Here is a 142,660-nt window from a genome sequence, read left to right on the forward strand (position 1 = left end):
TAATTGTGCATCAATGGCCGTATAAAATCTCGTGACGTATCCTTCTGCTCTGCCTCGGAGTTCATAAACTGGTACATAAAAACAGTCAAGGCTTCTTTGCATACCTCTTGTATTTGCCCAACTTTCGGGAAGGGAAGAACGCTCCTCCAAACTTCCGAAACATTTCTTGCATCTCTTGGAGTGGTTTCAAAGGCTTCTTTTCGTTTTCCCGGACCCTCCCCATGAGTTATATTATAGATCCATTGACTAAGATGATCAGTCAATTTTAAATTTGCAAATTTGTACATCTCCTCCACTTTTCCTAATGGATTTTTCACCAGATCTTCATATCTGACCAGCATGTATTTCCCTTTCAGGAACGGAGGAGGTTTGTAGTTGGCCGTCTTGTACATATTAACATGACTCTCACAGATTTTATGTAAGACCTCATCATTTGTGTCATTTATCTTCATGCCGTTTGTGTCGAGGACGATGCCGTTATCTCCCGCAAGAGCTCTCGGAGCCTGTCCCCGAGACTTCCCGACGGCTCGAGGGTCTCGTACCAAATGGAGAATTTTCAGATTTAAGGAAGGGTCTGTGAGAAGAGGATAGAGCACTGTGATGTCAAAGAGTCGGACCTCTTTCACGACAATGTGGGTATATTTGTGACATGCCGCTTCCATTTTACTAAATGATTAGTTTCCGCAAAGTTTCCTACAATCCGATCCATTTGTGATGTTGAAACGAGAAAAGGATTCGCACACGGGAGGAGAACAGAGAGCCTTACTGGAATACCACTGGAACAAGTGTGAAACGTTCTTATTATTGTCTATATATGTGTCAAACACCGACATGTCACATTTGAAGACCGATCGGACCATGTCCCTTACCGCCATGTGAAGAACGTGGGCACTGTAGCGTGGAAAAGACTTCCATACGTGCCAAGCTGGATCCATCAAGTAGAAGACATCCGGGTGCTGGCTAAAAAACTGACCCAAGAGAGAAGATCCAGACCTCCAGGTGGAAAGAATGAGAAGATGAACCTTCCTTGGTTGTCCTTCTGTCGTTGGTGAATGAACATATAACTTTTGGTGTAAATTAACCAGGAAAATGATTTGTAGGAATATTACTACTGCAAAGAAAGAGCCCATCGCTCTTATCCTTTCCATGGTTTGCTCCAAATTTCCTCTTACTGTAAAAAGCACATAAAAGGCAAAAACATCAATTAAAGGCACTAACCTAAAGCCACTGCTATACTGGCACTATCATGCTGATTCTATACATACCTTAGTTGTCAGCTCGGATGTATAGGTTTTGAAACACAAGCAAGTAAAGTTTGTAAAATGAGCAGTTTTTTGAGTGGCAGCAGCTGCCGATCAGCTGATAGCTGGCGTGGGTATTCATAGTGATTCCCCCCCCTCCCCCCCGCCTATCCATCCTCTCCCTGTTATTTAAGCTAATTCTATTATAAAATCGTTTTACTAAGTGACTAGAAGGAACTGTGCTGATGTCATACCCTTGTGACCAGAAGGGGCAGGGCCTGAGTCAACATAGCTGATACCAGGAAGCAACTTTTTATTTTTTTTTGTTGGCCTAGGCCCTACCCCTTCTGGTCACATGGCTATGACATCAGCACAAAAGAAACACACCCCTGTCTCATGGCGAATCGCAAAGGATCCAGACTGAGAGGAAGTCCCCCTAACTGCATGGGTTCATCAAAGCTTACGGAAATAAATTTAGCCTTACAGTGATTGTAGTCCTCACTGATCTATCTCTGAGGCATCTATCGATGCATGTGGCCAGAGCCATGGCAGCCTCTAATGTCTCAGGAGTATCATATAACATCAATGCATCCTTGAGAGTTTCTGACAGACCTTAGCAAAGATAACTTCTAAGGGCCGGGTCATTCCACCTGGTGTCAGTGGTTGATCTCCGCAATTCAGAACAAAATTCCTCCACGAGCCAGTTTCCCTACAGGAGCTTTCATTGCTGAGAATCAGCAAGAGAGATATGGTGAGAGTAGTCAAAGATGAGGCCTATGGTTGCAAAAAAAACTCATCAGGGGTGTGAGACAGTGCATGGTGAGGAGACAGCACATAGAGTGGCAGACAGCGCACAGGGGGGAGACGGCGCATGGGAGTGGCAGCACAGGGGGGAGACAGCGAACGTAGAGGAGACGGCGCATGGGGGCAAGACCACACATGAGGGGGAGACCGTTCACAGAGGAAAGACAGCGCAAGGGGGAGCGGCGCATGGGGGTGGCAGTACAATGGGAAGACAGCGCACGGGGGGAGACCGCACATGAGGGGGAGACCATGCACAGAGGGGAGATAGCGCACGTGAAGGAAAATGCACATGGAGGAGACAGCGCAGGGGGGGTAGATAGAGCATGGGGGGGAGACAGTGTACAGGTGGAGGAGACAGTCCATAGGGGTAGGAGACAGCCCACAGGGGGAGGAGACAGAGCAACAAAGCATGGGGGGGAGACATGGCATTGGGGGGACAGCACATGGGGGAGACAGCGCACAGGTAGAGGAAACAGTCCACAGGGGGAGGAGACAGCACACGGTGGGGAGACAGCGCTCAAGTAGAGGAGACAGTCCACAGGGGGAGGAGACAGTGCATGGGGGGAACAGCACATTGGGGAGACAGCATTGGAATAGAGAAGATTGGTGATTAAAGATGACCGTGCAGAAGATGAGAGGTTCCACACTTCAAGGCTGATTCAAGTCGTTTTATTACACGTTTGACCCCTTTTTAAAAGAACCAAATATCTGTACTTTGTGTTTAAAAAAGGACTCGGTTCCAACCAAAAATGAGAGATAAGGCTACTTGCATCAGCCTTGAAGTGTGGAACCATCTGCAGCAGCGTGATATTGACTATTAAGATTTCTAATAGGTGGCAATGACACTAGAATTTAAGTCCTCTTCATCTGTTAAGTGGACGTAACACTCCACTTACACTGTGCGTGAGAAATGTCACATAATAGAATATAGCAGATATGGGTAGGAATCCATCTAGGGACACTTAACGTCTTCTCCAGGCAACAAGAATGCAAATAGAAACTGGCCATATGGGATCGATCACTTACGAAGAAGAATACAGTCAAAACAGAGAACATTGAATTAGGATCTTGAGTAGATCTACCTGGAAAATGCGCTAAAGTAAAACAAGGACGTGTACAGGAATAACTGCAGTAAGTCTTAGGAAATCTAAGAAATCTCATGAATGGTCAGTCTTAGGCGGGCTTTGCACACTACGACATCGCAGGTGCGATGTCGGTGGGGTCAAATTAAAAATTACGTACTTCCGGCATCGCATGCGACATCGTAGTGTGTAAAGGTTCGATGATACGATTAACGAGCGCAAAAGCGTCGTAATCGTATCATCGGTGCAGCATCGGCGTAATCCATAATGACCCTGACGCAACGGTCCGATGTTGTTCCTCGCTCCTGTGGCAGCACACATCGCTGTGTGTGAAGTCGCAGGAGCGAGGAACATCTCCTACCGGCGTCACCGCGGGTTCCGTAGGATATGCGGAAGTAAGGAGGTGGGCGGAATGTTTACATCCCGCTCATCTCTGCCCCTCCGCTCCTATTGGCCGCCTGCCGTGTGACGTTGCTGTGACGCCGCACGACCCACCCCCTTAATAAGGAGGCGGGTCGCCGGCCAGAGCGATGGTCGCAGTACAGGTGAGTCCATGTGAAGCTGCCGTAGCGATAATGTTCGCTACGGCAGCTATCACAAGGATATCGCAGCTGCGACGGGAGCGGGGACTATCGCGCTCGGCATCGCAGCATTGGCTTGCGATGTCGCAGCATGCAAAGTACCCCTTCGAGGCATTGTCCCGTTTCGATGATCTCATATTGCACGTTCCATCCAGTTATGTTTTTTTTTGTTGCACGTTCCATCCAGATATGGGTTTTTTTTGGTGGAAGGTCCTTGTTGTCCATTGTAATTAATGAGCCTTTCTAGTATTGACCTTGGAATCATGACCTTAAAGGGAATGTCTAAAAACAGACCAGACACCAAATTCTGTGCCCAATGACCCATCACCATAAGTCCACTATATTTTTCATGTTCCTCAATTTTCCATGGAGAGGGATAGCAGCTAAAAAGTCAAGATCTATTAAATATAAATTAAACGAAGGGCACTAAATAGGGACGATACATTAAATATCTTACCTTGTATGCATGGAATAATCTGCTCCGGGTGTGATGTTATTGATCAGGCTGGTGATAAGGAGGCATCTCTCTACCTCCGGACAGCTCTGTATATAGTGCATGGGCAGGCACGGTATACAGCAGGAGACGGCGGTGCCGATACTGTGGGTGCGACCAGCTCACCTGTGTGATTATGGATGAATACACAGCAGCACGCGAAAGACGCGGTAATAGAATATATGAGAGTGTAAGGGACAGATGTCATTGTTTCCCTATGGGCACAGATTTATGTAACGGATAGGAGTTAACACATTCAGGCACATTGGGTGGAAATTTTTTTTAATTTAGAAAGGATTCTACATGAATTGGTGTCAAGAGCTGTAATTACTCTCATTTTAACTTTTATTAAATCTATAGTAAATATGAAAATAAGCAGTTTTGTAAAATATATCAGAGAATTATGCATCGTTCACTTTCAATTCATGGTTATGTGCCGCCCCAATGCCAGCAGCCGCCGCTGCTCGGATCCGGGCCTGCTGGGGTAGTGGCTCGAGGGTCTCCGGACCCGGGGGTCTCGCGGACACGCCGAATAAATGGGGGGGACGTAGATGTACGGGCTAGGCTGTATTAAGTTTGTGACGCCACCCACGGTGTGTGGTGAGCTGGGACACCACCGCTGCTGTTATGGGGCACCCGGGGGAGATGTAGTGGCAGCTGGATGTTAACGCCTCCATGGGTAGGGATGGTTGCCCCGGGACCCAGTGTCTGGTGCAGGGTGTAGCGACGGCAAGGGGATGCTTGAGTACTCACAGTCAATAAATCACACGAGTCTCTAGTAAACCAAGGTGCTGGTGGCCGGCGCCGCAGCCGGTTGCATTCAGATCCTCCACCCAGGCTGGAGGTCTCTATCCTTTTCCTCTGCACTGACTTTGTGTAAGGGGGACTTCCTAGTCTGGAACTCAGGAGTCCGCTCCCGACTGGATGTGGCCTAAGGAGCCGTGCCCGCAGATGCTGGCCTGTGGGATCTATGGGCCCTGGTGGTGACCTCTTATCCCTATCGGTGGGCTGTTGTCTTCTGTGAGGGACTTTGGGTGGGACAAGACCTTTAATCCTGGCCTCAATCGGTTAATTAACCAGGCCGCTGGTTTACGGTCCTGGCTTCAGGGTCCGAGTACCACCCTTTGTGCTCCGGTTTCCGGGTCGGTTCCCCGTGTTGGCACCGGCGGGCTACAACCCTGTCCCGGTCCACTTCGGTTCTGCCAAGCCATCTTCCTGTCTGCTGATGACGGAGACCACCGTCTGCCTCCTAGCCAAAGGCACCAGGGCTCCTACCCTGGTACCGTTCAACTTGAACTTTCTCTGCTGAAGCTACACCTAGCTCCAGGTCATACTCCTCTCAACTTTAACTACAGATTAGACTAGCTACTATTTTCACGCCCCGGGCTGTCTAAACCCCTGGGTGGGCGTGTCCAACCGCCTGGTTGTGTGTCTGTCTTTCCCTAAGTGGGGGTGACTAGGGTTTCAGGTTGGCTGTGTGTTTCCTTAGTGGGGGATGGTGTTGTGTAGGGGCCTATCTGTGACTACCTGGTTTTGCCAGGGCATCACAGTTAAAGCTATATTTATTGAGATATTACATTACTGCAGGGTTGCAGTATAATCGCAGCATAGTAAAGGATTAAATTAATACATAACTTTTATTCTAGTAATTAAAAGGAAATACGTGCAAAAATTGGTGCAAATAACACAAAAAGAAAGGAAAAAAAAGAACCTTATTGTCCAAAGGGACTATTTCAATATCTGTATATCAAGCACCGGTTTTATCAAAATATGTGTGCCACTAGATATCAGAATTTATCTTAACCGGAACATCAACATTAAAGGGAACCTGTCACCACTTTTTTGGCGTATAAGCTGCGGCCACCACCACCGGGCTCTTATATACAGCATTCTAACATGCTGTATATAAGAGCCCAGGCAGCTGTGACAACATAAAAAACACTTTATAATATTTACCTAACGGTCGCTCGGTTGGCCAGATGGGCGTCTCCGTTTGTCCAGTGCCGGCGCTGCCTCTATTGGCCATCTTCGTCCTCCTTCTGACTCCTGTGTGCATGATGCATCTACGTAAAACACACTCGCCGATCCTGCGCAGACGCACTACAATACTTTGATCTGCCCTGCCCAGGACCTGAATGCCGGCGAGTGTGGATGACGTTGGACGCATCATGCACCGCGGCTAGAGAAGAAGGAGGACGAAGATGGCCGAAAGAGGCGGCGCCGGCACTGAAGAACGGAGACACCCATCTGGCCAACCGAGCGACCGTTAGGGAAGTATTATAAGTGTTTTTTATGTTCTCACAGCGGCCTGGGCTCTTATATACAGCATGTTAGAATGCTGTATATAACAGCCCGGTGGTGGTGGCCGCAGCCTATACGCCAAAAAAGTGGTGACAGGTTCCCTTTAATCAACCAATCAGGTTGTAATGATTGCAGAGAGACCAGGATCTAAATATTAAATATAATTACAATTTTCACCAAACCGCTGATCTACTGAGGGCTCAAGCAGCGCCTACAGATTACACATATTGATATAATATAGCACAACAAACTGATGGTTCATGTAGAATCTCAAAAAAGCTGGTTAGAAACATCAAATTCAGTCACATTCAATGCTATTCATATGCTTAAATAATACCAAGGTATTTAATAATGGTTGCCACAGCCCAACAAAAGTGTATTTTATCACATAGAGCTATCATATCTTAACTAACCCTGGAGAAATATTATTGTACAGTCACAATGGTGACTTACTAATCAATAGTTAGGCTGGGTTCACACATAGCGACAGCGATAACAACGTCGCTGTTACATCACCATTGTCTGTGACGTAACAGTGACCTTGTAAGTCGCTGTTATGATCGCTGCTTAGCTGTCAAACACAGCGACGCAGCAGCGATCATAACGTCGCTACATGTGCAGAGAGCAGGGAGCCGCGCACACTGCTTAGCGCTGGCTCCCTGCTCTCCTACCTACAGTACACATCGGGTTAATTAACCCGATGTGTACTGCAGCTACATGTGCAGAGAGCAGGAGCCGGCACTGGCAGCAAGAGCGGCGGAGGCTGGTAACGAAGGTAAATATCGGGTAACCACCTTGGTTACCCGATGTTTACCCTGGTTACAGCTTACTGCAGCTGCCAGATGCCGGCTCCTGCTCCCTGCTCGCTTCATTTCGTCGCTCTCTCGCTGTCACACACAGCGATGTGTGCTTATCAGCGGGAGAGCGACAATAAAAAAACGAACCAGGGCTGTGTGTAACGAGCAGCGATCTCACAGCAGGGGCCAGATCGCTGCTCAGTGTCACACACAGCAAGATCGCTAATGAGGTCACTGTTGCGTCACCAAAACCGTGACGTAGCAGCGATTTCGGTAGCGATCTCGCTATGTGTGAAGCACCCCTTAGTGTTAGCCATAAATAAAGATCTCACAGCAATCATGCGGTAAAATAATCACAGTGGTGATATACAAGAGAAAAGGATTGATCTCACCCAAAAATCCAGGTCTCATGTTGAAAGGGTCATGAATGTGGAGGAATCAGGTGTCCGTCCATAACCAAGCGTAGAGCTCTTACCCTGTAGTGGACTAAACTGGACCCTAATTCCCATTACAATCATTACAGCCTGATTAGTTGATTAATGTTGATGTTGCAGTTAAGATAAATTCTGATATCTAGTGGCACACATAGTTTGATAAAACCGGTGCTTGATATACAGATATTGAAATAGTCCCTTTGGACAATAAGGTTCTTTTTTTTTTCTTTCACTTTGTGTTAATTGCACCGATTTTTTACACGGATTTCCTTTTAATTACTAGAATAAAAGTTATGTATTAATTTAATCCTCTACTATGCTGCGACTATATTCCAATTTGGAGGAGGAATTGTAACACTATTTTCATTATTGTTATTCCAATTGCAGGTATTTTTTACTGCAAGGTTGCACAACATTTTTTGGTCCAAGGGCCAGCTTCATGCCTCAGATTTGATCCGTCAGCCTCCTGTGCTGTGGTCTGTTTCCCTCTACACTGAGCCACAGTCAAGTTCGGTTGCTGTCCCGGTTCTGAACACTTTGTTTGTGCGTGCATTGCCTTTCTGCCAACAAGTGTTTCCAATGCTGTAATTTAGTCTGCCCTATTACTCGGTAGGTGTAACAATGTAAAGCTTCCCCAGACTTCCATTTCCCGCTGGTGATATTTCTGAAGTTGACCCTGCTTAGAACTACAGCCTGTGTGCCTAGTGTTTCTCCTGGCAGATTATTACTTTTGGCTTACCTTCTTTTACTCTGCACTAGAGTTGAGCGCGGTTCGTGGTTCGTGGTTCTCCAGTTCGCAGCTCGCGTGATTTTGGGGGATGTTCTAGATAGAACTAGAACTCGAGCTTTTTGCAAAAGCTCGATAGTTCTAGATACGTTCGAGAACGGTTCTAGCAGCAAAAAAAACCAGCTAATTCCTAGCTGGCTTTCCGCTGTAATAGTGTAATTTTTTTTTTTCCTTGTCTTCCTTCCCTAAGCGCGCGCGTGTAGTGGGGCGGGCCAGCATGTCAGCCAATCCCAGACACACACACAGCTAAGTGGACTTTTAGCCAGAGAAGCAACGGCATGTGTGATAGGATGTCCATGTCACATGTCCCTGCATTATAAAACCGGACATTTTCCTCCAGCACGCCATTATCTCTTCTGCGTCCTTGGTGTCAGACATCACTGGCGCAGCTCCTATCGCCGATACTGCTGTGTACACTCCATACACAGCGCTGGACAGCATAGGGATAGCACTTTCTATCAGTCCTTTTAAGGGCTCATACCGGCAGGGTCAGAGCCATAGGTGACAGGTCCTGAAAACAGAGACAGCGTCTGTGTAGCTAAGGTCAGGGATTTCGTCGCTGCATTTCCCCATTAGGAGGGAATAGAAAGGCAGGCTTCCTTTCCTCTACCCAGACCCACAACCCTGCCACTGTACCCTCCTGCCCTTTGCACACTCCAACTCATTGTTACTAAGCCATTATACTAGCAAACACTGAGGAAACTTAGTGGCATCCTAAACGTGGCTGTTGGACTTCTGTATTGTCCCACTAGTGCAAAGACATTTGCAGCACGTCTGCCTGCATTGCACACTCAAACTCATTGTTACTAAGCCATTATACTAGCAAACACTGAGTGAACTTAGTGGCATCCTAAACGTGGCTATTGGACTTCTGTATAGTCCCACTAGTGCAAAGATATTTGCAGCACTTCTGCCTGCATTGCACACTCAAACTCATTGTTACTAAGCCATTATACTAGCAAACACTGAGTGAACTTAGTGGCATCCTAAACGTGGCTATTGGACTTCTGTATAGTCCCACTAGTGCAAAGATATTTGCAGCACGTCTGCCTGCACTGCACACTCAAACTTATTGTTACTAAGCCATTATACTAGCAAACACTGAGTGAACTTAGTGGCATCCTAAACGTGGCTATTGGACTTCTGTATAGTCCCACTAGTGCAAAGATATTTGCAGCACGTCTGCCTGCATTGCACACTCAAACTCATTGTTACTAAGCCATTATACTAGCAAACACTGAGTGAACTTAGTGGCATCCTAAACGTGGCTGTTGGACTTCTGTATAGTCCCACTAGTGCAAAGATATTTGCAGCACGTCTGCCTGCATTGCACACTCCAACTCATTGTTACTAAGCCATTATACTAGCAATTTATGCTGCCAGTTTAAGGGCCGTAGTTGCACTGTCAGGGATAATTATTCTTTATTATTCTGCTGTTAATAAAGCTAGACCACCGCTGCAATCTACACCACCTCTCAATTTTTACTACCACATTTTAAGTGCACAATCTTGTCGCAATCAACATGAGTGGCAAAATGACAGATGCTGGTGGAAAGGGTAAGAGCCGTGTTGGAAAAGGAAAAAAAGGGTTTGTCCGTGGGGAAGGTGGCAAAGCTCCATTAACATCTGCTGAAGATAGACCATCTACCAGCAAAAGTAAGATGTCTACTACTTACCGTGGACAATCCGATGTGCTCCCTTTTTTACGGGCACGAACAACAGGAACAAAGGTAGATGATGGCCAAAAAAGGAAAATGCTTGAATGGATCTCAAGTGGTCCAACAAGTGCCCTCTCAGCCACCTCAACTACCGCATCCAAAAAACACCAGTCCTCTGAGTTGTCATCCCAATCACACTTGCTTTCTCCCAGCTCTGAAGTCTCCATCAGCCCTGCACAGTATGGGGGAACTGAGATGGCGGAGTCTGCAGAGCTGTTCAGTCACACTATAGCCTGGGAATCAGAGGTCTGCTCCCAAGCTACAGTGAGTACAGAACAGGAAATGGTCTGCAGTGATGCCCAGAACCTTTGTGACTCTGATTCAGGCCGTGAGGACCAAGTTTCTGAGCATAATGTTGACCCTTTGTCACAAACTGTAACACCTATGGTTATAGACAATGAGGAACATACTGATGACGATGAGACGCAGATACCAGATTGGGATGACAACTTAAATATTCGGTCAGGGCAAGAAGAGGCTCGGTCTGAGGGTGAGGGGAGTGCAAACACAACAATTGATGAGGAAGTTCTAGATCCCACCTACTGTCAACCCACAGTCAGGCACTCGAGGAGGTCAACAGAGGCGGTGGAGGAGGATGCAACCGATGACGAAGTTACCTTGCGACTTCCTGGACAGAGTCGGAGTACTGGTAGCACGTCTACAACTGCATCATCAGCCACCACTCTGCCTCTGAGCACTAGTCGGGGGGGCTCAGCAGGTCGCATGCCCTCTAAGCCTTGCCTAGCCTGGTCCTTTTTTGACATAGAAAAAAGATCGCCCAAATTATGTGATGTGTAAAATTTGTCGTGATTCTGTTAGTAGAGGTCAAAACCTCAGCAGTTTGACAACTTCTTCCATGAATCGTCACATGAATAAATATCATAGGTCCCAGTGGGAAGCTCACCGTGCTGCAATGCGGCCTAGCGGAGCGAACCATGCACGGCCTGCCCCTTCCAGTGCATCCACGCGCTCTTCATCTTCTAGTACTGTGGGGACAGCTGTCACACCTGGTTTTCCACGCACAACTTCCACCATTGTAACCGCAACAGGCAGTTTGCTTGGTAGGTCGTCAGTTGGTTTGGAAGGGGAAACAAGTGCGTGTGTACAGCTCTCTCAGACATCGATAGCACCAACGTTGGATGAAGGCAACATCTTGTCTCAGACTGCACTTTCCTCACAAACCTGCATTTTTCCAGGGACACTCTACTCAACACCGTCTACACACAGCAGCCAGATCTCTGTCCCTCAGATGTGGACAAATAAAAGGCCATTTCCTGTGACCCATGACAAAGCTAAGAGGTTGACTTTATCCCTCTGTAAGCTCTTGGCTACCGAAATGCTGCCCTTCTGCCTGGTGGACACACAGGATTTTAGAGACCTTATGTCTGTCGCTGTGCCCCAGTACCAGATGCCCAGTCGCCACTACTAATCTAAGAAAGGTGTGCCTGCTCTACACCAGCATGTCGCACACAACATCACCGCTTCCTTGAGAAACTCTGTGTGTGAACGGGTGCATTTTACCACCGATACTTGGACCAGTAAGCATGGACAGGGACGTTACATGTCGCTGACTGGGCACTGGGTAACTATGGTGATAGATGGTGAAGGGTCTGCTGCACAAGTCTTGCCGTCCCCACGACTTGTGTGTCAATCCTCTGTCTGTCCAAGTTCCGCCACTGCTTCTGCCTCCTCCACCTCATCTGTGTCCTCCACCTCCGCCCCAAGCCTGCCTGGTCAGGCCACCAGCGTTCTCACTGCGCAGAAGGAATCACGCACCCCTCATTACTATGCTGGCAGCAGAGCGCAACGTCATCAGGCGGTCTTTAGCTTGACATGTCTTGGGAATAAGAGTCACACAGCTGAGGAGTTGTGGTCAGCTCTGCGGTCCGAGTTTAATAAATGGTTGTCTCCACTCAACCTGCAGCCTGGTAAGGCCGTGTGCGACAATGCTGCAAACCTTGGTGCGGCCCTTCGCCTGGGCAAGGTGACACACATACCTTGTATGGCTCACGTGTTGAACCTTGTTGTCCAGCAATTTTTAACACACTATCCCGGCCTAGATGGCCTTCTGACCAGGGCACGAAAACTGTCTGCTCACTTCCGCCGTTCAAGCGCCGCAGCTGAGCGACTTGCATCGCTCCAGAAGTCTTTCGGCCTGCCGGTTCATTGCCTGAAATGCGATGTGACGACACGCTGGAATTCGACTCTCCACATGTTACAGCGACTGTGGCAGCACCGCCGAGCCCTGGTGCAATACGTCATGACGTATAGCCTGGGCCAACGAGATACAGAGGTGGGGCAGATCACCCTGATGGAGTGGTCTCAGATCAAGGACCTATGCACCCTTCTGCACAGTTTCGACATGGCGACGAATATGTTTAGCGCTGACAATGCCATTATCAGCATGACAATTCCAGTCATTTACATGCTGGAGCACACGCTAAACACTATTCGGAGTCAGGGGGTGGGACAACAGGAAGGGGAGGAACTACAGGAGGATTAATATGCGCAAGACATAACAACATCTCCAAGGTCCAGACGTTCATCATCACCAACGCGGCAGGCATGGGACCATGGGGGACAGGGATCAACAAGGGCGCATGGTAGCAGGCGAAATGTTGAGGAAGGTGCAGGAGAACATGAAGAAATGGAGGACGAACTGTCCATGGACATGGAAGACTCAGCGGATGAGGGAGACCTTGGTCAAATTTCAGTTGAAAGAGGTTGGGGGGAGATGTCAGAGGAAGAAAGAACGGGTAGCACCTCTATGCCACAAACACAGCGTGGACTTGGTCCGCATGGCTGCGCAAGACACATGAGTGCTTTCTTGCTGCACTACCTCCAACATGACCCTCGTATTGTCAAAATTAGAAGTGATGATGACTACTGGCTTGCCACACTATTAGATCCCCGGTACAAGTCCAAATTTTGTGACATAATTCCAGCCATAGAAAGGGACGCACGTATGCAGGAGTATCAGCAGAAGCTGTTACTCGATCTTAGCTCGGCTTTTCCACCAAACAACCGTGCAGGTGCAGGGAGTGATTCTCCCAGTTGTAACTTGACAAACATGGGACGGTCTCGTCATCTTCAACAGTCTACCCGTACCAGTAGGACTGTAACTGGTGCTGGTAACAGCAATTTTATGGAATCTTTTCATAATTTTTTTAGACCCTCCTTTGCAAGGCCACCAGAGACAACAAGTCTGACACATAGTCAACGGCTGGAGAGGATGATACAGGAGTATCTGCAAATGAACATCGATGCCATGACTTTGCAAATGGAGCCTTGCTCCTTTTGGGCTTCAAATCTAGAAAAATGGCCAGAGCTCTCCAGTTACGCCTTGGAGATTTTGTCGTGTCCAGCTGCCAGCGTTGTCTCTGAACGTGTCTTCAGTGCTGCTGGGTGTGTGCTGACAGATAAGCGCACGCGTCTGTCCAGTGACAATGTGGACAGACTGACGTTCATCAAAATGAACAAGTCATGGATCCAGAAGGAATTTACTACCCCTGTGTCATTCTGGGGAGAGTAAATGCTTGTGGATTTGAAATGTGCTTGATGCAAATCAAAACATCCTGTTTGCAACTAGGGCACAAGTGCTGCCACTGATGGGGTGTCTGTGTGGCCCAATTTTTTGAAAAAAGGGAGACTCCGCTTGGAGTAACCCTTGCTTGCTGTGTTTTTTAAAAGGAGCCAAGATGAACAAGTCATGGTTCAGCAAAGACTTTGCTACCTACCCCGGTGTCATCCTGGGGACAGTTAAGAATGGCGTATTTTTGAATGTGCTTGATGCAAATCTAGCTGTGAAGTGTACAACTAGGGCACAAGTGCTGCCACTGAAGGGGTGGGTGTGTGTGGGGCCCAATTTTTTGAAAAAAGGGAGACTCCGCTTGGAGTCACCTTGCGGTGTTTTACATGATTTTAGAAGGGCGTGCCATGCCTATATCTGTGTCTCGTCCTCTTTTTCCTCGTTACGCTCTTTTGTTTTCGCATGAGAATTTGTTCTTGTCACTTTCCCATGTGTTTGTGTTGTGTTGTGAGTTGTTTGTCACCTTTTGGACACCTTTGAGGGTGTTTTCTAGGTGTTTTTATGTGTTTGTGAATGCCTGCCATTGTTTCCTATGCGGTTCGAGTTCGGTTCGTCGAACGTTCGACGAACCGAACTCGAACGGGACGTTTGTTCGGCGAACCGAACTCGAGCCGAACCACGACCGGTTCGTTCATCTCTACTCTGCACCTTTCTCTGGATTCTTACGGATGTACGTGGAACCCTAGATGGCCACTTAGGAAGCAAAAGTCCTAGTAGTCTGTACAAGAACCATGTGGGTCAGGTGTAGTAGTTTTATGTTAGACCTTATTTTACATCATTTTCCATGTGTGCACGTCACTGCGCATACCAGTCACCTTGTCATACTGAATCAATCCAAAGAGCCGCAATGTTAAGAGATGTTAAGAATTGTTCTCATCTCTTTTATCTCCAGATAGTACAAAAGCCTTGATGAGATGTCACGTTCAGAGCTCGTCTTTTCAGACTTCCCTCTTTTACAACTTCAGCAACACATCCTGATACGTTGCCCTTATACTGCACATAAATAACAATATCTGACATGCTGAACCCCTGAAAAATTGCCTCTCACTGTGCTTCTCGAACAAAATATCCCCCCAACCCTGCCCTTCTCCATATTATTCCCCAAACACTGCCCCTTTCCATTATTGCCCCCACTCACACTGCCCCTTTCCATTATTGCCCCCAGTCACACTGTCCTTCTCTATAATATCCCCCCAAACTGCCATTCTCCAAAATATCCCCCACACTGCCACTTTCCATAATATTCACCCACACTACCTTTCTACATATAGGTTCCGTATCCTACAGGCGCTCACTTTACTGTACACCCTTTCATAATTTCCCCCTCATTACCCCATAATGTGCCCTCCCACTGACATCAACCATTCTCCACCATCTTCGCTGCCTCTGTGGAACTATACAGACAGCAGCAGTATGATGAAGTCAGCTGTGTGATGACCTCATCATGCTGCTGCACGCCAGTGCTGGGTCTGATGAGCACTCCTCTGCCCTAGTCCCAATGCTCTAAAGACATGAAATCACTTGATTACAGGAAGAAGAAGACATCATGTTCCGATTCTCTGCAGGCTATAACAAACCCTTTAGCGAGCCGTATGTCCTGCAGGCCTGTGAAAGACGAATGGAATGCTGAGGTCAGTAAAACTTTGCCCACACCACTGACTAGAAGCTTTCTGTGTACACTGTGCATAGGCAGAAACTGCTAATGAGCGGTGGGGTGTGGTTGGACTAGGAGGCACAAGACACCTAGTCCACCAGAGATAATCTCCTGCTGCCAAAAACACTGATTTTATTGAAACAGCAAAACACAGCCCAGTAAATGACACATCACCGGAATCAGGGTCTCTGCCCCTACATTAAGCTCCTCTCGGATTCGTGGGTGGACATATTGGTGAATCTTGGGTAGCTGCACAGGGGCGCTACAGGTAAGGAGGCCCATTTATGCCTCCAAAGAAGTAGAATTGTGCACTATGATGAGCTATTGGACTGGAAAGGGACCAATTACACTTCTTACATGGGGCTCGATTCTTCTGGGGGAGAAAGAGTCTGAAATACTTTTCCTCTGAGCTGTGTCTTCAGGTCCATGCAGAAATAAAAGAGCTATAAAACAAGCAAAATAGTTTTTTTATGTTACTATTTTTTATTCATGCTTTTATATTTTCTAGCACTGAACAAACATGGCTCAAACATTGTAACATTGGAGTATAATTGGTTTTAGGTTCATCTTCTACAGGGTCCTTTTCAGGAAATCCACCAGTAAATGATGAGGAAATCCAAAATCCAGCTGGACTATTAAATAACCCTTAAAAAGAGGAAATAAAAGTTTACTTGAGACACATTCATGGCATATGATGTACTGACCTCTACAGTGTGTCCACCCATATCCTGTCCACCACCATTAACTTGAGAACGGCGGCAGCTATAGGCATAGAAGTGGTGTCTAGGTATAGTAAAGTAGCCATGCGCTACGTAATGAAACCACCTATAGCGCCACCTGGTGGAAAACAACGGAGTTAGCATTTTTATCTCTAAAACGGAACAAGATAGAAAAAAAAGTGAACTACAAAGTTGTAGGGCATCATCAATTCAATACAAATCGACACCTTGCATACAGAAATGCTATAATATGAAACCCATCACCCGCCCCAAAACATTGAATGCTGGTCACGCATATGGCGCTCATTTAACTTTGATGCTCACAGTGGCCCCCGTCAGCTGCAATGCACATCTGGACTCTGCACAGCATACTGTATCTTGCTGCACGTTGGGCAATATGGTAGGCGACACGTTTGCCCAAGCATCTGTGATACGTCGTCGTAGGTCCTGCAATGTTGGTGGAGCAGGTACACCTGCTGTTTGATGTGACCTCACAGAAAGAAGTCCAATGGGGTCTGGTCAGGTGAGCGGAGGCCACTCCACACAGCCACCATACCCAATGACTTGTAGGAAGGTCTCCATGAGGTATCACAGATGCTTGTGCAAACGTGTCCCCTACCATATTGCACAACGTGCAGCAAGATACAGTATGCTGTGTAGAGTCCAGATGTGCATTGCAGCTGACGGGGGCCACTGTGAGCATCAAAGTTAAATGAGCGCCATATGCGTGACCAGCATTCAATGTTTTGGGGCGGGTGATGGGTTTCATATTATAGCATTTCTGTATGCAAGGTGTCGATTTGTATTGAATTGATAATGCCTGCTGTTGTAGGAAGGTCTCCATGAGGTATCGCTTCACATCCGCAGCCTTGTGAGTTTTACACATTCTAATCATAGCATTACTGTATGCAAGGTGTCGATTCGTATTGAATTGATGATGCCCTACAACTTTGTAGTTCACTTTTTTTCTCTATCTTGTTCCGTTTTAGAGATAAAAATGCTAAATTCGTTGTTTTCCACCAGGTGGCGCTATAGGTGGTTTCACTGTGTAGTGCATGGCTACTTTACTATACCTAGACACCACTTCTATGCCTATAGCTGCCGTCATTCTCAAGTTAATGGCAGTGGACAGGATATGGGTGGACACTGTATAATGCATTTACAGCAGTATTTAGGACCTTTCACCAAATGTTTTATGTTGACCTAGACATATAATGTAATAGAAGCTGCAGAGTAAAATTTTTTATTTTTATTTTTTATTACGGAGACATTAGCAATGAAAGTATTTGTCACTTAATGAGTTAATTGTTGAGTCAAGGTGAGCATTATCAAAGAGTTTTCACTGGGGGCGTGTTCTTCTTCTCCCTGTATGATGTTGCCCAATCACAAGCAGGCAGTAACACACAGGAGAAAAAGAACATGCCCCCATCGGAGCTTAGAAAGGTTTCTCAGTGTGTGAGCTGTGATATACAGCTCTGATCAAACTGCAGACACTATTACATGGTGTGCCCAGTTCAACATGAAAGATTTGGGGAAAAGTTCTCTTTATAGAGGCACTCTGGGTTTTTTCCTTGCACACGTAATACCTATATGAGATGCTGCATCACACAAGATACGCAGAACAAACCCATACACTGTGTGCCTGCTCAGGAAAGAGTTACACTCCTGAGCGGTGGGGGTCTCAGCACCTGGACCTGGATCCCACCATTTCATAGCACCTTTCAGTCTGCAGAAAAAGCACCACTCTTGTCCAATGGGTGTCTGGTATTGCAGTTTCAGTTAAAGGGTGCCTATCACTTTAAGTATTTATATATATATATATATATATATATATATATATATTTATACAGTACAGACCAAAAGTTTGGACACACCTCCACACCTCATCTCTAGAACAAGTATTAACAGGAGACTTTGTGCAGCAGGCCTTCATGGTAAAATAGCTGCTAGGAAACCACTGCTAAGGACAGGCAACAAGCAGAAGAGACTTGTTTGGGCTAAAGAACACAAGGAATGGACATTAGACCAGTGGAAATCTGTGCTTTGGTCTGATGAGTCCAAATTTGAGATCTTTGGATCCAACCACCGTGTCTTTGCAGAAAAGGTGAACGGATGGACTCTACATGGCTGGTTCCCACCGTGAAGCATGGAGGAGGAGATGTGATGGTGTGGGGGTGCTTTGCTGGTGACACTGTTGGGGACTTATTCAAAATTGAAGGCATACAGAACCAGCATGGCTACCACAGTATCTTGCAGCGGCGTGCTATTCCATCCGGTTTGCGTTTAGTTGTACCATCATTTATTTTTCAACAGGACAATGACCCCAAACACACCTCCAGGCTGTGTAAGGGCTATTTGACTAAGAAGGAGAGTGATGGGGTGCTACCCCAGATGACCTGGTCTCCACAGTCACCAGACCTGAACCCAATCGAGATGGTTTGGGGTGAGCTGGACCGCAGAACGAAGGCAAAAGGGCCAACAAGTGCTAATCATCTCTGGGAACTCCTTCAAGACTGTTGGAAGACTATTTCCAGTGACTACCTCTTGAAGCTCATCAAGAGAATGCCAAGAGTGTACAAAGCAGTAATCAAAGCAAAAGGTGGCTACTCTGAAGAACCTAGAATATAAGACATATTTTCAGTTGTTTCACACTTTTTTAAGTATTTCATTCCACATGTGGTAATTCATAGTTTTGATGCCTTCAATGTGAATCTACAATTTTTAGAGTCATGAAAATAAAGAAAACTCTCAGAATGAGGAGGTATGACCAAACGTTTGGTCTGTACTGTGTATATATATATATATATATATATATATACATATATATATATATATACTTAAAGCGACAGGTACCCTTTAGCTGAAACTGCAATACCAGACACCCATTGGACAAGAGTGGGGCTGTTTATAGGCAGAAAAAAAGATGCAGAGCCTTTCTTTTCCAATCATGGACAATTCCTTTAATACATTGTGTATTATTTTGCACTTACCTCATGAGGGATTATTTCAGGATTTATGATTTCAAATAAATTTAGGCTTTTACTGTTCATCAGGGAGGTCAAAGCCGTCTCCAAACCTGTGAAAATACTCAATAGAGTTACAAAATCCACACAACCCAACCTACGGTAACATAGTGACAACAACCACCATCTTTTTTATAGAATCACGAAATAGTCCTATTAATTTTATTGAGTAAATGAACATTATTTGTAATAAATATATTGAATATTAATTTATTAGGGCACCCAACATATTTCTCTGACTGCCTTATAGTCATCTAACATTAGGGCCACTTTTACATGGTTGTAAGTTACTTGTTATTAAAATTGTTCTCCATTCTCAAGAACAGAGAGGTTTCTAATTCCTTTTGGGTACTGCTTGTTGCGACCCCTGCAATCTATTAGCAGGGACTGGTCTTTTAAGCAAGGAGTGCAGTACTACAGATCTTGAAAGCGTTGGATCCACTCAGTTTCAGTGACCCTATTCTCCTCCGTTGCTGCAGAGGAAAAGCTACTTCTTGCAGAATTGGAAGGGCACAGTTCGGGACATGACCCTGGTCCGAACTGTCAATCTTCAGAAATACGCCACTCCTGGCTAGGAGAAAGCTTGGGTGTCCCAGTTGACACAGCCCTGTGGTGTCCGGCTTTAGAAGGTCACAGTCTTTGGCTACACAAACTGTTCCCTGACATTCTATTCTTCTTGCTCCGGTGTAAATGGTATCCTATGTATCTACTCTGCTTAGAATTAATCCCTTTCCTTTTAGGACCATGCTGATATTCTCACCTTTCAGCTGCTAATCATCATCACTACCCCATGTGTCATTAAATACCCACATTTCCCCTTGGTGCTTGCTGGTGATAGAGTTAAAGTGCTATATAGTTTGAGTGCAAGCAGTCGGCTTGTATTCATCTGGAGAAACATTGTTGTATGTTTCTGTCCCTATCCCTGAGTCTTCTTGGAGATAAGTTGTTTGTTCACTTCTCCATATTTGAGCTCCCTGTGCCTTCTTTAGAGCTTAGTGTGGTTAACTAAGCGCTCATCCCATCCCTTCCCTACCTCGGGCCCAGATCAGGGTCAGCCAGGGCCAGGTATCCTGCTTGGCGCATAGGAGCGGAATCTATCTAGGGTGGTCAGAGGAGCCAGGGGTCAGCAGAAGGTTGGATCTTCCCCTTCTCTTCCCTCCCTTTTCACGGTTCGCTTGGTATTTCCCTGTACTTAGCGTGACAACAGAGGAGCAGTGGGCTCCTGAAGACTGAACCTGAGGCAACCCCTTTAATGGCGCGTCTATAGGTGGGACACAGCTATTGGACACATATCCTGTGCCATTAATGTTTCGATCTGCATATGATATCCAATAATATCCAATACAGACTTACGTTTCACTATAGCGGGAATCCCAAATTCAGATACCACAGTTTGGAGAAATTGTTCTATCTGTTCTTCATTCTGTAGGAGAAATATTCATTACCAAGTGACCATGTTATATGTTGATCCATATAGTACTAGATATAACCCTATTAAATACATGAAAACCTTGCGTATTACGAGGGTGCTGCTTGCCCCTGTATAGACTGCGAACCGGTATATGGAGACTTATGGAGTGATCCTTCCAGAGGAAAATCGTATGCACATTAACTAGCCTCCAAAATTTAGGAATCTGGCTCTCCAGTGCCACCCGATAAATCCATTATGAAGCCATTAATAAACGCTGTCAATTGACTTGGGATATTTAGCGCACATTTTTCATATTATTTTTCCATCCGATTTTTTTCAGGAAGAAAAACACAAGGTGTTTCACATCTGAGGGAGACGTGGGGAATCACTTTGAAATGCGTAAATAAACAAACGGAGCTTTACTCACTCTCCCCTGGTCCAGTGCAGAGTCTCCCAGTGTCTGTAGTGCTGAAGTCACAAAGGCAGCACTGCAGCCAATCAGTGAGCCAGCAGCTTTGCCGAGTTGATGCCATAAGTCACCCATAAGCGTTGAGGTCACTGATTGGCTGAGTGCTGTCAACATGACAGTAGCACTGCAGCTAATAACAGACACTGGAAATGGCAGCAGAGCTCAATGCTGGACCTGGGGAGGGTGTTTAAAGCTGTAGCTTAGTTTGTTTTGTTTTGGGGTTTTTTTTAGCCAAAAAGCAGCTGGGGTCAGGGTTTTCCTGAAATAGGAAACTCCCTTTAATTTAGCAATTCTATATTATGCCGTGGTTTGCAATGTACTCACCATGGAAACTTTTAGGGAACTCCTGACATTTCTAATAGAAATTCTGATATCGAGAAGAAAAAAAAAGAGAATAAGTGATTTTAAAGTTTGCATTAACCCTTAAAAAAAAAATATTAATAAAATTAATACATTTCTTGATGCCAATACTCAGAGAAAGTTAGTGCTAACCAGGAACGGCCTCATCATTCAGCATGAAACATTTGCAATTAATTAAATTGTTTAAAGTCATTAAATAAGACGGTAAGGAGCAGTCCATATAGCAGCTTTATGCCCCAACATCCAGATTAGATACATCTTTGTATGACAATATCATGGTTATTTTGTGGTTGTAGACTTTGACATTCAACTCACATAGGATCAGACGGGTGCAATTTCAGTTTTTTGTCTGCATAGGAGGCCTGGACAGCAGTAACCGTTTCCTGCAGAAAGAAGAAACATTGGTCCATTGATATCATTGCTTTGTAACAAGTTTTATTTTCTTCCAGAGCAGTAATAATCCTTGGTAACATCACAATATTTTTCAATTTAATTGAAGAGGGAATTTATATTTTTATTTCCTTGGATCGGTTACTGACTTTACCCGGTTACATCAGTGAAGATACCAATACACATTAGATAAGGTATCAGCAGGCTTGGACTGGCCCACTGGAGGACCGGAGAATCCTCTGGTGGGCCCCTTTGCAGTAATATGTCATTTACCGCCCAGCATAATCAGTAGTTTTACACAATACACTTGTATCACTATGTAGTGATAAGGAAGCATCTCATCATTCATTTTACAAACTATCCAGTATACAGTGGAACCTTGGTTTAAGAGTAACTTGGTTTGAGAGCGTTTTGCAAGACAAGCAAAGCTTTTTACAAATTTGTAATTTGGTTTAAGAGCAATGATTTGCAAGAAGAGCAAATACTCACCATGCACACATCCGGTTCTGTCCTTTCACCACACCACACTCCACGCTCTGGAGGTAACTTTCTGTACATATGTACGGTATACTGTATATTGTATACCATTGTACAGTATATACTACTGTATATAGCATGTCCATCAATTTGCATTTGTGGATACTGTATTGTACTTTCTTTCTGCTAACCAGTGCAGCACATTGCTTATACTGTACCTCCCGCACAAAAACAATTCTATTGTAAGCTAATGTGCAGTTTAATTTGTTTTATATGCTTTTACTGTACAGTATTTTGTGTCAGTGTACTGTAATAATTTTATATGAATACAGTACATTAGTTTGTATTACTGTAATAACTTTGTATAAATACAGCAAATATTTTGGGTTGTGGAACAAATTGTCTGTGTTTCAATTATTTTCTAAGGGAAAATTTCCTTTGATATAAGAGTAACTTGGTTTAAGAGCGCACTCCCGGAACCAATTATGTTCGTAATCCAAGCTTCCACTGTATTATTATCCAGAAGCATAGTTAAATTTGTGAATGTAATATTTGTATCAGTGGGAACCCACGGTCAATGTTACTGGGGGGCCCTTGCTGCCCCAGTCTGACACTGGCAGTCAGTGAAGTGATCAATTGGACAACACCTATCTCCTACGAGTCCACCATGGACAGAAGCGCTCAGCCGAACACCAGTGTGTTTCTGGAGAGAGACGCTACCTGACGGCTGTCAGAGTGTAGGGCACAGCCATGACGGTACCATACAGTTTATGATGCTCAGCATTCCCGCCGCAATTAGTAGATTTGGCTGACTTTAGGCTGAGTACGGGGTCTGTAGATATTTTTATGCTATTAGTTCACTGTTTACTATTCTGGTGACTGTAAACCTAAAGAGGTTGTCGACTACTTGTACATTGATGGCTTATACTGTACTTAGGACAGGTCATCAATGTCTGATCAGCCAGGATCCAACACCTGTCACCCCCGTCGATCAGCTTCTCCCGGTGCTGGCGGTGGCAGCTGGAAATGCTCAGTTCCAGAGCTGACCCATGTTCTGTTAGTGGCCGCGTACTGCCCATCCTTCTATTGATCAGAATTGGAGGCGGGTATGCAGTATCTAGCCGCGTTTGCTATCAGTTGACTGAGAAGCTCTGGAACTGGGCATTTCAGGCCTCCTGCTACTGCCACCGGCACCGAGAACATGTGTGATCAGCCTGGGTGGTGCTGGGTGTCGGATCCCAATCGATCAGACATTGATGACCTATCCTAAAAGCTAGGCCATCAATGTAAAAGTAGTGGACAACCCCTTTAAAATCTGATCTTTAAAAAGTCAACACTAAAGAGAAAGGATATTCCTAAGAATCTGCACTCAAATTGTGACTTAGAAGAGTCCACATTGTAGCAAAAAAGTTACACAATCTATCAAATGTACGTGATGAGAAACATTTGATTGTAGGGTAGGATATATACATATTTGGAGCCGTTTTTTGTATTTTGGGTTGAAAAGCATTTTTGCAATTTGGTTTCTTTAAATAAGAATAATCAGCATTTCCCTTCTATAGTCCCTGTGTTCCACTAATGACATAAAATCTGCCTTAGATGAAATATTTGATCTTGCCATGTTACATTCTCTGCAACTAGAGAAAGGACTTGATTTTTATCCATTAGTTGAGTGTCATCTGATGTGGTTCCCGCCTCCCTGTACTTACCGTCTCAAAATATACATCTGATGAAGACGTGGTGCTTATCTGGACAGCGACAGAAGAGGTGACTATAGTGCCCTTTGGTGTAATTTTGATTCTCGGGGCCGTGAGACTCCAGACTTTTGCAGTGATGTCGTTGGCTGGATGTCTTTGGAGGATCTAAGAGATAATAATAGGCACGTTTACCTAGCTAGATTTCTGTTTATTTAAAAAGAAAGTTGTAAAAAAATTAGCCTTTTCTTGTCAGTTTTTTCCAGTAAAAATTGTCAGGCTAGTTTCCACGTCATTCATGGTCCAAGTAGGAGCCACAGTATCTAGAACCGGCCTTGAGTCTCCCTGAACTCTACATCCTCATAGGCATATATAAGACGGTTGTATTTGGGTCAAGAGACCCTCAAATATGTCAGGAGACCCGCACCTGGTTCCAGAAATGTCAGATGTGTGAAAATGACCTTACCGTGAATCTACAATATGACATTTGTAAGCCTGTACACAAAAGACATCTACTTCTTTACGTGGTCGTACACATTGGAGAGCTCATAATGTAGCGCCCCTGCTACAATATCCCTTTGTCCCGGCTCTGTCTGAGTAGCATGGCTATGGCCCCCTCCGTGCACTTCTCTTGCACAGCTCTGTCAGAGTCCCCTGCAGACCTCGTAACCAGCTTCCTCGCCCCTGGGCATCGTGAGATGATCCTCAGGCCTCACACCTAGACCTGACCCCCAGCCAGGCGTCCTCCTCCTTCCTTCCCCTATCTCTGTCTCTGTCTGGATTTGTCTGATTTTCTCCTCCACTTCACTCACCGACCCCTCCCCTTCCGTCAAGGGACCTAGCTACAGGAGGGTTGTATTTACACCTCCTAGGCAACCTCCACTTGCTGGATAGGCTTTACACCATAGGACGGCCAACCCTCTTGTGGCTCAGGGTTGTGTGAGTGTTTTAGGTGTGTGCGGGTTTAGCCAGAGCTAAGACTCCAGGAACCAGGTTACAGATCTTAGTAGCATGATCGCAGGGGCGCTACAATACGGTGGCTTTCCCTACCACCATTTCTTTATTTAGGTTTATGTAAATATTTTCATGCCCCCCCAACAAACAAAAGTGGCTAACCATAAAAATATTTGCAGTGTTTCAGAACATGGAGGCTCCTTAATCAGTAAAGTTTACAATTAATGACAGAGACATTAATTTTTGTTAACCCTTTTAGACTTATGACGTATATTTACATCATACGGTATGTTATGTTCCCTGCCTTTGATGCAGGCTCACACGATGAGCCCGCATCTTTCCCTGCCCATGATGGATGAGCTGATCAGCCATCATCTGCCTCTACCAGGTGTGGGTGAATGGAAGATCTGCCTGTAGCTGTTAACCAGTTAAATCCCACTGTCAGCGGGATTCAACACGCGCTGACGGGGAATGCATCATTCTCTGTTCCATCGGCTGCCCCGTGACGTGATCGTGGGGCGCCGATAGGATATCATGGCAGCCAGGGTCAACTGATGACCACTGTGTCTGCCATGACAAACCTCCTGTGAACACCAGCTGTGAGCGACATTCATAGGAGATCATGATTTCTGCTGTACAGAGCAGGTATGATGCTGATTCTGATACCCTGCTCTGTACAACAGAAACAATCAGATGATCGCATGATTCTGGGGTTTTTTTTTTTTTACAAACTTCTTAATTTTTTTTCATCACCTAAATTAAAAAACTATACATGTTTGGTATCTATGTACTCATACTGATCTGGAGAATCATATTGCCTGGTCAGTCTTACCATATAAAATCCTAAAAAAACAACTGTGAGAGTCCACTTTTTTTTTTGCAATTTCACCGCACTTGGAATTTTTTCCCGTTTTCCAGTGCACAAGATGGTAAAATGAATGGTGTCATTCAAAAGTACAACTCGTCCAGCAAAAAAAAAAAAAGTCCTCATATGGTTACATTGGAGGAAAAATAAAAAAAATATGGTTCTAGGATGAAAGGACGAAGAAGGGGGGAGGACAAAAGCGTAAAAATGCAAAATGCCCATGGCGTGAAGGGGTTAAATGCTAAGGTCACATCCAATTTAATGCTCATGTTGGAACATGTGATATAAAGCTCTGTTAAATATGACATATACTTGTACAATTGCATATTGTCATTATTGTGCATACTTCTAGTTACCTCTCGTAGGATTTCCTGATGGGATGCATCATTATCATTCTGAAGGATATCCTGAATAGAAAAAAAAGTGACACGTTTCTGCTTAATCTAATATATAAAGCTCACTGTATGTGTGTATGTGTGTGTGTGTATGTCCGCTAAAGGAATCTGCACCGTCGCATTTACAATCACAAAATTTTGCACAGACACCCCATGTGACTCAGGGAACGTCATAGACTATGTTTGGGTGGGAAAATTTAACCCCGCGCTTTACAGTTAATCTACAAAAATCCTGCATCCATTAAACTGAATGGAGCTGGGAGCTGCAGGCTATAAATAGCAACTGTCAGTGGTTGTTATAGGAACAAAATAAACTGTTAGTATAAGAAACCGATGTGTGAGGTAATAAGATGTCGGTGGTGAGACAGAGAGAGACAGATAGACCTGAAAGAGACAGACCTGGAAAGAGACAGCCGGGCAAAGAGACAGACCTGGAAAGAGACAGACCTGGAAAGAGACAGTTGGGCAAAGAGACAGACCTGGAAAGAGACAGCCGGGCAAAGAGACAGCCGGGCAAAGAGACAGCCGGGCAAAGAGACAGCCGGGCAAAGAGACAGACTTGGAAAGAGACAGACCTGGAAAGAGACAGACCTGGAAAGAGACAGACCTGGAAAGAGACAGCCGGGCAAAGAGACAGCCGGGCAAAGAGACAGCTGGGCAAAGAGACAGACCTGGAAAGAGACAGACCTGGAAAGAGACAGACCTGGAAAGAGACAGACCTGGAAAGAGACAGCCGAGCAAAGAGACAGACCTGGAAAGAGACAGACCTGGAAAGAGACAGACCTGGAAAGAGACAGACCTGGAAAGAGACAGCCGGGCAAAGAGACAGCCGAGGAAAGAGACATCAGAGGAAAGAGACAGACCTGGAAAGAGACAGACCTGGAAAGAGACAGACGGGCAAAGCGACAGACAGAAAGACACACACATAGAGACAGACACAGAGATAAAGAGAGACAGACAGATACAGAGATTGAGACAGATAGACCGATGCAAATACAGCCAGAGAGATAGAAACAGACAGACAAGGAAAGAGACAGACAGACAGCGACACACACAGACTGGGAGAGAGACAGAGAGACAGTTACTATCCCGGGCAACGCCCGGGTACTACAGCTAGTAAGCCATAAAACTGAATATTGTTATTCATTTTGATGGTAATTTTATTTCAGTGGCGTCTTCCACTTTTCCACTTTCTGAAAATTGTGCTAAATTGTTCCTGCAACCACCATAGACAGTAAAGCAGGCTTTACACGCTACGATATTGCTAGCAATTGCTAGCGATATCGTACACTAAAGCACCCGCCCCCGTCGTGCATGCGATTTCGTGTGATCGCTGCCGCAGCGAACATTATCACTACGGCAGCATCACACGCACTTACCTGGTTGGCGGCGTCGCTGTGACTGGTGAACAATCCCTCCCTCAAGGGGGAGGGACGTTCGGCATCACAGCGACGTTACCACGACGTCACTAAGCGGCCGGCCAATCAAAGCGGAGGGGTGGAGATGAGCGGGACGTAACATCCCGCCCACCTCCTTCCTTCCACATTGCGGCCGGCGGCAGGTAAGGAGACGTTCCTCGCTCCTGCGGTGTCACACACAGCGATGTGTGCTGCCGCAGGAGCGACGAACAACATCGATAATCAACCATTACCGATTTTTGGTTTTGGGACGACCTCTCCAAGGTGAACGATTTTCACCATTTTTGAGGTCGCTTAAGGTCGCTGGTAAGTGTCAAACGCTGCGATATCGTTAATGACGCCGAATGTGCGTCACTAACAACGTGACCCCGACGATAAAACATTAATGATATCGTAGCGTGTAAAGCCCCCTTAAGCGTACAGATTCAGATTCGCACTACGTTCACCAAGATCGTTCACTGCACATAGGCTGCCGAAAACGACGATCTTTTAGGTAAAACAAAGGCTCATTTCACCTGACGAACAAGCATTTTGCTCATTCATCAGGTGATCAGCAGCCTGTGTAGACTGCATGATTATACTTAGTGAGCGATAAGCAAAACATAAGCAAACATTGAATATATGAAATTTAAATTGCACTACTGTTATGTAGAATATACTTGAAAAATTAAGGTACCTAAAGTACAAATTGGCCAATTCATGAGAGCCCATCAGCCATGACAAGGCATACCTTTCTTTGATGGAACTCTAGCCTAATATGCCTCTCATGTAGTTATAACCTGTCATAACCTCCCATGGTATACGGAGAAATCACAAAACTGACCAGCACCTCCAAACTGAATAAAGCAAATGTGAACAGGTGCAAAGCTGTCATGACTATATAATATACAAATGTATAATGTATAGTCATGACACCTTGCACCTGTTTACACTTGATTTCATGACAATTTGCACTTGTTTACACTTGGGTCCATGATATCTTGCACCTGTTCACACTTGCTTTCCTGATAACTTGCACCTGTTTACACTTGCTTTCCTGATAACTTGCACCTGTTTACACTTGCTTTCATGACAACTTGCCCCTGTTTACACTTGCTTTCATGACAACGCTCACTTGTTCACATTTGCTTTTATGACAACTTGCACCTGTTTACACTTGCTTTCATGACAACTTGCACCTGTTTACACATGCTTTCATGACAACTTGCACCAGCTTACACTTGCTTTCATGACAACTTGCACCTGTTCACACTTGCTTTCATGACAACTCTCACTTGTTCACATTTGCTTTTATGACAACTTGCACCTGTTTACAACTTGCACCTGTTTACACTTGCTTTCATGACAACTTTCACCTGTTCACATTGCTTTCAAGACAACTTGCACCTGTTCACACTTGCTTTCTTCAGTTTGGATGTGCTGCATGCTAAACAGATGACTATTGTTGGAGTAATTGCTCTTTAAACTTACCTTTAGCTCATCTCCGGTGAGATTCAGTGCCAAATGCTGATCAAGGAAATATCCCAGGACTAGAGAATCCAGAACTTGCTCTGAAAACCAGAAGTAGAGCATCCTGTTGTGTGTTAAAAGTGAAGGGGAGAATACAGAGTCGTTGTAGGGAATAGTGAGGTTGTTATAGGCCAGAAAACCCTGCAAAAGAGAAGGAAGACAAGATACTCGTGAAATGTCAGGATCCTCAAAGATTGTTAAAAACTATCTATTCCTTGACCAATAGTGGTGAAGTCATTTTCTAAAATCTAATTACTGCCAAATAAAGTTGTGAACATTTTAGAAATATTCCTTGCAAATAAATTTCCTATGTCATTGAATTGTGAAGCTGGTAAAGAGGACCTTTAACTGGATTCCTTATTGAAGCTGAATACCTCGCCCAATTGGCCCCACTCCTGTCACGCTAGGTACGGAGACGTATCCAGCAAATCGCAAAAGGTAAGGAAAGGGAGACCCTGTGTCTAGGGAAGGGAGACATGTTGACCCCTGACCAAGCCTACCACTAGGCCCTGGTTTCCCTCACTAGATAGGTTCCACACCTATGCACCTAGCAGGATACCTGGCCCTAGGCTGACCTCAATCTGGGCCTTAGGTAGAGAATGGATGGGATGAGATCTTCATCTACCCTACTTGGAGCTAAAAGGACACACAGGGATAACAAACAAGGGGAAATAACAAACAACTTATTTCCAAGAAGATTCAGGGAGAGGGACTACAAAATGCTATGAAGTTACTCCAGATGACTGCAAGCTGACTGCTTGCACTCAGGATCTGTAGGTAGTTAGAGCTGTCACCAGCACAGGCCAGAAAGGAATGAGGAAATTTAAGGACACAAACAGAAGTGCTGATGGAAACAGATGAAAGGGTGAGGAACTCCGCCGGGTCCTAAAGGGAAAGGGATGAACCCCATGCAGAGGACATATATCAAATACCATATACACCAAGCAGGAATAGTAGAAAGTCAGGGAGCGGTTTGCGCAGCTAAATACTGTGACCTTCTATACTCGGACACCACAGGACTGTCTGTCACCTGTGACACTCCTCTATTTCTGGAACACTTTTTCTTTTCCTTCAATGCACCTCCATTCTAAAGTTATGACCCCCTCCGGTAATAAAGGTGCTAAATTTCCCTCAATCCAACTGGGCATATGACACAAAATTTCTTTGTGGGTGAAGAAGTGTTCTGATTGGCCAGAGAGTAAGAGGAGAAAAAAAAACGCCCACACAAACGTTCTGCGGTACACGACTAATTGGTTAAAGGAAACATTTGCATCCTTATTTTCAGGGGTCATAACCTTGGAACAGAGGGGCACAGAAGAAAAATAAAAACTGTTCCAGATTCAGTGGAACGTTTGTAATTGGGGGAGGTATTTAGTGTAAATTTTAAAAAAAATCCTCTTTAAAAGTCTGTTCAGGTTTTTCAGATATCACAGCTTCACATGGGGCGTCCTCTAGCTTTTCAAGGCTCTTGTAACATAAATCTACACAGTAATGTATTGATTCCTTCCTTCTTGACTTTGACTAACAAGGCAGATTAACCTTACAGAAGTTTCGCAAAGCTAAAAGAAAACCCAGTGGGAGTTTTAATTACTGCTTGAACCAGCACAGGGAAAAAAAACCACATCTAATGAACGGGGAATTCCAGGATTACATTTTCCATTGACAAATTAAGATAAATATTCTAAGCAAAAAATGTGATTTATAATATAGTAAACAAAGGGGTAGGAAGTTAATAACCACAAAAAGAAAGATCGATATATCATAAAAATATCTAATTTTATTGGAACATGAAGATAAAGAGAATTTTGTTTACTTACCGTAAATTATTTTTCTTATAGTTCCGACATGGGAGACCCAGACCATGGGTGTATAGCTTCTGCCTCCGGAGGACACACAAAGTACTACACTAAAAAGTGTAGCTCCTCCCTCCGAGCATATACACCCCCTGGATGACCAAATCTAGCCAGTTTAGTGCAAAAGCTGAAGGAGGACATCCACCCACAAGTAGAGACAGAGCAAAACCCGGAACAACCGGAACCTCTGACTACAACAACAGCCGGTGAAAACACACGGAACAAGAAAACTGCCAACAGGCAACAGGGAGGGTGCTGGGTCTCCCATGTCGGAAGTATAAGAAAAAGAATTTACGGTAAGTAAACAAAATTCTCTTTTTCTTCATCGTTCCTTATGGGAGACCCAGACCATGGGACGTCTCAAAGCAGTCCATGGGTGGGAAATAAACAGAAAACTGAGAAGTAGGCAAAACCTAACTTCACAAATGGGCGACAGCCGCCTGAAGGATGCGTCTGCCCAAGCTCGCATCTGCCGAAGCATGAGCATGCACTTGGTAGTGCTTTGAAAAGGTGTGCAGACTAGACCAAGTGGCAGCCTGACAGACCTGCTGAGCCGTAGCCTGGTGCCTAAAAGCCCAAGAGGCACCGACAGCTCTGGTCGAGTGTGCCTTGATCCCCGGTGGGGGAGGCACCTGAGTACTCTGGTAGGCATCGGATATGGCTGACCTAATCCAACGAGCTAGGGTCGGTTTAGAAGCCGAGAGACCCTTGCGCTGACCTGTGGTCAGCACAAGAAGAGAGGTGCACCGCCTAAGAGCGGCGGTGTGTGACACATCGATCCGGAGCGCCCGCACCAGATCTAAAGTATGCAACGCTTTCTCAAAGCGATGAACAGGGGCCGGACAAAGGGAAGGTAATGAAATGTCCTGGTTAAGGTGGAAAGGAGACACCACCTTAGGAAGAAAGTCCGGAGTCGGACGGAGAACTACCTTGTCTTGGTGAAAAAACAAAAAAGGTGACTCCGAAGAGAGCGCGGCCAAATCAGAGACTCTCCTGAGAGAAGTTATGGCCACCAGAAAGACGACTTTCTGTGAAAGTCGAAACAAAGAAACTTCCCTAAGAGGCTCAAAGGGGGGTTTCTGTAAGGCCGTGAGGACCAGATTAAGGTCCCAGGGATCCAAAGGCCGCCGGTAAGGTGGAATGATGTGAGATGCGTCCTGCATGAAGGTGCGCACCTGAGCCAGTCGGGCGATACGCCGCTGAAAGAACACTGACAGAGCCGAGACCTGTCCCTTAAGAGAATTGAGGGATAGTCCTAGCTGCAGACCGGACTGTAGAAAGGACAGGATGGTTGGCAAGGAAAAAGGCCAAGGAACATGGCCGGAAGAACGACACCAGGACAGGGAAATTCTCCAAGTCCTGTGGTAAATTTTTGCCGAGGAAGACTTCCGAGCCTGAGTCATAGTGGAGATGACTTCGGGAGGAATGCCGGAAGCCGTCAGGATCCAGGACTCAAGAGCCACGCCGTCAATCTGAGAGCCGCAGAATTCTGGCGGAAAAACGGACCTTGAGAGAGAAGGTCTGGGCGGTCCGGGAGACGCCATGGCACCTCTACGGACAGACGGAGCAGGTCTGGGTACCAAGCTCGCCTGGGCCAGTCTGGAGCGATGAGTATGACCCGACGGCCCTCCATTCTGATCTTGCGCAGGACTCTGGGCAAGAGAGCTAGAGGGGGAAACACGTAAGCCAGACGAAACTGGGACCAATCCTGAACCAGCGCGTCCGCTGCAAAGGCCTGAGGATCGTGGGAGCGAGCCACGTAAACCGGGACCTTGTTGTTGTGCGGGATGCCATTAGATCCACTTCCGGAGTGCCCCACTTGCGGCAGATCGACCGGAACACTGCCTGATGCAGAGCCCACTCGCCGCTGTCCACGGTTTGACGGCTCAGATAATCTGCCTCCCAGTTTTCCACGCCTGGGATATGGACTGCGGATATGGTGGACTTGGAGTCCTCCGTCCACTGCAGGATGCGTTGAACCTCCAACATTGCCAGGCGGCTGCGAGTCCCGCCCTGGTGATTGATGTAGGCAACTGCTGTCGCGTTGTCTGACTGGACTCGAATGTGCTTGCCCGCCAACAGATGGTGAAAGGCTACGAGAGCTAGGAGCACAGCTCTGATTTCCAGCACATTGATCGAGAGGACTGATTCGGACAGAGTCCAAATGCCCTGTGCTCGGTGGTGGAGAAATACTGCTCCCCAGCCGGAAAGACTGGCATCCGTGGTGAGGATCACCCAGGACGGGGTCAGAAAGGAGCGTCCCTGAGACAGAGAGAGAGGCCGAAGCCACCACTGAAGAGAGCTCCTGGCTTGTGGCGACAGAGCCACCAACCTGTGTAAGGAAGAAATCCGCTTGTCCCAACAGCGGAGAATGTCCAGCTGCAGAGGACGCAGATGGAACTGGGCAAAGGGAACCGCTTCCATTGACGCCACCATCTGACCCAGCACCTGCATTAGGTGCCTGATGGAGTGACGGCAGGGCCTCAACAGAGAGCGCACCGCCAGATGGAGGGACTGCTGTTTGACTAAGGGCAGCTTGACAAGTGCCGGCAGAGTTTGGAATTGCATCCCTAGGTACGTGAGTTTTTGGGTCGGGGTCAGAGTGGACTTGGGCAGATTGACAAGCCACCCGAATTGAACAAGAGTGACAAGAGTGGCGAGAGTGAGCGAGACACTCCGCTGACAGTCTGCGCTGGATGAAGTCTTGACAAGAAGGTCGTCCAGGTAAGGAATTACTGCCAACCCCTGGAGGTGCAGGACCGCAACCACTGCTGCCATGTCTTTGGTGAATACTCGAGGGGCCGTGGCTAACCCGAAGGGGAGAGCCACGAATTGGAAATGTTCCTCTCCGATTGCAAAACGTAGCCAACGCTGGTGTGAAACTGCAATTGGCACATGCAGATAGGCATCTCTGATGTCGATGGATGCCAGGAAATCTCCTTGGGTCATTGAGGCAATGACTGATCGCAGAGACTCCATGCGAAAATGCCGCACCTGAACATGCTTGTTGAGAAGCTTGAGATCCAGGATGGGCCGGAAGGAACCGTCCTTTTTGGGGACTAGGAAGAGATTTGAATAGAAACCTCTGAACCGTTCCCTGGCGGGAACCGGCACAATTACTCCGTTGGCCTGCAAGGATGCCACGGCCTGAGAGAAGGCGGCGGCCTTGGAGCAGGGGGGAGTTGACAGAAAAAATCTGTTTGGCGGGCTGGAAGAGAACTCTATCCTGTAGCCGTGGGAGATGATATCCCGCACCCACTGGTCGGAGACGTGTTGAAACCACACGTCGCCAAAGTGGGAGAGCCTGCCACCGACCAAGGACGTTGCTGGCTCGGCTAGATAGTCAAGAAGAGGCTGCCTTAGTGGCAGCAGCTCCTGCGGACCCTTGTGGACGCGGCTTCTTGCGCCAGGTGGGCTTCTGGTCCTTGACCGAGTTAGTGGACGAGGCCGAGGGCTTAGAGGATGACCAGTTAGAGGAACGAAAGGAACGAAACCTCGACTGGTTCCTGCCCTGGACAGGTTTCCTGGCTTTAGTCTGTGGCAAGGAAGTACTCTTCCCGCCAGTAGCCTCCTTAATAATTTCATCCAGCTGTTCGCCGAACAGCCTGGACCCAGCAAATGGGAGCCCAGCAAGGTACTTCTTTGAGGAAGCATCCGCCTTCCAGCCTTCCACTCACAAAGCCACAAGATCCTGCGGATAGCGAGGGAATTGGCGGAGGCCACCGCAGTGCGGTGAGAGGCCTCCAGCATGGCAGACATGGCGTAGGCTGAAAAGGCTGAAGCCTGGGAAGTTAAAGCAACCAATTCAGGCATAGAGTCCCTAGTGAGGGTATGCATCTCCTCCAGAGAAGCAGAGATGGCTTTGAGAGCCCACACTGCTGCAAAAGATGGGGAGAACGAGGCCCCTGTCGCCTCATAGACAGACTTGGCCAGGAGGTCAACCTGGCGGTCAGTGGGATCCTTGAGTGAGGTGCCATCAGCCACAGATACAACTGTCCGGGCTGAGAGTCTAGACTGGAGGGTCCACCTTTGGTGAGAGAGCCCACTCCTTGACCACCTCTGGTGGAAAAGGAAAACGGTCATCAGAACCACGCTTAGGAAAGCGTTTGTCAGGACAGGCTCTGGGCTTGGACACAGTGGCCTGAAAACTGGAGTGGTTAAAGAACACACTCCTTGGTCTCTTAGGCAAAGTAAACTGGTGCTTTTCTGCCAGAGAGGGTTGCTCCTCTGATACTGGCGGATTGAGGTCCAGTACAGAGTTGATGGACGCAATCAAATCACTAACATCTGCATCCCCCTCAGTCAGATCAATGGGGCACATAGAGGTAGCGTCCGAGCCCCCAGTAAAGACATCCTCCTCGTCCTGCGAGACGAGGAAGGAGAGGGGTCCCTGCATTTCCCTTTAGGAGGACGGGGTCTGGGAGCAGATGAAGAATCCTCTGTGAACTCTGCAGAGCGAGCCGAAGCAGCAGAGGCGCCCTGAGAAGGGGGCTGATGCATGCTCAGCAGAGTCCGGGACAGCTCTCCCATGGAGTCAGCAAAGGACTGGGAGATAGACTTAGTAAACAATTCTACCCAAGCCGGGGGTTCAGCCACCCGGGGCCGGAGCAGCCTGAGGGACCACTGGGGAGACTCCAGGCTGAGGCACCACCATGTTAGAGCAGGCATCACAATGAGGATATGTGCTCGGTTCAGGCAGTACGAGCTTACATGCAGTGCATATTGAGTACAGCCTTGCAGCCTTGCTCCTAGTGTGAGACATGCTGCTGAGGTGGAGGCTATGCAGTAAAGAACACACTCCTTCAGAATGACCCCCAGAGAGTGTATAATAAAGTCCACAACCAGAGGTTGTGGCTTACCAGACCGATTTGTGTGCCCTCCGGATCCCACAACTCAGACCCCCAGACAGGTTGCAGAGATGCAGCAGCCAGCGCCGATCAGTGTGAGAACGCTGATAAAATGGCGCCGGAGTGAGGAGGGGGGGCGGGGCCTAGTCCAAGAGCGGGAACCGGAGGGCCAAGGGGATATACAGGGGAGGGAAACATCTCCTCAGAGAGGAGTGTCCTCCCCTCTGCTGAACGGCCGGTGGGCGGCGCCGCACTGTCCCTCTGCATGACTGACATGCAGGGGCAGTGAAACCGAAAGTAGGCCGCAGCTGAAGCCGGGGACTAAATTTTACAGTGCGGCCGGCGAGCAGGCACCCTCGGCGCGGTTCTCAGGGGAAACCCAGAGAACCGGCCGGAAATGTCACCAAAATAACTAACACACTCTCCCCAACAATAAAAAATGCAAGGGACCCCCTGACAATAACGTCTCAATACTTAGCTTGAGAGATGCAGGGCCAGGTCCCTAAGGGATGAGTGCTCCGTCCGGCAGGGTCCTGAGAGGGCTGCGGATGGAGACCGGTCTCCTGCAAAGCAGTGAGAACCGTGCTGGCTCCCACTTCAAGCCAGAGCCCGAGGGATGGTGAAGGAGCGCGGCATGTAAAGGCTCCAGCCTTGAAATCAACCTTAACAGCACCGCCGACACAGTGGGGTGAGAAGGGACATGCCGGGGGTCCAGCTTGGACCCGCTTTTCTTCCAACTCTTTAAAATCAAAAATCAAAAATCAGATGAAAATGCATGTGTGATCCTCCTGAACACAAAGCATTGAACTGGCTAGATTTGGTTATCCAGGGGGTGTATATGCTCGGAGGGAGGAGCTACACTTTTTAGTGTAGTACTTTGTGTGTCCTCCGGAGGCAGAAGCTATACACCCATGGTCTGGGTCTCCCATAAGGAACGATGAAGAAAAAAAGATATACTAAAGAAAGTTCACTAGAAATGTATCAGAAAAAGCGGGTATCAAATAAATAATAGTGTTGTATTCACTATAAAATGAGTATTTATATATAAGATCTAGCAGATAGATGTAAAAGTAATTTTAATAAATTAATGGAAATAAATAGTTTAACAAGTATATAAATAAGTAAATGCACTACATATATCAATGGGAAAACATATCATAAATAGAGGAAACCACTACACAAACCAGGACCCCAGGACTCCGACACTGCGTCAGCATGCTATTTGCTTGTGGAATTAGTGTGCTCTGCTCTCCCTTTTGTATTATAAAGACAGCAGTCATAGTGTCTCCTTTGTGATGTATGTATACCAGCTCCAGTGTCTCCTATGGAATGCAGTGTATATACTTCAGCCTTGGTATCTCCTATGTAATATACTGTATATACTCCAGTCCCAGTGTCTCCTATGGGATGTTCTGTATATACAGCAGTCTTAGTGTCTCCTATGTGATCTACTGTATATACTCCATCTCCAATGTCTCCTATGTGATGTATAAAGTGTATAAAACAGTCATGGTGTCTCTTGTGACATGTATATACAGCAGTCTCAGTGTCTCTTTTGTGATGTATACAGCAGTCTGTGTCTCTTATGTGGTGTATTCAGCAGTCTCAGTGTCTCCTATGTGATGTATATTGCAGTCTCAGTGTCTCCTATGTAATATATTTACAGCAGTCTCAGTGTCTCCTATGTGGTGTATACAGCAGTCTCAGTGTCTCCTATGGGAGATATACTGGAGTCTTAGTGTCTCATATGTGATGTACTGTATATACTCCAGCTCCAGTGTCTCTTATGTCATGTACAAAGCAGTCGTGGTGTCTCCTGTGTCATGCATATACAGCAGTCTCAGTGTCTCCTATGCTATGTATACAGCAGTTTCGGTGTCTCCTATGCTATGTATACAGCAGTTTCGGTGTCTCTTATGTGATGCATACAGCAGTCTCAGTGCCTCTTTTGTGATGTATACAGCAGTCTGTGTCTCTTATGTGATGTATTCAGCAGTCTCAGTGTCTCCTATGTGATGTATATTACAGTCTCAGTGTCTCCTATCTGATATATTTACAGCAGTCTCAGTGTCTCCTATGTGAGATATACAGCAGTCTTAGTGTCTCCTATGCTACGTATACAGCGGTTTTGGTGTCTTCTATGCTATGTATACAGCAGTTTCGGTGTCTCTTATGTGATATATACAGCAGTTTCAGTGGCTCCTTTGTGATGTATACTGCAGGCTCAGTGTCTCCACTGTGATATATACAGCAGTCTCAGTGTCTCCTATGTGAGATATACAGCAGTCTTAGTGTCTCCTATTGATGTATAGATCAGTCTCAGTGTCTCCTATTGGATGTATACAGCAGTTTGTTTCTTATGTGATGTATACTGCAGTCTCAGTGTCTCCTATGTGATATATATACAGCAGTCTCAATCTTTTATACCAAACTTGTCCTTCCTTATTAACATGTCTGATGCCACAGGATTAAAGCTGTGTTCACATGCAAAGTTCAAAATGCATCTGAAAAACGCAGAAGTCTGGTGCTACAACTGTTTCCCCTATAAAATTGCAGTGTGGTAACATGTCTTAATGTTCATATTTCAAAGATTGTAGAGTTAAAAAAGCACATAAAAAGCCTTATCAGATTAAAAAAAAAATCCCCCATGTTTTATAGGTAAAAAATGTAATTTATGGGTAAATCATTTAACCTCCCAGACATTTGTACTATCAATCACCTTGTGATGGGACTCCAGGTAGTTTTCTTTAATGACTGGGAAGTCTGTGATATCAATATTCACGCCAATATCTTCGTAACTCAGAAAGTCTTCTACAAGAAAGTTTGACAAGATATGACTCTGCAATAGTTGTATATACACCTACAGTATATCTATGCCATATTATGTAGTTATATAAACATTAATCCATTAACGGAAGAAACCTGAATTATACATTGGCTTTTTAGGTGATTTTTCACAGAATATTATGATGTTTTGAGAGCCCATTGGTCTAGTTAAAGGGAATATGTTAGTAGAATTTTGCTGCCTAAATTGAGAGCAGCATGATGTAGGGGCAGAGACCCTGATTACAGTGATGTATCACTTACTGGGCTGCTTGCTGTAATTTTGTTAAAATCATTGTTTTCTCAGCAGGAGTTTATCGCTAGCAGACTAGTCAACCTGCTGCCAGGTAGTCCAACCCCACCCCCACCACTGATTGGCAGTGTACACAGAATGCTGCCAATCGGTGGTGTGGGCTGGGTTATACAGAGCTCAGCATTCAGAGAACTTATCTACAGCAGGGAAAACAGTTCTTAATACTGCAGTAAGTAGCCCAGTAAGTGACACATTGCTGGAATCAGGGTCTCTGCCCCTACATCAGTTAAAAGACACTCAAAAGCCTGAACATATCAACAGCAAATCATTTTTTAAAAAACATGTGTTTGTCCATTTTTTAGCATTTTCTAAACTCTTTTTCAGGTAGTTTTTGGGGTAGACCCACCTAAAAAATAAGTATGCACATACTTTATTCAAAACCAAACACTAGACTCATCTTCTCACCCATCAAATAACATTATGTAGTAATTATATGTTTTTCTTGGTTGTGATTTTTTGCAAAATCTCAGCATATTGACTATAACGAGTGACAGCTCATAAAATGTACCTGCTCTGTCTTGGATGAAACCACCAAGTAGGTTTGCCACGTAATTTATTTCTTTACAAATCTGAGGAGTAAAAATATGTAGAATGTGTAACATCATTTATTATTACAAGATATAATATAAATATATACTTCTAAAACATACATATATTCAGTATATACAGTATAGACCAAACGTTTGGACACACCTTCTCATTCAAAGAGTTTTCTTTATTTTCATGACTCTGAAAATTGTAGATTCACATTGAAGGCACCAAAACTATGAATTAACACATGTGGAATGAAATACTTAACAAAAAGTGTGAAACAACTGAAAATATGTCTTCTATTCTAGGTTCTTCAAAGTAGCCACCTTTTGCTTTGATTACTGCTTTGCACACTCTTGGCATTTGTGAAGCCCCTCGGGTGTCGTGTCGGTGTCGGTGCATTACCTTCAGGGACTCCACGTTGCTGGATCTCCGTCACTGGTAGGAAATCTTCTTGTTTGATCGTGACGCCACTCTCAGTATTGCGGCCAGTGGGGACCGCCACTGCAGGTTGAGGGTCGCCTGGGGCTGATGGTGTGTGCAGTTAGTTGGAATAGCCTCCTGAGAGTGAGGCAAGCCCCAGGGCCCGATGTAGGTTTGTAGTACCACAAGTCGCAGAATGACCACACAGGCAGGAATGTCTTTCAAGGGCTTTACTCACAGTTGATGGCAGGGTGAGTAGCCCGGGCGTAGCTGGGATGAACCAGATGGGAACCAGGTATCCTTCAGGCTGACTTTATGAGGGTGACTACCGACTCGCCTTCCTTAGCCCTTGGTGGTTTGGGGTGACCCCGACTTTGAGTCCCTATGGGGGTCACCCAGGGAAGATGCTGAAGCCTCTCTCCCCTTCGTTTGCCGTTTGCTTGTTCCCCGGACCAGGCCACTCCAGCCTCTTGCCTCCTATGACCTATGGGCCCTAACTTGCGGTTACGTGGCTGCGGCTTTTGTAGTGTTGTGGTGTGGGCTTTAAGAGCCCCACACCGGCAGGTTTAGCAGAAGAAAGTTGAATCTATCCCCGCTTCGGGATCTGCCGCCCGGTTGGGCCTGGTGCTCTCTAGCAGTCTCCTTACTTCCCACTCCGTTGCACTCGCTAGCTGAAGCTGGCTTTCAGGCAGCACTCCTAGTTGACCGTTCTCCCCCGTCTGTAGCCACTGCGCGGGCGCTGTTAGACAGCAACAGCCCCACAGGTCTGCTCCTCACTGAGCCCTATGGAGTTCTGCTCTAACTGACTCACTGCTCCTCCTCTCCTGTTCTTGCCTACGCCACCTAGCAACCAGACTCTCTTACCACACCCCTTGAGAGGAGATGGAGGCTCTACCCCCTCCACTATTCCAGTGAAGGTGAAGGCTTGCCCCCTCCTGGGATCCCCAGGGGTCCTCTCATGGGTACATGTGTGAGACCTGGTCACTATGCGCCTGTGTTCCACACCCCTGTCAGCCTTCTGGATTACCTGTATTGTACTGTCCCCAGCATGGGTGCAGTACTCAGTGGTGCCTGACCAGGTCAGGGGCGCCACATTCCCCCTTAGTTATCACCAGCACGTCCTCGGGCTGCAAGACAACATTTTAAAATGCATAAAACATTAAAACATGTAAAAACATTTAAAAGCACCAGGTATCAGACATCACCACCCTCCACCCACAAGTCCGTTAACCCACCCAAAACCCTCTCAGGAGGCAGGTCACCGGTCCTGTTGGTAACCAGGTCTGGGCCATCCGTTTCCCCAGACCTTTCCTCCAATCTTCCTCTCCCGTTGGCCGCGACTTCAGCCACTTCTGGCAGGATGTAGAGGCGGCTTACATGGGCTGGTGGTTTCAGGGTATACCTGGCCTGGTGGATCCGCGCCGTCAGCCTCTTCTGGCAGGATGCAGAGGCGGCCTCCACAGTTGGTGCTGACCAGGTACCCTCTTTGTGGTGGTGAGCCAAGGCCCCATAAACAGGCGTGCTCTCTGGTCGCAGGTGAGCCAAGGCCCTTTTCTACGGACGGGCCCCCCTGGTTGCAGACGAGCCAAGCCCCTAAGCAGGCTGGCCCTGGTGGTGGTGCCACTGGTGTAACTATTTACACTGCGAGAGTTTGTGGCTATAGCAAGTTCATAGCCTTAAAGTTTATTTCTCACAATAGTTTTTGTGGGCGCATTTCTTAAACGTTGCAAACAAAACTTGTCAAAACTGGTCAAAACAGTAACTTCTTACTTTACTTTACTTTACTCCTCTTTTTCACCAGGGCGTGGGCATGTTGGGCACTGGCACCTGTGACTTTCTTGCTCTCCGTCGTGGTCCGTGGTTGTTTCATCTGTAGGATCTTTGTCTGTGGTTGTTGCATCTGTAGGGTCTTTATCTTTCCTTTCTTGGTCTTCGTCTGTTTCTTTTTCTGTATCTGTTTCTTTATCTCTGTCTTGTCTTTCTTGTCTTGCTTGTCTTTCTTGTCTTTCTTGTCTTTCTTGTCTTTCTTGTCTTTCTTGTCTTTCTTGTCTTTCTTGTCTTGGACATGGTGCTACGTCTAAGGCATAGTAGCCCCTTTCTCCTTGATGCAAGGTGAACTGTACTAAGTCCCCAATTTTCAAATTTCTGCCTGAATGTCCTCTGGGCAGGTGGGCTTGAACATCTCTCCGATTTACAAATATGCCCTCTTTTATTCCTTTTACTACAATAAAGCCGTATCCGCTTTTCAAGTTGAAGTCCTCTACTATTCCTCTGTAAAGGGGTCCTCTAGCCTGGGCTTTGGACCTTCTTAGGCACCTTTTCTCCTCCAGGTCTCTGACCGTGACTTCCCTCTGCTCTGGAGACTGTGGTGTTGGAGGATACTTTGTTCTGCTGCGCCGTGTCTTGCGGGCTGGGTTCATGCCTGCGGGCTCCCAGGTGAGGTCTTTGGGCTGATCTTCATCTGCTGACGGTGTCAGGTCTTCCTCATCCCAGCGAGAATAGGGCAGCATCTCTGGCTCTGGGTATGGGTCCACTGCTGGTGGCACTGGAGTCGGAGTCAGCCCCTCAGCTTCCTGGCCTCCCCTCCCCCTTAGTTCTTCGCTGCACTCCGGTTATGGCAGCGCTGGGGATGGGTGTTCTTCAGCTGGCCCAGGCGATGGACTCTTCGGCGCAGCTGCAGGGGTTGCCTGTATTTCCTTGGGGGTATGCGGAGGGAGCAGATACCGATCCACCATCTCTTGTGGGAACTGGGCCTCTAGGTCAGCCTTCAGCTTCCAGTATTCGGGGTCCTCTCCTATCAGGGTCTTCCTAGCAGGGACCTCTCTGGACTGGGGAGCGGTGTCTGCTCTGGCCTTGCAGGCCGGGGAAAATAGTGATGCAATCTCTTGGCGGGCCGCGCCCTGTATGGCGGCGGCCTGGTCTTGGCGGGCCGCGCCCTGTATGGCGGCGGCCTGGTCTTGGCGGGCCGCGCCCGGCATGGCGGCGGCCTGGTCTTGGCGGGCCGCGCCCTGTATGGCGGCGGCCTGGTCTTGGCGGGCCGCGCCCGGCATGGCGGCGGCCTGGATCGGCGTCGCAGCTGCGATGGGATCTGTGCAGGCTGGGCTGGGCGTCGCTGCAGGGACCGGATCTTGGTGGGCCGAGCAGGGCATCGCTGCGGCGGCCGGGGCTTGGCGGGCCGCACCTGGCGTGGCTGCGGCCTGGCTCAGCGTCGCCGCGCCGGGCGCCTCTTCAGGGACCGCGGGCGTGGCAGCAGGGGTCGGGGCATTTGCTCTGGCCGGGGCATCACTCGACTCACCCACCGGTGGCAGCATCGGGGTCTGCGTCATCGCCGTCCTGTCTGGCACTCGGCGCACGGCTCTCCTTTCATAGGCCCGAACCGCGGCAGCCATCTCCAGCAGTTCCATTCGTTCTTCCCGGATCTGCTCCACAACCCGGTTCTCCAGTCGGTCGCAGAACTGGGCCAGCTCCCGATACCACCAGGCAGAAGAGCCTGGCTCTGGGTATCCACGTCTGGACTCCATTTTCTCTAACAAGCTGCTGGCTTCTCTTCTGCTGCGCCGTCTCTGGACGCTTCCGCTCTCATAGCCGGCAAGGTCAGAACTCTCCAGGGGATCTCTGGGTAGCCACGCCTCTTCGTGGGCGGTAACTTCTTCCAGCGCGGGCTGCTGTTGTTTTTCAGCGCGCTTTTCATGGTGGCAATATGGCGGCGCTTCCAATTTTTCAAGCGGACCGCCCAGGCACATGGTCACCTGTCTAAACAGGTCTAGTCCTATCCTGTTCGTGACGCCAGATGTGAAGCCCCTCGGGTGTCGTGTCGGTGTCGGTGCATTACCTTCAGGGACTCCACGTTGCTGGATCTCCGTCACTGGTAGGAAATCTTCTTGTTTGATCGTGACGCCACTCTCAGTATTGCGGCCAGTGGGGACCGCCACTGCAGGTTGAGGGTCGCCTGGGGCTGATGGTGTGTGCAGTTAGTTGGAATAGCCTCCTGAGAGTGAGGCAAGCCCCAGGGCCCGATGTAGGTTTGTAGTACCACAAGTCGCAGAATAACCACACAGGCAGGAATGTCTTTCAAGGGCTTTACTCACAGTTGATGGCAGGGTGAGTAGCCCGGGCGTAGCTGGGATGAACCAGATGGGAACCAGGTATCCTTCAGGCTGACTTTATGAGGGTGACTACCGACTCGCCTTCCTTAGCCCTTGGTGGTTTGGGGTGACCCCGACTTTGAGTCCCTATGGGGGTCACCCAGGGAAGATGCTGAAGCCTCTCTCCCCTTCGTTTGCCGTTTGCTTGTTCCCCGGACCAGGCCACTCCAGCCTCTTGCCTCCTATGACCTATGGGCCCTAACTTGCGGTTACGTGGCTGCGGCTTTTGTAGTGTTGTGGTGTGGGCTTTAAGAGCCCCACACCGGCAGGTTTAGCAGAAGAAAGTTGAATCTATCCCCGCTTCGGGATCTGCCGCCCGGTTGGGCCTGGTGCTCTCTAGCAGTCTCCTTACTTCCCACTCCGTTGCACTCGCTAGCTGAAGCTGGCTTTCAGGCAGCACTCCTAGTTGACCGTTCTCCCCCGTCTGTAGCCACTGCGCGGGCACTGTTAGACAGCAACAGCCCCACAGGTCTGCTCCTTACTGAGCCCTATGGAGTTCTGCTCTAACTGACTCACTGCTCCTCCTCTCCTGTTCTTGCCTACGCCACCTAGCAACCAGACTCTCTTACCACACCCCTTGAGAGGAGATGGAGGCTCTACCCCCTCCACTATTCCAGTGAAGGTGAAGGCTTGCCCCCTCCTGGGATCCCCAGGGGTCCTCTCATGGGTACATGTGTGAGACCTGGTCACTATGCGCCTGTGTTCCACACCCCTGTCAGCCTTCTGGATTACCTGTATTGTACTGTCCCCAGCATGGGTGCAGTACTCAGTGGTGCCTGACCAGGTCAGGGGCGCCACACATTCTCTTAATGAGCTTCAAGAGGTAGTCACCGGAAATGGTTTTCCAACAGTCTTGAAGGAGTTCCCAGAGATGCTTAGCACTTGTTGGCCCTTTTGCCTTCACTCTGCGTCCAGCTCACCTCAAACCATCTCGATTGGGTTCAGGTCTGGTGACTGTGGAGACCAGGTCATCTGGGGTAGCACCCCATCACTCTCCTTCTTAGTCAAATAGCCCTTACACAGCCTGGAGGTGTGTTTGGGGTCATTGTCCTGTTGAAAAATAAATGATGGTCCAACTAAACGCAAACCAGATGGAATAGCACGCCGCTGCAAGATGCTGTGGTAGGCATGCTGGTTAAGTATGCCTTCAAATTTGAATAAATCCCCAACAGTGTCACCAGCAAAGCACCCCCGCACCATCACACCTCCTCCTCCATGCTTCACGGTGGGAACCAGGCATGTAGAGTCCATCCGTTCACCTTTTCTGCGTTGCACAAAGACAAGGTGGTAGAATCCAAAGATCTCAAATTTGGACTCATCAGACCAAAGCACAGATTTCCCCTGGTCTAATGTCCATTCCTTGTGTTCTTTAGCCCGAACAAGTCTCTTCTGCTTGTTGCTTGTCCTTAGCAGTGGTTTCCTAGCAGCTATTTTACCATGAAGGCTGCTGCACAAAGTCTCCTCTTAACAGTTATTCTAGAGATGTGTCTGCTGCTAGAACTCTGTGTGGCATTGACCTGGTTTCTAATCTGAGCTGCTGTTAACCTGCGATTTCTGAGGCTGGTGACTCGGATAAACGTATCCTCCGCAGCAAAGGTGACTCTTGGTCTTCCTTTCCTGGGGCGGTCCTCATATGAGCCAGTTTCTTTAGCGTTTGATAGTTTTTGCCACTGCACTTGGGGACACTTTCAAAGTTTTCCCAATTTTTTAGACTGACTGACCTTCATTTCTTAAAGTAATGCTGGCCACTCGTTTTTCTTTCCTTAGCTGCTTTTTTCTTGCCATTATACAAATTCTAACAGTGTATTCAGTAGGACTATCAGCTGTGTATCCACCAGACTTCTGCACAACACAACTGATGGTCCCAACCCCATTTATAAGTTAAGAAATCCCACTTATTAAACCTGACAGGGCACACCTGTGAAGTGAAAACCATTTCCGGTGACTACCTCTTGAAGCTCATCAAGAGAATGCCAAGAGTGTGCAAAGCAGTAATCAAAGCGAAAGGTGGCTACTTTGAAGAACCTAGAATATAAGACATATTTTCAGTTGTTTCACACTTTCATTCCACATGTGTACATTCATAGTTTTGATGCCTTCAATGTGAATCTACAATTTCAGAGTCATGAAAATAAAGAAAATTCTTTGAATGAGAAGGGGTGTCCAAACTTTCGGTCTGTACTCTATCTATATATATATATATATATATATATATATATATATATATATATATATTTATATATATATATATATACTACATTTTAAATTTAACAAAAAAGACAAATGGGCCTATGCAAAAGTTTGGGCACCCTGCTTTTAGGTGAAAGGTAATCTTTGGCAGAAAATAAAAAAAAGTAGCTGCACAAGGTTCAAACAAAATCAGACCCATATACAAAAGTGAAAAAATAAAAATACCGTAATAAGAAAAATAAATAAAAAAAAAAAAAATAAAAAAAATATATATATATATATATATATATATATATATATTGTGAGACAGGTGAGACAGGGGATATAGCTCAGCTGGGATCTTTGCTTTGGTCCAAGCGAGTGGCTATGGATTCACAGATGACAGCGGCAGACTGGCAGGTTCCAAACAGATACGGCCACTGCCGTGTTTATTGTGTACACTTATCCCTCAGTGTTACACATGCAAAACAGGAAAATAAACGTCTAAGGCCGTCTGGCCACTAACTAACAACAGAATGCTAACTACAAAATAAACCTATGTAACAAACAAAACAGTATTCTCTTACTGTGTGGGTTCCTCAGCACAGCCAGTGGAGGTATGGAGTCTCAGCCCCAGCAGCCATGAGCCGGTACCTCTCCTCAGCAGCCTCTCTGTTCTGAATGCCTCCTGATTATTTCAGCTGATCCAGTGAGGAATCAAAACCCTGGATTGAATGTGGAGAAGGGAGCAACCAGTCCCCCTGCCATTCCTACTGATTGCTCCAGGAAAAACCAAGCACAAAATTACACTGAAATAAACAGGCTTCAGTGACTAACTTATTGCTGAGCCAGACATAACTTTCCCAACTTTTCCCAGCCCATATGCATGGGCCAACCGCTCCACAATCAATACATGGAGACATATGAAATGAACCAAGGGGAAACATACCTGTTCTCTAGTACTTCTCCCCTCGGCATCTCACATACTCCCCCCCTCTGTTCGAGCCCGTGGGGTCGGACACAATGACTTAGCAAGCAGTGCGTTCTAGAAAACGCGTCTGCATTCCCATGCGCCGTGCCTGCTCTGTGCTCCACTGAAAATTTAAAAGTTTGTAACGCCAAGAACCAGCGTGTCACCCGCGCATTGCCCTCTTTTGCCTGGGACATCCATGTCAGGGGTGAATGGTCCGTCACTAGCCTAAATCGGCGTCCTAGTAAATAATAGCGCAGGGTTTCCAGGGCCCACTTCACAGCTAAGGCTTCTCGCACAACCACACTGTATTTTTGTTCTGCCTCCGTAGGTTTTCTGCTTAGATAGCCCACTGGGTGTTCCTCGCCGTTCACTTCTTGTGAAAACACCGCGCCGAGGCCAACACCAGAGGCATCTGTTTGAACAATAAACTCCCGTGTAAAGTTTGGGGTAACCAACACTAGTTGGTCACATAAAGCCTTTTTCAACCTTTGAAAGGCGTCCTCTGCTTCTGCGTTCCACTTTATTGAGACAGAGGTTGACCCCTTGGTAAGATTCGTGAGTGGGGCTGCGATGGTAGCAAAATTTTTGATGAACCACCGGTAATAACCAACGATCCCCAAAAAGGCTCTGACCTGTCTTTTGGTGACCGGTTGTGGCCAATTCTGAATGGCGTCCACTTTGTTTGCCTGAGGTTTTATAACTCCTCTACCAATGATGTATCCCATACAAATCAGAGTGAAAGGGGGGTTAATGCCGTGCATCAGCCAAAATGAAGATGTAGCATGTTGATGTTATAAACGTATTCTTTTATTCCATTGGTCTGCGCGTTTCGAGGACATACCTCTTCTTCAGGACCAGTGAATCAACATAGTATCTGATACTATGTTGATGCACTGGTCCTGAAGAAGAGGTATATCCTCGAAACGCGCAGACCGATGGAATAAAAGAATACGTTTATAACATCAACGTGCTACATCTTCATTTTGGCTGATGCGCGGCATTAACCCCCCCTTTCACTCTGATTTGTATGCACATCCACGTGGGGCTGCTGCAGACGCCATCATCCTATGCTCTATCAGTGGTTGTCACTATCACAACCATTTCAGGTGAGTGTATTTTTCCTGATCTACCTCACTGATCTGTTGGTATTACACTATCAGCGCTCCTTATTTTTCAGCTAATGATGTATCCCAGATAGCGAGCTTCTTCCAACCCCAATGTACACTTCTTGGGATTGGCAGTCAAGCCGGCAGTCCTTAGAGAGTCCAAGACAGCTTGCACCTTTGGCAAATGAGTTTCCCAGTTATCACTAAAGATAATGATATCGTCCAAATATGCGGATGCATACTGGACATGGGGCTTTAGGACAATATCCATTAGTCGTTGGAAGGTGGCTGGGGCTCCATGCAAACCAAATGGCATATCCCGGTACTGGAACAGTCCCTGTGGCGTAACAAAGGCAGTTTTCTCTTTGGCAGAGTCAGTGAGGGGAATCTGCCAATAACCTTTTGTTAAGTCAATAGTGGATATGTATCTGGCGGAACCTAGTCTCTCTATAAGTTCATCAACTCTTGGCATGGGGTAGGCATCAAATTTCGATACCTCATTCAACTTGCAAAAATCGTTACAGAACCGGATAGTCCCATCGGGCTTGGGCACCAGCACGATAGGACTAGCCCACTCACTCCGGGACTCCTCAATAACCCCGAGCGCCAGGATTTTCTCTACTTCCCGAACAATGGCTTGTCTCAGAGTCTCAGGAATTCGATACGGTTTTAACCGTACACGTGTCTGAGGGTCGGTGACAATGTCATGTTTAATTAGGTGAGTACGGCCAGGTAGTTCTGAAAAAATATCTGCATTTCTCTGTACGAACTCCTTGGTTTCTTGTATTTGGGTCTTGGATAGCGTGTCTGCAATACCCACCTCTGGTGGTACTATCTGGGGGTCACTTACCTCAGATGTTAGTGCCACTCGAGGCCCACTATCAAGGGTAGTTTCCACTACCAGACTCTCTCTGTCCCGCCAGGACTTAAGCAAGTTTACGTGGTAGATTTGTTGGGGTTTTCTCTTGTCTGGTTGGTGTACCTTATAATTCACTTCACCTATTCTTTCCAGCACCTCGTATGGCCCCTGCCATTTTGCAAGAAATTTATTTTCTACAGTAGGTACCAAGACTAACACTCGATCCCCAGGTTGAAAAACTTGTGTTATAGCTGCCCGGTTGTACACCCTGCTTTGGGTGCGTTGTGCGCGCTCCAAACATTCTTTGACTATTGGCATAACTGCCGCAATTCTGTCCTGCATAAGTGTTATGTGTTCAACTACACTGCAGTAAGGAGTCACCTCTTGCTCCCAAGTCTCCTTGGCAATATCCAACAGGCCTCTGGGACACTGCCCATAGACCAATTCAAAAGGTGAAAAGCCCGTGGAGGATACGGGTACCTCTCGTATGGCGAACAAGAGATATGGCAGGAGAGTATCCCAATCACTCCCGTCCTTATCCACTACCCTTTTCAACATCCCCTTTAGGGTATTATTAAAGCGCTCGACCAGACCGTCCGTCTGAGGGTGATACACTGAGGTACGCAGGTGGGAGATTTTTAGTAATTTACATAGTTCTTTGAGAATACGAGACATAAAGGGGGTCCCCTGATCCGTAAGTATCTCTTTCGGAATGCCTGTGCGAGAAAACATGTTCAAAAGCTCCTTTGAAATTGCTTTTGCATTGGCATTCCGTAAGGGTACAGCCTCCGGATAACGGGTGGCGTAATCCAGTACCACCAAAATGTATTGATGACCCCTGGCAGATTTAACTAATGGACCGACTATATCCATTGCTATCCTCTCAAAGGGCACCTCTATTATTGGCAAGGATACCAGGGGGCTTCTAAAATGTGTCATAGGCGCAGTCAACTGGCATGTAGGACAGGATTGACAGTACCGAGTTACATCTCCCACCAGACCCGGCCAAAAGAAACGTTGCAGAATACGGTCTTTTGTCTTTTCTCCAGCCAGGTGGCCCCCCAAGGGATGTTTATGTGCCAGGTCTACAACCACCTGACAAAAGGATTTGGGTACCACTAGCTGTTCCACCACCACTCTTCGCATCTTGTCAATGTGGTATAGCATGCCCTGTTGCACTGCCACATGTGGAAACACATTTTGAGCCCCTGGGTACACTGGGTTTCCCTCAGAGACCTTCACATTTTCCCATGCCCTTAAGTTGGATCTTGGTGTTGAGCGGTCCCGAAATTATCACAGGCCTCCTCAAGACCTGGCATCTCTATAACATCCTCTAGCGTGTCCGCCTCACCTGCAAACACAGCCAGAGGAGAGTCTACAGATTCTGGCGCTACCCCTGTGTTGGGTCCCCTATCATCTTGCTCCAGTGGCTCAGGGGCTAACCCCAGGGTCTCGTTCACCAGTTTTTCTTAACGTTCCACAAGTCCCAGAATAAGGGAAAGTCTCTCCCCAGGATTACACTATGCAACATAGTCTTTACAATTACCGCCTGATGTCTTTTGGCCCCCAAGGGCGTGGCAAGAGTTACCCAGGCTGTGGGGTAGTTTTTAGTATCGCCATGTATGCAACTAATGCCCACAGTTGAACCTGTTATTACTCCAGGGTCCACCAAGCTAGCATGTACCAAGGTTACTTGACTGCCAGAGTCTAAGATGACATTCACACTATAGCCGTTGACCTCAATGCAACACACATGTTGTTCATTTCCTGTGAGGATCTCCGCAGCACAGACTGACTGTACGTATAATGACAGATGCCTTGTAGTGTTACAGTCCATAGGCTCTGTAGTTAATGGGCAGTTAGCAGCTATGTGGCCGAGCCCACAACATCGCAAACACTGTATAGGCCCTTGCCTCCCAGTTGGGGACCTCAGTCTGGGCCTGGTGACTTGCTGAGAAATTACACCACTAACATAGTCCTTTGTGGACCTGCTACCCCTAGTTGCAACATTCTCTTTTAGAAAAGGAGTAGTTTTAGCAGGACTTTCAGGCGATTTCCTAGAACCCCAGCAAGGTGAAAGCGTCCCCTGGAGTAGGCTTTCAGAAGCGCTGTAACACTCGACCATATTCACCAACTGGTCAGCGCTAGATGGGTCACCCTGTCCGACCCACCTCTGGATCTTAGCCGGTAAGGTTCGCAGGTACTTGTCTAGGACAACACGTTCCACCATCTGTGCGGGCGTCAAAGTTTCTGCTGCAGCCATTTTTTTACCAGATGGATGAGGTCATGCATTTGTGAACGAGCTGGCTGATGTGCCACAAAAGTCCATAGATGTACCCGCTGTGCCCGTACATATGTGTTTACTTCCAGCCTTGCCAGGATTTCGCCTTTTAGTTTACTATAGTCCATAGCATCAGCTCCACTTAGATCATTATATGCCTTTTGCGGATCTCCAATCAAGAATGGAGCGACCACTTCAGCCCATTTGTCCACCGGTAGGCGCTCACGTTCTGGAATACGTTCAAACACTGCCAGATATGATTCCACATCATCATCAGCAGTCATTTTAAGTAAAGTCTTTTGTACAGCTTTCCGCGCACTGGCAGGGCTTTGTGCACGGTCCTCCGCGTCTCGCGGCTGCCGAACCAAGGCCTCCTTTATTGCATTTAACTGCTCTTGGTGCATTTGATGCTGCTGCTCCAGCGCCTTCTGGAGGTAAGTATTGGTCTGTTGTTGCCGGGCACTGGCCTGTTGTTGCTGGACATTGGCCTGTTGTAGCTGGGCATTGGTCTGTTGTTGGTTAATGTTGGCCTGCACCAACTGTTTCAGCAGCAAATCCATATTGCTGGTCTCTTGGCTCTTCAGCAGCACAGGAGCTTTCAGCCAGGACATTAACAAGAGACAATGCCCATAGAATGGTTTATCTGCAGCCACAGTCCAATAGCCACTAATGCCCGCATTCTCCACCATTTGTGAGACAGGGGATATAGCTCAGCTGGGATCTTTGCTTTGGTCCAAGCGAGTGGCTATGGATTCACAGATGACAGCGGCAGACTGGCAGGTTCCAAACAGATACGGCCACTGCCGTGTTTATTGTGTACACTTATCCCTCAGTGTTACCCATGCAAAACAGGAAAATAAACGTCTAAGGCCGTCTGGCCACTAACTAACAACAGAATGCTAACTACAAAATAAACCTATGTAACAAACAAAACAGTATTCTCTTACTGTGTGGGTTCCTCAGCACAGCCAGTGGAGGTATGGAGTCTCAGCCCCAGCAGCCATGAGCCTGTACCTCTCCTCAGCAGCCTCTCTGTTCTGAATGCCTCCTGATTATTTCAGCTGATCCAGTGAGGAATCAAAACCCTGGATTGAATGTGGAGAAGGGAGCAACCAGTCCCACTGCCATTCCTATTGATTGCTCCAGGAAAAACCAAGCCCAAAATTACACTGAAATAAACAGGCTTCAGTGACTAACTTATTGCTGAGCCAGACATAACTTTCCCAACTTTTCCCAGCCCATTTGCATGGGCCAACCGCTCCACAATCAATACATGGAGACATATGAAATGAACCGAGGGGAAACATACAGTGCCTACAAGTAGTATTCAACCCCCTGCAGATTTAGCAGGTTTGATAAGATGCAAATAAGTTAGAGCCTGCAAACTTCAAACAAGAGCAGGATTTATTAACAGATGCATAAATCTTACAAACCAACAAGTTATGTTGCTCAGTTAAATTTTAATAAATTTTCAACATAAAAGTGTGGGTCAATTATTATTCAACCCCTAGGTTTAATATTTTGTGGAATAACCCTTGTTTGCAATTACAGCTAATAATCGTCTTTTATAAGACCTGATCAGGCCGGCACAGGTCTCTGGAGTTATCTTGGCCCACTCCTCCATGCAGATCTTCTCCAAGTTATCTAGGTTCTTTGGGTGTCTCATGTGGACTTTAATCTTGAGCTCCTTCCACAAGTTTTCAATTGGGTTAAGGTGAGGAGACTGACTAGGCCACTGCAACACCTTGATTTTTTCCCTCTTGAACCAGGCCTTGGTTTTCTTGGCTGTGTGCTTTGGTCGTTGTCTTGTTGGAAGATGAAATGACGACCCATCTTAAGATCCTTGATGGAGGAGCGGAGGTTCTTGGCCAAAATCTCCAGGTAGGCCGTGCTATCCATCTTCCCATGGATGCGGACCAGATGGCCAGGCCCCTTGGCTGAGAAACAGCCCCACAGCATGATGCTGCCACCACCATGCTTGACTGTAGGGATGGTATTCTTGGGGTCGTATGCAGTGCCATCCAGTCTCCAAACGTCACGTGTGTGGTTGGCACCAAAGATTTCGATCTTGGTCTCATCAGACCAGAGAACCTTGAACCAGTCTGTCTCAGAGTCCTCCAAGTGATCATGAGCAAACTGTAGACGAGCCTTGACATGACGCTTTGAAAGTAAAGGTACCTTACGGGCTCATCTGGAATGGAGACCATTGCGGTGGAGTACGTTACTTATGGTATTGACTGAAACCAATGTCCCCACTGCCATGAGATCTTCCCGGAGCTCCTTCCTTGTTGTCCTTGGGTTAGCCTTGACTCTTCGGACAAGCCTGGCCTCGGCACGGGTGGAAACTTTCAAAGGCTGTCCAGGCCGTGGAAGGCTAACAGTAGTTCCATAAGCCTTCCACTTCCGGATGATGCTCCCAACAGTGGAGACAGGTAGGCCCAACTCCTTGGAAAGGGTTTTGTACCCCTTGCCAGCCTTGTGACCCTCCACGATCTTGTCTCTGATGGCCTTGGAATGCTCCTTTGTCTTTCCCATGTTGACCAAGTATGAGTGCTGTTCACAAGTTTGGGGAGGGTCTTAATTAGTCAGAAAAGGCTGGAAAAAGAGATAATTAATCCAAACATGTGAAGCTCATTGTTCTTTGTGCCTGAAATACTTCTTAATACTTTAGGGGAACCAAACAGAATTCTGGTGGATTGAGGGGTTGAATAATAAATGACCCTCTGAATAAACTTTTCACAATTTAAAAAAAAAAAAAAAAAAAAAACCCATTCTTTTTTGCTGCAGTGCATTTCACACTTCCAGGCTGATCTACAGTCCAAATGTCACAATGCCAAGTTAATTCCGAATGTGTAAACCTGCTAAATCTGCAGGGGGTTGAATACTACTTGTAGGCACTGTATATATACATCTTAAATTTAGCAAAAAAGGCAAATGGGCATATGCAAAAGTTTGGGCACCCTGCTTTTAGGTGAAAGGTAATCTTTGGCAGAAAATAAAAAAAAAGTAGCTGCACAAGGTTCAAACAAAATCAGACCCATATACAAAAGTAAAAAAAAAATAATAAGAGAAATAAAATAATATATATATATATATATATATATATATATATATATATATATATATATATATATAAAAATAAAAAAAAACAAAAATTGCATTCCTCACCTGACCTTTAAGCACAAGCTTTAAGGTGAATGAAATAATATCCGTGAATAGCTGCTTAAACCATCCAGGCCTGCAAGTAAAAAAAAAAAGGACAATGGACAATATATTTTTTAAGAATAACTAAGCATTTTATTAATTTTTGCAATGGAAATTTGACAACATCTTTATGTCTTACTCTTTATTTCCCTGAAGGTGTAAGATCAGTTGATGGAAAGTCAGGTAGCAGTCAGAAGTATCGGCAGCAACACGGTTATTTCCACAAGCTGCAAAATATAAGTTCTGAAATGTAATGCAAAAATATAACAAAGGAACCGTCAGAAACTGTAGAAGATAGGGAAGGATTAAGCATGTTGGATTTCAACATGCCCAATCCCTTATTCTTGCATTAGAAAAACCACGGCCAAAAGAATCTGCAGTCACTGAATAGTGGTCCTGGTCATTATAAAAAATTACTTATTTCACTACAGCGTATCGTATCTTTAACAAGCAAATACCTGTCTATCTATCAGACCTGTGTGTATAGTAGTCTGTTGGTAATTTATAAAACATTTACATTCAGTGATATTTACTTACTGAGTTTAGTGTTCACTTGTAAATCAATGGAGGAAAAGATTTCAAAGTCAATAGAATGTTCAACCTGAACACTAAGGAGAAATAGAAGTTGGAACATTACTTACACTTATATTGTAGACTTTGAAAATAATGCGAAATCCAATATTTTAGATTACACGGTTGTGACGCTATTATCTGATATTTGATATATAAAATATACTTATCTCTAATTGAAGTATCTCTCTCTCCCCCTCCTTTTCTCCCTCTCTCTCTTTACATCTCTCTCTCTTTCTCCCCCCTTCTCTCCATATCTCTCTCCATCTCTTTCCCTCCCACCACCTCTCTCTCCCTCTATCTCCCTCCTTCTCTTCCTCTCTCCTCTCTCTCAATCTCCCTCTCTCTTTCCTTCCTTCTATCTCCATTTCCCTCTCTCTCCATCTCTGTCTCCTGCCACCTCTTTCCCTCCCTCCACCTCTCTCTCTCCCTCTCTTTCTGTCCCTCCTTCTCTCCAACTCTCCACCTCTTTCTCCCTCCCTCCATCACTCTCTCCCTCCCTCCTACTCTCCCTCTTTCTCTCTCCCCCTCCCTCTACCTCTTTCTCTTTCCCTCCATTTCTCTCTCCCTCTCTCTCTGTCTCCCTCCCTCTCACCATCTGTCTCTCTCTGTCTCTCTCCGTCCACCTTTCTCCCTCATCTCTCTTTATCCCTTTCTCTCTTTCTCTCTCCCTCTCTCCTTACCTCTATCTCTCTCCCTCTCTTTGTCTCTCTCCCTAACTCTATACTTCCTCTCCCTCTCTCGTTCCCTCTCGCTATCTCTCTCTCCCTCCTCTCTGTCTCCCTCCCTCTCTCCATCACTTTCTCTCTCTCCCTCCGTCCACCTCTTTCTCCCTCCCCTCCATCTCTCTCTCCTTCCCTTTCTCTCTCTCCCTCCATCCACCTCTTTCTCCCTCCCTCCTTCTCTCTCCTTCCCTTTCTCTCTCTCCCTCCATCTCCCTCTCTCTCCACCTCTCCTTCCCTCTATCTCCCTCCCTCCATCTCTCTCTCAATACCTCTATCTCCCTCCCTTCCTCTCTCCCTCCCTCTCTGTTTCTCTGCCTAACGCTCTACCTCCATCTCTCCCTCTCTCTGTTTCCCTCCCTCTCTCCACCACTCACTCTCTCTCCCTCCGTCCACCTTTCTCCCTCACTCCATCTCTCTCCTTCCCTTTCTCTCTTTCCCTCTATCTCCCTCCCTCTTTCCATCTCGCCTTCCCTCTATCTCCCTCCCTCCCTTTATATACTGTATGTTACATTATTATAGTCACAGAATATATTTTCATTCTTATACAGATTTCGCAGTCCACTTACAACCAGGTCCCATATCCGTAGTTCAGAGTTCCTTTGAAAGATGCGCTGACGTTTTTAATCATGATTTCCACAACGTCGTCCTGCTTCAGATCCACTTCACTGCTTTCTATCGACAGATTACTGACCTGAATACTGAGCAGATGCACCTTAGTCAGATATTATTATTTACCCTAAACAAGCAGCTACATTGGATCGGCAGGCTGTGTTGCTCTATATAATGGCTGCAAATTTGTGTAGTTAGGCTCTTTTTATAGGCAAAATTTCACAAAAACAAAGCATGGTTTGACTAATAGGTGCAATTAAAGAATAAGTCACCTAGGTATGAGTGTAGGGCATTCCTGAAGAGTGCTACCAGCTATACAAAATAGCCAGCTCCTGTGCTGTATGGAGCAGGCTCAGCTTATGGGCCTGCTCCATGCATACATTGCACATAGGGCCAAATGGACATTCTGAGCCCTGGCACTTGCTTGGATACAGAAGGTGCTGATGAATGAGTGATGATAATGCCTTGACAATTCAGGGTTTTAAAAATGACACTGTTAGTTTTCTTAATCTTCCACTAGGTGTCAGCAGTGCAAGCAATGCTGGCGGAATACTACAGTGAGAATCACAAATTTCTTAGGCCTCCTTCACATGTCCAAAAATGCATGTTGCACCCTCCGTTTTATACATTCATGTAGCCATCCGTGTGTGCGTGTGTGACATCCGTGTGACACGTAACGGAAAAAAACATATGATACTGAAATTAATGGGGTTTTTTTTATCTATAAAAGATGTGCAAAGCTAGAAAAATGATAGATGGATAGATAGATAGATAGATAGATAGATAGATAGATAGATAGATAGATAGAGGGATAGATAGATAGATAGAGGGATAGATAGATAGAGGGATAGATAGATAGATAGATAGATAGATAGATAGATAGATAGATAGATAGATAGATAGAGGGATAGATAGATAGATAGAGGGATAGATAGATAGAGGGATAGATAGATAGATAGATAGAGGGATAGATAGATAGATAGATAGATAGATAGATAGATAGATAGATAGATAGATAGAGGGATAGATAGAGGGATAGATAGATAGATAGATAGATAGATAGATAGATAGATATCTTGTACAGCAACCCTCAGCTGTCTGCTTTACCTTGGCTGGTTATTAATAAAAAGGAGAGAGGATCCCAGTCTGTTACATACATATATATTTATTTGTAATTTATTTATTTTTTTAAATAAATAATTAAAAAAAAAAAACAGTGTGGGATCCCCCCTATTTCTCTTAACCAGCCAAGGTAAAGCCGATAGCTGGGGGCTGGTATTATTAGGGGTAGTATATTGCTTTATCTCTGAGCTATCGCGCTGTGCCCCTATGTAGATACTGTAAGAATAGCGCTTTTGTATCTGCGCACACTTGTTACTGGGTTTCATACATTTAGGTGGTATACTGACACCCCCTATTATACATGTCTCAACACTGGAGGCTCCATTTTATTAAAATTTTAATGTTTATTAAATAAACAATATTAATTATTTTGAAACTTTTGAGAGTTCACTGTATTTTCGAGGTCTACCTGTTAGAGTAAGAGATTTGTGATTTTCATTGTTTATAAGTGACACCTAATATTAGATTGATGAGCTTTTGGATGAATATTATACAGTATATGTTGAGTAGTGCATTTTATCACTGAAGGGAAGCATTGCCAATATACCAGCTGCGATGGCACCATCCCAGCTGCGGACGGCGCTGCTCTATGTGATTTATTTAATTTATTGCAAAATCTCGAGACAAATTCATAGCAAACAAGGCACCACCAAAAATGTTCACTTTCTGCTAAAATCCTATGTGTGACGACATCCATTCCATAATGTATCATAAAAATTCAGCCATGTTGTCATTCTTACTTTGTTAAACCGTAGGTCACTTTCCCCAGAAACCTGACAGCTTTTTCTCCCGTGATGTTAGGAAAGGAGGCATGTCTGAAAGCAGCCTGGATAACTTCCGAAGTCTTCTCATTCACTGGAAAAGCACATGAAGAAGTCAAACTATTTATAATGACACAAAGTAGAGTTTAAACACTCTAAGAAAAAAAAAATGGATGGACGGAGGGTAGCGGCAGGATGTATAAGAACAGTTTGGCAGCATAATTTAGTCACTGTCATTGTAGGTGTATTGTGGCATTATGGGTATTAATTGGCTTTGTACAGTGTGTTTTGTTCCATAGAAGTGTGTTAATATTATTCATTAATTATGTGCTGGAAATGGTTGTGGTCACAGTATGGCGGTATTATTCTTGTAAATTTAGCAAAATACCACTTAATAGAATAAATAAACGCCTAAAATGTACCTTTTTATTAATACTTCTTTAAAAAACATAAACATACAAACAAATAGCACTGCATGTGCCACAGTATGGGAGGATAGGAAGACTCTCCAAGGATATACATCCAGAGTTCACCCTCAAAACAAACCCATACACTCAATATGGTTCCTATGATATACCACCCATAAGCAATAAGCAACTCATTATTTGGGGAAACTGATACTCCAGGGCATAAGTACACTCGTTCTATCAGAGTAATCCCCCGCCAGGGTATATCACACCACCACTTGATATTACAGTGATAAACAACCACAGATTAGCTTATGTAAAGCACCAACCCCAACTCTGAGGGTGGCGTAGCAGTTCACTAGGACCAATTGGATGTGGAAAAAATAAGGAACAATCTCACCATATTGCCGCGTTTCCCTTGTCATCAGGAGAGCGGCCTATATGGACCGTAGATGTCCTCACATAAATGGACACATGTGTGGTCCTGGCCTCCCACGTGCATCGGAAAGGGAAACGCGTTGAGAGTGGAGCTATATTTTATTCAGAAGTGGGCATAAGGTTTGGATCCTGTGGAAATACCTGGAAAAAAACGGGGGATTCATTAAAGGCCAACTTGTCTGACAGATTAACAGTGGTAATAAGAGGAACACCATTCCCAAGCAACGGCAATATGGTGAGATTGTTCCTTATTTTTTCCACATCCAATTGGTCCTAGTGAACTGCTACGCCACCCTCAGAGTTGGGGTTGGTGCTTTAAGGCCCCGTCACACTAAGCAACATCGCTAGCAACATCGCTGCTAACGAACAACTTTTGTGACGTTGCTAGCGATGTTGCTGTGTGTGACATCCAGCAACAACCTGGCCCCTGCTGTGAGGTCGTTGGTTGTTGCTGAATGTTGTTAGGGCCAGATGGACGGGTAGACCCTGGAGGTGGATCCACTGGGCCGAACTCCCGGATGAGGGAAAGGAGTCCGGTAGCCGGAGCACTGTAGGTAGCAGGACAGTCCGTGCTCTGGGAGAAAATGGAGAAGTCCCTGGGACCACGAGGTCACTGATGGTGGTCCGGGTGACGGAGCTCAGGTTCGGAAGCCGTGATGGTGTCAGGCGGGGTCCGGAACCGTAGGAGCGAGATGACGGGTCACCGCAGGGATCCGAGATGGTACGGACTGTCAGGATGGCAGATGGGCAGCGTTCGGGGTTCGAGGTACCGCAGGACCGGATGGCGATGCAGGATCGGCTCTAGAAGACAGAGAGGTAAGTATCTCACAGAACACAAGGAGACCTGACTCCTAGCTTGGGAAAACACGAAGAACAGGCCCCGCTCCCTTGGACATTAACCCCCTATATACCCTGTACCTGTGTGCATCATTTCCTGTTAATTGACACTGGCCCTTTAAGAAAAGGTCAGTGACCGCGCGCGCGCCCTAATGCGCATGCGCGCGGCCCGGGTGCCAGAAGCCAGGGCAGGAAGCTGAGAGGAGGACGCAGGGGAGCCGGCCAGGGACTGGGAAGCCGTCGGGCGCCGGGAGCGGAGACGAGGGGGCCTGGGGAGTACGGGCACCGGAGGCTGGAGAGCGGGGAGCGTGGCAGGTGAGCCGGGGAGCGGAGCAGAGGACCCGGGGAACGGAGCAGGGGGCCCGGGGAGCGGAGCAGAGGACCCGGGGAGCGTGACAAATGTCCTGGGCCATTTTTTAGTTGTTGCTGTCCCGCTGTGAAGCACAGATCGCTGTGTGTGACAGCGAGACAGCAACAACTAAATGTGCAGGCAGCAGGAGCCGGCTTCTGCGGAGGCTGGTAACCACAGTAAACATCGGGTAACCAAGAAGTCCTGTCCTTGGTTACCCGATATTTACCTTTGTTACCAGCCTCCGCCGCTCTGTCGGCTCCTGCTCTGTGCACATGTAGCTGCAGGACACATCGGGTTAATTAACCCGATGTATGCTGTAGCTAGGAGAGCAGGGAGCCAGCGCTAAGCATTGTGCGCTGCTCCCTGCTCTGTGCACATTTAGCTGCAGCACACATCGGGTAATTAACCCGATGTGTGCTGTAACTAGGAGAGCAGGAAGCCAGCGCTCAGTATGCGCTGCTCCCTGCTCTCTACACGTGTAGCTCCGTGCGCTGGTAACCAAGGTAAATATCGGGTTGGTTACCCGATATTTACCTTAGTTACCAAGCGCAGCATCTTCCGCGCGGCGCTGGGGGCTTGTCACTGGTTGCTGGTGAGCTCACCAGCAACTCGTGTAGCGACGCTCCAGCGATCCCTGCCAGGTCAGGTTGCTGGTGGGATCACTGGAGCGTCGCAGTGTGACATCTCACCAGCAACCTCCTAGCAACTTACCAGCGATCCCTATCGTTGTTGGGATCGCTGGTAAGTTGCTTAGTGTGACTGGACCTTTACATAAGTTAATCTGTGGTTGTTTATCACTGTAATATCAAGTGGTGTTGTGATATACCCTGGCGGGGGATTACTCTGATAGAAGGAATGTACTTTTGCCCTGGAGTATCAGTTTCCCCAAATAATGAGTTGCTTATTGCTTATGGGTGGTATATCTATCTATCTATCTATCTATCTATCTATCTATCCATCTATCTATCTATCCCTCTATCCATCCATCTATCCCTCTATCCATCTATCTCTCTATCCATCTATCTATCTATCCCTTCTATCTATCTATCTACAGTGCTGGCCAAAAGTATTGGCACCCCTGCAATTCTGTCAGATAATACTCAGTTTCTTCTTGAAAATGATTGCAATCAAATTCTTTGGTATTATTATCTTCATTTAATTTGTCTTCAATTAAGAAAAAAAAATTGTCAAAAAGCCAAATTGGATATAATTCCACAGCAAACATAAAAAGGGGGTGGACAAAAGTATTGGCACTGTTTGAAAAATCATATGATGCTTCTCTAATTTGTCAAATTGTCTCTCCAGTAAAGGAGACAAACTCTAGCACAGCGCCACCTATTGGAAGTAGCGATCCTAAAAGTCACAAGTGGATTTTTAACAATCCTTTGCAATATGACTCAGGATATATAAGCCAGATCAGAATCCCAATTTGCAGACACGGTGTTTCGGGGTGCTTGCCCCTCGTCAGTGCAAAGTATGGGGTGTCTGATCTGGCTCATGAGAAAGCTATGTGGGTACCACGGGGGAACACTATTCTCCTTAAGGAGACTTTGCAAGCCAGTCTGGCTGCCAAGTAAGGGGACTTATAGCTGCCACGCCCCTCTAGGAAATATCTCTCTAATTTGTGTAATTACCAGCACCTGTAACTTACCTGTGGCACCTAATAGGTGCTGGCAATAACTAAATCACACTTGCAGCCAGTTGACATTGATTAAAGTTGACTCAACCTCTGTCCTGTGTCCTTGTGTGTACCACATTGAGCATGGAGAAAAGAAGGAAGACCAAAGAACTGTCTGAGGACTTGAGAATCCAAATTGTGAGGAAGCATGAGCAATCTCAAGGCTACAAGTCCATCTCCAAAGACCTGAAAGTTCCTGTGTCTACGGTGCGCAGTGTCATCAAGAAGTTTAAAGCCCATGGCACTGTGGCTAACCTCCCTAGATGTGGAAGGAAAAGAAAAATTGACGAGAGATTTCAACGCAAGATTGTGCGGATGGTGAATAAAGAACCTCGACTAATATCCAAACAAGTTCAAGCTGCCCTGCAGTCCGAGGGTACAACAGTGTCAACCCATACTATCCGTCGGCGTCTGAATGAAAAGGGACTGTATGGTAGGATACCCAGGAAGACTCCACTTCTTACCCCGAGACATAAAAAAGCCAGGCTGGAGTTTGACAAAACTTACCTGACAAAGCCTAAAACGTTTTAGAAGAATGTTCTCTGGTCAGATGAGACAAAAGTAGAGCTTTTTGGGAAAAGCCATCAACATAGAGTTTACGCGGAAAAAAAAGAGGCATTCAAAGAAAATAACACGTTCCCTACAGTCAAACATGGCGGAGGTTCCCTGATGTTTTGGGGTTGCTTTGCTGCCTCTGGCACTGGACTGCTTGATCGTGTGCATGGCATTATGAAGTCTGAAGACTACCACAAATTTGGCAGCATAATGTAGGGCCCAGTGTGAGAAAGCTGGGTCTCCCTCAGAGGTCATAGGTGTTCCAGCAGGACAATGACCCAAAACACACTTCAAAAAGCACTAGAAAATGGCTGTGCGACACGGGCAAATCGCTGCCCGTTGCACACATCCTCGCTTACCCCTGTCACACGGACTACCTGCCCTGCGACGTCGCTGTGGCCGGCGATCCGCCTCCTTTCTAAGGGGGCGGGTCGTGCGGCGTCACAGCGACGCCACACGGCAGTCGTCCAATAGAAGTGGAGGGACGAAGATGAGCGGGACGTAAACATCCCGCCCACCTCCTTCCTTCCGCATTGGCGGTGGAGGCAGGTAAGGAGATGTTCCTCGCTCCTCCGGTGTCACAGACAGCGATGTGTGCTGCCGCAGGAACGAGGAACAACATCACTAATTAGAAGGGAACGATTTCTTGTTTTAGGATGACCTCTCCGCGGCAAATGATTTTGGCCACTTTTGCGATCGTCTAGGTCGCACATAAGTGTCACACGCTGCGTTATCGTTAATGACCCCGGATGTGTGTCACAAACAATGTGACCCCGACGATAAATCATTAACGATATCGTAGCATTTAAAGCCAGCTTTAGGCTAAGGGTGCCAATACTTTTGTCTGGCCCATTTTTGGAGTTTTCTGTGAAATGATCAATGATTTGATTTTTGTTTCATTCTCTTTTGTGTTTTTTCATTGCAAGCAAAATAAATGAAGATAATAATACCAAAGAATTTGTGATTGCAATCATTTTCAAGGCAAAACTGAGTATTATCTGACAGAATTGCAGGGGTGCCAATACTTTTGGCCAGCACTGTATCTATCTATCTATGTATTTATCTATCCATCCATCCCTCTATCTACCAAATCTAACATACGCAATCTTTAAGTAGAAAAAGACCACACTTTCTCTGCCAGGATTATGGCGCAGGAGGTGTCTTTGCCAGGTTTTATGCAAGAAACATATTTAGATCCAGATTAAGCATTACGTGCAACACAATCTTATCGTAGCTTAGATTAAACCTCCTGTAAATATACAGGACTACACTGAGCTGTGTATGAGCAAATATAACCTTATAATTGCATTATAGAAGGGACTTTACTGTTTGTGTAAATTAAAGGCCTGTGCACATGTTGCAGTTTTGTCGCAGATTTGTCACAAAACCTAAAGGATCTCCTAATGCCAGAAATGGGAATGAGAATCCTGAAATCTCATGCCCACGTTGCTTATTTTCTCCTTGCAGATTTGGTGCAGCATGTCAATTCTATCACTGTTTTTGCTGCAGATTTCACTCAAAACAAATGGAGAAAAATGTGCAGCACAAATACATGTACAAAAAAAATCCTCAAAAATGAGCCTATTTTACACGGCGTTTTTCCTGCCAAGAGATACAGAATTGGTGCAGAAATTTCCACATCAAATACCTGACGTATGCACAGACCCTAAGGCTACTTCCACACATCAGTTTTTTTCCATCAGGTACAATCCGGAAAAAAACGGGTTAAACGGATCCAGTACCGCATCCGTTTTATCCCCATAGATTTGCATTGTTACCGGATTGTACCTGATGGCTTTGCACTGCATCCGTTTTTTTCCGGATGCGGCAAAATTTATCAAAGCGGCGGCCGGAGGCAACGTGTCTTGCAACTTTTTTTGTCCGGCAAAAAAAACCGCATTGCGCCGGATCCGGTGCAATACGGCGTGTTTTACAATGAAAGCCTATGGATGCCGGATCCGGCGCAATGCGGTAAAAAATGGATGCGGCTACCGGATCCGTTTTTGTAAACTGCGCATGCACCAAATTAATTAAAAAAGCTGATCCTTCAAAAAAAAGGACAAAACGGATGCAAAAACGGATGCAAACCGTATCCACCGGATCCGGTTTTGTACGAATCCGGCATAACGGATCCGTTAAAAACCGGATCCGGTGGATACGGTTTTACATTTTTTTGCCGGATCCTTTGGATCAGGAAAAAAAAGGATTGTGCCTGAATGCAGTAAACTGATGTGTGAAAGTAGCCTAAAGGGGGCTTTACACGGTAGCGATATCGCTAGCAATTTGTAGCAATAGCGAGCGTGTAAGTACCCGCCCCCGTCGCGCATGCGATTGTTTGTGATTGCTGCCGTAGTGAACATTATCGCTACGGCAGCGTCACACGCACTTACCTGGTCGGCGGCGGCGCTGTGACTGCTGAACAATCCCTCCTTCAAGGGGGAGGTATGTTCGGCATCACAGCGACGTCACTAAGCGGCCGGCCAATCAAAGCGTAGGGGCGGAGATGAGCGGGATGTAACATCCCGCCCACCTTCTTCCTTCCGCATTGCGGCCGGTGGCAGGTAAGGAGACGTTCCTCGCTCCTGCGGTGTCACACATGGCGATGTGTGCTGCCGTATGAGCGATGAACTACCTGGATAAACAACCCTTACCGATAGTTTGGGACGACCTCTCCATGGTGAACGATTTTCACCATTTTTGAGGTCGCTTAAGGTCGCTGGTTAGTGTCACACGCTGCGATATCGTTAATGACGCCGGATGTGCGTCACTAACAACGTGACCCCGACGATAAAACATTAACGATATCGTAGCGTGTAAAGCCCCCTTAAAACCTGTACATTATATTTCACTATTATTGAATGGTCCTATGTATCCGGACTAGGTTTCCATGAGGTAAACTATTAGGTATGAGGAGATAGTGGCCTTTTCTCGGCACAGTCATGTGTTGCTATGCACAGCAGCCAATCAAAGCCCAGCTTATATACAGATGAGATAAAATGAAAGCTGCATTGTGATTGGTTGCTATGGACAACGAGGCCTAGTCTGACATATGAGGCCTAATATGTTTGGATCTGAAGTGGAAAAATAATGACAAATTGATCATTCATATATATAATTCTACGTTACATTATATAGTTCAGACATAACATTTGTCCCCCTCGCTGTTACTGTGCTATACTATTTCTGCAACAGTGCAAATCTGATTATAGAATGTACTACCATAATTTTGCTCAGCCATGTTATTTTCTATTTATTTAGAGGGATTATTTGAATTTAAAGGGGTATTCCCATCTCTAAGATCCTATTCTAACACGTAGTGGTCAATAATAATAATAATAACAATAATAATTTTAGCCAATACCTTCAATTAGAAATGTAGTATAGTTCTCCTGATATAGCCATGTCTCTTACCTCATGTGCAGGGCATTGCAGCTTAGGTGTTCATGTTTACTACCATTCATATAGTGATAGTTGCTAGTGGTCGTAACCATTCATACCTGCTACTGTAATGCCCTGCACATGAGGTAAGTGATATAGCTTATCAGGAGAACTATACTACATTTTAATTGGAGGAATTTACTAATAATATTATTATTATTATTACACCTACTACATATTGGATAGGATCTTGGAGATGGGAATAACCCTTTAAGGGCTCATGGAGACGTCCGTGCCAATCAGTCTGAGCATGGACTAGTCACAGCTCTCCCAACCTCATATGAAGCTGTGACGCTTGGGTTGGGAGTGCCGCAGCCAATCTGTGCATTGAAGTCCATGCTGGATTTTCCATTTGCGAACTAATGTTTTCTGCAACAAAATCTGTCAGCAGGATTTCACCCTGGGCATATAACTTCAAAGACAAGTCCATAAATACATTTACATGGCTGGTCTGTTCCTCCTTCTGTTACTGAGAAATCAGCGTTTCAATTGATATGCTAATGAGGTTGAAGGGCTATTTGTAGATCTGAAGCCTCCATCACCCAGGTGTAATCTCTGCCTTCCCTTGCTTAACTGACAGCCTCCATGCTGTGTGACAGCAAGCAAAGGAACTATTGGTCAAGAAAGAAGAGGTGGAGATGGGCAGGCAATGGAGCTGAAGTGACAGATGCTTCAGATCTACAAATAGTTCTTCAGCCTCATTTGCATATCACTTCAAAAGTGGATTTCTTAGTAATGGAGGAACCTGGCTATATAAAGCTATTGCTGAACTTGTCTTTGAAAGAGCTACATGTGCATATAAATAGTTTGGGAGGGTGAAGTCATGGTGACAATTTCCATTTAACTGCAGCTTTCTTAAAGGGAACCTGTCACCAGATTTGGGGCCTATAAACTGCGGCAACCACCAGTGGGCTCTTATATACAGCATTCTAACATACTGTATATAAAAGCCCAGGCCGCTGTGTAGAAGGTATAATTGACTTTATAATACTCACCTAAGGGGCGGTGCGGTGCAGGATGGTCAGATGGGTGTTTCCGTTCTCCGGGTGCGGTGCCTCCTCTTTCGGCCATCTTTGTCATCCTTTTTCTGAAGCCTGGGTGTATGATGCTTCCTACGTCCATGCACAGTAGCCGGCATTGAGGTCCTACGCATGACCTCAATGCCGGCTAGTGTGGATGACGTAGGACGTGTCATACACCCAGGCATCAGAAGAAGTAGGACAAAGATGGCCGAAAGAGGAGGCGCCGCACCCGGAGAACAGAGAAACCCATCCGACCAGTCTGCACCGCACCGCCCCTTAGGTGAGTATTATAAAGTGCTTTTTACGTTCTACACAGAGGCCTGGGCTCTTATATACAGGATGTTAGAATGCTGTATATAAGAGCCCACTGGTAGTGGCTGCAGCTTATAGTCACCAAATCTGGTGACAGGTTCCCTTTAAAGAAGTAATCCACTCTGGAGAAAAGATAGGTGTTGATAGCTGCTTACCAGATATTGACAAGCTTATACATGGACAGCAGGTATTATGCAACTATCAATATATCAACCAGGCATCAAGTAGATTTGCTAATACCTGGCAAGAAGCCACATCAAGTGCACTTCTCATCACCCAATAGTCCCATTTCTGCAGGTCCTAAGAAAGTCTATGAAAGTGGAATATGGGTTCATACATTATATATTTTCAATTATAAATAATTATTGTTTTATATAATTTTGTATATATATATATATATATATATATATATATATATATATATAAAAAGAAAAAATATATATACTGTATATATACATACACACACAGTATATATATATATACACACACACACATATATATACAGTATATATATATATACACACACACACAGTATGTATATATATATATATATATATATATATATATATATATATATATATATACACTGTATATATATATATATATATATATATATAAATTTTGCATCTGTACACCACTCATAGCTCAGTTGTGCTGCATGCAAAAGTAAGTGTATCAGTGCAATATTTTGAGACATTGATTATGATACCAAGACCTGAACCCCCCACCGCTGGCATCAGATTTAGTTATGTAAAACATATAAAAGTTAAATTAAAGTTCCAGGTACCCTTTAAGGACAATCAGCTATATAATATGATGAAGTGGAGCATGAAAATATTTCCAAAGATGAAGCAATAACTTACACACTAACGCTGCCGGCTTTGTCACCCTGCAGACTATGCCAGTCTCTTGGGCGGATGATGGCGTAAACTCACAAGCTGATGAAATTCCAAGAAAATAAATAGTGAAGAGGATCAGCGGCCACATGGTGACGATTCTGCACCAAGGCGACTATTGAGATCTGCTTCTAGTGCGCCAAAATGTTACATTACAAAAAAAAAAGGCTCAGGAAGCTGCAAATTCCCAGAGTCCTCAATTTCCTTTGCATTAGGAAGGGGCACAGGGTTATCTAAGTGTTACAATTGCTGGAAATGATCCACAAAAAATAACAGAATGTAATATCGCACAGGTCACTAAAGTTTACAAAGGAAGAAAAAAAATAGAAAGAAGAATGGGATCACGGCCGCAGTGCACTCACGGTCAAATTTTTTAAAAATCAAATTTCATTGAAACGGACTCCAAGAACTACTCCACATGTGATCAAAAAGCACTCCCAAAGATTTCCATGCCCAAAAACACAGTATAGCAACTTTCCCACTGGAGAATTAATGATCATATTTGCATGCACATGACAAGTTGATAAGATAGGTATAAATGGTATATTCTCTAACTGGGCTATAGTCAGCAGTGGGGATCTCAGGGATCTGTGCTAGGACCGATTCTTTTTAATCTCTTTATTAACCCCTTCAGCCCCCCGCCTGTTTTCACCTTAAGGCTATGTGTCCACAGTAAAAGGTCCCTGCGGATTTTTTTGCCTGAAAATCCGCAACTTTCGCGGCAAATCCGCACCCGCGGATTTACCGCGGATTTACCGCGGATTTTGATGCGGATTTTATTTTTTTTTTTTCCCCATTCAAAACAGAAAATCCGCACCAAACAATTGACATGCTGCAGTTTGTTCCGCATCAAAATCCGCGGCAAAATCCGCAGCGGAAAAATCCGCAGCATGGGCACAGCATTTCCAAAATGCCATTGAAATGGCTGGGGAGTAGCTGTGCTGCAGATTTTCGGCAAATCCGCGCTAAATCCGCGTCAAAATCCGCGTCAAATCCGCGATAAATCCTGTAGCGTGGGCACATAGCCTAAAGACCCGGCCATTTTTTGCAATTTTGACCAGTGTCACTTTGACAGGTTATAACTCTGGAACACTTCAACGGATCCTGGCGATTCTGACACTGTTTTTTCGTGACATATTGTACTTCATGTCAGTGGTAAATTTAGGCCGATATGTTTTGCGTTTATTTGTGAAAATTTCGGAAATTTGGCGAAAATTTTGAAAATTTCGCAATTTTCAAAATTTGAAATTTTATGCCCATAAATCTGAGTTATGTCACACAAAATAGTTACTAAATAACATTTCCCACTTGTCTGCTTTACACCAGCACAATTTTTTTTAAAAAAAAATTGCGTTAGGAAGTTAGAAGGGTTCAAAGTTCATCAGCAAGTTCTCATTTTTCCAACAAAATTTACAAAAAAATTTTTTAGGTACCACATCACATTTGGAGTGATTTGAGAAACCTAGGCGACAGAAAATACCCAAAAGTGACCCCATTCTAAAATCTGCACCCCTCACTCTGCTCAAAACCACATCCAAGAAGTTGATTAACCCTTTAGGAGCTTCACAGCAACCAAAGCAATGTAGAAGAAAAAAATGAAAATTTTACTTTAACACAAAAATGTTACTTTAGCCATAAAAATTAGTATTTTCACAAGGGTATCAGGAAAAATGCATCATAAAATGTACCGTGCATTTTCTCCTGAGTACGCAGATACCTCATATGTGGTGGAAATCAAATGTTTGAGCACACGGCAGGACTCGGAAGGGAAGGAGCGCCATTTCACAGCAAAATTGGTTGGAATTATTAGCGGACGCCATGTTGCGTTTGGAGACCCCCCTGAGGTGCCTAAACAATGGAGCTTCCCCACAATTGACCCCATTTTGGAAACTAGAGCCCTCAAATAATTTTTCTAGATGGTTGATGTGCACTTTGAACCCCTGGGGGCTTCACAGAAGTTTATAACGTTGAGCCGTGAAAAGAAAAAAAAATTTTTTACCACAAAACTGTTGCTTCAACCAGGTAGCTTTTTTTTATCACAAGGGTATCAGGAAAAAATGCACCATAAAATGTATTGTGCATTTTTTCCTGAGTACGCAGATACCTCATATGTGGTGGAAATCAAATGTTTGGGCACATGGCAGGACTCGGAAGGAAAGGAGCGCCATTTCACAGCAAAATTGGTTGGAATTATTAGCGGACGCCATGTTGCGTTTGGAGACCCCCCTGAAGTGCCTAAACAATGGAGCTCCCCCACAATTGACCCCATTTTGGAAACTAGACCCCTCATGGAATTTATCTAGCTGTTTAGTGAGCACTTTGAACCCCTGGAGGCTTCACAAACGTTTGTAATGTTCAGCCGTGAAAATATTGTATTCTTTTTTTTACCACAAAATAGTTTTTTTTCAAACAGGTAGCTTTTTTTTTCACAAGGGTATCAGGAAAAAATGCACCATAAAATGTATTGTGCAATTTCTCCTGAGTACACAGGTACCTCATATGTGGTGGAAATCAAATGTTTGGGCGTACGGCGGGGCTCAGAAGAGAAGGAGCGCCATTTCACAGTAAAATTGATTGGAACTATTAGCAGACGCCATGTTGCATTTGGAGACCCCCTGAGGTGCCTAAACAATGGAGCTCCCCCACATGTGATCCCATTTTGGAAACTAGATCCCCCCCCATACAAAAATATTATTTTGGCGAAACAAAAAATATAGACATCAGTAAAAAAAAAAACCAATAAATAAAAAAAAAAATATGAGCGCCTGCCACTAAGACCAGTGCCAAACGTGAGAGCAATGCACGAGTCTCGCATCGCATCATCCACTCCAGTCTGGAAGCGAGCAACTGCGCTGGATAATTCGATGCGAGAGGGCGGGGCGGCAGATGAGAAAGGGCGCAGCGGATGGAAGATGGGAAAGGGCGCAGCGGATGGAGGAGCGGCAGAGGATGGGAAAGGGCGCAGCGGATGGAGGAGCGGCAGAGGATGGGAAAGGGCACAGCGGATGGATGATGGGAAATGGCGCAGCGGATGGAGGAGCGGCGGAGGATGGGGGAGAGAGGTGAGATGGGGATACCTACCTTACAGGATGGATCTAGGCAGCAGGATCACAGCAGACAGAAGAGGCAGCAGATGAAGGAGGAAACAGATTGAGGAGTGTGAGAGGGGGCAGTAGATGAAGAGGATGGGAGAGAGCAGGCAGCAGATCGGGGAGGAGGGCAGAGTCTGATGGGAGAGAGAGATGGCACATGGAGGAGGGGGGGCCCCGGGGGGAGGGGGGCCCCCAGAACATGGAGGGGGGAGGGTGGCTTGCAGCACATGTTGGGGGAGAGTGGCTTGCAGCACATGTGGGGGGAGGGTGGCTTGTAGTACATGTGGGGGGAGGGTGGCTTGCAGCACATGGAGGGGGAGGAGGTGTAGTGGCGATGGAGAAGGGGCAGCCGATGAAGGAGGCGGCGGACGATCGGGAACAGTGGGGGCCGATTCGGGGGCAGCAGCGGCTGAAAAAGGTGGGTGCGACGGCGGCGGGGACAGTGACGAACGTGGCGGCGGGGATTGTGGCGGGCGGGGCGATCGGGGACAGCGGTGGATCGGGAGCAGCAGCGGGGCGATCGGAGACAGCGGCGGGGCTGGCGGTGGCGATCGGAGCCGCGGCAGGGCGATCGGAGACAACGGCGGGGCTGGGGCTGGCGGGGCGATCGTAGACAGCGGCGGGGCTGGCGCTGGCGGGGCGATCGGAGACAGCGGCGGGGCTGGCAGTGGCGGGCGGGGCGGTCGGAGACAGCGGCGGGGCTGGCGGTGGCGGGGCGATAGGAGACAATGGCGGGGCTGGCAGGGCGATCGGGGACAGGGGCGGGTGGCGGGGGCAGCAACTTACCGATGGGCACCCGCAGAGACCGCTCTCCTCGGCTTTCAGGGACGGACACAGGTCACCGGCACCAGATCCACGGTGATTGGAGAGAACGGTCACAAGACCGTTCTCTCCAATCAGAACTGGGGGCGGGTGAAGCACCGATCACCCAGCTCCAGCCAATGGCCAGTGCTACAGCAGCACTGATCAGGGCTGGATTTCACTGTTCCAGCCATTTTCAATGGCTGGAAGATTACAGTGACTGTAATTGGCTGAGCGGTGTTCGTCAGCAAATCACAGCCTCTGTAGGTTCGGGGAGGAGGCATCACCCCTCCTGAGGTCAGGCAGAGGTCCCCTCCTTCCCGAATCTACTGTTTAATTAAACAAATTGCACTCCCCGGGCCTCCGGGACCGCGATTTCGCCATGACGTACTGGGTACGTCATGGGTCGTTTAGCACCATGTCACCATGACGTACCCAGTACGTCAAGGGTCGTTAAAGGGTTAATGATCTTGTGGATGGGATTGATAGTAAAATGTCAGTCTTTGCTGATGACACCAAACTATGTAGGATATTAAAAACTGACATTGATAGTACAATATTACAAAAAGATCTGGATAAGATGTCAGAATGGGCAGATACTTAACAGAGATGTAATGTTGATAAATGTACACCGTTTGCAGACTTATTAGGCAAGTTGTATTTTAGCGGATTTTTTTATTATTGATCAACAACCATGTTCTCAATCAACACAAAAAAACTCATAAATATCAAAGCTTAATATTTTTGGAATTTGGAGTGGGGATTTTTTAGATTTGGCTATCTTAGGAGGATATCTGTTTGTGCAGGTAACAATTACTGTGCAGAATTATTAGGCAACTTAATAAAAACCAAATACGGTATATTCCCATCTCACTTGTTTATTTTCACCAGGTAAACCAATATAACTGCACAAAATTTAGAAATAAACATTTCTGACATGCAAAAAAAAAACCCAAAAAATTAGTGACCAATATAGCCCCCTTTCTTTCTGATGACACTCAGCAGCCTACCATCCATAGATTCTGTCATTGCTTGATCTGTTTACGATCATCATTGCACACAGCAGCCACCACAGCCTCCAGACACTGCTCCGAGAGGTGTACGGTTTTCTCTCCCTGTAGATCTTACATTTTATGAGGGACCACAGGTTCTCTATGGGGTTCAGATCAGGTGAACAAGGGGGCCATGTTGTTATTTTTTCATCTTTTAGACCTTTACTGGCCAGCCACGCTGTGGAGTAGTTGGATGCATGTGATGGAGCATTTTCCTGCATGAAAATCATGGTTTTTTTTTTATGAACAATACCGACTTCTTCCTGTACCACTGCTTGAAGAAGTTGTCTTCCAGAAATTGGCAGTAGGTCTAGGAGTGGCGCTTCACTCCATCCTCAACCAGAAAAGGTCCCCCAAGTTCATCTTTGATGATACCAGCCCATACCAGTCCCCACCTCCACCTTGCTGGCGTCTGAGTCGGAGTAGAGCTCTCTGCCCTTTACTGATCCAGCCTCTGGCCCATCCATCTGCCCATCAAGAGTCACTCATTTCATCAGTCAATAAAACCATTGAAAAATCAGTCTTAAGATATTTCTTGGCCCAGTCTTCACGTTTTATCTTATGTTTCTTGTTCAGAGGTGGTGGTTTTTCAGCCTTCCTTACCTTGGCCATGTCCCTGAGTATGGCACACCTTGTGCTTTTTGATACTCCAGTAACATTGCAGCTCTGAAATAGGCCAAACTGGTGGCAAATGGCATCTTGGCAGCTTCACGCTTGATTTTCCTCAATTCATGGGCAGTTATTTTGCGCCTTTTTTGCCCAACACGCTTCTTGCGACCCTGTTGGCTATTTGCCATGAAACACTTGATTATTCGGTGATCATGTTTCAAAAGTTTGGCAATTTCAAGACTGCTGCATCCCTCTGCAAGACATCTCACAATTGTGGACTTTTCAGAACCCGTCAAATCTCTCTTGTGACCCATTTTGCCAAAGGAAAGGAAGTTGCCTAATAATTAAGCACCCCTTATATAGGGTGTTGATGTCATTACACCGCACCCCTCCTCATTACAGAGATGCACATCACCTGAGTTACTTAATTGGTTATTGGCTCTCAGCCTATACAGCTTGGAGTAGGATGACATGTATAAAAAGTATCATGTGATCAAAATACTCATTTGCCTAATAATTCTGCACAGTGTAGCGTAATGCACCTAGGACGGAGTAATCCTATAGCTGCGTATACATTAAATGGAAGTAAACTCGAGACTACAGAACAGGAGAAGGACTTTGGTATTCTCATTACAAGTAAGCTGAGCAGCAGCACTCAATGTCAGGCAGCAGCTGCTAAAGCAAACAAGATTTTAGGGTGTATAAACATAGATTAGATCCAGTGATCCCAACGTATTGTTACCCCTCTATAAATAACTTGTAAGGCCACATCTGGAATATGGGATCCAATTTTGGGCTCCACATTTTAAAAAGGACATTCAGAAGTTAGAGTCAGTTCAAAGGCGGCAACTAGACTACAAGGAACAGAGGCCGCCCGTATGATGAGAGGTTGGAAAAGTTAGATATGTTTATCTTAGAAGAAAAGAAAAAAAATAAGACGTCTCAGAGGAGATCTCATTGGTATAAATACATGTGTGGTCAATATATAAAGGACTGGCACATGACTTATTTCTTCCGAAGACAATACTAAGGACCAGGGGGCACTCACTGCGAGTGGAAGAAAAGCGATTCCAACAGCTAAATAGGAAAGGGTTCTTTACAGTTAGAGCAGTCAGACTATGGAATGCCGACCACAAGAGGTAGTAATGGCAGATACTAGAACAGCTTTTATATCAGGGCTTAATAAATTTTTATAATAAGTACAGTTTGGAATGTTTAGTGCTGAAGTGCACATTTGGTGCTGGCTTTTTGTTTTTTCTTCATTGAATTGGTCGGTGGTTGACCTCCACCTTGCTATGCACCCCAATTTGGGATGTATTCCATCTGTCTAGATTTTGGCGGTTGGTGACTGTTCACATTGAGTCATCAGGCTTTGTCCACAGGCTATTTACTTCATGCAGCATTTGCTTGGACCTGTCCTGCCCACAGCCATGACTCAGTCATGGGTACGGGATTGAAATAGACCAGGTGAGTGCTGCTGAGAGCAGTTCTACTATTCATATGTGAGGCCGTATGGCACATTTTATAAAAATATTTTAGTGTAGGACTGCCTCTAATGAGATTTGCCGTGACGTGGCGAGGCAGCTCAAGAAATTGCAATTTTTTGCCAAAAATCTCAAAATTTTTATAATAAGTACAGTTTGGAATGTTTAGTGCTGAAGTGCACATTTGGTGCTGGCTTTTTGTTTTTTCTTCATTGAATTGGTCGGTGGTTGACCTCCACCTTGCTATGCACCCCAATTTGGGATGTATTCCATCTGTCTAGATTTTGGCGGTTGGTGACTGTTCACATTGAGTCATCAGGCTTTGTCCACAGGCTATTTACTTCATGCAGCATTTGCTTGGACCTGTCCTGCCCACAGCCATGACTCAGTCATGGGTACGGGATTGAAATAGACCAGGTGAGTGCTGCTGAGAGCAGTTCTACTATTCATATGTGAGGCCGTATGGCACATTTTATAAAAATATTTTAGTGTAGGACTGCCTCTAATGAGATTTGCCGTGACGTGGCGAGGCAGCTCAAGAAATTGCAATTTTTTGCCAAAAATCTCAAAATTTTTATAATAAGTACAGTTTGGAATGTTTAGTGCTGAAGTGCACATTTGGTGCTGGCTTTTTGTTTTTTCTTCATTGAATTGGTCGGTGGTTGACCTCCACCTTGCTATGCACCCCAATTTGGGATGTATTCCATCTGTCTAGATTTTGGCGGTTGGTGACTGTTCACATTGAGTCATCAGGCTTTGTCCACAGGCTATTTACTTCATGCAGCATTTGCTTGGACCTGTCCTGCCCACAGCCATGACTCAGTCATGGGTACGGGATTGAAATAGACCAGGTGAGTGCTGCTGAGAGCAGTTCTACTATTCATATGTGAGGCCGTATGGCACATTTTATAAAAATATTTTAGTGTAGGACTGCCTCTAATGAGATTTGCCGTGACGTGGCGAGGCAGCTCAAGAAATTGCAATTTTTTGCCAAAAATCTCAAAATTTTTATAATAAGTACAGTTTGGAATGTTTAGTGCTGAAGTGCACATTTGGTGCTGGCTTTTTGTTTTTTCTTCATTGAATTGGTCGGTGGTTGACCTCCACCTTGCTATGCACCCCAATTTGGGATGTATTCCATCTGTCTAGATTTTGGCGGTTGGTGACTGTTCACATTGAGTCATCAGGCTTTGTCCACAGGCTATTTACTTCATGCAGCATTTGCTTGGACCTGTCCTGCCCACAGCCATGACTCAGTCATGGGTACGGGATTGAAATAGACCAGGTGAGTGCTGCTGAGAGCAGTTCTACTATTCATATGTGAGGCCGTATGGCACATTTTATAAAAATATTTTAGTGTAGGACTGCCTCTAATGAGATTTGCCGTGACGTGGCGAGGCAGCTCAAGAAATTGCAATTTTTTGCCAAAAATCTCAAAATTTTTATAATAAGTACAGTTTGGAATGTTTAGTGCTGAAGTGCACATTTGGTGCTGGCTTTTTGTTTTTTCTTCATTGAATTGGTCGGTGGTTGACCTCCACCTTGCTATGCACCCCAATTTGGGATGTATTCCATCTGTCTAGATTTTGGCGGTTGGTGACTGTTCACATTGAGTCATCAGGCTTTGTCCACAGGCTATTTACTTCATGCAGCATTTGCTTGGACCTGTCCTGCCCACAGCCATGACTCAGTCATGGGTACGGGATTGAAATAGACCAGGTGAGTGCTGCTGAGAGCAGTTCTACTATTCATATGTGAGGCCGTATGGCACATTTTATAAAAATATTTTAGTGTAGGACTGCCTCTAATGAGATTTGCCGTGACGTGGCGAGGCAGCTCAAGAAATTGCAATTTTTTGCCAAAAATCTCAAAATTTTTATAATAAGTACAGTTTGGAATGTTTAGTGCTGAAGTGCACATTTGGTGCTGGCTTTTTGTTTTTTCTTCATTGAATTGGTCGGTGGTTGACCTCCACCTTGCTATGCACCCCAATTTGGGATGTATTCCATCTGTCTAGATTTTGGCGGTTGGTGACTGTTCACATTGAGTCATCAGGCTTTGTCCACAGGCTATTTACTTCATGCAGCATTTGCTTGGACCTGTCCTGCCCACAGCCATGACTCAGTCATGGGTACGGGATTGAAATAGACCAGGTGAGTGCTGCTGAGAGCAGTTCTACTATTCATATGTGAGGCCGTATGGCACATTTTATAAAAATATTTTAGTGTAGGACTGCCTCTAATGAGATTTGCCGTGACGTGGCGAGGCAGCTCAAGAAATTGCAATTTTTTGCCAAAAATCTCAAAATTTTTATAATAAGTACAGTTTGGAATGTTTAGTGCTGAAGTGCACATTTGGTGCTGGCTTTTTGTTTTTTCTTCATTGAATTGGTCGGTGGTTGACCTCCACCTTGCTATGCACCCCAATTTGGGATGTATTCCATCTGTCTAGATTTTGGCGGTTGGTGACTGTTCACATTGAGTCATCAGGCTTTGTCCACAGGCTATTTACTTCATGCAGCATTTGCTTGGACCTGTCCTGCCCACAGCCATGACTCAGTCATGGGTACGGGATTGAAATAGACCAGGTGAGTGCTGCTGAGAGCAGTTCTACTATTCATATGTGAGGCCGTATGGCACATTTTATAAAAATATTTTAGTGTAGGACTGCCTCTAATGAGATTTGCCGTGACGTGGCGAGGCAGCTCAAGAAATTGCAATTTTTTGCCAAAAATCTCAAAATTTTTATAATAAGTACAGTTTGGAATGTTTAGTGCTGAAGTGCACATTTGGTGCTGGCTTTTTGTTTTTTCTTTATTAGGCAAGTTGTATTTTAGCGGATTTTTTTATTATTGATCAACAACCATGTTCTCAATCAACACAAAAAAACTCATAAATATCAAAGCTTAATATTTTTGGAATTTGGAGTGGGGATTTTTTAGATTTGGCTATCTTAGGAGGATATCTGTTTGTGCAGGTAACAATTACTGTGCAGAATTATTAGGCAACTTAATAAAAACCAAATACGGTATATTCCCATCTCACTTGTTTATTTTCACCAGGTAAACCAATATAACTGCACAAAATTTAGAAATAAACATTTCTGACATGCAAAAAAAAAACCCAAAAAATTAGTGACCAATATAGCCCCCTTTCTTTCTGATGACACTCAGCAGCCTACCATCCATAGATTCTGTCATTGCTTGATCTGTTTACGATCATCATTGCACACAGCAGCCACCACAGCCTCCAGACACTGCTCCGAGAGGTGTACGGTTTTCTCTCCCTGTAGATCTTACATTTTATGAGGGACCACAGGTTCTCTATGGGGTTCAGATCAGGTGAACAAGGGGGCCATGTTGTTATTTTTTCATCTTTTAGACCTTTACTGGCCAGCCACGCTGTGGAGTAGTTGGATGCATGTGATGGAGCATTTTCCTGCATGAAAATCATGGTTTTTTTTTTATGAACAATACCGACTTCTTCCTGTACCACTGCTTGAAGAAGTTGTCTTCCAGAAATTGGCAGTAGGTCTAGGAGTGGCGCTTCACTCCATCCTCAACCAGAAAAGGTCCCCCAAGTTCATCTTTGATGATACCAGCCCATACCAGTCCCCACCTCCACCTTGCTGGCGTCTGAGTCGGAGTAGAGCTCTCTGCCCTTTACTGATCCAGCCTCTGGCCCATCCATCTGCCCATCAAGAGTCACTCATTTCATCAGTCAATAAAACCATTGAAAAATCAGTCTTAAGATATTTCTTGGCCCAGTCTTCACGTTTTATCTTATGTTTCTTGTTCAGAGGTGGTGGTTTTTCAGCCTTCCTTACCTTGGCCATGTCCCTGAGTATGGCACACCTTGTGCTTTTTGATACTCCAGTAACATTGCAGCTCTGAAATAGGCCAAACTGGTGGCAAATGGCATCTTGGCAGCTTCACGCTTGATTTTCCTCAATTCATGGGCAGTTATTTTGCGCCTTTTTTGCCCAACACGCTTCTTGCGACCCTGTTGGCTATTTGCCATGAAACACTTGATTATTCGGTGATCATGTTTCAAAAGTTTGGCAATTTCAAGACTGCTGCATCCCTCTGCAAGACATCTCACAATTGTGGACTTTTCAGAACCCGTCAAATCTCTCTTGTGACCCATTTTGCCAAAGGAAAGGAAGTTGCCTAATAATTAAGCACCCCTTATATAGGGTGTTGATGTCATTACACCGCACCCCTCCTCATTACAGAGATGCACATCACCTGAGTTACTTAATTGGTTATTGGCTCTCAGCCTATACAGCTTGGAGTAGGATGACATGTATAAAAAGTATCATGTGATCAAAATACTCATTTGCCTAATAATTCTGCACAGTGTAGCGTAATGCACCTAGGACGGAGTAATCCTATAGCTGCGTATACATTAAATGGAAGTAAACTCGAGACTACAGAACAGGAGAAGGACTTTGGTATTCTCATTACAAGTAAGCTGAGCAGCAGCACTCAATGTCAGGCAGCAGCTGCTAAAGCAAACAAGATTTTAGGGTGTATAAACATAGATTAGATCCAGTGATCCCAACGTATTGTTACCCCTCTATAAATAACTTGTAAGGCCACATCTGGAATATGGGATCCAATTTTGGGCTCCACATTTTAAAAAGGACATTCAGAAGTTAGAGTCAGTTCAAAGGCGGCAACTAGACTACAAGGAACAGAGGCCGCCCGTATGATGAGAGGTTGGAAAAGTTAGATATGTTTATCTTAGAAGAAAAGAAAAAAAATAAGACGTCTCAGAGGAGATCTCATTGGTATAAATACATGTGTGGTCAATATATAAAGGACTGGCACATGACTTATTTCTTCCGAAGACAATACTAAGGACCAGGGGGCACTCACTGCGAGTGGAAGAAAAGCGATTCCAACAGCTAAATAGGAAAGGGTTCTTTACAGTTAGAGCAGTCAGACTATGGAATGCCGACCACAAGAGGTAGTAATGGCAGATACTAGAACAGCTTTTATATCAGGGCTGGACGATTTCCTCAGTACACAACATTGTTGGTTATAAATGACTTGGTGACCAAATGTAGAACTGGTGGAGGAAGGTTGAACTGGATGGACAGAGGTTTTTTTTCAACCTAACTATGTAATCTTGTCAAAGTATAATGAGAGGATGATGGTTTAAATTTAAGGCCACGGATAAAGGCTTGTTGCAAATCCTGCTGTGAGAACATCAGCAAAGGTGACAGTATGTGTGGACTTTTAATATGGCTCTGGTCTGTACAGGCTCAGCTGGTTTAAAGGGATCCGATCACCACTTTTTCAGCCTATAAGCTGCGGCCACCACCAGGCTCTTATATACAGCATTCTAACATGCTGTATAGAAGAGCCCAGGCCGCTGTGTAAAACAACAAAAAAAAAACCCCCACACTTTATAATACTCACCTAAACGGTCGCTGTAGTGGATTCTAGTCAGATGGGCGTCTCCGTTGTCCAGTGCGGGCAACTCCTCTTTCGGCGATCTTTGTCCTCCTTCTGAAGACTGTGTGCAGGACGTGTCTAAATTATACCCACTCACCGGTCCCGCGCAGGCGCACTACAATACTTTTATCTGCCCTGCTCAGGGCCTGAATGCCGACGAGTGTGTATGATGTCAGATGCGTCATGCACGCGGCTTCAGAAAGACAACAGAGGCAGAGACAAAGATGGCCGAAATAAGAATTATTCTTACCGATAATTCGGTTTCTAGGACCTTCCACGACAGCATAGGAGGTTGTCTCTCCACGCCCTAATTGGGACAGGAAGTTCAAGAGGTTTAAAAGGACCCTCCCACCTCCCACAGCCAGTGTCTTACAAAGAATCCATAGCATATGAGAAGTACTACACATTCAGGAATAAATGAATACATAGGGGAGGGAATTACCTGCTGTCGTGGAAGGTCCTAGAAACCGAATTATCGGTAAGAATAATTCTTATTTCTCTAGTCCCTTCCACGACAGCATAGGAGGAATACCAAAGAATTGATACCTAGGGGGGACCACAGCCTGCAGGACCCTCCTGCCAAAGGCCAAATCCCTGTTGGAATCCAGATCCAACCGATAATGCTTCGTGAAAGTATGGAGCGAAGACCACGTAGCCGCCTGGCAGATCTGCTCAGGGGAAGCCCCTGCCCGTACAGCCCAGGAGACAGAGGTAGCCCTGGTGGAGTGCGCCGTGAATCCAGTAGGTGGAGAGAGATGCTGAGCGAGGTAGGCATCTCTAATTGCCCGCACAATCCAGTTGGCGACGGTACTCTTAGCCACCTTCTTGCCCTTATTGCGGCCAAAGGGCTGGATGAACAGGTTAGAATCAAGGCGCCAAGAAGCAGTAACCTCTAGGTAGTGCAACACTATCCGACGGACATCTAAAGAATGAAACACTTCCTCACCCGGAGTCCGAGGATTCTGACAGAAGGAAGGCAGGACGATGGACTGCGAACGGTGAAAATCCGAAACCACCTTGGGAAGGAAGGAAGGGTCCAGCTGAAAAACAATGCTGTCATCTCTGACTGTCAGGTAAGGTTCCCTAACAGACAAAGCCTGAAGTTCGCCGACTCTGCGAGCTGATGTAATAGCCACAAGAAAGGCAGTCTTGTGAGAAAGGGAACGAATGTTACAAGAGCACAGAGGTTCAAACGGAGACTGAGATAGACCTGTAAGGACCGTATTGAGATCCCAGCGAGGCGTCAGGACCCTCTGACGTGGACAGAGTCTACTAGCGGACACAAAGAACCGACGGATCCAACGATGATCTGCCAGAGCCGTGTCAAAGACTGCACTGAGTGCTGACACCTGAACTTTCAGGGTGCTAGGCCTAAGACCTAAGTCTAACCCACTCTGGAGAAAGTCCAGAATCTGCGCAATATTTGGTCGAAGAGGGTCAGGAGGCCGAGAACCACACCAGGAGGAAAATCTCTTCCAGATTTTGTTGTATATACTATTAGTCACAGGTTTACGGTTCTTCTGTAGTGTAGCCACAACTTTGTCAGAAAGCCCTTGGGCCTTCAGTGCCCGGGCCTCAGAAGCCAGGCAGCCAAGTTGAGTTTCTGGGGAGCCGGATGGAAAATCGGACCCTGTGACAGTAAGCTGGGGTCCGAACCTAAGAGGACTGGGCCGTCGATTCCTAGCGTCATGACCAGGCTGTACCAACTCCTCCGGGGCCACAGAGGGGCTACCAGTATGGTTGGGACCCCCTCGTCTCTGATCTTCCTCAGGGCCCGTGCGAGAAGAGGAAGAGGGGGGAATGCGTAAACGAGGCGAAAGGACCATCTGTGGCAGAAAGCGTCTACCCCTAACGCCCCGTCCCTTGGGTTCAGGGAGAAATATGTTGCGACCTTGCGATTCCCTGCCGAGGCAAAGAGGTCTACCTCTGGTGCACCCCACCTTGCCACTAGAGAGCAGAACACCGCCTGATCCAGGCTCCATTCCCCTGGATGAACATCCCGACGACTCAGGAAATCCGCCTGAAGATTGAGGGAGCCCTTCAGATGGACCGCAGAAAGGGAGAGTAGAGATAGTTCTGCCCATTGAAAGATTCGGGAGGATACCGACTTCAGGGCGCCTGAGCGTGTACTGCCCTGATGGCGGAGATGTGCCACTGTTGTGATATTGTCTGAATATACCAGGACGTGAGAGTCCCGGACGAGGTCCTGAGCCGCAAGGAGGGCTTCCCTGACTGCCCTGAGCTCCCGGTAGTTGGATGATTGGGAGCTGACGTAAGGACTCCAGACCCCTTGAAATGGGGAATTTGCCACCATTGCCCCCCATCCTCGTAGGCTGGCATCTGTGGTCAGTGTAACCAGGGGTTTCTGAGTCCAGGCAACCCCCACCTGCAGGTTGGCGGGACTCAGCCACCAGAGAAGGGATGAGGAGACGGACTCCGAGAGGCGAAACCGTCTGTTTAGGGATGACGGGAGTCTGTCCCAATGTGCCAGGATATGATCCTGGAGACACCGAGAATGGGCCTGAGCCCACCTGACTGAAGGAATGCAGGATGTCATGGAACCCAGAGCTGACATAGCCGCTCGAAGCGTCGGGCGAGCCTGCCTGCGGAGCTTTGATATTTTGGCTAACAGAGCTATCCTGTGGCCCTCTGGGAGAAAAGATGCCTGTCTGTCGGAGTCCAGCAGCACTCCGAGAAACTGCCGAGTGGAGGAGGGGGTTAACTGTGATTTTTTGAGATTGGGAATCCATCCCAGAGACCGAAGGATTCCCAAAGACCTTTCCACATGGCTCCGGAGGGTTGGAGCAGATGGAGCCATGAGAAGAAAGTCGTCCAAATATGGAACCAGACAGATACCCTGCAATCTCATGAAGGCGACCACCTCTGCCATGATCTTGGAAAAGATCCTTGGAGCTGAGGAGATCCCGAAGGGAAGTACATTGAATTGGAAATGAAGTACTTCCTCCCTGTGAAGCACCGCAAACCTGAGGTATTGCCTGTGTCCCGGATGGACGGGTACATGGAAGTAGGCGTCTTTCAGATCTATAGAGGCCATCTGATGGTGTAGACCTATCAGGGGAATAGCTGATTTCACTGACTCCATCTTGAACCGCCGGTACCTGACCTGACGGTTTAGACGTTTTAAATTGATAATTATACGGACGTCGCCGGATGGCTTCTTGACCAGGAAGAGACGGGAGTAGTGTCCTACCCCTTCTTCCTGACTCAGGACTGGGGAAACTACCCCCGAGTGCACTAGCTCTATAATCTTTGTGTACAACAGAGCCTGTGAACCCGGTGACGCCAGCGCAGTGACTCGGAGACCCGGAAGAGGGGGGGAAAGGAATTCTATGAGAAGACCGTCCGAGATGATCTTCAGAACCCATTGGCAGGTGGTTATGGACTGCCACTGGGGAAGAAACGCTGAGAGTCTTCCCCCCACCCGGGACGAGTCACTGTTTGTCCTGCTGTGGACGTTGCTGATGGGGAGGGATGAGGATGTTTCTCCCTCTACCTTTGGGATAGCTCCACCTGCCAGCCTTCCCTTTCCCTCTGGGCTGGGAGGCCTGAGGCATCGAGGGACGAAAGGACCGCTTCCTGTTAGGTCTAGGATCGGGCAAGGCCTTACGATCGGTCGCCTTGTCCAGGATATCATCCAGGGCAGGCCCAAACACTAAATCCCCTTTAAACGGAAGTGAACAAAGCCTCATTTTGCTGGCAAAGCTTTTTATCCCATACTGCAGGGAGCTTTTTTATACAAATAGGACATTTTTTAATTTTTTCCACTCTGTCAGGTCTATCAGGCTTATCGGACTTGTCAGCTTTCTCTGACTTCTCAGGCTTCTCTGACTTTTCATTTCTGTCAGTTTTCTTGGTGGCCTTGTCCTCCTAGAAAACACAGACCATAGAGCCATAAATCACCTGATGAGACCTATGTCCGAGGGACCATTCCCCTCCATACTCACAGTAGCAGGGGGCACACTGGGTTCTGCAGAGGCTGCTGCAGCGGAAGACATGACAGGGAGCACGGTTGCTTACCATGATCTGATGTCTTCGTGGCAGCCCTTATGCAAAAGGGCCTGCCCCCCCAGTGACGGTGCATGTTCCCCGCCTCCCGCATCCGGTCCTGGGCAGGCCGTGTCACCGTCGGCGTGCCTCCACGCTGCCTCCGCAAAACCGGAAGCGCTCGACCGTAAGTCCGCAAGACCGGAAGTCCCGCCCCCGGGAGCACTTCCGGATCGCTCCGGCAGCGTGCATGCGGGAAGCGGCCGGCGGCTCAGGGAGGACGCCGGCCGGGGAGCTCAACAGCCTGCATCACCCCTCAGGAGGATCCGGAAGACTGGAGCAGCGGTCCCCCACAGCGTGAGGGAACAGCAAGGGAGGAGCGGTGAGGCCCGACCGATGCTGTCCGGCTTAAGGTACAGGGGAAGAAGAAAACAAAAAAAAAAAAAAAAATATACTGTAGTTCGCCGGCCACCACAGCATAGGAGAAAAACAAAAACCTCTCCATGCCCCATGGGGACAGGAAAGACACTGGCTGTGGGAGGTGGGAGGGTCCTTTTAAACCTCTTGAACTTCCTGTCCCAATTAGGGCGTGGAGAGACAACCTCCTATGCTGTCGTGGAAGGGACTAGAGAAAGAGGCGGCGCTGGCAACGGAGGACGAAGATGCCCATTTGAGCCACATCCTCCACAGTGACCAGTTTAGGGGAGTATTTATGAAGTGTTTTTTTATGTTCTACACAGTGGCCTGGGCTCTTATATACAGTATGTTAGAATACTGTATATAAGAGCCCAGTGGTGGTGGCCGCAGCTTATAGGCCAAAAAAACTTTTGACAGGTTCCCTTTAAAGGGAGTCTATCTTCCCACATGAAAAAGGCATCCAGGTTTTTCCTATGCACCAAAATGCACCACAACAAGCTGCTTTGATCATTGCATTTCTGCTGTACTTTCCAATTTATATAATTTTTTTTATTTTTATTTTTTTTTTTAAGACCAGAAGTAAAGTAAACTTTTGCACAGAAAACATGAGCTAAAACTTTTCAGGTACCCCTACTAGCTGCCCAGAACTTTAAGGGCTGATTCACATGCTCAGTTCCCCCACCTCCCCCATGTATTTTTTGTTGTGAAGAAAATATTTTATAACATCAGTAAATTGAACAGGTTTCCGAAATCTCATCTGTTTGGGGTTTTTTTTTTTGCATATTTTAACTAAAAAGATTTCAAATCTGCATCATGTCAAAGAGAAACAATGAAAATCATGTATTTGACGTTGCGTTTTCTGGCCATCACTGGAGTATTTGCAGCAAATGTCTGCTGCAAAAGCAAAATGTGTCCATCACTAGTGTAGACTTTGCAAGCACAAATCCGGTTAATATTTTACTTATTAAATGCTTTCCACTCATTGTGTCAGCCAAGGGCAGATAACTGTTAGTGCCAGGACGGTGATACAATGTGACTTCAGGGATATTTACTTGCAGAACCAGTCTGTCCGTTGTTCTAGGCAATTATGTCCACGTAGGCAAATTATAGGCTGCGCTACATGGTAAATGAAATATAGAGCAATTTATATGAATCATTCAGCACGTGTACTTATTTATTTGGACCAGAAACTATAGAAGACCATATTAAAATTAACCTACAGGAAGGAAATATTTCCCTTCCTGGGATGGAAGGATTGGGGGAACTTACGAGTTCTGTAGATTGATTTGTATGAAAGAAGGGAATTTTGTTACTTACCGTAAATTCCTTTTCTTCTAGCTCTTATTGGGAGACCCAGACGATTGGGTATAGCTACTGCCCTCTGGAGGCCACACAAAGCACTACATTAAAAGTGCAAGGCCCCTCCCCCTCTGGCTATACCCCCCCCGTGGTATCACGGGTTCTCCAGTTTTAGTGCCAAAGCAAGAAGGAGGAAGCCAATAACTGGTTTAAACAAATTAACTCCGAATAACATCGGAGAACTGAAAAACCGTTCAACATGAACAACATGTGTACCCGCAAACAACAAAAAAACATCCCGAAGGACAACAGGGCGGGTGCTGGGTCTCCCAATAAGAGCTAGAAGAAAAGGAATTTACGGTAAGTAACAAAATTCCCTTCTTCTTCAGCGCTCTATTGGGAGACCCAGACGATTGGGACGTCCAAAAGCTGTCCCTGGGTGGGTAAAGAAATACCTCATGTTAGAGCTGCAAAACAGCCCTCCCCTACGGGGGTGTCACTGCCGCCTGCAGGACTCTTCTACCTAAGCTGGCATCCGCCGAAGCATAGGTATGCACCTGATAATGCTTGGTGAAAGTGTGCAGACTGGACCAGGTAGCTGCCTGGCACACCTGTTGAGCCGAAGCCTGGTGACGTAATGCCCAGGACGCACCCACGGCTCTGGTTGAATGGGCTTTTAGCCCTGAAGGAACCGGAAGCCCCGCAGAACGGTAGGCCTCTAGAATTGGTTCTTTGATCCATCGAGCCAGGGTGGCTTTAGAAGCCTGCAACCCCTTGCGCGGACCAGCGACAAGGACAAAAAGTGCATCGGCACGGCGCATGGGCGCCGTGCGGGAAATGTAGATTCTGAGTGCTCTCACCAGATCTAGCAAACGTAAGTCCTTTTCATACCGGTGAACCGGATGAGGACAAAACGAAGGCAAGGATATATCCTGATTAAGATGAAAAGAGGAGACGACCTTAGGGAGAAACTCCGGAATAGAGCGCAGCACTACCTTGTCCTGGTGGAACACCAGGAAGGGAGCCTTGGATGACAGAGCTGCCAGCTCAGACACTCGCCGAAGCGATGTGATCGCAACAAGAAACGCCACTTTCTGTGACAGCCGAGAAAGAAGGGAATTTTGTACTTACCGTAAATTCCTTTTCTTCTAGCTCTTATTGGGAGACCCAGACAATTGGGTGTATAGCTACTGCCTCCGGAGGTCACACAAAGTATTACACTAAAAAGTGTAAGGCCCCTCCCCTTCTGGCTATACACCCCCCGTGGGATCACGGGCTTACTCAGTTTTAGTGCCAAAGCAAGAAGGAGGAAAGCCAATAACTGGTTTAAACAAATTCACTCCGAATAACATCGGAGAACTGCAAACCGTTCAACATGAATAACATGTGTACCCGCAACAAACCAAGAATCCCGAAGGACAACAGGGCGGGTGCTGGGTCTCCCAATAAGAGCTAGAAGAAAAGGAATTTACGGTAAGTACAAAATTCCCTTCTTCTTCAGCGCTCTATTGGGAGACCCAGACAATTGGGACGTTCAAAAGCTGTCCCTGGGTGGGTAAATAAATACCTCTTGATAGGGCTGCAAGACAGCGCTCCCCTACGGGGAGGCCACTGCCGCCTGCAGTACTCTTCTACCTAGGCCGGCATCCGCCGAAGCATAGGTATGCACCTGATAATGTTTGGTGAAAATGTGCAGACTCGACCAGGTAGCTGCCTGGCACACCTGTTGAGCCGTAGCCTGGTGGCGTAATGCCCAGGACACACCCACGGCTCTGGTTGAATGGGCCTTCAGCCCTGATGGAACCGGAAGCTCAGCAGAACGGTAGGCTTCAAGAATTGGTTCTTTGAGCCATCGAGCCATGTTGGCTTTAGAAGCCTGCAATCCCTTGCGCGTACCAGCGACAAGGACAAACAGTGCATCAGATCGGCGCATAGGCGCCGTGCGGGAAAAGTAGATTCTGAGTCCTCTGACCAGATCTAACAAATGTAAACCCGTTTCAAACCGGTGAGTCGGATGAGGACAAAATGAAGGTAATGATATATCCTGATTAAGCTGAAACGCGGATACTACCTTAGGGAGAAACTCCTGAATGGAGCGCAACACTACCTAGTCCTGGTGAAACACCAGGAAGGGAGCCTGATATGACAGAGCTGCCAGCTCATACACTCGCCGAAGAAACGTGATCGCCCTAGAAAAGCCACTTTCTGTGACAGGCGAGAAAGGGGAAACTCCCATCAGAGGCTCGAAAGGCGGCTTCTGGAGAGCAACGAGTACCTCGTTCAGATCCCATGGATCTAACGGCCGCTCGTACGGGGGCACAATATGACACTCCCTGTAGCAACGTGCGCACCTTAGGAAGACGTGCTAGACGCTTCTGAAACAACACAGATAGTGCCGAGACTTGCCCTTAAAGGGAGCCGAGCGACCAACCGTTTTCCCGACCAGAGTGCAGGAGGGCAGGCAAAGTAGGCAAAGCCGATGGCCAGGGATACACTCCCTGAGCAAAACACCAAGATAAGAATATCTTCCACGAGTTGTGGAATATCTTGGCAAACCGCGGCTGGCGAGCCCGTCTCATTGTGACCCTGACGTAATGCTCACAGTCGACTGACGGTGAGATGCCACAGATCTCGGTACCACAACCTCCTCGGCCAGTCTGGGGCGACGAGAATAGTGCGGCAGCAATCGGAAGCTGGAACTGCGACCAATCTTGAGCCAAGGCGCCTGTCGCCAGAGCTCCCGCCATGAAAATCGAGACCTTGTAGTTGCCGAGACGCCATGATGTCGACGTCCGTCCTCATCCCGCGGCTACCGATTTCTTGAAGCCAAACGGGAGCAGGTCCCATTCCCCTGCGTCCACGTCCTCGCGACTGAGGAAGACTTGCTTCCTAGTGTTGTACGTCCGGAATGTGTACGCCACCGCTGTGGATAGTCCGACTGAATTCGGTTCTGATTGCATTCCAGCCACTGCAGGAAAGCTTGCAGTGCAAGATACACTGCCCAGAGCTCTAGACCACTGAGTGGAAGAGTGGACTCCTCTGAAGACGGTCTTTGACCGTCTGTGAAAGGGGGACGTTACTGTGTAGGAACATCGACTTCCTTCCCCTTAGCGAAGAATCTTCTAATGATGCGGACGCAGATGAAACTGCGTGAAAAGGCTCGCCTCTGGATGAGGCGCCTCCTTGAAGGAGAGACTGCACCCTCGTCTGTAGTGAACGCTGTTCGTCCAGCGGAATTCACTATCACTGAGAGAGTGTGAAAACTCTATGCCAAGATATGCCAGCGATTGGGTTCAACTTAGAAGAAGTCAAAGACCTCCCCGAAACTCTGGGAAGGGTCCAGCGCCATGTTCAGGTTGTGTTGGCATGCTTCTAAAAGAGAGTGCCTTGACAAGTAGATTGTCCAAGAAAGGGATCACAGAGTGACCGTAAGAGCGCGGGACTGCTCCCACTGCTGCCATGAACTTGGTGAAAAACCCGTGGGGCTGTCGCCAGCCGAAGGGTAGGGCTACAAAACGAAATATGCCCGTAGCCAACGCCGGTGCCTTGGAGCAATCGGCACGTGGAGATAAGCATCCTAATGTCTATGGATGTTAGGAAAAACTCTTTGAGACAGTGAGGCAATGACGGAGCGGAGTGATTCCCTCCGGAACCGCCTGGTTGTCACGTGCTTGTTAAGCAGTTTAAATTCCAGAACGGGACGGAAGGAGCCGTCCTATCTTGGCACCACGACCAGGTCGAAGCAAAAGGCGTAACTGGTTCCTGAAGAGGAACAGGGATTACCACTCGTCCTGCCTGCAGAAGAGCCTCGGCTCGGTCGGAGAGGTAGTTTGAGACAAACTGACTCTCTCTCACCGGCCTTTGACCTGTGGTAGGTAAATGTCGCTAAAGCGGGGGAGTCTGCTCCCCGCGGTTGCGGAGTGAGAAGGCTGAAAATTATGAGAAAAAAACGCTTTGGTAGCGATTCCTCCGGCTGCCTTCCCCGGGCGTACTTGAGCCTGCTAGGAATCTATGCCCTTCTGGGCCTTTTGAGTCGTTTTGGACAGTTGAATGAATTCATTCAACCCTTACCAACAGACTATCACTAGATAAAGGCAACCTGGTTAAGCACTTTGTTGGAAGAAGCATCTGATCCAATCTGTTAACCACTAGGCTCTGCGTAAAAAATACGGAGATGGCCGATGCCACCGCCGTCCGGCTCGTAGAGTCTCGGACAGCCTTAACAGCATGGTTCGCCATGCGGCGATTGCGAGATTACAGACGCTGCTGAGACCGAGATGTACCGGTGACAGCGTCCCTCTGCGCAACACTATCTGAAATAGCTTGGAGTGCCTTCACGGCTGCGACTGCCGGAGCAACCGACCTGCCGATAGCTTCATAGACAGATTGCGGCCAGAACCTATCTATCTGTCAATGGCATTTTGACGTGAAGCCCCATCCACCACTACAACTATAGATCCAGCTGCAAGCCTGGAGATCGGGAGATCCACATTTGGACCTGGGCTAGCGCTTGTCCAATCAGGGAGGAGAGTGTCTCATTAATACGGTCGGAGAACGCTTATCGTGAAAAGCGTTGCGTTTCTGGACTGCATCTCTAGGATCAGAGGGCCAGACGAGTACGCAATTGCTTGCGATATTAGAAAAGAGATCTCCCCTGCTGTGAAGCTGACTCTTTCACTGATGGAGTCGAGGGCTATTCCCAGCGAGCCTGCTTAGGCCCTCTTGAACTGACGTCCGTGTCGGAGCCTGCCCCCTGGGACGCGTGAAAACCACCCTGGAGCCTTGAGCTGCTCCTCAAATCATGGTGGCCAGGGGCATTGCAACTATATTGCCCAAGGTCTGCGTGGGCTGCCAGACTGTAAGATGTCAGCCATAGTCACAGCCAATATAACAGCGGAAAGAAACTGCAATTTCGTCCCTGTCTCTGGACAGGAAGCACAGGTGGTTCTTTTAACCACATATAGCCGAAAACCCCGGTCAAGCAATTGCCCGCACTGGGGTCCTAGACTCGTATTACATGCAGTACAAGCAACATATAAAGTCCTCATTGGCCTTTTCTTTTTCTGCTGTTGTTGTCTAGCTATCTAAGTGCATAGCCTAGGATAGCGACCGTACAGTAAATAATCATACAAGCATGAAGTACAAATAAACACTTCAGCTCATGTAGTACACGCAGCATTGAAAACTTGTGGCTTGGCACATTAGCTCTTCTGCTGCTGTTGTCTATTTATCCAGGAGCTTGAGACAAGGATAGCGACATACAGTGAATGTATAGCATTCAAGCACGAAGTACAAGTAAACACTTCAGCACCTGTGGTACCCGCAGCATTGAAAACTTGTGGCTTGGCACATTAGCTCTTCTGCTGCTATTGTCTATATATCTAGGAGTATGAGACAAGGATAGCGACATACAGTGAATGTATAGCATACAAGCCTGAAGTACAAGTAAACACTTCAGCACATGTAGTACACGCAGCATTGAAACTTGTGGCTTAGCACATTAGGCCTTCTGCTGCTATTGTCTATATATCTAGGAGTATGAGACAAGGATAGCGACATACAGTGAATGTATCGCATACAAACATGACAGTAAACACTGCCAGCACATGCAAATGCAGCAGCCTTGCAAGCTGGTGCCTTGGCACCACTGCTCTACTGCTGCTGTTGTCTAGTTAACTAGGAGCATGAGGCAAGGATAGCGACATACAGGAAATGTATAGCAGACAAGCATGACAGAAAAACACTGCAGTACAAGCAAATCAAGCAGCATTGAGAGCCTGTGCCTTGGCAGCCTTGCCTTACTGCTGCTATTGTCTGTTTAACTAGGTGCATTAGCCAAGAAAAACGACATATAGTGCATGTATAGCATGACAATAAACCCAATTGCAGCACCTGCAAACGAAGTGGCAATGAAAGCTTGTGCCTTGGCACTTTGCTGTTGCCAAATCTGCCAACAAACACTGCAGACTAATCATTGAACACTTGTCTAGCCATCTAGGAGAGTATGCCCAGAATAGCGACAGTACAGTGCTGCATCGCATATCCGCACACAGTTCAAAAGCCCACTTCAGTATTAGTGGGACCAGTACTGCCTATCGCCCGCCCAGCGCGAGTATGAGGTCGCTCAAAAACCTGTGCCTGGTTCCGTTCTCCCAGAGTGGAAACCATAATGGCTGCCGGCTTCTCTTCCACGTCCTGTGCAGAGGGGCGGGCCGTGGGCGAGCCCCAGCCAAGAGCGGGAACCCGGCATCTCACTGTGTTCAGTGAGAGGGGGCTGGAGAATGCAAAGCAGACTCCAGCTCCCTGCGCTGAGATCTGTACAGCGTCCCGCCCCTCCTCTGACTGGCAGGGCTGGGGGCGGGAACGAAGCGGTGCCAGGCCTCAGAAGCCGGGGACTAAAGTTACAGGCGCCCCCGCCGTAAAAGCGCGGTCGGCGCCAAGTCCCCGGCGCACTACAAGTCACATCAGCGCCGCCGCCGTATGAGCGGTCGGCGCAAGTTCCTAAACATGACCCGTCGCTCAGCCATGGCTGCAGCAACATAAGCCCATCACTAATGTCCCCGGCGCACTATAACGCCCAGCAAGCCCGGAGCGTGCTGTGCTTGCCGGAGACACCGAGTACCTGACCGATGCAGGGCCTTGTCCCTGATAGTACTCGTGCTCCACATCCATCAGGTTCTTCTGGGTCTGTGGATGGAGCCCGGCCTCAGGGCTTGGAGGCCGACAGATCCCACTTCCACAGGGCCCTCCAAGGGGATGTGGAAGGAAAACAGCATGTGGGGCTCCGGCCTCTGTACCAGCAATAGGTACCTCAACCTTGCAACACCATCTGGTGAGAAGGGAGCATGCTGGGGACACTATATGTGTCCTCTTTTCTTCCATCCGAGATAGTCAGCAGCTACTGCTGACTATACAATGTGGAGCTATGCGTGGATGTATGACCTCCTTCGCACACAAAGCTAAAACTGAGTAAGCCCGTGATCCCACGGGGGGTGTATAGCCAGAAGGGGAGGGGCCTTACACTTTTTAGTGTAATACTTTGTGTGACCTCCGGAGGCAGTAGCTATACACCCAATTGTCTGGGTCTCCCAATAGAGCGCTGAAGAAAGGAAACTTCCTTCAGAGGCTCGAAGGGCGGCTTCTGGAGAGCAACTAGTACCCTGTTCAGATCCCATGGATCTAACGGCCGCTTGTACGGGGGCACAATATGACAGACCCCCTGCAGGAACGTGCGCACCTTAGAAAGACGTGCTAGACGCTTCTGAAAAAACACGGATAGTGCCGAAACTTGCCCTTTAAGGGAGCTGAGCGACAAGCCCTTTTCTAACCCCGATTGCAGGAAGGAAAGAAACTTGGGCAATGCAAATGGCCAGGGAGACACTCCCTGAGCAGAGCACCAGGATAAGAAAATCTTCCACGTTCTGTGGTAGATCTTAGCCGAATTCGACTTTCTAGCTTGTCTCATTGTGGCAACGACTCCTTGAGATAATCCTGCAGATGCTAGGATCCAGGACTCAATGGCCACACAGTCAGGTTCAGGGCCGCAGAATTCTGATGGAAAAACGGCCCTTGGGACAGTAAGTCTGGTCGGTCTGGCAGTGACCACGGTCGACCGATCGTGAGATGCCACAGATCCGGATACCACGACCTCCTCGGCCAGTCTGGAGCGACGAGTATGATGCGGCTGCACTCGGATCTGATCTTGCGTAGCACTCTGGGCAAGAGCGCCAGAGGCGGAAACACGTATGGGAGCTGAAACTGCGACCAATCTTGAACCAAGGCGTCTGCCGCCAGAGCTCTTTGATCGCGCGACCTCGCCATGAATGCCGGGACCTTGTTGTTGTGCCGGGATGCCATTAGGTCGACGTCCGGCACTCCCCAGCGGCGACAGATTTCCTGAAACACGTCCGGGTGAAGGGACCATTCCCCTGCGTCCATGCCCTGGCGACTGAGGAAGTCTGCTTCCCAGTTTTCTACGCCTGGGATGTGAACCGCGGATATGGTGGATGCTCTGTCCTCCACCCACATTAGAATGCGCCGGACTTCTTGGAAGGCTTGCCGACTGCGCGTCCCTCCTTGGTGGTTGATGTATGCCACCGCTGTGGAGTTGTCCGATTGGATTCGGATCTGCTTTCCTTCCAGCCACTGTTGGAAGGCCAGTAGAGCAAGATACACTGCTCTGATCTCCAGAACATTGATCTGAAGGGTGGACTCCTGCGGAGTCCACGTCCCCTGAGCCCTGTGGTGGAGAAATACTGCTCCCCACCCTGACAGACTCGCATCTGTCGTGACTACTGCCCAGGATGGGGGCAGGAAGGATCTTCCCTGAGACAATGAGGTGGGAAGGAGCCACCATTGTAGGGAGTCCTTGGCCGTCTGGGAAAGCGAGACTTTCCTGTCCAGGGACGTTGACTTCCCGTCCCATTGGCGGAGAATGTCCCATTGAAGTGGGCGCAGATGAAACTGCGCAAAGGGAACTGCTTCCATGGCTGCCACCATCTTCCCTAGGAAATGCATGAGGCGCCGCAAGGGATGCAACTGGCCCTGCAGAAGAGATTGCACCCCTGTCTGTAGTGACCGCTGCTTGTTCAGCGGAAGCTTCACTATCGCTGCTAGAGTATGAAACTCCATGCCAAGATACGTTAGTGATTGAGTCGGTGATAGGATCGACTTTGGAAAGTTGATGATCCATCCGAAAGACTGTAGGGTCTCCAGCGTAGCATTCAGGCTGTGCTGACATGCCTCTTGAGAGGGAGCTTTGACCAATAAATCGTCTAGGTAAGGGATCACCGAGTGTCCCTGAGAGTGCAAGACTGCTACCACCGCCGCCATGACCTTGGTGAAGACCCGTGGGGCTGTTGCCAGACCAAATGGCAGAGCTACGAACTGAAAATGGTCGTCTCCTATCACAAAACGTAGAAAACGTTGGTGTTCTGTAGCAATTGGCACGTGGAGATAAGCATCTTTGATGTCTATTGAGGCAAGGAAGTCTCCTCTGGATATTGAGGCAATGACAGAACGCAGGGTTTCCATCCGGAACTTCCTGGCGTGCACATGTTTGTTGAGCCGTTTTAGGTCCAGAACAGGACGGAACGAGCCGTCCTTTTTTGGAACCACAAAGAGATTGGAGTAAAACCCTTGCCCTTGTTCCTGAGGAGGGACTGGGATCACCACTCCTTCCGCTCTTAGGGAGCCCACCGCCTGCAGCAGAGCATCTGCTCGGTCTGGATGTGGGGAGGTTCTGAAGAACCGAGCTGGAGGACGAGAATTGAACTCGATTCTGTACCCGCGAGACAAAATGTCCGTCACCCACCGGTCTTTGACCTGTGACATCCAAATGCCGGAAAAGCGGGAGAGCCTGCCCCCGACCGGCGATGCGGAGGGAGGGGGCCGGAAGTCATGAGGTAGCCGCTTTGGAAGCGGTACCTCCATTTGCTTTCTTGGGGCGCGTGTGAGCCCGCCACGAATCTGAGTTTCTTTGCGTCCTCTGAGTCCCTTTGGACGAGGTAAATGGTGTCTTGCCCGAACCTCGAAAGGACTGAAACCTCTGCTGCCACTTTTTCTGCTGAGGTTTGGTTGTTCTGGGTTGTGGTAAAGAGGAGTCTTTACCCTTAGACTGCTTAATGATATCAGCCAATGGCTCGCCAAACAGTCTATCTCTAGACAAAGGCAAACTGGTTAAACATTTTTTGGAACCAGCATCTGCTTTCCAGTCCTTTAACCACAAGGCTCTGCGCAAAACTACCGAATTGGCGGACGCCATTGAGGTGCGACTGGTAGATTCTAGGACCGCATTGATAGCGTAAGACGCAAACGCCGACATCTGCGTGGTAAGGTGCGCCACTTGCGGCACTGCTGGATGTATGATAGCATCCACTTTTGCTAAGCCAGCTGAAATAGCCTGGAGTGCCCATACGGCTGCGAATGCCGGAGCAAACGACGCGCCGATAGCTTCATAGACAGATTTTAACCAAAGGTCCATCTGTCTGTCATTGGCATCTTTAAGTGAAGCGCCATCCTCCACTGCAACTATGGACCTAGCTGCGAGTTTGGAAATCGGGGGGTCTACCTTTGGACACTGTGTCCAGCGCTTGACCACCTCAGGGGGGGAAAGGGAAACGCGTATCTTTAGATCATTTAGAGAAACGCCTTTCTGGGTGAGCGTCGTGCTTCTGGATTGATTCTCTGAAGTCAGCGTGATCCAACAAAGCACTCAATTTACGCTTGGGATAAAGGAAACGAAACTTCTCCTGCTCCGCAGCCGCCTCTTCTGCTGAAGGGGCTGGGGGAGAAATATCCAACAGCCTCTTGATGGCTGAGATAAGGTCGTTTACCATGGCATCCCCATCAGGGGTATCCAGGTTGAGAGGGGTTCCAGGAATGGATTCCTGATCACTCTCATCAGACACATCACAGGGAGACTGATTGCGCTGAGACCCTGAGCAGTGTGATGACGTCGAGGGTCTTTCCCAGCGAGCTCGCTTAGGGTGGCTGGGGCTATCATCTGAGTCATAATCCTCGGCCTGTGAAGCCGGGGACCCCCCTGTGGGCTGGATTAATTCCAAGTGAGGGGGACCTGAGGACAGAGGCCTCGCCGTGCCCAAAGACTGAGCCCCATGCATAGATTGCAAGGTTTCAAGGATTTTTGCCATAGAGACAGACATATTATCAGCAAAAACTGCAAAGTCTGTCCCTGTCACCGGGGCAGAACTTACAAGCGTCCCAGCCTGGGTCACTCTCCCTCCTGACTCCGGCTGGCGAAGCAGCACCGGGTCGGAGCATTGCACACAATGGGGGTCATCGGAGCCTGCTGGTAGATTAGCCCCACATGCAGCACCCGCAGTATACACAGCCCTAGCCTTGGCAGCCTTGCGTTTTGAGGATGGCATGTTGTTGCTTCCACAGAGTGATCTGGGAGATGCAGCCAGAAGCGACCTCACAGTGCAAGAAATACAATATCTCTATATCCTACACAGTACACCGATACACCGTGGGGCACTAGAGGGACCAGCACAGAAAAATCGCTTACCGCCCGCTTAAAAAGCGGGTGTGTGGTCGCCAGATAGCCCCTAGTCCAGGTCTCCCAGAGCCTTGCGTCCTTCCTCCAGCCAGACTGCATGTAATGGCTGCCGGCGTCCTGAGAGAGAAGGGGGGCGGGCCCTGGGCGTTCCTGGCTAAGAGCGGGAAGCCTGCTTCCCTCTGTGCCTAGTGTGAGGGCTGGAGCATGTAAATCAGGCTCCAGCCCTCGTCGCTGCTAGCGAACAGCGTCTCTCCCCTACCCTGAATGACAGGGTGGGGGCGGGAACGAATCGGAGCTGCCGGCGTCCTAGGCCCAAAAAGCCGGGGACTCAATTTATAACCGCCGCCGCCGTAAAAGCGCGGACGGCGGATCCCCGGCGCACCACAAGTCACAGCAGCGCCGCCCGGTCCAGAGGGGGTCGGCGCTGCGTTCCCATACACAAACAATCCCCCAGTAATCTGTAGGGACACTAACTCCAACGTTGCGGTCCCCGGCGCACTACAACACCCAGCCAGCCCGGAGTGTGTCTGTGCCTGCCGGGGACACAGAGTACCTGTATGATGCAGGGCCTGTCCCTGATCGTACTCCTGCTCCGTCTCCATCAGGTTCTAATGGGTCTGTGGATGGAGCCCGGCGTCAGAGCTGAGAGGCCGGCAGGATCCCACTTCCACAGAGCCCTACCAGGGGATGTGGAAGGAAAACAGCATGTCAGGCTCCAGCCCTGTACCAGCAATAGGTACCTCAACCTTACAACACCATCCAGGGGTGAGAAGGGAGCATGCTGGGGACACTATATGTGTCCTCTTTTCTTCCATCCGAAATAGTCAGCAGCTACTGCTGACTAAAATCTGTGGAGCTATGCATGGAATGTCTGACCTCCTTCGCACACAAAGCTAAAACTGGAGAACCCGTGATACCACGGGGGGGGGGTATAGCCAGAGGGGGAGGGGCCTTGCACTTTTAATGTAGTGCTTTGTGTGGCCTCCAGAGGGCAGTAGCTATACCCAATCGTCTGGGTCTCCCAATAGAGCGCTGAAGAAATAAATAAAAGTTAAAGAATGTTCTGCCGATAAATGAGTGCACTCAAAAGACCCCACAGACAGTAGATATGACCGTTTAGATGTCAGGTCAGACATCTCCCCCATTCACAGGAACACGTGTTCTCTATAAGTCGCTGTCAGACTTCTGCGGGGTCATCTTATTTCCAGGAATATAAAAAAAGGATCAGCCATTGGAAAATCAGAGCAGAGCCTTGTGCCCTGACCTCATTTGTCAGAGGGGTGGGGGTCCTGAGTCGGGAAGTCTCCATTAACATTAGACATCCACAATCCCCCAGATATCAGGTAGGAAAAATCCTGCCAGGAACCGCATGTGACTAGTTAGCAGAGATGCGTTCATTGACCAACAAATTTTTTAAAACTGTTTTTTCCTAGTTATAAGCAAGCAGTACCATGCTCTGGTGCTCGTAACTAGTGATGAGTGAGCACTACCATGCTCAGGTGCTCAGTACTCGTAACTAGTGATGAGTGGGCACTACCATGCTCAGGTGCTCGTAGCTAGTGATGAGTGAGCACTACCATGCTCAGGTGCTCAGTACTCGTAACTAGTGATGAGCGAGTAATACCATGCTCAGGTGCTCGTAGCTAGTGATGAGTGAGCACTACCATGCTCAGGTGCTAGTAGCTAGTGATGAGCGAGCACTACCATGCTCAGGTGCTCGTAGCTAGTGATGAGCGAGCACTACCATGCTCAGGTGCTAGTAGCTAGTGATGAGCGAGCACTACCATGCTCAGGTGCTCGTAGCTAGTGATGAGCGAGCACTACCATGCTGAGGTGCTCAGTACTTGTAGCTAGTGATGAGTGAGCACTACCATGCTCAGGTGCTCGTAGCTAGTGATGAGTGAGCACTACCATGCTCAGGTGCTCGTAGCTAGTGATGAGTGAGCACTACCATGCTCAGGTGCTCAGTACTCGTAACTAGTGATGAGTGAGCACTACCATGCTCAGGTGCTCAGTACTCGTAACTAGTGATGAGTGAGCACTACCATGCTCAGGTGCTCAGTACTCGTAACTAGTGATGAGTGAGCACTACCATGCTCAGGTGCTCGTAGCTAGTGATGAGTGAGCACTACCATGCTCAGGTGCTCGTAGCTAGTGATGAGTGAGCACTACCATGCTCAGGTGCTCAGTACTCGTAACTAGTGATGAGCGAGCACTACCATGCTCAGGTGCTCGTAACTAGTGATGAGTGAGCACTACCATGCTCAGGTGCTCAGTACTCGTAACTAGTGATGAGTGAGCACTACCATGCTCAGGTGCTCGTAGCTAGTGATGAGTGAGCACTACCATGCTCAGGTGCTCGTAGCTAGTGATGAGTGAGCACTACCATGCTCAGGTGCTCGTAGCTAGTGATGAGCGGGCACTACCATGCTCAGATGCTCGTAGCTAGTGATGAGCGGGCACTACCATGCTCGGGTGCTCAGCTTTTGTAACTAGTGATTGATGGGCACTACCATGCTCGGGTGCTCAGTACTCGTACCTAGTGATGAGCGGGCACTACCATGCTCGGGTGCTCAGTACTCATACCTAGTGATTGATGGGCACTACCATGCTCGGGTGCTCAGTACTCGTACCTAGTGATGAGCGGGCACTACCATGCTCGGGTGCTCAGTACTCGTACCTAGTGATGAGCGGGCACTACCATGCTCGGGTGCTCAGTACTCGTACCTAGTGATGAGCGGGCACTACCATGCTCGGGTGCTCAGTACTCGTACCTAGTGATGAGCGGGCACTACCATGCTCGGGTGCTCAGTACTCGTACCTAGTGATGAGCGGGCACTACCATGCTCGGGTCTCGTAACGAGCAGTTGGATGCTCGGATGGGCACGATTTGTGTACCAAGTATAATGGAAGTCAATGGTAAGCGTGAGCATTTTATCAGGAAACCTCAGAAAACGCTTGACATCCCCACTGACTTTCATTATATTTTGTACGTGAGTTGTGTGCATCCAACTGCTCTCGTTGCGAGCACCTGCAAATTGTAGCGATCGCTCATCACTATATTTTACTCTGAATTGCTGCAGTGTATCAGAGTAAAACATACATGGCTGCTATGACAGTGTCAGCTTTCTGCCATCTATACAAATCTGATGATAGGTTCCCATTAATGTAGATCTGTATAATATGGAGCTGTAAGGAGGCGACATGTAGACGCATTGTAGCCATAAGAGGACCTACATCCATGTCAATGAAATAGACAAACTGAACATCATACAAAGCATTTCAATTTATTGAAAGTATTCTCTAAAGTGCAGGCTTGTGCATTAAATAGGAGCACAAAGATAGATTTTGAAATGCCAAGTAGCATACCGATCTCGGCAACGTCCGCTCCGCAGCAGGCCGAGCTCATAGCTAGACAGGCCGGTATGCTAGACAGGTTACGTATGTAAACCTTAACACTACAATTAGTGTAAATTATCCAGACATTCCACAAGGAATCAAATGACCTGAGCAGAGGGGGAGGGGGTCTGCTCAGATTTGTAACTGCATACACCTCTTTGGACCGGTATAAATCAGTAAGTAGGAAATCCCATCTCGGATCGTCTTCCCCGGAACACTACAAAGCATCAGTTCCTTAATCGGGCCGACAGGCGGCCACGTACAGGATGGAAGACTCGAAGTCCAAACGTCCCGCATTATTCCGACATCACTGGACCGCGGCTGCAGGGCCTTCAGGAATCAAAGAGGCAAAAAAGGTTTTGAAAAACACCCAGGCAGTGAATACAAAGGAATTTGGTGGAAGCGGAGCAGCCACAGGTTCATGGACCACGTCTTCATCAGTTGGATCGTTTTCCTGCGGAGACAGAAAGCGATGGTAATCGTCTGCCCATGTAATACATCAACACGTGAAGCGGTTAATCACAACTGAACAGGGTAGCACGAAATAATTTACAGTAGTCCCATGACTGCTGCAGCCAGGTCGTGGACTCGTGCTGTACTAGTGGCACCACAGCAAGTGACAGCTTTGGTCAGTTTGTGAACAGATCGGGGAGCAACCAAAGTTTTTGCACCAGATCAGAGGAGAGAAAAGTATAGATTTTTGTTCTTATTTTGCAATGGCTGTTTTGTGGTCTTTTTTTTTTTTTTTTTTTTTAAAGGTTGGATGACCCCTTTTACAGTAGGGACGACTAAAACGAACACTAACTGGTGTAGAAGAATAAAAAATAAAATTATGCAAGCAAAAAAGTGGATCCTATCCATCCTCCCCTTATGCTAATTCTATTGTTGAATAGTTTTACTAACTGACTAGAAGGACCTGTGCTGATGTCATACTCATGTGACCAGAAGGGGCGGGGCCTCAGCCACCAGAAAAATGTTGCTTCCTTGTATCAGCTATGTTAACTGAGGCCCCGCCCCTTCTGGTCACTTGGGTATGACATCAGCACAGCTCCTTCTAGTCAGTTAGTAAAACGATTCTATAATTGAACTAGCGTAAACAACAAGGGAAGGATGGACGGACAGAGGTGTGCGGGATTCACTATGAATACCCACCCCAGCTAGCTGTCATTCAGAAAGCTGCTCATTTTACAAACTTTACTTGCTTGTGTTTCCACACCTATACATCCTAGCTGACAACTAAAGGTGTTTCTATATAGAATCAGCCTAGTAAAGCCAGTGCTATACTGGAACTATGTTATATAGGAAAATCCTGGTGATTTGTGCGCTTTAAAAGATTCTAGTAAAAACATAAAAGCCACTAGATAACCGTACACCTAAGGAGCTTACCTGCAAATTGTTATTTGGATCCTGGTGGTTTGGGACAGGTTGTTGGACGGGGGCTGCAGCTTCTTGTGGGGGTCTTTGTCTGAAGGGAAACAATCCTGCTGTGTGCCTAAAAATAAAAGTAGGAAATCAGCTTTAATCTGAGCTCTGTAAAATCAGATTTAATAAACTCTGGAGCCTCAGTTTTGCATTGATCAAGCATTGCTGTATAAAATAATGTGGCCGACAGAAGTTTGTGAATTCTTCTCTGCACAACAGTTAATTGATTCTAATACACTATGGCCAGGGACATCTCCGCATTACACCTCCGGGGGATTATCTGATCTCCCTTTCTTAGCCCATAGGCATTATTAACCCCTTCACAACCCATGACTGATATATCCGTCATGGATTGGGTGAGGTTAATCATCGCCCCCTGCCGTGGGCAGGTCACGGTGATCCGTGCACATATCAGCTGTTTTCAACAGTGCCTGCATGTTACGAATGGAATCGCATTCCACCCGCAACATTTAACCCCTTACATTTCGGTGGTTGCCATGGTAGCACAGGGTCATGTGATGATGCCTGTAGCTATCATGCTCACTTTCGGTTTCACTTGGCCCGGAGGCGAGTGAAGCAGAAAGTGATCATATCGGCTGTTTACAGCTGTGTAGCTGTGATCAGCAGATAGGGCAGAGTGATCTCATTGTTGAGCCATATAGCCCCCCTAGGGGGACTAGTAAAATAAAAAAAAAAAAAATAAAAAAAAGTTTTAAAAATAAAAAACCTAAAAGTTCAAATCACCCCCCTTTCAGCCCATTGAAAATTAAAGGGTTAAAAAAAATTACAGATATTTGGTATCACCGCGTTCAGAAATGCCCGATCAAAATATAAAATCAATTAATCTGATTGGTAAATGGCGTAGCAGCAAAAAAAATTAAAAACTCCAAAATTACATTTTTTGGTCACCGCAAGTTTTACGCAAAATGCAATAACAGGCGATCAAACCGTAGCATCTGCGCAAAAATGGTACCATTAAAAATGTCAACTCGAGACGCAATAAAAATAAGCAATCACTGAGGCATAGATCCCAAAAAATGATAACGCTACGGGTTTCAGAAAATGGTGCAAAACGAACGCCACTTTTATTGGACAAGCTTGGGAATTTTTTTTAACACCCTTAGACACAAGTAAACCTATACATGTTTGGTGTCTACAAACTTGCACTGACCTCAGGCGTCACACCCACACAGTTTTACCATATAGTGAACACTGAATAAAATATCCCAAAAACTATTGTGCGATCACTTTTTTGCAGTTTTTCCACACTTGGAATTTTTTTGCTGTTTTCCAGTACACTATATGGTAAAACTTATGGTTTCAATTAAAAGTACAACTTGTCCCGCAAAAAACAAGCCCTCACATGGCAAGATTGACGGAAAAATAAAAGTTACGGGAGCAAAAAAAAAAAAAAAGTAAATCAATAAAGAAGGGAATTTTGTTTACTTACCGTAAATTCCTTTTCTTCTAGCTCCAATTGGGAGACCCAGACAATTGGGTGTATAGCTACTGCCTCCGGAGGCCACACAAAGTACTACACTTAAAAGTGTAAGGCCCCTCCCCTTCTGGCTATACACCCCCCCGTGGGATCACGGGCTCCTCAGTTTTAGTGCAAAAGCAAGAAGGAGGAAAGCCAATAACTGTTTTAAAGACAAATTCAACCCGAGAAACAACCTCTGAGAACTGAACTGTTCAACATGAACAACATGTGCACCCGAAAAAAAACAAACTTCCTAAGAAAACAGGGCGGGTGCTGGGTCTCCCAATTGGAGCTAGAAGAAAAGGAATTTACGGTAAGTAAACAAAATTCCCTTCTTCTTTGTCGCTCCTAATTGGGAGACCCAGACAATTGGGACGTCCAAAAGCAGTCCCTGGGTGGGTAAAAGAATACCTCGTGATAGGGCCGTCAAACAGCCCTTTCCTACAGGTGAGCCACCGCCGCCTGAAGGACTTGTCTACCTAGGCCGGCATCCGCCGAAGCGTAGGTATGCACCTGATAATGCTTGGTAAAAGTGTGCAGACTCGACCAGGTAGCCGCCTGGCACACCTGCTGAGCCGTAGCCTGGTGCCGTAATGCCCAGGACGCACCCACGGCTCTGGTTTCTGGAATTGGACGCAGAACTACCTTGTCCTGGTGAAACACCAGGAATGGAGATCTGCATGATAACGCCGCCAGCTCGGACACTCTCCGAAGAGACGTGACCGCCACTAGAAAGGCCACTTTCTGTGAAAGACGAGAAAGGGAAACCTCCTTCATAGGCTCGAAAGGCGGCTTCTGGAGAGCAATTAGAACCTTGTTCAGGTCCCAGGGCTCCAACGGCCGCTTGTAAGGGGGGACGATATGACAAACCCCTTGCAGGAACGTGCGTACCTGAGGAAGTCGCGCCAGGCGTTTCTGAAAAAATACGGATAGCGCGGAGACCTGACCCTTAAGGGAGCCAAGCGACAAACCTTTTTCCAACCCAGACTGCAGGAAGGAAAGAAAAGTAGGCAATGCAAAAGGCCAGGGAGAAACTCCCTGAGCAGAGCACCAAGATAGGAATATCCTCCACGTCCTGTGGTAGATCTTGGCGGAGGATGGTTTCCTAGCCTGTCTCATGGTGGCAACCACTTCATGAGATAAACCTGAGGCCGCTAGGATCCAGGACTCAATGGCCACACAGTCAGGTTCAGGGCCGCAGAATTCAGATGGAAAAACGGCCCTTGAGACAGCAAGTCTGGACGGTCTGGTAGTGCCCACGGATGGCCTACCGTGAGGTGCCACAGATCCGGGTACCACGACCTCCTTGGCCAGTCTGGAGCGACGAGAATGGCGCGGCGGCAGTCGGACCTGATTTTGCGGAGCACTCTGGGCAACAATGCCAGAGGTGGGAACACATACGGTAGCCGGAACTGCGACCAATCTTGAACTAAGGCGTCTGCCGCCAAAGCTCGGTGATCGTGAGACCGTGCCATGAAAACCGGGACCTTGTTGTTGTGCCGTGACGCCATCAGGTCGACGTCCGGCATCCCCCAGCGGCGACAGATCTCCTGAAACACGTCCGGGTGAAGAGACCATTCCCCTGCGTCCATGCCCTGGCGACTGAGAAAGTCTGCTTCCCAGTTTTCTACGCCTGGGATGTGAACTGCGGATATGGTGGATGCCGTGTCTTCCACCCACGTCAGAATCCGCCGGACTTCCTGGAAGGCTTGCCGACTGCGTGGATGTCTGGCCTCCTTCGCACAAAGCATAAAACTGGGGAGCCCGTGATCCCACGGGGGGGGTGTATAGCCAGAAGGGGAGGGGCCTTACACTTTTAAGTGTAGTACTTTGTGTGGCCTCCGGAGGCAGTAGCTATACACCCAATTGTCTGGGTCTCCCAATTAGGAGCGACAAAGAAATAAATAAATTGGAAAAACTGAAAGCGCCCAGGGGCTGAAGGGGTTAAAGAGTTGATCCTGTTTTGCAGTTATATCAGCTCCCACTATTTTGGAAGCATCTGTGCCTCTTAAGCCAGAGGTCAGACCTAGATACTGGGCTCACAATCTGTTCAGCCTAAACATATTGGTCCAATAATTCTCCAAAAGTTCTTGGATGCTGAAGAGTTAGGCTATGTGTCCACGGTAGAATGTACCTGCGGATTTTTCTGCATGAAAATCCGCGACTTTCGCGGAAAATCCGCACCTTATTTGTGCCGCGGATTTTTTTTTTTCCCCATTCTATACCCAAAATCCGCAACAATAATTGACATGCTGCAGATTTTTCCGGATCAAAATCCGCGGCAAATCCGCCGCGGAAAAATCCGCAGCATGGACACAGCATTTCCAAAATGCCATTGAAATGGCTTGGAAGTGCCGCTGCTGCAGATTTTCGGAAAATCTGCGGTAAATCCGCGGCAAATCCGCGGTAAATCCGCAGCGTGGGCACATAGCCTTAAGAGCCCAAGCCTTTAGTGATTTAGTTTTGTGCCAACCGGGTACGCGGACCCATGGACTACTTTGAATGAAGAGGCTACGTCCCTTTGCAGAGCACTGAGCAACAATGATGGACACCAGGTTATTGCCTTTTGCCCATTAAGATCCTTAGAAACGCCTTCATTCTCCAATGGTTTTCCATAGCTGGTAGCTCATTTGTGGTCTCCTCTACCAGAGTGTCTCTACGGGACAGGTCATCCATGTGACAAGAGGATGATGAATTAGTGGTGTTTCTGCACATAGCAGTTGGGAACAACAACTATCAAACATTTTAGAGAGTCAAAGCTTTCTAGATGGTTTCCACATAAGGTACTTACAGATACATCAGGATCATGGCACCCAAGACCATCATGAATCTGCTCAGGCTGGAGTAGAAGTAGAGGATACTGAGGAAGATCGAGAAACGCGCGGCTGTGTACACCCAGTCCAACCAGTCTCTGTTAATGTCATCTTCTTCCTCCACCAGGCCTCCTTGAGCATTCATACGCAGGTTGGGATTAGCTACTGGATTGACTGGAGCGGGTGCTTCTGGATTGGGAGCCTGGTTGGCAGCAGGGAAAGGATGAGGCAAAGGGTCCGGAGCCGCAGGGGGAACAACTGGTAGCTCCTGTCTTCTCTGCGATGGAGGACTGGAGGCGGTGGCGGCGGCAGCAGCATAGCTATAGGGCAAAGGCAAAAAGTTACAAAAGAAACCCTAATTATCTGACAAAAGTCAACTAAAAACAATTAAGCTCACCTCCCAGCAAAATTCTAACAGGTAGTAATTAGCCCAGGCGATAATAAGGAAACTACCACATGGCAGTCGGTATTAGTGTAGCATGTGTCCACCTCTACAAAATGGTGTCCACCTCTATAAAATGAAACAAAGTAAATAAACAGTAAAAATACATTGACTGAGGTAATTTCTGGTACTTTGTTTGACAGAAATGCATAGGACCTCAGCCAAAGTACCAAAAATGACCTCAGACAGTCGATGTATTTCTGTCAAAGTACCAGAAATTACCTCAAAGTCGATGTATTTCTGTCAAAGTACCAGAAATTACCTCAAAGTCGATGTATTTCTGTCAAACAAACAAAGTAAATAACCAGTAAAAATGTATAGCACCTCAGTCAGTCGGAAAATTACCTCAGTCAATATATTTCTGACGAAAGTTTGATACGTGGTCGTAGAAAATACAACAGGGGACGTCTTCTGCAGGGACATTGCGTGCCGCCAGCATGACTAAACTATGGTAAATAGGTCGTTGGTCTGTGGATTTTTGGAATGGTGTGGTAAAAAAAAAAAAAAACCACCTCAAAAAAATGTATGGGAAACAAGACTTACGCATGTTCCACGTGCTTCGTCGGAACGAACAAACGTTGCGACTGATAATTCAACGCCATATAGCACCCGGCACATTGATCAGATCAGATGAATGGGCCGATTATCGGAACATTTCCACATGGCAAGGTTTCAATCACATGCACGAAACGGTGAATCAGCAACAAAATTTCAAAGTCCCCATCACGGACAAAAAACATGGAAAGGATCGAGCGCCACTGGGGTCACATTAAAACCAAAATATTGCGAAAAATTTAAGGTACATCGCTGAATTTATTGACCGGTCACTTGGCTGAATATTGGTGGAAAAAGATACACAACGGAGCCCCATTCAATACCATCGTAGATTGAATAGCTGCGCAATTTTCGCTGATATAATCGCAATTTCTGGTAATTTTCTGACTGGCTGAGGTCCTATGCTATGCATTTTTACTGTTTATTTACTTTTGTAGAGGACAGGTGGACACATTTTGTGTTTCATTTGGTCCACTAATACCGTGGCAGTCAGGTACCCAATCTAAGCTTGGATGGCACCTCCACTATACAGACACTTACAATTGCATGTAGTACTGTCTGGCGTATATTTGCTGCAGCCACATGATCTGCTGTGGGGTGAGGACAGAGTACGGGGAGAAAGAAGGATTCATTTCTTCAGACCTTTAAAAGAAAAGGCAGTGTTAATCTCTAATAAAACAGCAGTAATGTGTTGAGCTGGAATAAGTCATGGCCTGCGTCACCAGAGTGTGACATAAGTACCTGGGTGTGCCCATATGTGCCGCAGGAGCACGCTGAGGGACATTCCTCTGTCTGATGCCATCGGCCGGAGCAGCGGGGTGGCTGGGTGCGCCCGGTGTGCCAGCTGTAGGCTGCGGTGTGTTGTCTTGAGTCTGAAAACAATTATGCTAAATTAGAAATATAAATCCCAGTGACATTAGGGGATTTCACAAAGAACTAGAGCAACCCTTTGGTTGTAGGCAACAATCTCTAGCCCATTAAGCCCTACAGCACTAAATTCACTGTGTGACTGCAGACTTGTCATTTTAGACTGGAAAACCCCTTTAAGAGCAGCAGTTTAAAAATAATCTTTATACATAAGGAATAATCATCACTGGCTATGATGGGATTTGTATCCTTCCGTTTTTCCAGGGCTACAGAGCGGCCATGATGTCTTCTATACACAGAACACACAGACCTGTCTATATACCAGGTTCTGCAGCAGGATGGAGGATATTATACAAGACTGAGCTGAGTAGCCGTGCATCCTGCACTGAAGTAAGAAAACACTTGCTAGAAGAGGTCCTCCCCTCTCCGTAAAGTTCAGCTGACTATGGCTCCTGTCACCCCGACCCCCAGGGTACTATGATTACATGGACCCTTAGAACACAGTCCTCCCTTCTCCATAAAGAGTCAGCTGACTATGGCTCCTGTAACCCCCCCCCCCCCATCTCCAGGCTGGACCCATTGAACATGGTGCTCACTTCTCCATAAAGTGTCACCCGCATCCCCAAGGAGCTATGATTACATGGACCCATAGGATGCGGTGCTCCCCTCTCCATAAAATTGAGCTATGGCTCCTGTCACCTACATCCACAGGGTCCTACAATTACATGGACCCATATAATGCAGTCCTCCGTTCTCCGTAAAGTGTCGGCTGACTATGGCTCCTGTCACCCCATCCCTAGGGCACTACGATTACATGGACCCATAGGATACGATATGCTCCCCTCTATAAAAATCAGCTATGCCTCCTGTCACCCCATCCCTAGGGCACTACGATTACCTGGACCCATAGGATACGATGCTCCCCTCTATAAAATTCAGCTACGCCTCCTGTCACCCCATCCCTAGGGCACTAAGATTACATGGACCCATAGGATACGATGCTCCCCTCTCCATAAAATTCAGCTATGCCTCCTGTCACCCCATCCCTAGGGCACTACGATTACCTGGACCCATAGGATACGATGCTCCCCTCTATAAAATTCAGCTATGCCTCCTGTCACCCCATCCCTTGGGCACTACGATTACATGGACCCATAGGATACGATGCTCCCCTCTATAAAATTCAGCTATGCCTCCTGTCACCCCATCCCTTGGGCACTACGATTACATGGACCCATAGAACGCAGTCCTTCCTTCTCCATAAAGTGTTGGCTGACTATGGCTCCTGTAACCTCCATCTACAGAGCACTATGATTACATGGACCCATAGGATGTGGTGCTCCCCTCTCCATAAAATTCAGCTATGCCTCCTGTCACCCACATCCCCAGGGTCCTAAGATTACATGGACCCATAGAACGCAGTCCTTCCTTCTCCATAAAGTGTTGGCTGACTATGGCCCGTCACCCCATTCCTAGGGCACTACGATTACATGGACCCATAGAACGCGGTCCTCCCTCTCCATAAAGGGTCAGCTGACTATGGCCCGTCACCCCATCCCTAGGGCACTACGATTACATGGACCCATAGGATGTGGTGCTCCCCTTACCGTAAAGTTCAGCTGATTATGGCTCCTGTCACCCCATCCCCAGAGAACTGCTATTACAAAAACCCAACGGGCCGTCAGGGCAGCTGGGTGCCTAATAAAGGTGCCTGGGACTGCAATATTAATACCCTTGATGTTTCAGGTCATTAAGCTTTACAGAGTATAAAATGAGGGGGAAAAAAAAAAAATTAAAAAATAAAAATCACAGTACCTGATTTTGCCCAGCACTTCTAATGGAGCAAACAAGGTGCAATACATGCCGAGCTTCCTGCAAGGCAAAAACAAAATATATTATAGTGGCCAAAGACAACACAAATAAATGCAACGTGCGCCAAGATCAGTGCCCGGGCAGCAGATACTCACCTTGGACAGGACTTCATCAAGTTTCAGATGGTCGGGGAGCAGCTTTCCCGAATAGATCAGCCTCTGTTCCTGCTCCATCTGCAGATAGAAAAGGGAGAGCAGAGGTTAGGATTGTACCAGCTAAGTAGTAACGTACAACACAGGCGATCTGCAGACAGCAATGTATGCCGAAAATGGCTGACAGGCGGGGGACCAAGCCCTGGGACCCCACGACTACTAATCACCCATATGGGGCTAACATTACATTAACACCATCTCTCTAAGGCTGCTTTCACACATCCGGGTTTGAGCTCTGCGGCTCAATCTGGCTGTGAAACCTATGCAATGGATGCGGTGAAAACACTGCATCCTTTGCACAAGATTTTTACATGCGGCCCGTCCGGTTTTTGCCGCTTACGGCATGCTACTGAGCATGCGCAGTGGCAAAAACCGCATGCGGCGGCCGGATGCGGTTTTTGCCGCATCCGGCATCCATAGGGATGCATTGGGAAAAGCGCCGCATCGGCTAGATGCGGCACGGTTTTTTTTGCCGCACAAAAAAAGTGCCAGGCAACGTTTCATCCGGCCGCCGCATCGGCTAAATCTGCCGCATGTGGCAAAAAACGGACGGAACGCAAGGCCATGCAGCACAATGCGGCACTAATTAAAGTCTATGCAGGAAAAACAACCGGCAGCAAAAAACAAACAAAAAAAAACGGTTGCGCTTTTCCTGCAAAGTGCCGGATTGTGCCGCATAGCAAAAACCGGAGGTGTGAAAGCAGCCTAACCTGTTTATATCTGGTTGCGGCTAATGAAATTGACACGGACACACTACTGATTGTGGGGGTTATTAGACAGCCAAAGCCTGGCTGATGAAATCTGAGGCTGTATGCTGCCACTATATGATCAAGTCAGTGCTAGAAAAGGCTCGATGGGTTAAATTAGTCATTTTTATGTTGGGTCACTTCCTCATTCTTTACATATTAGCAGTCGCAACGTCTAATCCCCATATAGCAAGCACCCTGCAATGTGCGGAGACTCCCCATTCAATGCTTAAAAAGGGCTTGTACCAAGTTTGAAAGTTGTGCCCTATACATTGGATAGGGAATAATATCCCGATCATGGGGGGGGGGGGGGTCTAACGGATGGGACCCCACTGATCAGGAGAAACAGGCCTGTGTAAACACAGTGTTGGTCAAACATATACTATTACTCCATTTATTCTCTATAGGAACTCTGGAGATGGATGAGGAAAGAGCTCAGCTTTATTTTGGGAGTCCCATAAGAATAGATGGAGCAGCAGTGAGCTCCATTCATCCTGTTCTCAGGATTCGTGGGGGTCCCAGCAGTCAGATCACCCCCAGAGCAGAATAGGGTATAACTGACAAATTTGGTAGAACCCCTTTAAGACCCTCCTGTAGCTCTAGCTAAGCTGCAGATTCCCTACTCAGAGGGGCTCGGAGCCAAATATTAATATGGAGGAGGCTACATTTTACTACTCAATGGGGACCAATAAGTCCACACATTCCTCTTCAGCAGATGACAAACATCTGGGCATTTATTTCCCAAAGGTGCCGGCCACATGTCAGCAATCAGAGGCTACAATGGTCATGTGACAACTCCTGGCATCATGGCTCTCACTGCCAATCAGATGTCAGCAGTGCAGCATGTGACCACAGCGGCCAACGATTGACTGCAGCGCTCATATGACCGGGGGTGCTAATGTCCGCTCTCAAGCAGGTGAAATATTGTTAATAATCACAGTTTAGAAATTGTAGATAACCCATAGGTCCGAAGCGACCAAAGCTCTGTCATCTATAGGTGCAGCAGATTTGGGGATTCTTGAGATTTTCCTAGAAGGGAGTCTAGTGCCTTCTGGCAGCCATATAACGCCCTATAGCGATCCCAATATCAGGGGCAATTGTTTAAATCTCTCCACCATTCACCAGCACTACTAACTGGAAACTAAAGGGGCTTCCATGTGTTACACAGCCGGCCCCCGATGCCACCAGAGCCAGCGCCAACTGCAACAGTTTAACGCCCTGAATAGCGCCACTTAAAAATATCCCACATAGTGCTAATCTGTTAACATGGCAGCCAGGGGCCTACCGAAGCCCCAGACCCTGGGTCTATCATGTACTACATGTCAACTGCATAATACACTGCAATACTGGTCTAAGGAAACCAAAAATATACAATTTTATTACTAAAATATATTCACAACCTTACAAATAAAAATATATTCAATATTTTTATTTGTAAGGTTATGTATACATATTCTATTTGTAAGGTTATAAATCAACACCTTACAAAATATCATATATTTTAATGTAATATATATTTTTTAATATATATTATATATAAATTACACACACACACACACACACACACACACACACACACTTCGGCCCTGTGTGCACAATACAGTTTTTGATGCGTTTTTTTGTTGCAGTTTTTGCCCTAAACTTCATGCAGTCCTTCCCCAGCAAAGTTTATAAGGCTATGTGCGCACTAGAAGAGTGATTTTTCGCAAGAAAATTTCCTGAGAAACTTCTGGGAGTTGAAGATTACCGCACCTGCGGGTAAAAAAACACACCAAAACCGCTGGAAAAATACATGCGTTTTTGCTGTGATTTTGCCACGGTTTTTCCATGCTGAACTGCAATAAATAATATAGATAATAGATAGATAATCGATAGACAGATAATGGATAGATGGAAAGATGGATAGATAGATGAGAAAGACCTATATAATGTCGCAGCTCCCTGCATATTCTAAGCTGGCACCCTTTAGTGACTTTCATGTGGCACTAAAGGGTGCCTAGCCTTGTATTTAGCCAAAAAAATAATTAAAAAAAAAAAAAAAAAAAAAAATGACGTGAGGTCCTCCCATCTTTTGTAGCCAGCTAGGGTAAAGCAGACGGCTGCAGCCTGCAGACCACAGCTAGCAGCTTCACCTTGACTGGTAATCCAAAACAGAGTGCACCCCACGCTGTTATGTTACATTAAATAAATAATTTAAAAACAAAAAACGTGGGGTCCCCCATATTGGATCACCAGCCAAGGTAAAGCAGACAGCTGGGGTCTGATATTCTCAGGCTAGGGAGGTCCACTGTTATTGGACACTCCCCAGCCTAAAAATAGCAGGCCACAGCCGCCCCAGAAGTGGCGCATCCATTAGACATGCCAATCCTGGCGCTTCGCCCCAACTCATCCCATTGCCCTGGTGCGGTGGCAAACGGGGTAATATATGGGGTTGATGCCAGATGTGTAATGTCACCTGGCATCAAGCCCTGGGGTTAGTGATGACAGCGGTGACGCCAGGAGGCAGGAGATCATTACTTGCGGTGACTATCTCCTGCCTCCTGGCGTCACCGCTGTCACTAGCGGTGACGTCACGGGCTCTCGCGATACTGCTGACAACGCGGCGGGCATAGAAGTCAGTGACAGCGCTGATGGCAGGACTGCAGGAGATCATCACAGCAGGTAATGATCTCATCTAACCTCTTGACAGTAGCGCTTGGTATCCCCGCGGCTGCACGCACTGCAGGGTGACAAGCTGCTGACACTGCGGGCAGACACTGACACACTGCAGGGCAGGCAGCGGCGGGGCCAGAGCGGGACACAGACTGCACGGGCACCTGGAGGTCACACGGAAGTGCTTCTGGGCGGCGTCCAGGGAGTGTGACGTCTGTGTTTACTCTGCTCCGCTTCCTCTTCTGTCATAATGACATCACTTCCTGCAAAACCGCAGGCAGCGATGTACATTACCGCAGGTAAATCGCGGCTATACCACACATCATTTGCTACCTGCGGTATACCCCCGGTATTTCGCGATTACATTACAGTGAATGGAGTGAAATACCGGGAGTATTCCGCAGGTACCTGCGGAAAAGAAGCAACATGCACATTTTCTCAAGAAATTTTCTCAAGAAAATCTTCACTAAGAATTTTCTTGAGAAAAAAATGCAGCGTGCGCACAGATATTTTTTTTCCCCCATAGGTTTTGCTGGGAAATGTCTGCAGAAAGATTTCAAACATTTCTCAAGAAATTTCCGCAGCAAAACCGCGGGTAAAACGGCCTAGTGCGCACATAGCCTAAGAATTCAGAAAGGCTGTGCACACCAGGGCTGTGGAGTCGGTAAGCCAAACCTTCGACTCCGACTCCTCAAATTCTCTTGCTCCGACTCCAACTCCTACATATATTGCTTATAGTTAGGTGAAAAATTTATTGTAGTACATGAATATGTGTATGTGAACATCAGACATTTAATAATTTTTATGATACAATAATCAAGATATTTGGATAGAACATAAAATATATTTATTGGATACAACTTTAGAACACAAAAAACTGTAATAAATTGTAAATATGTAATACACTATGTAATATACAGTAGATTACATATATATCTTGTGTGTATATACAGTATATATATATATATATATATATATATATATATATATATATATATATATTTTACATATTTACAATTTATTAGTTTTTTTGTGTTCTAAAGTTGTATTCCAATAAATATTTTATGTTCTATCCAAATATCTTGATTATTGTATCATAAAAACAATTAAATGTCTGATGTTCACATTGTACTACAATAAAGGTTTCACTTAAATATAAGCAATATACTAAATGTTATTATTTAGTAAAATATTCAGCACATTCTGCATTGCACTCCTGTCCCCAATTTATTATATATTTTAGGAGTCGGAGTCGGTGCATTTTATACCGACTCCACCAAAATGAGCTCCGACTCCACCAAAATGAGCTCCGACTCCGACTCCACAGCCCTGGTGCACACGATGCTTCTTTTTTGCCTGCAGTTTTGGGTGCAGAAAAAAGAATTAAAATAAATCCTTTATTAATTATTCTAAAAGAGGAAACCACTCCCTCGAATAATATTCTCAATTCACAAAGCCTTCACCATGTATAATCAGTGCGTGGCCATTTCATGCCGCTTTTAGAACATCATGGTGGAAGCCACTAGTTCAAAAACAACTAAATAAAACAAACATAATAAACAAACACAATATGTTTATGCCAGATATGGATTTTTTTTGTCCAATTTGATAGAAAAACTAAGGCATAAAAAACTAAATATACCTAACAAAAATTCATCATGTTTTTATATATGGTAAACACCCACAGACCAAAAACCCAACACCCAGCCAATGAACGGTTAAACGAAGATCCGGGGGTAAAGTAGTAACACGTCCTCCGCTCACATCTGCTTTTCTGGCAGGTTAGAGGGGTTGTTATTCTATGTGAGCAGCTGTAACTACAGAGAGTGGCTGATAACAGAAAGCAATAGAGAAGCGTCAGGGCCGAGCAGCCCAACAGCTGGTGAGTCCTCCGCAGCAGGCCTCGCGTACACAAGACTTGCTGGGACTTCTAGTCCCACCCCCCACTCTGGACTCTTAGGTCGCTATCGCGATAATACTGATGCAATCAGAAGACTCCTCCCCCCGTGATTGGGGGAGGGGCAGTTCTGGTCTTACCGGATGTCCTGGCAGCTCCCGTCTCAACTGCGCCTTCAGATCCCGAACGGTAAAACTACGAGGAGCCGTCACCTCCCGCTCCTCTTGCTTTAGGCTGGGACTACGGATCAGCAATGTGACTTCTCCGTCCGCCATGTCTTTTACACTCACTGATCCGTTACGTGCTCAGCTGAACAGACTAGCGCTATGTGAACGCGGAGCGGGTGCGCTGTGACTTTTATAGCCACGTTCTGGTAACCATAACAGTGTGTGTCCGGCGGGGATTGGTCGCGAGTTGGTCTCGTGGCCAGACGTGGACCAATCAGCGAGGACAGATTTGATGGTGGGCGGGGCATGTCTGATGCAATCTGAAACAAACATTCCTGAGGTACCGTTCTTTACGCATGCGCTGTTGGAGTGAGTGACTGTTGCGCGGCCATGTTGGATTTGGTTACATACAGTTCGGACCTCTGGAGAGCAGAGAGGAATGCGGAGCTGAGCAGTGCAGTTATGTTACATAATAGGAATCATGAGGCTGCTCTGGGCAAAGAATGTGGAAAGAAACCCAGATGTTGGAAATGCTAACTGTGATAAAAATATGAATAAAGACCCAAAACATGCATCATCCATCAGCGTTGAGTCTCCGATGTCTGGAATTGTCTGTAGCGCTCACGTCAGCGCTGCAGCCAATCACAAGGTGCTGAGCTCACTGATTGGCTCCAGCATTGTTGACATCAGCGCTGCAGCCAATCTGACACCTGGAGATATTATCAAGTATATTATTAATTGATGTAAAAATTAATATCCACAGGAGAACCATAATAATAAAACCACTTGCCTGACCGTGTAGGTCCCATTTGTTGTTGCCAAAACATCTCTGACATGATGAAGGCCTGGAGTCCACATCTCTGAATGCGGCTTGTGTTATATGGAGCCAAATGATTAATAGTAGATCTGTATGTTGTGGGAAACAACCCCTATTGATCCCAAAGAAGCTCAATAAGGAATCAAGTAATCACCTACAATCCCAAAGATGCTCGATAAGGAAACAAGGCATCACCGACAATCCCAGAGATGCTCGATAAAGAGACAAGGCATCACCGACAATCCTGAAGATGTTTGATAAGGAGACAAGGCATCACCGACAATCCTGAAGATGTTTGATAAGGAGACAGGTCATCACCTACAATACAGAAGATGCTCGATAAGGAGACAGGTCATCACCTACAATACAGAAGATGCTCGATAAGGAGACAGGTCATCACCGACAATCCTGAAGATGTTTGATAAGGAGACAAGGCATCACCTACAATACAGAAGATGCTCGATAAGGAGACAGGTCATCACCTACAATACAGAAGATGCTCGATAAGGAGACAGGTCATCACCTACAATACAGAAGATGCTCGATAAGGAGACAAGTCATCACCTACAGTCTCAAAAATGCTCGAAAAGGAGACAACTCATCACCTACAATCCTAAAGATGATAGATAAGGAGACAAGGCATCATCTACAACTTTGTCACATCCATCAAACCATTTCTGGACTATTTACACCTTCTTTATGTACCATCCGTTGTATGTACCCTGCCCTTGGTGACCAAACTGACTGATTTATGACTACAATGTCTGATATCCATCAAGCAAGAATGCGCGGTGTTCTGACACCCATCTATTTTAGCCTCCAACACATTAACTTTGAAATCTGCCTGTAAAATTGCTGCCTAATATATTTCACCCCTTGTTAGGTGCCATTGTCATGAGCGGGCACTACAATGCTCGGGTGCTCAGTATTCGTAACTAGTGATGAGCGGGCACTACCATGCTCGGGTGCTCAGTACTCGTAACTAGTGATGAGCGGGCACTACCATGCTCAGGTGCTCAGTACTCGTAACTAGTGATGAGCGGGCACTACCATGCTCGGGTGCTCAGTACTCGTAACTAGTGATGAGCGGGCCACTACCATGCTCGGGTGCTCTGTACTCGTAACTAGTGATGAGCGAGCACTACCATGCTCAGGTGCTCGGTACTCGTAACTAGTGATGAGCGAGCACTACCATGCTCAGATGCTCTGTACTTGTAACTAGTGATGAGCGAGCACTACCATGCTCAGGTGCTCAGTACTCATAACTAGTGAGGAGCGGGCACTACCATGCTCGGGTGCTCAGTACTCGTAACTAGTGATGAGCGAGCACTACCATGCTCGGGTGCTCTGTACTCGTAACTAGTGATGAGCGGGCACTACCATGCTCAGGTGCTCGGTACTCGTAACTAGTGATGAGCGAGCACTACCATGCTCGGGTGCTCTGTACTCGTAACTAGTGATGAGCGAGCACTACCATGCTCAGGTGCTCTGTACTCGTAACTAGTGATGAGCGGGCACTACCATGCTCAGGTGCTCGGTACTCGTAACTAGTGATGAGCGAGCACTACCATGCTCGGGTGCTCTGTACTCGTAACTAGTGATGAGCGAGCACTACCATGCTCGGGTGCTCTGTACTCGTAACTAGTGATGAGCGAGCACTACCATGCTCAGGTGCTCAGTACTCTAACCAGAGCTGTGGAGTCAGAGTCGGTGTTCATTTTGGTGGAGTCGGATTAAAATGCACCGACTCTGACTCCTTAAATATATAATAAATTGGGTCCAGGAGTTCAATGCAGAGTGTGCTGAATATTTTTTCACAGGAATTTGGGAAAGTTATGAAATGTCCTATAAATGTCTGTTCTATTCCTGATCTAAGGCTACATTCACACACAGCGTTGTTGCTGCGTTTTTTGAGGATCCGTTTTTCAGCTGCAAAAGCAGATCAGCTTTTTAAAAAACCGCATCACCTGAAAGGTTTTTGAGCTCATAAATAATGCTTTCATAAGCAAAAGCAGATTAGAAAAATGCCACAAACTGACTGCTCATTCTTTGTGAGGATCCGTTTTGAGCCCAAAAACGGATCCTCACAAAACAATGCATCAAACATAAGTACAATTAAACTGATGAATGAGAGTAATGAACAACAGCTAGAAGAACATTTAGGATTCATTATGTGTGAGATGGAGCCACAGCGCTGTTCATGTAACTGAGGAACAAACAGATATTACAACAGAAGAACAGAAAAATGATACTTTAGAATTAGATGATCTTGTTGAAGCTGCTTCAAAACACTTTCATATTCATCACATGCGCTGTGTTGTTCACACGCTGCAGCTGACAATAAGAGATAGTCTGCAAGAGGGACATGCTGGAAATTGATTGGAAAAGTGAGGAAATTGGTTATTGCCGCCAGAACCCCTAAAATTGATTCCATCTTGAAGAGACGTGCTGAGAAAGGGGCAATTGTCGATCAAGCCACTTGGTGGGGCAGCACTTCTTTAACGATTAAGTGATTGCTTGAACTAAAACAGTTTCTTATAGATATGGTGAACCCTCAGGTTCAACCCTAAATGAAGGTCAATAGACAGGGAAGCTGAATTTAAGGAATTGCTTAATCACCCATTTACTGTGACTAAAAAATTACAAGCTGAGGATTTAACTCCTGGCATTTTCATAACGGAGTTGAAGAACTTGCTATTTTGCCTGTCCCAAAGAGGCGGTTTAATCGCAGATGACTTTTCTGCTTCAATGAAATGGAGAAAGACACAGCTATTGGAAAATAACATTCTTCTGGCAGCTGTTTATGTGGACCCATATACTGCTTGATGATCAACAGCTTACTAAAGGAAAAGAAGCTCTGACTGAGGTAGCAGTTAGGATGAGCGGCTACAGGACTGCCAGGCGCAAGAGGACTTGGGTCCTGACAGTGCTACTGTTGCCATATCTTCATCCTCATCAGATGAGGAGTTTAACTTTGACAAGTATTTGGATGACATGGAGCAGGCAAAGTGTTGCCGCAAGGAAAAAGATTTCACTTCGTCTCCTATAGCAGCAGATTGGCCAGATTTCAGTAAAATTTTTCACTTGCTCTCAAAGAAATAGAAAAATTCAACCGTTCATCAAAACTGACTGTGCATGAGGCAATTCCTTTATACCCGGAAATTGTTAGAGATGTTGCCCATGTGGTTACGGCTTTGCCTCCAACCCAAGTTAGTGTAGAGAGGTTGTTCTCTAGCCTTAAAATTATTAGGTCAGATTTGAGGTCATCTGCGAAGGAGGATCTGATGGAGGCAATTCTATTTCTTACCACAAATTTGTCGCGGGCGGAGGAGGGGACGCTGCGCTCACCCACTGCTCGGGTCCGGCTGCTGCTGCTCGGTGGTGGCTCAAGCGGTGGGCCGGATCCCGGAGACTCGAGCGGCATTCCTCTCCCTTGAGTGAAAGGGGGGTGGTTTGGTTTAGGGATATTGTCCGTGACGCCACCCACGGTTGTGGTGAGATTGGTGACACCACCGCTGCTCTGGACGGGGATCCCGGGAGCGATGACAGGGAGCAGCTTGGATGTTGTTTCTCCCCTCCGTGGGTAGGAGGGTCGGTTGTCCCGGGGCCGGGTGAGGGGGTAGGGATGGATGGCAGGCGGGTTACAGGGCCTGGTGAGGTGCAGGGTCGCAGGGGCAGCGCTGTGCTGCACGGCACGGTGATACTCACTCAGCCAATGATGAATGCAAAGTCTCCGGTAAAACAAACGGCTGGATGGATGGGTCCCACAGACGGCTGCGGTAGCTCTCCCGGTAGGTTGATGGTGACTGCCTTTCCCTGCACCTGTGTTGTGTTTACGGTTCCAATGGCTTCCCACCGGTAACCCGCTCCCCAGCTTGGATGGATGCTGAGGGAGCCCCTTTTGCCCGCAGGCTCTGGCCCTGGGAACTGTAGCCTTGGCGGTGACTGTGTTTCCCTTTACGGTTTGAGCTGTTGCCTTCAATCGGGTCTTGACTGCTGGGAAACCCCGGAGGTTCCCTTTGCTAATAGATTTGACCAGTTTTACGGCGACTCCTAGCCTGGTCGAGGTCCGTAAGCCCTGCCGGATGGTGCTGGCTTCTCTTTGCTCCCCGATCCGGTACCGTCGGGCCACCGCCCGTCCACGGTCCTTACGGTTCGCTCTAATCAGCCTCTCCTGCAGACGGTCACCACCGTCTGCCAACCTTGCTGTTCCGTCCAGGCCACGCACCCGGACGCCTTCAGTCCCCTCTCCTACCACTTTACTTTACTCCTCCTCAATTCCTCTCCAAAACTGAACTGCCCTCCTTTTCCCGCCTCCAGGACTGTGAACTCCTCGGTGGCGGGGCCAACCGCCTGGTCCACCCCCTGGTGTGGACATCAGCCCCTGGAGGAAGGCAACAAGGATTTTGTGTTTTGACTTCGATGTGCCTAACCGGGGTGTGGGGGGTGTTTGTGTAGTTCTGTGACGACCTGGCTTGTCCAGGGCGCCACAAATTCATAGACTGCACAAATGTTATTTAGTATATTTTTGTTGGAAACTGTTTTTTGCCACTTATATAGTGTATTACATATTTACAATTTATTACAGTTTGTGTTCTAAAGTTGTATCCAATAAATATATTTCATGTTCTATCTAAATATCTTGATTATTGTATCATAAAGATGATTAAATGTCTGATGTTCACATTGTACTACAATACATTTTTCACTTAAATATAAGCAACATATCTGGGAGTCGGAGTTGGTGCAAGAGAAATTGAGGAGTCGGAGTCGCAGGTTTGGCTTCTTGACTCCACAGCCCTGGACGTAACTAGTGATGAGCGGGCACTACCATGCTCGGGTGCTCAGTACTCGTAACTAGTGATGAGCGGGCACTACCATGCTCGGGTGCTCGGTTCTTGTAACTAGTGATGAGCGGGCACTACCATGCTCGGGTGCTCGGTTCTTGTAACTAGTGATGAGCGGGCACTACCATGCTCAGTTCTTGTAACTAATGATGAGCGGGCACTACCATGCTCAGGTGCTCAGTACTCGTAACTAGTGATGAGGGGGCACTACCACGCTCAGGTGCTCAGTACTCGTAACTAGTGATGAGCGGGCACTACCATGCTCAGGTGCTCAGTACTCGTAACTAGTGATGAGCGGGCACTACCATGCTCGGGAGCTCAGTACAAGTAACTAGTGATTTGCGAGCACTACCATGCTCGGGTGCTCAGTACTCGTACCTAATGATGAGTGGGCACTACCATGCTCGGGTGCTTGGTACTCGTAACCAGCAGGTCTGAGGCTTGAAGGGGGTTGACTAGTGTACAAAGTATAATGGAAGTCAAAGGGAAATTCAAGCATTTTACAGAAGATCTTCCTGAAAAATACTTGAGTCCTCCATTGACTTCCATTATCTTAGGTACACAAGTCGACCCCGACAGAGCCTACGACTGCTGGTTTCGAGTGCTGAGTAACCGAGCATGAAAGTGCTCACCCATCACTAGTTGTGACTAGCCAGGCTGGCTAATCAATAGGAGCCGGAGGTTGTGGTGGATAGGAGCAGGTTTGCAGGGCTCCTGAAAACTGACCTGGATCAAGATCCTCCAAATTGAGCCGCTCATCAATGTATATATAACTGATCAATGTATAGAATAATCTTTACAAACTATATATGTAGACTATTTTACACGTAGATTGCAAAATAAAAATAAAAAATCCATTGCGTGGATCTAGTATCCGGTTTCATTAGCAGCTGCTGATGACAGTTATGTAAAGTATTGCAGAGAGGTCTCCGGAGAGTCCTCCTAGAGCCGCATAGTGCAACACCGAGCTAATACGTGACAGCTACAAGTGCAGGAATAGCACTTAGTAAGGGAAAGGCAGAGAGGAAAAAGGACATTGCTGATAACAGAGAAATATAACGAGCATATTAACATTGAAGTTCTGCATCGTACACAGGGAGGCATTAATATGAACGGTTCTCTCGGGTGACACCGAATGATGCCACGTTGATTCCATGCTGCATATGGCCGATCTATTACTTTTGAGAAATTACTGCAGGGACATACTGGTGTGCCACACTATATGCACAACACATTTTCAGCCATTTGCCCAATGTGTAAATATACAGTTGTGCTCAAAACATCAATGACAGCTTGAAGTCTTTTGTGGTAGTTGTGGATGAGGCTCTTTATTTTCTCAGATGGTAAAGCTGCCCATTCTTCTTGGCCTCCAGTTCCTGGGCTTCATTGCATGAACTGCGTGCTTGATTTCTCCCCAGAAAAATTCAATGATATTGAGGTCAGGAGACTGAGATGGCCACTCCAGAACCTTCACTTTGTTCTGCTGTAGCCAATGACAGATTGACTTGGCCTTGTGTTTTGGATCATTGTCATGTTGGAACGTCCAAGTACGTCCCATGCGCAGCTTCCGGCTGATGAGGGCAGATTTGCCTCCAGTATTTGCTGATGACATGCTACATTCATTTTTCCTTCACGTTTTCAGTGCACAGACACCAGATGGTCTCTGTAAATCCAGTGGGAACACACCCTTAGGCCTTATTCAGAAGTCTGGGTTGGTTTTTTTTTTTCATACAACATAAATAAAGCACCCCATGATCATATCACGGTTGCACCGATGGGCACTTAAAAATGGTGCATTCCAATGCCAGCGTGTGTTAAATTCCACAGTCAGAATAGGACATCGAGATTTAACAGGTTAAAAATCGAAGACAGAGCATCGCTCCCCCCGAGATTGTTAGCGGCAGGTCCTGGCTGTAATACACAGCCATTACCGGCCAATATCGAACGAGCTCAACCCGTGACCCCGCTCCATGCATTCACTTCCAACTTGCTCCTTGGCAGATGTCGTGAAGATGTTGTCACTTTTTTTTTTTTGACTTAGGCTAGTTTCACACTTGCGTTGAACGGCATCCGTTGCATTGCGTTGTGTGACGGATGCAACGGATGTGTTGCATATAGTGGCACAACGGATGCAACGGATGCTGCAAAATAACGCAATTCGTTTTGTTTTTTTTTTTGTTTTTTTTTTTACAGTTTTTACCGTCGGCAGACTATTGTGAACGATCAGCTGATCGCTAACAGTAGCCGGCCGCCGGGTGATCAGCCGATCACTCACAGTAGCCGGCCGCCGGGTGATCAGCCGATCACTCACAGTAGCCGGCCGCCGGGTGATCAGCCGATCACTCACAGTAGCCGGCCGCCGGGTGATCAGCCGATCACTCACAGTAGCCGGCCGCCGGGTGATCAGCCGATCACTCACAGTAGCTGGCCGCCGGGTGATCAGCCGATCACTCACAGTAGCCGGCTGCTGGGTGATCAGCCGATCACTCACAGTAGCCGGCTGCTGGGTGATCAGCCGATCACTCACAGTAGCCGGCTGCCGGGTGATCATCCGATCACTCACAGTAGCCGGCTGCCGGGTGATCAGCCGATCACTCACAGTAGCCGGCCGCCGGGTGATCAGCCGATCACTCACAGTAGCCGGCTGCCGGGTGATCAGCTGATCACTCACAGTAGCTGGCCGCCGGGTGATCAGCCGATCACTCACAGTAGCCGGCTGCCGGGTGATCAGCTGATCACTCGCAGTAGCCGGCCGCCGGGTGATCAGCCGATCACTCACAGTAGCCGGCCGCCGGGTGATCAGCCGATCACTCACAGTAGCCGGTTGCCGGGTGATCAGCCAATCAATCACAGTAGCCGGCCGCCGGGTGATCAGCCGATCACTCACAGTAGCCGGCCGCCGGGTGATCAGCTGATCGTTCGGTCGCCGATAATGTGTGCGTGGGGCGGGAGCGGGGGGTGGAGTGCGGTGGGTGGAGACGAGCAGGGCCATGGCTGAGGACGTCAGTGCCGCGGGGACTGCATCGCTGGGGGACAGGTGAGTGTGTGTGTGTGTGTGCGATTGTGTGTATACATACGGAGTGCGGGGAGGGGGCGGAGCCGAGCAGGGAAGTGTCGGGCTCCCGGCACACGTAACCAGGGTTCCTTGGTTACCCGATGTGTACCCTAGTTATGGGTGGAGGGAGCCAGAGAGAGCATGCGCAGTGAAATCCAAAGGATTCCGCTGCTCAAAAAAAGTTACATGCTGCGTTCCTGCCGCCCGATGCAACGTCAAAATAACGACGCTGCGTCGTCCGGCGGATGCAACGGTGACACTTGCGTTACAGTGCGTCATCCATACAAGTCTATGGAGAATAGCGCAGTGCGTTAACGGACTGCGCTATTCTCCATAGTGACGGACTCCGCTGAACGCAAGTGTGAAACTAGCCTTAAGGTTTTCTCAGATATTTTTTAATCCCAAATATATAAAAATGACTCAGACGATTTATGAATTTTGCGCGAAACACTACCTGTAACTGATTATTGCAAATTTTAGGTGCAAAAATTTGCACATTTTACAAAATGTTGCAAAAAAAAAAGTCACTCCAGGGGGTGGCTGGAGTACAGCGGAGTCAAATGTTGCGACCATTTTTGAAAAAAGTGATAAATCAGTCTAAAACATCAAAAGACGCCGCATTGTTGTAAAAATCTAAAAATTAACCAAACCCCCAAAGATAACTTGAAAAAAGAAGACGCGAATTATTCAATGAAATTTGTCGCAAATCAAAAAGACAATAATTGAGAGGTAGTTATGTCAAAAAATTGGAGAAATGCAATGATGAATTGGGTTCTTTGACCAGTGGTATAACTAAATTTTGATGGGCCCCGATGAAAAATTTGGCCATTTACCACCCCCCCATGTTGGTCGGAAGTATGTATATGTATGTATACATTTAGCCTTCCAAATCTTATAAGGACATATGAGTTGCCCTCCCCCTCTTTATGTAGTAATGTCCCCCATCCTGTTCTAATGTAACCCCTCCTGGGCTCCTTCCTGGTAAATATGCCCCCCTTCTTGGTATATATGTTCCCCATCGCAGTATATATGCCCTCATCCTGGTATGTCCCCCATCCTAGTATATACTGTCTCCTTCCTGGGCTCCTCTGGTATACAGTGTGTCCATCCATATCCTGTCCACCGCCATTTTTCTGGGGGTCATGGGTTTCATTATGTGTTTTTCCCTCTTCCTAGTATATACAGTATGTTCCTCTCCCAGGTCCCTCCTGGTTTATACTGTCCTCTTCTTGGAATACATTGTCCCCTTCCTGGTATATATGTTCCTCTTCTGGACCCCTCCTGGTATCTGTTTTCCCTCTCCTGGTATATATGCTCCTCTCCTGGGCCCGTCCTATGTATACTGTCCGCCTCCCGTTATATACTATACTCACCCTCCCCAGTTCCCACCTCTATAGCTGGCCTGCAGTGACCAGCAGCTTTTATTGGTGTCTGTGCTATGGCAACTCATGATGTCATTGTCATGCACCGCCTCAGTCATGGGGACACCATTGAAAGCTGCCAGCTTCTGTTTGGCCAGTGGCGTGTATCTTAGCACAGGAACCCGATGGGTCTCTGCACTGAGTTGCATTTCAGCTAGATGTGCACCCTTGGAGGCACATCCAGCTGAAGCAGGGGTGGGGGCCGGCGGGTCCCCTGCACCCCCGGGCCTGGTTGCAGTTGCGATCCCTGCGACCGTTCCACCCTGCTCCTGCCTTTGACTTTTTAAAAGGAGGATTCTGCTCCAAAAACGTAAAAAAAACCCCTCAGTGATGTTCCACAGTATAGACTACAGTATTGCTCGGCCCATAATTTAGTTGCCTCCATAAAAATGTCACTTGCCCACATTAACCCGTTCCATATTGGATTGATCAGGTAACACGTCTGTTCCGAGCTGTTGAATCATCCACTGTAGATGTGACTGCAGATGTTCTGCGCTCTAGTTTCAGAAGTGGCAATTTTTAGATGTGGTCTTTTGTCACAGCCGGATGTTATTTGTTATAGAGGGTGAAACTTACCCCCCCTTCCCCAAAGAAAAAAGAAATATTGTAAATATATGGCAAAAATGGCTTTATAATATTCCATATGTCACAGTCTTTGCCGCTATACAGTCTGCAGAATCACATTTGTTATTCCAGTCCATTGGGTTAATGTTTAAAAAAAAACATTGGCTAATGCAGCGTTATCAGAAAGTCTCTTTTTAGCCATGAGACTGTGCCAATATTATGCCTATCTATTGGAAATTGTATGCCCTTGCAGAATACAGGCTGCTGTTTCTGCCAGACTGCCCCTGTTGTTGTTTGTAGCAGTCAGAAGCGACCTCAGACCAGCGCAGAGGCTACCGAAAGCCAAACCACTTATATCTGCCCATAGATCCACATTGCAAGTTATGGGAGATGAATTCTACACTTCATATGAAGGGATCTAGGATTCCCCGTCCCTGTGTATGATCACACCATACATTTCTAGTTGCTGAGAGATCTCGGTTTTATGCTGTGGGATCAGTACGAGGAATCGTGTAATCCCTGTCTGATCTGATGAAATTCTCATACCTAAAATTAGGCAGGAGATAATAAACCCGGAAATAATCATGATTGGTCAAGAGCAAACAATTACTGTACCTGGCCGCAGTGCACATTCTAAAAGATTACACAATTCCAGAATAAAAGGCAACACAAATAACTAAATATTACTCACTTTACCAAATATCCTCCATTCCAGTTCCAACACTGCACTGATGATGTCATGACACAAGAGCTTATCAGCCAATCACTGCATGAGGCTGGTCACCACTGCAGCAGGTGATTGGCTGAGAGACTCCTCCCTGTGCATAAAGATGGGTAAGACAAAAAGACCGGCGGGGAAACTCTGAAGCAAGGAGACTGGGAAGCAGGGAAACTCTGAAGCGGGGAGGCTGAGAAGCAGGGAAACTCTGAAGCGGGAAGGCTGAGAAGCAGGGAAACTCTGAAGCGAGGAGGCTGAGAAGCAGGGAAACTCTGAAGCGGTGGAGACGGGGAAGCAGAGAAACTCTGAAGCGGGAAGGCTGAGAAGCAGGGAAACTCTGAAGCGAGGAGGCTGAGAAGCAGGGAAACTCTGAAGCGAGGAGGCTGAGAAGCAGGGAAACTCTGAAGCGAGGAGGCTGAGAAGCAGGGAAACTCTGAAGCGGGGAGGCTGAGAAGCAGGGAAACTCTGAAGCGAGGAGGCTGAGAAGCAGGGAAACTCTGAAGCGGGGAGGCTGAGAAGCAGGGAAACTCTGAAGCGGTGGAGACGGGGAAGCAGAGAAACTCTGAAGCGGGGAGGCTGAGAAGCAGGGAAACTCTGAAGCGGTGGAGACGGGGAAGCAGAGAAACTCTGAAGCGAGGAGACTGGGAAGCAGGGAAACTCTTTAGCGAGGAGGCTGGGAAGCAGAGAAACTCTGAAGCGGGGAGACTGGGAAGCAGGGAAACTCTGAAGTGGGGAGGCTGGGAAGCAGGGAAACTCTGAAGCGGGGAGACTGGGAAGCAGGGAAACTCTGAAGTGGGGAGACTGGGAAGCAGGGAAACTCTGAAGCGGGGAGGCTGGGAAGCAGGGAAACTCTGAAGCGGGGAGGCTGGGAAGCAGGGAAACTCTGAAGCGAGGAGGCTGCGAAGCGGGGAAACTCTGAAGCGAGGAGACTGGGAAGCAGGGAAACTCTTTAGCGAGGAGGCTGGGAAGCAGAGAAACTCTGAAGCGGGGAGACTGGGAAGCAGGGAAACTCTGAAGTGGGGAGGCTGGGAAGCAGGGAAACTCTGAAGCGGGGAGACTGGGAAGCAGGGAAACTCTGAAGTGGGGAGACTGGGAAGCAAGGAAACTCTGAAGCGGGGAGGCTGGGAAGCAGGGAAACTCTGAAGCGGGGAGGCTGGGAAGCAGGGAAACTCTGAAGCGAGGAGGCTGCGAAGCGGGGAAACTCTGAAGCGAGGAGGCTGGGAAGCAGAGAAACTCTGAAGCGGGGAGACTGGGAAGCAGGGAAACTCTGAAGCGGGGAGGCTGGGAAGCAGGGAAACTCTGAAGCGGGGAGACTGGGAAGCAGGGAAACTCTGAAGCAGGGAGGCTGGGAAGCAGGGAAACTCTGAAGCGGTGGAGACGGGGAAGCAGAGAAACTCTGAAGCGAGGAGACTGGGAAGCAGGGAAACTCTGAAGCGAGGAGGCTGGGAAGCAGAGAAACTCTGAAGCGGGGAGGCTGGGAAGCAGGGAAACTCTGAAGCGGTGGAGACGGGGAAGCAGAGAAACTCTGAAGCGGTGGAGACGGGGAAGCAGAGAAACTCTGAAGCGAGGAGGCTGGGAAGCAGGGAAACTCTGAAGCGAGGAGGCTGGGAAGCAGGGAAACTCTGAAGCGAGGAGACTGGGAAGCAGGGAAACTCTGAAGTGGGGAGACTGGGAAGCAGGGAAACTCTGAAGCGAGGAGACTGGGAAGCAGGGAAACTCTGAAGCGAGGAGGCTGGGAAGCAGGGAAACTCTGAAGCGAGGAGGCTGGGAAGCGAGAGAAACTCTGAAGCGGGGAAGCTGGGAAGCAGGGAAACTCTGAAGCGAGGAGGCTGAGAAGCGGGGAAACTCTGAAGCGGGGAGGCGGAGAAGCAGGGAAACTCTGAAGCGGTGGAGACGGGGAAGCAGAGAAACTCTGAAGCGAGGAGACTGGGAAGCAGGGAAACTCTGAAGCGAGGAGGCTGGGAAGCGAGAGAAACTCTGAAGCGGGGAGACTGGGAAGCAGGGAAACTCTGAAGCGAGGAGGCTGAGAAGCAGGGAAACTCTGAAGCGAGGAGACTGGGAAGCAGGGAAACTCTGAAGCGAGGAGGCTGGGAAGCAGGGAAACTCTGAAGCGAGGAGGCTGGGAAGCGAGAGAAACTCTGAAGCGGGGAGACTGGGAAGCAGGGAAACTCTGAAGCGAGGAGGCTGGGAAGCGAGAGAAACTCTGAAGCGGGGAGACTGGGAAGCAGGGAAACTCTGAAGCGGGGAGGCTGGGAAGCAGGGAAACTCTGAAGCGAGGAGGCTGAGAAGCGGGGAAACTCTGAAGCGGGGAGGCTGAGAAGCAGGGAAACTCTGAAGCGGTGGAGACGGGGAAGCAGAGAAACTCTGAAGCGAGGAGACTGGGAAGCAGGGAAACTCTGAAGCGAGGAGGCTGGAAGCGAGAGAAACTCTGAAGCGGGGAGACTGGGAAGCAGGGAAACTCTGAAGCAGGGAGGCTGGGAAGCAGGGAAACTCTGAAGCGGGGAGGCTGAGAATCAGGGAAACTCTGAAGCGGTGGAGACGGGGAAGCAGAGAAACTCTGAAGCGAGGAGACTGGGAAGCAGGGAAACTCTGAAGCGAGGAGGCTCGGAAGCGAGAGAAACTCTGAAGCGGGGAGACTGGGAAGCAGGGAAACTCTGAAGCGGGGAGGCTGGGAAGCAGGGAAACTCTGAAGCGAGGAGGCTGGGAAGCGAGAGAAACTCTGAAGCGGGGAGACTGGTAAGCAGGGAAACTCTGAAGCGGGGAGGCTGGGAAGCAGGGAAACTCTGAAGCGAGGAGACTGGGAAGCAAGGAAACTCTGAAGCGAGGAGGCTGAGAAGCGGGGAAACTCTGAAGCGGGGAGGCTGAGAAGCGGGGAAACTCTGAAGCGGTGGAGACGGGGAAGCAGAGAAACTCTGAAGCGAGGAGACTGGGAAGCAGGGAAACTCTGAAGCGAGGAGGCTGGAAGCGAGAGAAACTCTGAAGCGGGGAGACTGGGAAGCAGGGAAACTCTGAAGCAGGGAGGCTGGGAAGCAGGGAAACTCTGAAGCGGGGAGGCTGAGAATCAGGGAAACTCTGAAGCGGTGGAGACGGGGAAGCAGAGAAACTCTGAAGCGAGGAGACTGGGAAGCAGGGAAACTCTGAAGCGAGGAGGCTGGGAAGCGAGAGAAACTCTGAAGCGGGGAGACTGGGAAGCAGGGAAACTCTGAAGCGGGGAGGCTGGGAAGCAGGGAAACTCTGAAGCGAGGAGGCTGGGAAGCGAGAGAAACTCTGAAGCGGGGAGACTGGTAAGCAGGGAAACTCTGAAGCGGGGAGGCTGGGAAGCAGGGAAACTCTGAAGCGAGGAGACTGGGAAGCAAGGAAACTCTGAAGCGAGGAGGCTGAGAAGCGGGGAAACTCTGAAGCGGGGAGGCTGAGAAGCGGGGAAACTCTGAAGCGGTGGAGACGGGGAAGCAGAGAAACTCTGAAGCGAGGAGACTGGGAAGCAGGGAAACTCTGAAGCGAGGAGACTGGGAAGCAGGGAAACTCTGAAGCGAGGAGGCTGGGAAGCAGGGAAACTCTGAAGCGAGGAGGCTGGGAAGCGAGAGAAACTCTGAAGCGGGGAGACTGGGAAGCAGGGAAACTCTGAAGCGAGGAGGCTGGGAAGCGAGAGAAACTCTGAAGCGGGGAGACTGGGAAGCAGGGAAACTCTGAAGCGGGGAGGCTGGGAAGCAGGGAAACTCTGAAGCGAGGAGGCTGAGAAGCGGGGAAACTCTGAAGCGGGGAGGCTGAGAAGCAGGGAAACTCTGAAGCGGTGGAGACGGGGAAGCAGAGAAACTCTGAAGCGAGGAGACTGGGAAGCAGGGAAACTCTGAAGCGAGGAGGCTGGGAAGCGAGAGAAACTCTGAAGCGGGGAGACTGGGAAGCAGGGAAACTCTGAAGCAGGGAGGCTGGGAAGCAGGGAAACTCTGAAGCGGGGAGGCTGAGAATCAGGGAAACTCTGAAGCGGGGAGACTGGGAAGCAGGGAAACTCTGAAGCGAGGAGGCTGGGAAGCGAGAGAAACTCTGAAGCGGGGAGACTGGGAAGCAGGGAAACTCTGAAGCGGGGAGGCTGGGAAGCAGGGAAACTCTGAAGCGAGGAGGCTGAGAAGCGGGGAAACTCTGAAGCGGGGAGGCTGAGAAGCAGGGAAACTCTGAAGCGGTGGAGACGGGGAAGCAGAGAAACTCTGAAGCGAGGAGACTGGGAAGCAGGGAAACTCTGAAGCGAGGAGGCTGGGAAGCGAGAGAAACTCTGAAGCGGGGAGACTGGGAAGCAGGGAAACTCTGAAGCAGGGAGGCTGGGAAGCAGGGAAACTCTGAAGCGGGGAGGCTGAGAATCAGGGAAACTCTGAAGCGGTGGAGACGGGGAAGCAGAGAAACTCTGAAGCGAGGAGACTGGGAAGCAGGGAAACTATGAAGCGAGGAGGCTGGGAAGCGAGAGAAACTCTGAAGCGGGGAGACTGGGAAGCAGGGAAACTCTGAAGCGGGGAGGCTGGGAAGCAGGGAAACTCTGAAGCGAGGAGGCTGGGAAGCGAGAGAAACTCTGAAGCGGGGAGACTGGTAAGCAGGGAAACTCTGAAGCGGGGAGGCTGGGAAGCAGGGAAACTCTGAAGCGAGGAGACTGGGAAGCAAGGAACTCTGAAGCGAGGAGGCTGAGAAGCGGGGAAACTCTAAAGCGGGGAGGCTGAGAAGCGGGGAAACTCTGAAGCGGTGGAGACGGGGAAGCAGAGAAACTCTGAAGCGGTGGAGACGGGGAAGCAGAGAAACTCTGAAGCGAGGAGGCTGGGAAGCAGGGAAACTCTGAAGCGAGGAGGCTGGGAAGCAGGGAAACTCTGAAGCGAGGAGACTGGGAAGCAAGGAAACTCTGAAGCGAGGAGGCTGAGAAGCGGGGAAACTCTGAAGCGGGGAGGCTGAGAAGCAGGGAAACTCTGAAGCGAGGAGACTGGGAAGCAGGGAAACTCTGAAGCGAGGAGGCTGGGAAGCAGGGAAACTCTGAAGCGAGGAGGCTGGGAAGCGAGAGAAACTCTGAAACTGGGAAACACTGAAGCGGGAAGACAGGGAAGCGTGTGGGAGGGAATCTGAGATCATGTTTTTTAAAATGTAACTGACCATTTCAAAAAGGTGGACCTCCCCTTTTAGGTCTTATTTCCCCCGTATGTGGTTGCCCTCTTCTTCAGGATCCATGAAAGGTCTTGCAGTAAGAAACTGGTCAAAGATTTATGGTACAGTATAAGCTTTAATATTTTCTGGGTCCATTAATTGGTACATTTTTTTTATGTTTTCTTTTAAATGGAATCTGTCAGCAGATTTTTTTCTACCTAATTTGAGAACAGCATGATGTAGAGACAGACACCCTGATTCCAGTGATGCGTCACTGGGCTACTTGCTGTTGTTTTGATACAATAATTGTTTCAATGACAGTAGATTATCACTTGAGGACTATTCATGAGCTCTTTATTACATCACTCCCACCACTGATTAGCGGCTTTCTGGCTATGCACAGAAAGCTACCAATCAGTGGTGTGAGCAGGGTTATATAGAGCGCAGCAGTCAGAGAACTGGTAGATCTGCAGCAGATAAAATGAGTTTTTAATCAAAACTGCAGCAAGAAGCCAAGTAAGTGATACCTTGTTGGAATCAGGGTCTCTGCCCCTATATCATGATATTCTCAGATGGGGTAGCAAAACTTAATAAATAAATTGTGTATTAAACCAGGACTTTACTTTCACTTAACTTTTCAGTATAAGCTGTTGTGTGTGTTTATATGAATTATAGAATTTCTCTCCGTAATATTACTTGCATCTTGCATTTCTCACGAGTTTTCCTCTCTGCAGTCTGTCTTATTTTCAGTTGTCGCTGAGCTAGTGGGAGGAAAAGAGTTGCTATGTTGTCTTCCATACACTAAAATTACAGAAAAAGGAATTCCTGCTCTTTTTACCTATTGTTAGCACATAAGAGAGAAGCAGCAGCAGAATTTAGGTAATTATACTGCGCACTGCAGCTGTGAATCTAGTTCTTAGGGGAGAAAAAACACTTAATAGGGAAGCAGCAGCAGAATTTAGGGCACTATAGTGAGCAGAGCAGCTGTGAATCCAGTTCTTGGTTGAGAGCAAGCACTTGATAGAGAAGCAGCAGCATAAATTAGTGCATTATACTAAGCAGAGCAGCTGTGAATCCAGTTCTTAGCTGAGAAAAGGTACTTGATAGAGAAGCAGCAGCATATTTAGGGCATTATACTGAGCAGTGCAGCTGTGAATCCAGTTCTTAGCTGAGAAAAAGTACTTAATAGAGAAGCTGCAGCATAATTAGGGCATTATAGTGAGCAGAGCAGCTGTGAATCCAATTCTTAGCTGAGAAAAGGTACTTGATAGAGAAGCAGCAGCAGAATTTAGTGCATTATACTGAGCAGTGCAGCTGTGAATCCAGTTCTTGGTTGAGAAACAGTATTTGATAGAGAAGCAGCAGCATATTTAGGGCATTATACTGAGCAGTGCAGCTGTGAATCCAGTTCTTGGTTGAGAAACAGTATTTGATAGAGAAGCAGCAGCATATTTAGGGCATTATACTGAGCAGTGCAGCTGTGAATCCAGTTCTTGGTTGAGAAACAGTATTTGATAGAGAAGCAGCAGCATATTTAGGGCATTATACCAAGCAGTGCAGCTGTGAATCCAGTTGTTAGGTGAGGAAAAGTAAGTGATAGAGAAGCAGCAGCATAATTAGGGCATTATAGTGAGCAGAGCAGCTGTGAATCATGTTCTTAGCTGAGAAAAGATACTTGATAGAGAAGCAGCAGCAGAATTTAGGGCATTATAGTGAGCGGTGCAGCTGTGAATCCATTTCTTGGTTGAGAAAAAGTACTTGATAGAGAAGCAGCTCATATTTAGGGCATTATACCAAGTAGTGCAGCTGTGAATCCAGTTGTTGGGTGGGGAAAAATAAGTGATCGAGAAGCAGCAGCTTATATAGGGCATTATTCCAGGCAGTGCAGCTGTGAATCAATTTCTTGGTGCCAAACAGTATTTGATAGAAAAGCTGCAGCATAATTTGGGGCATTATTAATTCAGTTCTTTGTTGAGAAAAAGTACTTGATAGAGAATCTGCAGCATATTTAGGGCATTTTAGTGAGCAGTGCAGCTGTGAATCCAGTTCTTGGGTGAAAAAAAAGTACTTAATAGAGAAGTTGCAGCATGGATTTTTTTTTTTTTTAGTGCAGCTCCCTTACTCTCCACTTCTCCATAGCGTATAGAAGAGGTATAACCTGATACCTCATTATCTTGAATCTAAAGGAAAAAGATAAAACAGTGCTCCATAGTGTAGAGATTTGGGGTGTACAAAGTAACTGTGAGAGTAACCAGAATCACTCACCTTGGCAAGATGGCACAATTCCGTCCAAAACCTTGTAAAAAGTGGACCTGCTTCTCCTTGTATCGGTTATGATCCACGGCAAACACCCTGAATTCAGGAAAGTGTAGGAGAAACCCAGAACCTCCTCTTCGGGGCTGAAACGCGTGGCCTCCATAAGGTGACCATTTATCTACCTATGAAAGGTCATCTTTTGCAGCAACAACCGGTGGTCCTTTACATCTCTTCTATGCTCTACCTCACTTTGCTGGCTCGTCTTGAGCAAGGCAGATTTGAGCTCCCCCCAGAGTAAAAGTTGAGTTCAAGAGGGAGTGGGAGGAGAAATGGCTTCTAAGTGGAGAAAGAAGCTGATTTCTCTGATGAAATTCTTATATTTGCTGACGCACAGTTTGTTTAAAGGACACGGTTGCCATCTAAGAACAACAATGACCTGGTTTCTTTGAGTTGCATTACATTTAAATGGGTTGTCCACTACTTTTACATTGATAGGCTATGCTTAGGATAGGTCATCACTGTCCGATTGGCCGGGGTCCAACACCCTGCATCCCCGCCGATCAGCTGTTCTCAGTCCCAGTAGCAGCTGGAAATGCTCAATGTTCCGATAGTGGCCACTGCCAGGTACTGCACATCCATCTCCTATTGATCTGAACAGGAGGCGGATGTGCAGTACCCGGCCGCGGCCACTATCAGAAGATTCGCCTCCCAGCCAATGATTTGTTCCTGGTGCCGCCGCCGGCCGGAACTACTCAGTTGTGAAGCTGCACAGCACAGCTAGTGGCCGCGGCAGGTACTGCACATCCAACCCCTATTGATTAAAAAAAGGGGAATATATGCAGCATGAAATAAAAACACTAAATAATGCCGGTCATAAATATTTTATTATTATATATAACTTTTCCAAACATTTAGTTTTCATCTTACTTTTAGGCTAATATTGGCTGTATATCCCATGTGTTGATTAGTTGTTAGAACTATGTGAGAAGAAACACAAAGTTATATGAAATTACAAAGGAATATTGGACAAGGACAGATCCAAAAAACAGAGTGTCCCCCCTTATAGGTCACATGTGGCCTATGCATAATGTAACCCTGAACGTCATATAAAGGAATAAAGCCCAATATGTACACTAGGTGAATAGTCATGCAGGGCTCCTTTAAAAGGTAAAAGGCAGTGCCGCAGGTCTTTTTGCACACTATTTTTGTACGACACGAGCCACGTGATCGGCTGCAGCGGTCACAGGCACTGTAGTCATAACGGCAACGCTGCTGCCTGTAAAAAAAAATAGCTGGTTCTGCAATCTGTGAACATGAAAGGAAAATTATATTCCGAAGCAAATAATATAATTCCAATAATTCCGAAAAATGTTCAGTTTTTTTCTAGTCTTTAGGGTAGATTTTATATACCTTGTAATTGATCACTTTACAGGACAGCGAACATGTAAAATTCATGGTCATGGCTACCAGTGGGTAATGGATGGGGGGGTATAAAGGAAGGCTATGTGCCCACGCTGCGGAAAATGCGCGGATTTTGCCGTGGATTTCTCGCAGAAAAGCCGCGGATTTTCCAGAAATCTGCAGCACAGCTACTCCCCAGCCATTTCTATGGCATTTGGGAAATGCTGTGCCCACGCTGTGGATTTTTCCGCAGCGTAAATCGTGCGGATTTTCGTGCGGAAAAATCTGCAGCATGTCAATTATTGTTGCGGATTTTCGTGTGGATTTTGCCTATTCAATTGAATAAAAAAAAAAAAAACGCAAAATCCGCGTCAAATCTGCACCTATGAAAAGGTGCGGATTCCGGGGGAAAGCTGCGGATTTTGATGCAGAAAAATCCGCAGATACAGAGTCCCGTGGGCACATAGCCTTGGCTATGTGCCCACGCTGCGGAAAATGCGCGGATTTTGCCGCAGATTTCTCGCGGAAATGACGTGGATTTTTCAGAAATCTGCAGCACAGCTACTCCCCAGCCATTTCTATGATATTTGGGAAATGCTGTGGCCACGCTGCGGATTTTTCCGCAGCGGAAATCGTGCGGATTTTCGTGCGGAAAAATCTGCAGCATGTCAATTATTGTCAAAATCCGCGTCAAATCCGCACCTATGAAAAGGTGCGGATTCCGGGGGAATGCTGCGGATTTAGCTGCAGAAAAATCCGCAGATACAGAGTCCCGTGGGCACATAGCCTAAATATCAATGGATAAATAAATATGCCTCTAATTTTTTTTTTATATATAAAGTGCAAATGCATGTCTCAAAAACTGAGAGAGAATTCCAGGATGGTACCAATATTGTATAGTCTAGTAAGCAAAAAGTCAAGAAAGAATAAGAGGTAACCAAACTTGGGAGAAAGAGGCATAAAAATTAGAACCAATTGTCACCCCCCCAGTAAGAAAGACCCCCAACGTACGTTTCACAAATTTCTTACCATGGACTGCCAAAGAAATCAACCAGCTTCATCCCTGTCTTTCTTGACTTTTTGCTTACTAGACTATACAATATTGGTACCATCCTGGAATTCTCAGTTTTTGAGACATGCACTTGCACTTTATATCTAAAAATATTTAGAGGCATATTTATTTATCCATTGATATTTATACATCCTTTATACGCCCCCCCACACCATTACCCACTGGTAGCCATGACCATGAATTTTACATGTTCGCTGTCCTTTTGTTATATGTATGTCTGTTTTTTCACTATAAACGAAAATTGATAAAAAACACTTTTTATATAACATAAAATAAAAAATATACTGCATGATATGCTCCTTGTTCTCTTGCTTTTTTCAGGTTTTTGATATGTAATCTGAGAGCAACATAGTGTAGGGGTTGAGAACCTGATTTTAGCCATGTGTCACTTACTGGGCTGTGTGTTGCTGTTTCAATAAAATCTGTGTTTTATCAACAGGAGATTATCACTACAGGACTAGGTGTCTCGTGTCTCCTAGTCCAACATTGCCCCAGCCACTGATTGGCAGGATTCTGTGTACACTGTATAGTGACAGAAAGTTGTTAATCAGTGGTGGGGGTAGGTTTGGACTAGGAGGAACGAGACACCTAGTCCTGTAGTGATTTGTTTTTTCTGCTGCAGATCTAGCAGTTCCCAAAATAGTCCGCCCACACCACTGATTGGCAGCATTCTGTGTACACTGCATATTGACAGAAAGTTGCTAATCAGGGGTGTGGGCGGACTATTTTGTGAACTGCTAAATCTGCAGCATAGAAAACAAATCACTACAGGACTAGGTGTCTTGTTCCTCCTAGTCGAACCGTACCCCCATCACTGATTGGCAGCTTTCTGTCAATATAAAGTGTACACAGAAAGCTGCCCATCAGTGGTGTAGGCAGGCTGTTTAGGGCACTACTAGATCTGCAGCAGAGAAAACCAATTGTATCAAGTAAGTAACACATCACTGGAATCAAGATCTCAGCCCCTACATCATGTTCCTATTACATAGCAAAAGCAATGTGACAGATTCCTTTTAAAATGGTTTAGCTTTTATTTTTATCACTTATCTGCTCATCCAGCATTGCACAAGTATCTAACTAGATTAAATAGCTCCAAAAAATATCACGTTAAAATACATTAAAGTGCACCTATGTGCAGTGCCAGTTTTTAAGGGCACAAGGTCATGTGTGCACCAGTTAAAATACATGGGGTGTGCACTATGTGATTTCCTTGGGTAAGGACTGATTGGATTCTGTGGATATTGGAAGTATTATTTGGCAACTTTTAACAGTAAATTGAGAAACGCCCAAAAGAAGAGCCTCGGGTGTTGGAAGGTCGAGGGCGGCACTCAGAGCTCCCGTCCCATAACCACAGATTGCAGACATGGCCACTGGACGGGAGCCCTGAGTGCCGTCCTTGACCTCCCGACATCACAGCTTCTCTTCTGTTTAGCTGTATAAGTAATTAAGCCAGGTCACGCTAATCAACAGAAGAGCTGCGGGAAATGGAAGGTCGAGGACTATACAATAAGGTAAAGAGTTGCACACCAGTCACAATGTATAGGGGAAATAATGAAAAGCAGAACTGCTATGGGAATACTAGACTGAAAAATACAATGAGCTAGTATTCCCATAGCACTTCTGCTTTTCATTATTTCCCCATACATTATGACTAGTGTGCAACTCTTTACCTTATTGTATAGTTATATTATTTCGAGTCTTGCACCTTGTTCACACCATGGTGTTCCAGACGTACATTCTTTAATTAGTATGCATTTTCTGTCTGAGAACCCTGCCCCACCCATAGCCATGTGTCTTAATTCACATATATAGCTTGGTCCTTTGCTTCCCATACAGAGCAAGTTTTTTAACTGCAGGTGAGGTTACATATAGGTTAGGGAACCCAAAAATAGAGATTACCTTGGCGTGGTTTGGGGCTCTTTTGCATTGATCAATACAATGGCTAAACATCTCTTATATTCCTATTATTCATAGCAGTTATGCATATTCCATTTTCATGTTTTTCATTTTTTCTGATAGTTCATTGTATTTTTCATTCTAGTATTCTCATAGCAGTTCTGATTTCATTATTCCCCTATACCGGGGGGGGGAGGTACCTCCGGTCCGCGGGCCATATATGACCCACCATGCCCTTTTCTGCAGTGGGGGCAGTGCTTGAACAACCACCGCCATATTGCTGGTCGCCGGCCCTTTAAATCCGCACATTTGCTGCTGTGCATACCAATGTGTTCTCCCGCTGGCCAGTGCCAGCGAGCTGAGGACTTACTTTGTGGGCGGGTTTAGCGCTCTGTGCTTCCGTCCCACAGCAGCTTCACAGCCTAGCAGTCTGTGCCCACCCTCTGCCCTCGGAGTGTTTGCCCGCCGTCTGCCCTCGGAGCTGCGTGCACACCCTCTACCCTCGGAGCTTTGTGCACGCCCTCTGCGCACGTCCTCTGCCCTTGGAGCTGCGTGCACGCCCTCTGCCCTCCGGTGCTGTGAGTTCGGCGCTGCTATGTTTCCAACGCCCGCCCTCTGCTGCTGTGTGCCCCTTCCAGTGCTTTGTGGCCCCCTCCCCCCAGAGTTGCGTGCAACCCTCAGTGCTGTGTGCCCCCCAATACTGTGTATCACCCCAGGTTTGTGTGTCCCTCTTCCCCCCCCCAGTGATGTCAGGGCTCCGCAAGTGATATCTGTACCCACCCCCAGTGGTACCTGGCCACTGGATGGGAGCCCTGAGTGCTTCCTCTTCCTCTTGAGATCACCAGCTCCTCTTTTGATTAGTTGTATAATGTACTGTAATATCAAGCCGGGTGAAGCTAATCAAAAGAAGAGCCGCGGGAAATGGAATGTCGAGGAAGGAACTTGGGGCTTCCGTCCCATAGCCACAGAATTGCTGAGGTGGCCACTGGACCGGGTTCTTCAAACTGATTTGCACCAACCCTAGATGAAAATATATATATAATATATACACATATATATATATATATATATATATATATATATATATATATATATATACAGTCATATGAAAAAGTTTGGGCACCCCTATTAATGTTAACCTTTTTTCTTTATAACAATTTGGGTTTTTGCTATTTCAGTTTCCTATATCTAATAACTGATGGACTGAGTAATATTTCTGGATTGAAATGAGGTTTATTGTACTAACAGAAAATGTGCAATCCGCATTTAAACAAAATTTGACCGGTGCAAAAGTATGGGCACCCTTATCAATTTCTTGATTTGAACACTCCTAACTACTTTTTACTGACTTACTAAAGCACTAAATTGGTTTTGTAACCTCATTGAGCTTTGAACTTCATAGGCAGGTGTATCCAATCATGAGAAAAGGTATTTAAGGTGGCCACTTGCAAGTTGTTCTCCTATTTGAATCTCCTATGCAGAGTGGCATCATGGGCTCCTCAAAACAACTCTCAAATGATCTGAAAACAAAGATTATTCAACATAGTTGTTCAGGGGAAGGATACAAAAAGTTGTCTCAGAGATTTAAACTGTCAGTTTCCACTGTGAGGAACATAGTAAGGAAATGGAAGAACACAGGTACAGTTCTTGTTAAGCCCAGAAGTGGCAGGCCAAGAAAAATATCAGAAAGGCAGAGAAGAAGAATGGTGAGAACAGTCAAGGACAATCCACAGACCACCTCCAAAGACCTGCAGCTTCATCTTGCTGCAGATGGTGTCAATGTGCATCGGTCAACAATACAGCGCACGTTGCACAAGGAGAAGCTGTATGGGAGAGTGATGCGAAAGAAGCAGTTTCTGCAAGCACGCCACAAACAGAGTCGCCTGAGGTATGCAAAAGCACATTTGGACAAGCCAGTTACAGTTTGGAAGAAGGTCCTGTAGACTGATGAAACAAAGATTGAGTTGTTTGGTCATACAAAAAGGCGTTATGCATGGAGGCAAAAAACACGGCATTCCAAGAAAAGCACTTGCTACCACAGTAAAATTTGGTGGAGGTTCCATCATGCTTTGGGGCTGTGTGGCCAATGCCGGCACCGGGAATCTTGTTAAAGTTGAGGGTCGCATGGATTCAACTCAGTATCAGCAGATTCTTGACAATAATGTGCAAGAATCAGTGACGAAGTTGAAGTTACGCAGGGGATGGATATTTCAGCAAGACAATGATCCAATACACCGCTCCAAATCTACTCAGGCATTCATGCAGAGGAACAATTACAATGTTCTGGAATGGCCATCCCAGTCCCCAGACCTGAATATCATTGAACATCTGTGAGATGATGTGAAGCGGCTGTCCATGCTCGGCGACCATCAAACTTAGGCTGCTTTCACACTACGTCTTTTTAACATGCGTCCTGAACGTTTTTTTGCTGCAAAAGCGGATCCTGCTTTTACAGCAAAAAACGCATGCAAACGCATGTGTTACTTTGCAGGATCCTGTCACTGGATGTTTAGGGGCGGGCATTGGAGTCATGTGATCGGGAGCGAGGGGAACTAAACGTGCCAGACTGGGAGCCGGCATCTGACAGCTGCGAGGCTCGTAACCAAGGTAAACATCGGGTATACTTGCTTGGATACCCGATATTTACTTTGGTTACAAGCGTCTGCAGCTGCAAGGAGCCGGGCTCCCTGCACACGTTACCAACGTAAACATCGGGTAACTAAGAGAAGTGGTTACCCGATGTTTACCTTGGTTACGAGTGTCCGCAGCTCTCAGGTGGGGGAGAGGGAGAGAGGGAGGAGAGAGAGGGAGGAGAGAGACAGAGAGGGAGGAGAGAGATGGACTGATCACGGAGGCTGGCTTCTGGGCATGCTCAGTAGAGCAAGCAGGATCCTGCCTATCAGCACGCCAGCGTTCACATGCGTTTGCATGCTGTTTAGTCAGGATCCAGCGATTTGCAGTATTTGGACGCAGCTCAAAAACGCTACAAGTAGCGTTTTTGAAAGATGTTAAAAAACTGCAAGTCGCTGGATCCTCACTATAACGCACGCAAACGCAGGTGAACGCATGTTAACGCGAGTCCATTGCAAATGCATTGAAATGAAAACGCATTTGCACTGGATCCGTTTCTGCGTTAAAAAAACGTTCAGGACGCATGTTAAAAAGACGTAGTGTGAAAGCAGCCTTAACTGAACTGGAATGGTTTTGTAAACAGGAATGGTCAAATCTACCTTCATCCAGGATCCAGGAACTCATTATAAGCTACAGGAAGCGACTAGAGGCTGTGATTTTTGCAAAAGGAGGATCTACAAAATATTAATGTCACTTTTTTGTTGAGGTTCCCATACTTTTGCAGCGGTCAAATTTTGTTTAAATGCGGA

The 142,660-nt window shown here is 47.1% G+C and overlaps 2 protein-coding genes and 1 pseudogene across 3 annotated transcripts; all 3 read right to left on the minus strand.

The window, feature by feature from the left end:
• Positions 1-1,148, minus strand: part of LOC142254387 (carbohydrate sulfotransferase 5-like) — a 1,149-nt pseudogene extending 1 nt beyond the window's left edge.
• A 14,793-nt stretch (positions 1,149-15,941) lies between these two features.
• Positions 15,942-68,555, minus strand: CETP (cholesteryl ester transfer protein). Of its 2 annotated transcripts, none has more exons than XM_075326891.1 (16): positions 68,382-68,555; positions 58,459-58,573; positions 56,554-56,685; positions 55,230-55,300; positions 54,832-54,919; positions 54,657-54,726; positions 39,510-39,570; positions 38,585-38,673; positions 29,127-29,306; positions 26,200-26,250; positions 24,040-24,192; positions 21,779-21,846; positions 21,428-21,470; positions 20,577-20,646; positions 19,191-19,276; positions 15,942-16,126 (listed from the first exon to the last, which is right to left on the minus strand). In XM_075326891.1, exons 1-16 carry the CDS (start codon positions 68,503-68,505, stop codon positions 16,052-16,054), a joined length of 1,476 nt encoding a protein of 491 aa, XP_075183006.1. In that variant the 5' UTR covers positions 68,506-68,555; the 3' UTR covers positions 15,942-16,051. The 2 variants fall into 2 exon arrangements, with proteins under 2 accessions (XP_075183006.1, XP_075183005.1); XM_075326890.1 differs by having other exon boundaries at positions 38,585-38,676.
• Positions 68,556-100,922: 32,367 nt separating this feature from the next.
• HERPUD1 (homocysteine inducible ER protein with ubiquitin like domain 1) lies at positions 100,923-116,293 on the minus strand. The gene is made up of 8 exons (XM_075325828.1): positions 116,092-116,293; positions 110,600-110,677; positions 110,448-110,504; positions 108,507-108,637; positions 108,306-108,407; positions 106,747-107,088; positions 102,440-102,545; positions 100,923-101,507 (listed from the first exon to the last, which is right to left on the minus strand). Exons 1-8 carry the CDS (start codon positions 116,224-116,226, stop codon positions 101,361-101,363), a joined length of 1,098 nt encoding a protein of 365 aa, XP_075181943.1. The 5' UTR covers positions 116,227-116,293; the 3' UTR covers positions 100,923-101,360.
• Between the last annotated feature and the right edge of the window lie 26,367 nt (positions 116,294-142,660).

Source organism: Anomaloglossus baeobatrachus, chromosome 10, assembly GCF_048569485.1.
Source record: "Anomaloglossus baeobatrachus isolate aAnoBae1 chromosome 10, aAnoBae1.hap1, whole genome shotgun sequence".
Classification (NCBI taxonomy): domain Eukaryota; kingdom Metazoa; phylum Chordata; class Amphibia; order Anura; family Aromobatidae; genus Anomaloglossus; species Anomaloglossus baeobatrachus.

Bases quoted from the DNA above. Each gene is read 5' to 3' on its own strand.
- CETP (XM_075326890.1), bottom strand. From the start codon at position 68,505: ATGTGGCCGCTGATCCTCTTCACTATTTATTTTCTTGGAATTTCATCA. The intron at 55,301-56,553 runs GTAAGTGGACTG...ATTTCTCCTTAG, and splicing joins TACGGATATGGGACCTGGTT to TGTTCAGGTTGAACATTCTA. The intron at 39,571-54,656 runs GTGAGGAATGCA...TTTACTCCTCAG, and splicing joins AGCTTGTGCTTAAAGGTCAG to ATTTGTAAAGAAATAAATTA.
- HERPUD1 (XM_075325828.1), bottom strand. From the start codon at position 116,226: ATGGCGGACGGAGAAGTCACATTGCTGATCCGTAGTCCCAGCCTAAAG. The intron at 110,678-116,091 runs GTAAGACCAGAA...TTCTATCTGCAG, and splicing joins GGGAGCTGCCAGGACATCCG to ATGGAGCAGGAACAGAGGCT. The intron at 102,546-106,746 runs GTAAGTACCTTA...TTTTATTTTTAG, and splicing joins GCCATGATCCTGATGTATCT to GCACACAGCAGGATTGTTTC.